Source organism: Ipomoea nil, unplaced genomic scaffold (genome assembly GCF_001879475.1).
Source record: "Ipomoea nil cultivar Tokyo-kokei standard unplaced genomic scaffold, Asagao_1.1 scaffold2805, whole genome shotgun sequence".
Classification (NCBI taxonomy): domain Eukaryota; kingdom Viridiplantae; phylum Streptophyta; class Magnoliopsida; order Solanales; family Convolvulaceae; genus Ipomoea; species Ipomoea nil.
The window spans coordinates 2260790-2404968 of NW_017619233.1; the positions used below are offsets into that span (position 1 = coordinate 2260790).

General features: G+C 35.7%; 15 protein-coding genes and 1 long non-coding RNA gene across 24 annotated transcripts in view; 8 read left to right on the forward strand and 8 right to left on the reverse strand.

Annotated features, from left to right (window-relative positions):
* Positions 1-9499: 9499 nt before the first annotated feature.
* LOC109158057 (zinc finger BED domain-containing protein RICESLEEPER 2-like) lies at positions 9500-11382 on the reverse strand. The gene is made up of 4 exons (XM_019305876.1): positions 10191-11382; positions 10053-10117; positions 9932-9939; positions 9500-9587 (listed from the first exon to the last, which is right to left on the reverse strand). Exons 1-4 carry the CDS (start codon positions 11380-11382, stop codon positions 9500-9502), a joined length of 1353 nt encoding a protein of 450 aa, XP_019161421.1.
* Positions 11383-24454: 13072 nt separating this feature from the next.
* LOC109158058 (uncharacterized mitochondrial protein AtMg00310-like) lies at positions 24455-24907 on the forward strand. Its single transcript, XM_019305877.1, has one exon. The coding sequence runs from the start codon at positions 24455-24457 to the stop codon at positions 24905-24907; it is 453 nt and encodes a 150-aa protein (XP_019161422.1).
* Positions 24908-27046: 2139 nt separating this feature from the next.
* Positions 27047-32082, reverse strand: LOC109158060 (putative disease resistance RPP13-like protein 1; the record flags this gene model as incomplete). The annotated part of the gene is made up of 9 exons (XM_019305878.1): positions 27047-27362; positions 27476-27591; positions 27673-27858; positions 27964-28076; positions 28173-28250; positions 28566-28715; positions 29025-29783; positions 30066-31535; positions 31817-32082. Coding segments are annotated over 3 exons (2094 nt in total), but the record flags the coding sequence as incomplete, so codon positions are not given.
* Positions 32058-45736, reverse strand: LOC109158186 (putative disease resistance protein RGA3). The gene is made up of 2 exons (XM_019306052.1): positions 45721-45736; positions 32058-32702 (listed from the first exon to the last, which is right to left on the reverse strand). The coding sequence occupies exon 2, from the start codon at positions 32659-32661 to the stop codon at positions 32083-32085; it is 579 nt and encodes a 192-aa protein (XP_019161597.1). The 5' UTR covers positions 32662-32702; positions 45721-45736; the 3' UTR covers positions 32058-32082.
* LOC109158185 (U-box domain-containing protein 44-like) lies at positions 33765-37701 on the forward strand. Its single transcript, XM_019306051.1, has 4 exons — positions 33765-34053; positions 34815-35369; positions 35468-35777; positions 35883-37701. Exons 2-4 carry the CDS (start codon positions 34827-34829, stop codon positions 37463-37465), a joined length of 2436 nt encoding a protein of 811 aa, XP_019161596.1. The 5' UTR covers positions 33765-34053; positions 34815-34826; the 3' UTR covers positions 37466-37701.
* A 7062-nt stretch (positions 45737-52798) lies between the features above and the next one.
* On the reverse strand, positions 52799-56061 carry LOC109158183 (receptor-like protein 12). Its single transcript, XM_019306050.1, has 2 exons — positions 55553-56061; positions 52799-55162 (listed from the first exon to the last, which is right to left on the reverse strand). The coding sequence occupies exons 1-2, from the start codon at positions 55797-55799 to the stop codon at positions 52890-52892; spliced, it is 2520 nt and encodes an 839-aa protein (XP_019161595.1). The 5' UTR covers positions 55800-56061; the 3' UTR covers positions 52799-52889.
* Positions 56062-59392: 3331 nt separating this feature from the next.
* LOC109158061 lies at positions 59393-60588 on the reverse strand. The gene is made up of 2 exons (XM_019305879.1): positions 60504-60588; positions 59393-60156 (listed from the first exon to the last, which is right to left on the reverse strand). Exons 1-2 carry the CDS (start codon positions 60586-60588, stop codon positions 59393-59395), a joined length of 849 nt encoding a protein of 282 aa, XP_019161424.1.
* A 2178-nt stretch (positions 60589-62766) lies between these two features.
* Positions 62767-77009, reverse strand: LOC109158154 (multisubstrate pseudouridine synthase 7). The gene is made up of 20 exons (XM_019305996.1): positions 76795-77009; positions 76171-76249; positions 75863-76060; positions 75555-75769; positions 74845-74917; positions 74573-74629; positions 73399-73478; positions 73253-73315; positions 72953-73040; positions 71783-71885; positions 71468-71571; positions 71263-71336; positions 67377-67441; positions 67072-67241; positions 66079-66146; positions 65917-65977; positions 64612-64649; positions 64077-64145; positions 63597-63963; positions 62767-63216 (listed from the first exon to the last, which is right to left on the reverse strand). Exons 1-20 carry the CDS (start codon positions 77004-77006, stop codon positions 63187-63189), a joined length of 2214 nt encoding a protein of 737 aa, XP_019161541.1. The 5' UTR covers positions 77007-77009; the 3' UTR covers positions 62767-63186.
* LOC109158160 lies at positions 70448-98425 on the forward strand. Its single transcript, XR_002050318.1, has 4 exons — positions 70448-70458; positions 83173-83180; positions 97532-97535; positions 98365-98425. It is a non-coding gene; the product is annotated as an uncharacterized LOC109158160 (long non-coding RNA).
* LOC109158158 (ER membrane protein complex subunit 2-A) lies at positions 89823-94508 on the forward strand. Its single transcript, XM_019306002.1, has 9 exons — positions 89823-90165; positions 90992-91056; positions 91474-91522; positions 91872-91966; positions 92229-92314; positions 92402-92461; positions 92951-93032; positions 93617-93730; positions 94004-94508. Exons 1-9 carry the CDS (start codon positions 89979-89981, stop codon positions 94166-94168), a joined length of 903 nt encoding a protein of 300 aa, XP_019161547.1. The 5' UTR covers positions 89823-89978; the 3' UTR covers positions 94169-94508.
* LOC109158153 (phototropin-2-like) lies at positions 94468-101884 on the reverse strand. The gene is made up of 22 exons (XM_019305995.1): positions 101037-101884; positions 100557-100739; positions 100122-100213; positions 99778-100042; positions 99382-99598; positions 99015-99085; positions 98767-98873; positions 98597-98646; positions 98409-98513; positions 98100-98159; positions 97910-97999; positions 97653-97729; positions 97400-97484; positions 97062-97142; positions 96861-96964; positions 96739-96788; positions 95740-95846; positions 95475-95591; positions 95322-95373; positions 95118-95230; positions 94853-94993; positions 94468-94744 (listed from the first exon to the last, which is right to left on the reverse strand). The coding sequence occupies exons 1-22, from the start codon at positions 101597-101599 to the stop codon at positions 94634-94636; spliced, it is 2841 nt and encodes a 946-aa protein (XP_019161540.1). The 5' UTR covers positions 101600-101884; the 3' UTR covers positions 94468-94633.
* A 6396-nt stretch (positions 101885-108280) lies between these two features.
* On the forward strand, positions 108281-113372 carry LOC109158156. 3 transcript variants are annotated; one of them, XM_019305998.1, is made up of 6 exons: positions 108281-108735; positions 110363-110492; positions 110615-110799; positions 110888-111430; positions 112451-112566; positions 113114-113372. In XM_019305998.1, the coding sequence occupies exons 1-5, from the start codon at positions 108391-108393 to the stop codon at positions 112559-112561; spliced, it is 1314 nt and encodes a 437-aa protein (XP_019161543.1). In that variant the 5' UTR covers positions 108281-108390; the 3' UTR covers positions 112562-112566; positions 113114-113372. The 3 variants fall into 3 exon arrangements, with proteins under 3 accessions (XP_019161543.1, XP_019161542.1, XP_019161544.1); XM_019305997.1 differs by lacking the exon at positions 113114-113372 and having other exon boundaries at positions 112451-112691; XM_019305999.1 differs by lacking the exon at positions 113114-113372 and having other exon boundaries at positions 110363-110426; positions 112451-112691.
* Positions 113373-114273: 901 nt separating this feature from the next.
* Positions 114274-115462, forward strand: LOC109158157 (DNA-damage-repair/toleration protein DRT102). Its single transcript, XM_019306000.1, has one exon. The coding sequence runs from the start codon at positions 114374-114376 to the stop codon at positions 115301-115303; it is 930 nt and encodes a 309-aa protein (XP_019161545.1). The 5' UTR covers positions 114274-114373; the 3' UTR covers positions 115304-115462.
* On the reverse strand, positions 115341-120576 carry LOC109158159. Of its 6 annotated transcripts, XR_002050317.1 has the most exons (10): positions 120441-120574; positions 120206-120357; positions 119656-119765; positions 118868-118933; positions 118020-118102; positions 117647-117693; positions 117336-117414; positions 117072-117241; positions 116941-116976; positions 116735-116905 (listed from the first exon to the last, which is right to left on the reverse strand). XR_002050317.1 is itself a non-coding variant. In XM_019306003.1 (9 exons), the coding sequence occupies exons 1-9, from the start codon at positions 120480-120482 to the stop codon at positions 115500-115502; spliced, it is 813 nt and encodes a 270-aa protein (XP_019161548.1). In that variant the 5' UTR covers positions 120483-120576; the 3' UTR covers positions 115341-115499. The 6 variants fall into 6 exon arrangements, 5 of the variants coding, with proteins under 5 accessions (XP_019161548.1, XP_019161550.1, XP_019161551.1 ...); XM_019306003.1 differs by lacking the exons at positions 116735-116905; positions 116941-116976 and adding an exon at positions 115341-115656 and having other exon boundaries at positions 117165-117241; positions 120441-120576; XM_019306005.1 differs by lacking the exons at positions 116735-116905; positions 116941-116976 and adding an exon at positions 115341-115656 and having other exon boundaries at positions 117165-117241; positions 120206-120371; positions 120441-120543.
* A 4672-nt stretch (positions 120577-125248) lies between these two features.
* LOC109158062 lies at positions 125249-129311 on the forward strand. Its single transcript, XM_019305880.1, has 9 exons — positions 125249-125285; positions 125554-125736; positions 125859-126023; positions 127522-127856; positions 127947-128012; positions 128119-128618; positions 128685-128811; positions 129091-129179; positions 129275-129311. The coding sequence occupies exons 1-9, from the start codon at positions 125249-125251 to the stop codon at positions 129309-129311; spliced, it is 1539 nt and encodes a 512-aa protein (XP_019161425.1).
* Positions 129312-132547: 3236 nt separating this feature from the next.
* The window catches only part of LOC109158214 (NAC domain-containing protein 76-like), a 45379-nt gene continuing 33747 nt past the window's right edge, over positions 132548-144179 (forward strand). The window contains exons 1-3 of one of the 2 annotated variants that reach the window (XM_019306099.1): positions 132577-132847; positions 133229-133509; positions 133605-133939. In XM_019306099.1, coding sequence (XP_019161644.1) covers positions 132655-132847; positions 133229-133509; positions 133605-133736 — 606 coding nt within the window. In that variant the 5' untranslated portion in view covers positions 132577-132654 and the 3' untranslated portion in view covers positions 133737-133939. Of the gene's footprint in view, positions 132848-133228; positions 133510-133604; positions 133940-144179 lie in introns of those variants that run through there. The other variant, XM_019306098.1, reaches the window with a different exon arrangement.

Sequence of the window (144179 nt, forward strand, 5' to 3'; positions counted from 1 at the left end):
ACAGAAAATTCATAATCTCATGGTTCCAAAGTGAATGTGTAGGCATGGTTCCAAAGTGAATGTGCAGGCATGGATTCATAATTTATGAATGTCCGTGATTTCGGACGGGAATATGTAGGCATGGTTCCAAAGTGAATGTGCAGACATGAATTCATAATTTATGAATGTCCGAAATTATGAATGTAATGAAAATTCATAATCTCATAACAGAAAATTCATAATCGCATAACAGAAAATTCATAATCGCATAACAGAAAATTCATAATCTCATAACAGAAAATTCATAATCTCATAACAGAAAATTCATAATCTTATAACAGAAAATTCATAATCTCATGGTTCCAAAGTGAATGTGCAGGCATGGATTCATAATTTATGAATGTCCGTGATTTCGGACGGGAATGTGTAGGCATGGTTTCAAAGTGAATGTGCAGGCATGAATTCATAATTTATGAATGTCCGAAATCTTTGTTCACCTCAAATTAAAGTGAAACCGCAAAATGTGAAAATAAAGAAAAAAAGTCACGCAATTAATTAAGAAAAAAAAAAAAAAAAAAAGATAACGGTGTACTAACACCGTTGGAACCGTGTTCACCATGAATGGTGAACACGGTTCCATGGCATAACGTCCCGTGTCCACAATGCATGCTGGACACGGGCCCATAGCATCATAGGCGGACCTACAGTGGGTCACCTGCCCCCACTCACCCCATCCCCACCCCCACCCCCTATATAGCCTTTATATATATATATATATATATATATATATATATATATATATATATATATATATATATATATATAGTTAATTCCAGCAATAGTCCTCCGACTTTATTAATTTTCTAAAATTAGTCTCAGACTTTTAATTTTGACACTTTACGTCCCTTGACTTTCAATTTATTTCCAATTGAGGTCCTTTTGTCAGATTACGGTAAAGTAAACTTTAAATGAAAGCATAAAGTAGTCATTTCATCTGCCTAATGTATAATTCTTCGTATTTCTTCCTTGTATACACGACTTCGGACATCAGATTCACTTAATTGTTTAATCCTTAATGTAATTTTGTTCTTCGAGTGAATTTAGAGATTAAGCAATTAAGTGAATCTGATGTTCGAAGTCATGCATACAAGGGAGAAATGCGAAGAATTATACCTTAGATAGATGAAATGACTATTTTACCCTTTTATTTAAAGTTCAATTTACCGTAATCTGATGAAAGGACCTCAATTGGAAAGAAATTGAAAGTCAAGGGATGTAAAGTGTCCAAATTAAAAGTCGAGAACTAATTTTGGAAAATTAATATAGTCGGAGGACCATTGCTGGAATTAACTATATATATATATATGATCCTATAACAAAGCGGTCTGAAATTAAAACAAAAAAAAACAAAAAAAAAACTGGAAGATAGCGGTGCCACTAACGGCACCTTTACCGTGTCCACAATGCATGCTGGACACGGGTCCATAGCAACATAGGCGGACCTACAGTGGGGTCACCTGCCCCCACTCACCCCGCCCCCGCCCCCACCCCCTATATAGCCTTTATATATATATATATATATATATATATATATATATATATATATATATATATATATATATATATATATATATATATATATATATATATATATATATATATATATATATATATATATGATTAGTATAAGAACATGGAAACAGAAAATGTAAACAAGTTTTGTATTAGATGAGATGGTTGGATGCGTGTTTGTGTCTGGAAATGGGCTGGGTTCGAATCCTTTTTGTCAACACAGCTTAAAAAAAAAAAAATCCCAGTTAAATTTTGGTATATATATGACTTTCTTTTTATATTAATAGTGGGATGTGTAAATTATAATGTGTTTTATATTTGAATTATTTTATCAAATTAATTATGTTTCATATTTTGTTATGAATATTTTTATAAAGTTTTGATATGTTTTATTTTTTGCTATATCCAACAATATTTATGGTTATACTTCTTTAAGTGTATTTGTTTCATTTTTTTTTTCAAACTTACTCTTTGTTTTAATGTTTCGCCCCCATTAACAAAATTTTCTAGGTCCGCCACTTCATAACATAACGATTGTAGGGTTGGGGATTCAACCTTTTGGGACAAGAAAATTAAAATTCCTCAACCTTGTTCGTTTTTAAATACGGGTTATGGACATAAGCCCAAGCCGTATACTAGCGGGTTCGAATCCTTTTTGTCAACACAGCTTAAAAAAAAAAAAATCCCAGTTAAATTTTGGTATATATATGACTTTCTTTTTATATTAATAGTGGGATGTGTAAATTATAATGTGTTTTATATTTGAATTATTTTATCAAATTAATTATGTTTCATATTTTGTTATGAATATTTTTATAAAGTTTTGATATGTTTTATTTTTTGCTATATCCAACAATATTTATGGTTATACTTCTTTAAGTGTATTTGTTTCATTTTTTTTTTTTCAAACTTACTCTTTGTTTTAATGTTTCGCCCCCACTAACAAAATTTTCTAGGTCCGCCACTTCATAACATAACGATTGTAGGGTTGGGGATTCAACCTTTTGGGACAAGAAAATTAAAATTCCTCAACCTTGTTCGTTTTTAAATACGGGTTATGGACATAAGCCCAAGCCGTATACTAGCGGGTTGGAGGGCTTAGAACCCATCCGTCAATCCACTTATTTTTTTATATTGTAATACTAGTATTTGCGCCCGTGCGTTGCACGGAATGAATTTGTTATAATATTTTAAAAATATTTAGATCGATATACAATTGTATAAATTATAACATCGATTATTATATAATATAATTGAAGAGTTGAGTTGCACCGATTATGTTTTTTGATGTTATCAATACTTGAATTCGAGTAAATAATTGCCCAATTAATAGTTAACGTGTAGATATACGCATTCGGTGCTGCAACTTTAATTTAGAGATTTTATATATCAGTGTTTAGAATTTGTATTAATTAGACTAATTAGCTTGTTGTCTAGCAACTCAGTTATAGAAATTATTTATACGGAAGATATATTTTCTATGTAGATATATAGCAATTTTGTCATCTTTGTATATAAAAAACCATAATATCAATAATTTGAATTATACATTATTGAAAATCTCTTTGTAGACAACATTGGTAGTAGTAACGGAATTTTATCCATCCCCGTCTAGAGTTAAAACCATCAGACCATCATGATGGATGACTCGGGAAAAATTCACATACAATTAACCGTGATTAAAGACCGATTTTTTTAGTAATAACTCAACGTGAGTTAGTGTTTGACCCTGACTTTTGTTGATAGTCATGGCATATGCGAGCATCAACATGAATTGTTTTCGTTAGAACTTGAATGACAATCTCGTATCAGAAGGGCGAAAGACATTTTAATTGAAGATTTTACTTTTATTAATAGTATAAATATAGATTGTGTAAATAATAATTAATAAATTATTATTTTCTTATAAAATTACATAGAATTTCAAATGGATTTTCTCATTTATTACGCAGAATTTGTTTCCATTATTCTCACAATTATAATGGTTTAATTATTCTCAGCATTTGATAACCATCATCCATTTTTAAGTACACATTGATTTCAATGTGTGATAAAAATTCATTAGATATTAGTTAATTTTCATATAAAATTTTGTTACCAATTAAGCTTTATTAATTTTTTTTTACCAATTAATTAATATTCATATTCATTTGGGCGGGAATGTTGAAGATGAGAATTTTACTTTTATTAATAGTATAAATTGTTGTAAATAATAATTAATAAATTATTATTTATTTATAAAATTACGTAGAATTTCAAACGAATTTTCTCATTTGTCACGCAGAATTTGTATCCATTATTTTTATAATTATAATAATTTAATTATTCTCATAATTTGGTAACCATTTTTCATTTTTATATACATATTGACTTTAATCTGTGGTAACAATTCATTAGATATTAGTTAATTTTCATATAAAATTTTGTTACCAATTAAGCTTTATTATTTTTTACTAATTAATTAATATTCATATTAATTTGGGTTGGGATGTTGTAAAGGAGGATTTTACTTTTATTAAAGTCATTTCACTAAGAACTTGGAGGGTGTGGTTGAGTGGAAGGGACGCATCCATCCTTATTGACCAAAGGCAAGGATTTGATCATTGCCTTTGGGAATGGAGCAACTTTAAATCTCCAGGCCAGCCCTTTCACCCGAAAGAGGGGCATTAGCCACTTTATCTAATCATGTTATATTAATTTCATTTTGAAATCATTGGTTCACATATTTGATTTATTTATTTTTTCTTTAATTATTCTCGTTGTAAACATAAATGATATTGCAATAATCAATTTATAATATTTATCAAATTGTATTTTTTTAATGTAAAATTTTCTCATGTTTAGGGATTAAAAATATTTTAAAATTATTTTTTATTCTGAGGAGGAGGGGGAGGATATCCAGTAGTCAGTATCCGACTCTCACAACATTTGTTTGGCCAAGTAAGCCGAGCTCATCTTCCCGCAGGGTTCTTTGGATTTCTCTCGGAGGGCTCTCAAACCATGTGATGGTGTCATCTTTATCATATGCTCGCCTACTCAGTATGTCAGCTGCTCTATTTTGTTCCCGGGGAACATGTTTTAGATGGATTTCCCATTGCCGATTTCTTATTTCCTTGTACCAGGATACTAGGTTGCTTGCAGGGCCCTCGTATTCTTCAGTGCTGTTGATCAGGGAAACTGCTCTCATGCAGTCTGTCTCCACGATCACCTTCCGGTACCCCAGCTCCCATGCTTTGTTTACACCAATGTATATCCCCCATAGTTCAGCTTCCACCGCCCCACAGGCTCCTACCTTCTTGGAGAAGGCACCTACGAAATCAGCTTCTGCATTTCTTAGAATACCGCCGCACACAGCATCATTATTTCTTCCTGTTCCTCCATCTGTGTTTAACTTTATCCACCCTGGTTCAGGAGGTTGCCATGGCTGACAACGACGACTCTCGCCACCTTGCCGTCTTCCCGGTCCTGAGCTCTTGTCCATAGCTGTTTCAATCTCCTTGAATTGCCTGTGGATCCACTCCATCTTCTCGCTGATGGTTCGCTCCTCTCCATTGAATATGTGACTGTTCCTCCACCTCCAAATCCACCAAGTGATAATGGCGAAACGAGCACTCTTTTTCTTTTCTTTTTGGCCTCCGTTCGTACCTGCCAGATTATGCATTAGCCACGAATTAAACTCCATGGAGAAAAACATACCTGGGTTTTCCATTAAATTGCTGTGGCTCCAGATTTCCTTAGCTGCCGGGCAGCTCCTCATTACGTGGTCCACGTCCTCTTTATCTGCTCCACATAAGCCGCACCGTTCGTCCGCAGTGAAGCCTCATTTGTATCTCTCAGTGTTGCACATGATTCTACCATGCTTAACAAGCCAGATAAAGGTTCTGATTTTATTTGGCACTCGTAACCTCCAAATTCTCCTCCAATCTGCTTTGTTAGGTCTGTCGTTGTTTTGCATAGTTAGACCATAAGCTGATTTGGTAGAGAAGATGTTATCCTCGTTGACACCCCATCCCATTTTGTCCGGTTTCCTCTCATCGTTGAGGACGAAAATTGCTGCTAACTCTTTGCGCTTGTCTGGATGCAAAGTATTGTCAATTCTATTCCAGAGCCATGATCCTCTGCCATCCCAAACATCCGCCACTTTCAAATTCTCGTCACCTTTATTAAGTGGTCCAATGAGCGACTTCCTAAGAGGTTCGTTCCCCACCCAACGATCACTCCAAAAGCTAGTAGCCTTGCCATTTTTCACTATCTTTTTTATTCCCTTTTCGAGGATAGGAGCTGCCGCACAAATCCCTTTCCAAGTATTTGAGTCACAGCGCTTCCTTCTCATATTTTCAATACATTTCCCAGAATTCATGTACTTGGATGCCATGACTTTGGTCCAAACATTGTCTTCGTTTAGGATTCGCCATCCAAGTTTAGCAAGGAGGGAAATGTTCATATTACGCATGGATTTTATCCCCAGACCACCCTCATCTTTCGGAAGCGTGACTGTATTCCAGTTCACGAGACTTGTCTTTCTATTAGTCCCGTCTCCCCCCCAAAGGAAATTCCTTGTAGTTTTGTCAATTACATCACAGACTCCTTTAGGTAGCAACATAGTTTGCATAGCGTATGCTGGGATAGCGTTTAGGACTGATTGAGTAAGCACCTGTCTCCCTGCAAGGCTTAGAAATTTGGTCTTCCACCCCTCCAATCTGCTTTGGACCCTATCCATAATGCTTTTACAGTGGTCTTTTGTTACCCTCCCGTGGATGGATGGCACTCCAAGGTATCTTCCCAGATCCTTGGTCTCTGGTATACCAGTCTTCTCAGCCAAACGGTTTGCTTTAGTCCTGCAAATGTTAGGCGAGAAATATATATTTGATTTAAGCTTGTTTATTTTTTGCCCAGAAAACTTACAGAATTTATCAAGACAGTCCATTATAGTTTCTGCTTGGTCCTCATTTGCTTCCGCGAAAATAACCATATCGTCAGCGAAGAAGAGATGCGATATGGTAGGACCATTTCTTGCAGTTTTGATCCCTTTCCAGCGGCCTTGCGTTACCGCTTCAGTAATAATGTGCCCAAGCCTTTCAATGCAAAGGACAAAGATGTAGGGAGAGATGGAGTCGCCCTGTCTGACTCCTCTTTCCGGCTTGAATCTCTCTAGATTCTTACCTTCCCACAGGATTGACATACCTGCAGTTTCGACACAATGCATTATATTGCGAACCCAAGTGTCATTTAAACCCACATCCCGGAGGGTGGACCTAATGAAATTCCAGTCAAGCCTATCGTAGGCTTTCTCGAGGTCAATCTTCACGACCATGTAATCCTGTTGCTTCTTCCCTGTTCTTATTGTATGAAGAGTTTCCTGATAGATCACTATGTTGTCCGTGATCTGTCTTTCTGAAACAAAGCTGCTTTGGTTTGGACTAATAAGGTCCTCCATAATCATTTTTAATCTATTAGTCATTACTTTCGTGACTACCTTGTAAGCCACGTTGCAAAGGCTTATAGGCCTAAGTTGAGTCACCTTCTCAGGATTTGGAATTTTAGGAATGAGCACCAAGTTCGTTTCATTGAGGTTGTCCGGGAGGCTCCCTGTTCGAAAAAAGTTTGAAACAAGGTTAAATAAACTATCGCCCACGATGCTCCATGTTTGTTGATAGAACATCGCATGGAACCCATCCGGTCCCGGAGCCTTAAGAGGGGCCATTGCCATGACTGCCTGCTTGACTTCTTCCTTACTCACCTCCCTGTTCATATTGTTCCAGTAAGCGTCCCCAAGAATAGGAAATCTACCTGTGAGGGTTTCTGTAACAATATTTGCATTTTCAGCACTTTCTCTAGAGTAGAGACGTATAAAATAGTCCTGAACAAGAGCCTGAACTTGGTCTTTGTCGGTGATCCATTCTTCTCTATTATTTTTCAAGCCATGAATCTTGTTCTTTGTCCTTCTAACCGTAGTTGCTGCGTGGTAGAACTTAGTATTCCGATCGCCCGAGCATATCCAGTCTTCCTTTGATTTCTGAAACCATTTTAGTTCTTCCTGATACAAAGTTTCTTCCAAATCTGCTCGAAGCTTTCTTTCAAGCTTCAAAAGACCGTTGCTGGGTTGATTATGCATGCAGCCTTGGATTCCATTTATTCTGGCCATGAGCTTATTCTTCCTGCCCTCAATGCTGCCAAAATCCTTTCTATTCCATTCTGTGCATTTCGTTTGAAGCATGGAAATATTGTCTCCCCAAGCTTTGTTATTGTCCCACTCTTTCCCAACGAGTTTTAGGAATTGTGGACTCCTGGTCCATGCAGCCTGAAACATGAAAGAAAAAACTCTCCCTCCCTCCCCTTCTTTCTCAGTTTTGATGAGGAGGGGAGAGTGGTCAGAACAGAAACGAGGTAAGTGTGTCACCTTATTGTTGGGATATCGCGAAAGCCATTCGAGGTTGCATAACGCCCGGTCTAATCTGGCGCCGGTAAAAGTCTCTTTCCCTCGTCCTCGAGTCCACGTAAACCTAGAACCATAAAAACCCAGATCAATCAATCCTTCTTTAAATATCCATTGATTCATACCTGTGCAACGGTGATTGTGGAAGTTCTCTCCATTGCTCACGTCTTCCATGCATGTGATGGCGTTGTAATCCCCCACCGTTAGCCAGCCTTCGTCCATACAGTAATGGTCGTTTGAGAGGCCATCCCATAACTTTTTCCTAAAGCTATTTGACGGGCTCCCGTAAACAAAAGAAACTAAACCAAAGTTTTTGTTCCCCTGGCTTATTCTGGTTAAAACAAACTGTGGGTTTGTGGCAATAATATCCACTTTGTAATTATTCTTCCAAAGGATCCAGATACCCCCACTGAAGCCCACGGCTTCAACTCTCATCCAGTTTTCAAAACCGAAGCTCTTACAAGCCTTGTCTGCAGACCCTCCCGATATTCTTGGTTCCATAAGGCCCACAACATCAGCTTTAGCTTTCTTAACTAAAAGGAGAAGTGCGCGTCTAAATCCTCTAGACGCGGCACCCTGGCAATTCCAACTAATGATCTTCATAAAGAAACAGAAAAAAGAAACACAGCCCAAAAGCAAGGAGAGAACAAACGGGGTGCCCTACTGCGGGTTAGCACCCCTACCAGTCGATGACTGGCCTCTTTCAAATTCCACATCGCACATAGGATCTTCCTGCTCACCCAGTTCTTCGTTAGAATCTTCGAAAGGAGGGTCGTTATGGTGCTCCCCTGCTTCGTTGCCGGTGAACACCTCTTCCTTTATTTCTCCTTCTTCCGATATCATTGTTCTTACCACTTTAATACCATTATCGTAGCTCTTAACCACCGTATGACTATCTGTCTCTGCTGCTTGTTTTGATCTCCTATTGCTCTTGGCCTCACTTCTGTTATCTTCCTTTTTTTTGTGCACAGTGTTGCTGCTCATGTTTTTGTCTTTCCTATGTGTGGATTTATCATTTAATATCTGGGCCTCCGATATTTGGATTTGGGGCCTCTTTCCTTTTCCTGATAGTAAAGCTCCAGTTGGGCCTTCCGGCCTCTCCCACTCTGGTTCCTCTTCATGGGTTATTTCTTCATTTTCTCCATCTGAGTTGTCTAGGGCACCGAATAGGGGGGTGCATCGGTCGGTTCGGGGCGGTTCGGGTGGGCGGATGGGCAACCCTTTCGGATTTCGGATATCATTATTTAAATCCTATTTCGTTTTTTAATCTAAGAAATCTACTCGGGTTGACTGAACTTCGGGTGGGGTCGGTTCGGTCGGATATCCGAACCAATTTCGGATAGTTCAATAATAATGAAATAAAGGAAAAGCACTACAAAATTGAACAAAACAGTGTAAATATAAAAAGTTAATATAACATACATGCAATTACATTTTACTCTAACTGCAATTACATGCCAAAATACTACTAAATATGCACTTAAGTCAAAAAATTATCCTTGCAAATTGCAATTACATGCCAAAAAAGTACTGAATTTCCAAGTTCCTACTTCCTAGTCTTCCTAGAGTTCCTAATCTCTTCCTATTGTTCTTCATCTTCCTGTAAACACTCAAAACTTAAGCAAAGTTAGCAATAAGTCAAAATGCCAAATAGCAAAAATAAGTTATTGAGCAACAGAATATCATTAGACAGTTATAATTTATAAACTTGGCTCAGTATGCTTTTTATCCATATCAAAGTTAGGATTAAGGGGAAATTGCTACAACATCCCCACGAGGATGGAGCAACATACCAGCTTAATCCCTTATTTTTCAGATCATTGGTGGAAGCTTTCATCATAGCCATAATATAATAAAAGTATAAAACATAAACAAATTGTAAAATGTGCCAACTTACCAACAATGTAACAACTTACAATGGCAGCAACTAATTTAATTAGTTACCAAGCCAGCTGCAAGCAAGCCTCATGAGTCATGAATAACAGGCAAACACCATAAATGTATTACAGAATACATTCAAACAGAAACAGCAGTATAAAGTATAAAGTACAAAGCATAGCATTACAGGAATTGTAGCAAGTGTAGAACCACCACTCCTTCCAGTTCCACTGCCACCATCAGTCCCAATTTCTGCAACAACAAAAAATTATAAGGAAAATAGGAAATAACAAATTGTTAAAAAAAATTGAATAGAATGTGTTACCTTGTTCAAATCTCTCCAATTCCTCCAGATTTTCCTCAATTGATAATGGGGTATTTGATAGCCTAAGCCAATCCTGTGTACAGACCAAAGCTTCCACAATTTTAGGAGTTAATGAACTCCTAAAAGGATCCAAAACCCTACCAGATGTACTGAAGGCAGATTCTGATGCAACAGTAGATATTGGTATAGCTAAAACATCCCTAGCTATCTTAGAAAGGATAGGAAACCTTTCAGCATTCAACTTCCACCATCTAAGTATGTCAAAAGAGGTTTCTTCTTCAAGTATTGCCTCAGCAAGGTAAATTTCTAACTCAGTTTTTTTCATTCCCCCAGTCTCCAATCTTTGTTTCTTAATCTGTGACTTTAACAAATGTTGGGGCCTCCCAACTGTAGACTGTGAAAAATCAGTAGGAGTACTGACAGGAGTAGAGGCAGGAGTAGAGACAGGAGTAGAGGCAGCATAATCATTAAACAACTCTTTCAAGGCTGCAATCACTTTCTCATAGTATGGTTTACCTTTTGCCTCACCATACATGTGATTCATTTGTGCTGCCATGTACTCTAACTTGTCTCTTGGGTCTAGAATGTTTGCAAAGAATATCATCAAGTTCATTTTATCTATATCCCCCCAATATTTCTCAAATTTAGCCTTCATATTTTCTCCCATCAGTTGCACAGACCCTCCAGCTTCCACCATGCCATTCAAGAGGCAGTATAAATCAGAAATTTCAGAAAAGAAAGTGTTAGAAGTGACATATAAAGAACCAGAAATTCTTATTGTCATATCATAAAAACATTTCAAGATCTCCACCAAACTCTTCACAGACTCCCAATCAAGAAAAGTAGGAACAGCATCAGACAGATCTGCTTTGTAGGTAGTATCACTTTCTTCAAGTGACTCAAACACTTTCTCATAAATAATTGCAGATTGTAACATAAGATATGTAGAGTTCCATCTGGTTGGAACATCTAGACACAAAGATGATTTATGTTCAATCCCATTCCACTCAGCCAAGTCCCTAAATTTCTTAAGTCTAGCAGGTGAACTCCTCACATATCTTACAGCCTCCCTTACCCTCTTCACAGAAGAATCACATTGTTTCAGGCCATCTTGGACAACAAGGTTCAGAATATGGGCAATACATCTCATGTGAATATACTTGCCCTTCACAGTAGATGTTCCCCAAGACATCAATTTCTTTTTTAAAAAACCTATAGCAGTGTCATTAGATGAAGCATTGTCTATAGTTATACTATACACATTCCTAATCCCCAAATCAAGCAAACAGGTTTCAAGGACTTTTGCTACAGCCTCACCCTTATGTGATGTAATAGGGACAATGAGATAATCTTCTTGTTAAGCTTCCACTCTTCATCTATAAAATGGGCAGTCACTACCATGTAGTTAATTCTCTGAATAGAAGTCCAAGTGTCAGTTGTAATATTGACTCTTTGAGTGTTCCCCCTAAAAACACATTTCAACTTCAATCTTTCTTCTTCATAAATCAGATTGATGTCCCTACTAATTGTCCATCTAGATGGAATCTTAAACCTAGGACAAACCACCAGAATGAACTTCCTAAACCCTGGACCCTCCACAAATCTAAAAGGCAGTTCATCAATTATAATCATTTCAACCAAGGCCCTCCTAATAGCTTCCTGGTTAAAGACCCAAGTTCCTAACTCACCAACAGTAGCAGGAGATGCATCAGAATTTGTAATAGCTTGAAAGGTTAACAGTGATTGTCTAGTGTCTTTAGAGTGGGGGTTTTTCAGACAGCTAAGCATGTGGTTTCTCAAGGAGGTAGTACCATGCTTTTTAGACTGACATTGATATATTTTGGCACAATATATACACTTGCCTTTGATAGTAACACCAGTACTATCCTTAATTTTTTCATAATGATCCCACACTGGAGATCTGGACTCAACAATCTTCCTCTTCTTCTCAGGAACTGCAGTAGTAGGTTACACATTCTGTTGATTATTTGTGTCAACAGTTTGGCCTTCCACCACTGTAGACCCATCAATTGAAGATTTAGAAGGTTGACTTCCAGACTCTATGATATTTTCCATCTAAGTAAATGGAATACCATCAGTATAGTGGTCACTACTCAGTGGGAAACATATTGAACAAGTACAGATATTCAGATAGTCACAGACAACTGAGAGAAATAGAGAAATCCAGAATCAGAAGACAGGCACCTCTTAACTTCATCATTTTTCTAAATTTCATAGTTGGGACTTTAAGAAATTAACTATTAAGGGTCATGCATCCATAAACTTATAACTTATAAGTTATAATCTATACAGGCATACAGTGATACAATCACAGTATCACATAAATCACACAAAGTGACAAAGAAATCCAGTAATCAGGAACCTGTTAGCCTGAACACTTTCTCATCATTTTACTGGATTTAAGAGTTGGTAGTTACAATTGGGGCTTCCACCAATCCACCATTTACACCAACACAGGCAACATCCAATTGCCAACACTCAACAGGGGTTACTGGGTTAGGGACTTAGGGGCTTCCACAAACAATACAGACAATCACAAACCACATACTCATAGAAACCCAAATCACAGTATCAAAAATTCACAACTAAGGGACAAGTGACATCAGAATCCAGAACTTCTCAACAGATTCACATTGTCACAGTCCACATAAATGACATAATCATAGAAACCCTAATCACAGTATCAAAAATTCACAACTAAGGGACAAGTGACATCAGAATCCAGAACTTCTCAACAGATTCACATTGTCACAGTCCACATAAATGACATAATCATAGAAACCCTAATCAAAGGATCAAAAATTCACAACTAAGGGACAAGTGACATCAGAATCCGAAACTTCTCAACAGATCCACAGTGTCACAGTCCACATAAATGACATAATCATAGAAACCCTAATCAAAGGATAAAAAATTCACAAATAAGGGACAAGTGACATCAGAATCCGGAACTTCTCAACAGATTCAGTGTCACAGTCATCAGAATCATACAATCACAACTAACACCAAAGTATCACAACATATAAGAGTATAATCTAAGTAAGTCTAAGATTAGGGTTTAGAGATTACTTCGTTTCTCCAAATCAAACCCCCAAGAACAAAGGGCTTCAAATCCGTTAGACCGTGAGTCCGTGACAGCACTGAGCACTCTACAATCCACCGCACCGGCCACCGGACACCGGTCGTCCAGAATAGGGCTTCCACCGAACAATATTACCTAGCTTCCACGAGTTCCACCGGAGACTCACACTCTCAGCTTCCACCGAACAATATCACTCTTAGTCTCTAGAAGAAACTCAGAGAGAACGAGAGAACGAAGCGTCTCACTCTCTCACAGAATCAGAGAACTGGAGAAGAAACTCATGACAGAACGAGTATCAGATTTCAGATTTTCAGATGAGAAAGACGAGACTCACGAGAGAACGAGTGGAATGGCTAGGGTTTCCAGAGAGTTCTCAGAGGTCAGAAGAAAGAAGAGGAAGCTGCGCAAATGAGGGTTTCTAGAGAGTTCTCCATCGAACGCAACACATATATACATCGCTAGGACGACGTCGTATACCTTAGGGTAAATGAACCCTTACCCTAATTCGGGTAATCGGACGGGTTCGGGGGGGAATTTATAAGCCCCAACCCGCCTCCTCCAAACCGGCTTATTTCCGTAGAATCGGTTCGGTTCATGCTGTTCGGGTTCGGATTGCCCCAAATAGAGCTTAAACGGGTTCGGGTCGGTCGGGTAATTCGGGTGGGTCGGTTTTTGCACACCCCTAGCACCGAAACGTGTATTATTCCAAACTTTAAAACCTTCTTTGTTAAAAGCACTCCCATTGTTTCTTTGATCTTCCTTATCTTTCCTAACATAGGTGTTTCCTTTCTTTTCAATATCTCTCCCTTGATTTCCTCTGTAATCATCACATTTTTGGTAGTTTCTGGTTTTCCTTTGAGCAATCATCCACGTACCATATTTGTTTTCAAAAGACCGTTGCACTCCCTGATTTCTCGCACTTGATTCTCCTTCTTTCCTTTCTTGAACACCCCTCGTCTCCGGCGTACTGCTTTTCGCCTTCTCCGATGTTGCGCCGCCGTCCACCCTCTGTTCTTCCTCCTCTTGATAGATAGCCATTTTACATGCCTCCTTGCGATGTCCAACCATTCCACATTTGAAGCATACAAGATGGAGTCCTTCATACTCCACGGTCCTGAGCTTATTCCTCAGTTTGAATCTTGCGATTAGGGGTTTCGTCACGTCAACCTCAACGCAGATTCTCGCAAAGAGACCTCGGGATGCTATGCTTGTTGTCTGATCCACCTTCACTGCAGTTCCTATCATTCCACCAAGTCTCATTAAGAACTTGTAGTCGTAGTACTCGATCGGGAGACACGGAACACGAACCCAAACCAGAAGTCTTTGAGTTTCATCTCGCATGGGATCAAAGTCTGGTTCCCATTCTTTCACTGCTAAGCAATGATCAAGCACCGTCCAAGGGCCCTCCAGTTTTGCATGTTCATAATCAGCCACAGATGAAAATCTCACAAGGTGATATCCATTCTGAATCGCTATCAGATCCATACCTGATTTCGGGTTCCAGATGGTTCGCAGTCTTCTCAGCAGGTAGTTGTATCCTACTGTCTTTCCAAGCACCTTAATAATCAAAGTGTTTTCCCATCTCTTTCTCATCCTTATCTTCTCCTCTTTAGTAAGCTTCAATACAGGACAGTCCGGATCATCGTCTTCCTGTTCACCGGCTTCGTCATCAGATACGTCGTTCGTGAGATCCTTGTCTTCCAACCCCGTCAGAGCTCCTCTAAAGGACCTCTTCGTTTTGTCAAAGTTCTGGGAATTCTGGCCAACAGGAGGTTCCTCCGGTTTGTTCTTCTCATTCTCGTTCCTGTCTGGAACCTCCGATTCAATCATCATTTCCATCTCGTCAGACTCTCTGTCCGACATTCCTCGTTTCGTTTTCTTCGTGCTGCGGTGGAGGATATCAGACTCCTCCGTTGTGGTACCAGCCGGCTGCTGGTTTTCCGGCGGGTTTGAGAGAGCATTCTTAGAGAGCATATTTTTTTTTTATTATATGACTTTTTTATTTTTAATATTCAAAATTATTTTTTATTAGTAAGTATTTTTATTTCTAAAATATTTTCTAGCAACCCAAACACTCCCTTAGTCTCTAATAAAAAACTGAAAAATAAAAGTTATTTCGTTAAGAAAATTAAAACTAATTAAAGTAAATCTAATCATGCTATATTTATTTGTAACTGTATATTAATTTCATTTTGAAATCATTGGTTCACATCTTTGAATTATTTATTTTTTTCTTTAACTATTATAAACAAAAATTATGATATTCATCAAATTGTATTTAATATATATATATATATATATATATATATATATATATATATATATATATATATATATATATATATATATATAACATTTACACATGTTATGAGGGGTTAAAAAATATTTTAAATTATTTTTTATTAGTATGTATTTTTATTTTTAAATATTTTCCAGCAATCCAAACACTCCATTAGGGCAACCTCAATAGTGAGGCATTTTTAAGAGATTTTGTCATAGCCATGTAGGAAAGAGAGGGTAGAGGGAAGAGAAAAAGGGAAGAAGAAAAAAAAGCAAAAAAAAAAAGCCTGACATGAAAAGTAAAAAAAAAAAAAAAAAAAAAGATCATTCACGCGCCCAGCAGGCGCGTGCAGTGCACGCGCCAGCTGGGCGCAGCAGGTGCGCCTCAGGCGCGCCTGCACCTTCTCCTTCTTCCTTTTATCTCTGCATGTGGGCCCCTAAAGAACTCCATTTTGCAGGAGTAAAATCTCCTCAAAAAGTTTACCCTCCCATTTGTGAAAACTCATTTTACTGTTCCAAAACCTTCCTAAAATCCCCTTTTGAGGATGCCCTTAGGCTTCCATAAAAAAAAACTGATAAAGAAAAGTCATTTCATTAAGGAAATTAAAACTAATTAAAGTAAATCTAATCATGCTATATTTATTTGCAATTAATATTCATTTCCATTTCTTTTTCCCTCATAATTTTTTCTAATATTTCACGTGGTGGTTACTAATTTTTTCGTAGGGAAAGCGGTGTTATATTTTCAATTAATTTTTAATAATAAATCTTTTTTTCATTTGGTATAATTCCCGTGTCTATTAGTAACAGAATATTAATAATAGATTTTCGTGTCTAAATTTTATTTTTTTCCTTTCATATTCATTTCCTTTTTTCTTCATAAATAGTTAATATAATTATAATAATATAATTACTGATTATATTTTAAGTGAAATATGGATATATTCATTTCCTTTTTTCATTCATAGAAAGAGTTAATATTTGTTTCCATTTCTTTTTTCTTCATAATTTTTTCCTAATATTTCATTTGGTGGTTACTAATTTTTTCGTAGGGAAAACTGTGTTATATTTCCAATAAATTTTTAATATTAAATCCTTTTTTCATTTAACATGATTCTCATGCCTATTAGTATAACAGAATATTAATAATAGATTCTCGTGTGTAAAATTCATTCTTATTTTTGGTCATAAAAACAATCTGGTACGTTTGTAATATTCATTTTCAATCATAAAAACAATATGGTACAATGTTTAATAATCATTTTCAATCATAAAAACAATCTGGTACAATGTTTAATAATCATTTTCTTTTTCCTTTACCCTAATTTTCTGTCTAGCAAATTAGTTATTTACTTATTAAGCAAATTTTTTTAATTTGAGTCCATTTTTAATATTAATTTCGTTTTTCTTTTGGTCTGATTTCTGTGTCAATTAATAACAGAATATTAATAACAAATTTCATTATTACAATTAATTCTTTAGTTTTTTTTTTTTTTGAATTAGAATAATGATAATTGTAATTATATTAATTAATTAATTGTATGGATATTTTTTTGCATTGAGATACAGATCCACTAATATGCAATGTACCCAGATGTGTTCTCCTGCCTCAAAGCCTAATGAATCATACACATGTTGCATCTTAAAAGCACGTAGATATAGACATTCAATTTTATTTATTTATTTATTTATTTTGAGAATGCTAATCGATTCACTGATAGTTGAAGGTAGATAACAATACTTATAATATGAAATTAAACCTTTTGGAAGAATAATATGAAATTAAACTCAAATCCAAGTTACTTTACATCTATTAACCCCTAATTGAGATTATATAAAAAGGAAACATAGATTTAAATGATTTCATCTAAGAGCTTGTAAATATGGTGACTGCTTTAGTGTTTTTAGAGAGACAACGTGCTTTACCAATTCGCCATCCCAGGAAGAACCAATCTTATGCCGGTCTGGATCTCGCGGGAAGTGATTATCGGCTTCTTGTTGTAGTGGGCCAAGCGAGTCACCTCTTGGGCGAGCTTCAAGAAGATATCATTGATGAAGCTATTCATGAAGCTATTCATGATGTCCAAACTGCAAAACATATTGAAGTAGGTGAAAATATAGTTAGAAAAATGTAAAAAATTCATACAAAAAGAAAGCAGAGAGATGAGTCTGAGATTCTTTGATTGAAGAAGCTCTTGTATTTATAGCTAGAAAATACTAATTCAAAAGGAAAGTATAATAATTTATTTATTTAAGGGAAAGTATAATAATTTATTTATTTAAGGTAATAACATTATTATTATTATTATTATTATTATTATTATTATTATTATTATTATTATTATTATTATTATTTATTTATTTAATTTGTATTTGACATTTAATTACCAAATAAGTTTTACTATAAAAGTTTTGGGGGGAAAATTTGTTAGGAGGATTTTACTTTTATATATATATAGAATAGATATAGATTTGTACAATATTTTGTATAATATAAAAATTAAATATTAACCTCACACACATAATAAGTGGGATCCATATTGCGTTGAATCAAAGTGAATTCAAATTTTTCGTAGTAAAATGAAGCAATCCATATATTGTATACTCAAAATGGATAATGAAATGAATAAGAAATTACTACTAGAAATCTGGCTATTTCTAACCAACGAAAGTTAATGCATTTCTCATTTGGTTGTTTATTAATGCATTTCTTTCTTCCGTTCAAAAAAAAAAAAAAGTTAGACGATAAATGATTTTTGTGGTAAAAAGTAAGGGGTCGTTTACCAAAATGGAAAAATGGAGGATTTTCTGGAAAAACAGAGAATTGGAGAGGTGAAAGAATGGAAAATGGAAAACTTGTTTACCAAAATTCTCTTTCCAAATCCTTATTCCATCTCCATTTTTTCACTTCATGTACAATTTTGGAGAAAAGAAATTTGGATCTCTCCAAATAGAGGGATGGGAGGAGATACGGGTGAACAGTGCACTTGGCGCAAAGGTCGCCAGTTCGAGTCTTGCTATGTGCAAAGCCTTTGCTTTAGTTATTGTTATTGTTATTGTTATTATTATTACTAGTAATTCACCCGCGCGATGCACGGATAAAATTATGGTATTATAAATATAAATAAAAAATAGAAAAAATAAATATTTTAAATTATTTAATATAATAATATTTTGAGCTTCCATTGGTCAAGTATTTATTATTTTTATAGAATACAAAATTACAATTAAAATTAAAATTAAAATTTTGTATGGTTAATATAATCTCTAATTATGTGCATCTATATTATAATTTACATAATTACATTGATTTATTCTTAATTTTATTTCATCTATATTATAATTTTCACAATACAAATAATAACTAAGATAATTACATTTGGAAAGCAAATTTCAAATTTTGTATGTGTAAATTTAAACTCTAATTGAACACATTTTTTATATGATTATATAATATATAGCTATTTTATTTTTCAAAAGTATATTTTTTATATGATTATATAATATATAGCTATTTTATTTTTAAAATATTTTTTTTTATAATAAAGGATGTTGTGGAATTAATTGTAACATTAAGGGGCCGTTTAGTTCAGGTTATATAACATAACCAAGGGAATGTGACATTCCAAAGCTCACATACCTATGTTTGGTTCACATTATCTCAGGGAATCTAACATTCCCCAAGAATGTCACATTCCCTCCACATAGGATTTTGAAGGGAATGTGATTCCCTTCAATTTCTAAGGTTATGTAAGATAACCTTGGTTATGTTAGTTTATTACACACACACACACACACACACACACACACACATATATATATATATATATATATATATATATATATATATAATTATTTTTGTAATTATATGTTTTTTATTTTTATTATGTTAGGTTAGCATATAAAATAATTTTGCTTCTCAAGTTCAATATTTTAGTTAATATTTTAAAATCATGTAATTATATATGATACCGTTATCTTATTTATTTATTTTAATTTTTAAATTTATTAAAATATATGAAAATATGTTAAGGATATTATTGTGTGTGAATAAAAGATAACCCTAAACCAAACATGATTATATTACATACCCAAATTTTAACCAAACACAGGAATCTAACATTCCCAGTAATCTAACATTCCCAACAATCTAACATTTCCTAAGGTAATCTGACATTCCGTGAACCAAACGACCCCTAATTATTTCCCAAACCATATAGCTTTATTATATAAAAGATTACTATTACTATTACTATTATTCCATTTTTCCCTTTTTCTCATTCTTATGCACACATATTTTTTGTTGTTGTTGTTGTTGTTGTTATTATTATTATTATTATTATTATTATTATTATTATTATTATTATTATTATTATTATTATTATTATTATTATTATTATTATTATTATTATTGTAGAAATGTAAAAATGCTATATGGGATGATCATATTTAATAAAATCAGAAAATTAGAGAAATGGGAATGAAAATTAGAAAATTGGAGAAATGGAAAACTAGAAGAATAGAGAAAGAAAACTGGAGAAATGGAAAAATGGAAAATTGGAAATGGAAAAACAGAAAAACGAAGTAAACGACCCCTAAGGTTCTGACCAATATACCGACCAAATTAGAGATATGAAAAATCATCGTCAGAATTTATGTCAAACACCAGTAAAGATGTTATTTGAAAATAAAGCTTTACCTCTCATCTTTTTTCCTCTTGTCCCTTTGACAAGCCCCTTCCTCTTGTCCTGTTGACAAGCTTCCCTCCGTTATGGTTTTATCTTTACTGCACCCTGCATTTATTTTCATGTATGAAGTTGTTGAGTATCTTTGTTGGCCATTAATGAAGCTGTTGAGTTGGTGAGATTCTCTGTCAGGAAGTTATTGCATGGAGTCGATGAAGAAATGTACCCCCCTACAAACATCTCAGCTTATCACTGGGCGTACTTCACTGAGAGCAAACACAGTGACATTCCTAAGTGCTCTTCCCACCAGTTTTTCTCGTATCCTCTTATCCTCTCTGGGTTTTCTTTCTGCTTTCCCCAACATGGCATCATCAAGTAAAGGAAATGAGCCGTTGGAAGAACACTACGCTGCCTTGAACATACATGACGATGAAGATGTTGAGATTCAACTGGACGAAGGAGTCCTAAACCCCACAGGAGATGAAGAAATATTTACCATAGTCGGAACGGTCCTTACCGATAAACCGGTGAAGTTCAACTACATGAAGGATGTCCTTGCAAACGTTTGGAGACCGATAAAAGGCATGGTAGCGAAAGAGATATCCCCCAATCTCTTCATCTTTTACTTTTTCCACAGGAAAGACGTAAAAAGAGTCCTGGATGACAGTCTGTGGTCGTATGATCAAAGTTTACTTGTCTTAAAAGAGCTTGGGAGCAACACCTCACCTTACGACGTCCAACTGGACAAAGCTGAGTTTTGGGTACAGATCCACAAGATTCCTCGTGCCCTTGCCAATATGAAAATGGCAGAAATCATAGGAGCAAGCCTGGGAAGCTTTGTGAAGGCGGATTTCTCAAATTTTGATGGAACTTGGAACGCTTTCCTACGCATAAGGATAATCATTGAGGTTAATAAGCCTTTGCGAAGAGGAGTAAGATTCAGGCAACCGAATAGAGAGCCACTTTGGTTGGAATGCAAGTACGAGAGATTACCAACCTTCTGTTTTATTTGTGGAAGACTGGGGCATGCTGAAAAATACAGCCCACACGAGTTAGCGACCGATGATGATAGTATAGAGAGGCCGTATGGTCCAGAGATGAGAGTTGCGAGAAGGAGCAACACCATTCAGGCTAGCAGATGGTTCCGGTCAGAACTACCATACCAGGCTGTTCAGTCGCCGGAAGCTGCCGCCGGAGACACCAACCATCATGCGAACGTGGACGGAATCCCGAGATACGAGGTTGACGAAAGGCAATCGACACAAGGAACTCATTTTTACTCCGCGGTCATTGACCATGAGGCCAGCGCTGTTAGCGTGCAACAGACAGGTGCATTTAATTCGACTACTGACAGCCATAATGCGATAAGCGACAATACCCTTTCAAATTTTCCATCCCATTCCTCTATTTTGGATCTTTTAATGTCTGACCAGAACCGCAAGAGGGGGGCCCAAGAGATGAGTGGGCCGGATGACTACAAACAGGGTTCTGAGGAGCCCATGATGGTGGAGGAGCCTGGTTGCAACATTGTTGGGCCAAAAAATGTTTTAGAGGCGGGCTTTGCTGGGCAGGCCCGCCTACATCAATGAGTTGCCTAGCCTGGAACTGTCGTGGGCTTGGCAACCCAGAGACAGTTCAAGTTTTAGTGGATTTAATTCACTCTAAGAGGCCAAAGGTGGTTTTTCTCATGGAAACTCTAGCAGACAATCAAAAAATGCAGAACATCAAAAATCAAGTGGGCTTCTCTGGAATGTTCACGGTTGACAGTTTGGGCCGTAATGGGGGTCTAGCCCTGTTGTGGAAGGAAGATAAGGAAGTAAGTATATTGGGTTCCTCCAATTATCACATAGATGCCACGATCACTTTTGCAGACAACCCAGAACCATGGAGGTTTACCGGTTTTTATGGAAATTCAGAGCGCAATAGACGTCGAGAATCATGGAGTCGGCTTTGTCATTTATCTACGCAAAGCTCTCTCCCTTGGGCACTCATGGGCGATTTTAACGATATACGCAGCCAATCTGAGAAGAGGGGTATACATCCGCATCCCAAGTGGATAATCAGAGGCTTCAACGAAGCTATTGATTCCAGCGGTCTTCGGGATCTCGAGTTTGAGGGATGTCAATTTACTTGGGAAAAATCTAGGGGTACTCCACATTGGATCCAGGAGAATCTAGATAGAGTTCTGATTAATGATTCGTGGTTGGAGAGGTTCGGTAATGCGGCTGCAAGGTCTATAACTGTTCCAACTAGTGACCACTTACCTTTGCTCCTGTGTACAATCCCAACTGTTCGGAAGAGAAGGAGGAAAAAGTTCAAGTTTGAAAACACGTGGCTGAAGGAGAACCAATGCAGGGAGATAGTCACGAATTGCTGGGAGCAGTCGGCTGGTTGTCATCTTCTAATTCGACTTGATTCTTGCAGCAAGGCCATTTGGGACTGGGGAAGGAACCGAAATTGCAACTTTCAACCTAGAATTGACTACTGGGCATCTCGGTTGGATTCTTTAAGGAGTAGAATTGATCCTCATGGCTTACTCGCCTATAATGAAGCTCAAAGAAATTATTTAGAGTTGCTGAATCAACAAAACTCTTTCTGGAAACAAAGGGCCAAAGTTCACTGGCTCAAAGATGGTGATGTAAATTCTAAATTCTTCCACATGACCTGTCAACGTCGAAGGAATAATAACCATATTGCTAAGCTTATGGATGGAAATGGCATGTGGTGTGATGGACCAGAGCTAGACAACCTAATGGTTAATTATTTCAATGATTTGTTTGCTTCTTTGCAGGGAGATATGGGTCCAGTACTGGAATGCATCTCGGCGGGTATCTCTGAAGCCAACAATCCAGCTTTGCTCAAACAAGCAAGTCCGGGAGAAGTTAAGAGAGCAATTTTTAGTATGCATCCGGACAAATCACCGGGCCCAGACGGCTTCAACCCAGGGTTTTTCCAAGCTTATTGGGATGTCGTGGGGACAGACATTGTGAGGCTTTGCAACGAGTTCATACGTTCTGGACATCTGCCAACAGGATTAAACTGTACACAGCTTGTGCTTATACCAAAGAAGTCAAAACCAATATCAATGGGGGACTTGAGACCAATCTCCTTGTGTAATGTGGTGTACAAGATCTTCGCAAAGGTCCTATCTAACAGACTGAAACCTCTCCTGAACCGCCTAGTCTCGGACAATCAGAGTGCTTTCATCCCCGGACGATTGATAACGGATAATATCCTGATCGCTTTTGAAGCACAACACTACTTGAAAAATAAGATACAGGGGGCTGATGGCTACGCAGCTCTAAAGCTCGATATGAGCAAAGCTTACGACAGGGTCGAATGGGAGATGTTAAGAGCTTTGCTGCTGAAGTTTGGTTTCTGTGATAGATGGGTGCAGTTGATCATGGAGTGTGTCTGCTCGGTGGAGTATGTTATTCAAAGAGATGGAGAGGAGTTAGGCCCAATCATACCAAAGCGTGGCCTTCGGCAAGGAGATCCCCTATCTCCTTACCTTTTCATTCGGGTTGGGGAAGGTCTCAGTGCCCTAATCAGGAAGCAAGAGGCGCGGGGTAACTTCCAGGGTGTGAGGATCGCCCGTACTGCTCCTACGGTATCTCATCTCCTATTTGCGGACGACAGTTACTTCTTCTTCAAAGCCAACCATAGTCAAGCTAGTACCTGTAAAAAGATTTTAGAAGACTACTCTGCTGCCACTGGCCAATTGGTAAATCTGGAAAATCCTCTCTTATATTTAGCAAGAATGTGGGAACCACATCTAGGGTGGTGGTGGGATCGATTTTGGGTGTGAGGATGGAGGGTAGTGCAGGGAACTACTTGGGGCTTCCATCATTAGTTGGTAGGAACAAAAGGGATATCCTAGGATTCATTAAAAGCAGGATTGTGGCCAGAATTAAATCATGGAATCATAATTTTCTTTCCCGGGCGGGTAGAGAAGTTCTCCTAAAGAGTGTAATCCAAGCAATTCCTTCCTTTGCCATGAACTTATTCTTACTACCTAAGGGGCTGGTGAGTGATATTGAGAGAATAATGAATGGGTTTTGGTGGGGGAGAAGAGGAGAGCAGAATAAAGGAATTAGATGGATGGCATGGGACAAACTTTGCATTCCAAAAAAATGGGGGGGGGGGGGGGGGGGGGGGGTATGGGTTTTCGTAGGATCTATGATTTTAACCTGGCCATGCTTACAAAGCAAGCTTGGAGATTGATCAATAATCCTTCCTCTCTTGCTGCCACAATTATGAAAGCAAAGTACTATCCAAACTCCAATTTCGTCGAGGCCAGAAAAGGTGGTAACCCGTCCTTCGTGTGGTCAAGTTTGTTAGAGACAAAAGGCATCATCCAACGCAACACTCAATGGAGAATTGGAAATGGCCTTTCAGTTCGCATATGGCACGACAAGTGGTTACCAGACGCAGCAAATCCAATGGTCACCACTCCTCCTTTTCCTCATCTACATAATGCAACTGTTAATTCCCTCATGAATAATCAAGGCACAGATTGGGATGTGGAGGTGGTAAGGGATATTTTCAACACCAGGGATGCTCAGCTTATTCTAAGTGTCCCTATCCCGCAAGGAAACAGATATGATAAGGTCATATGGAATAAGGATGAGAAGGGATCTTCACCGTGAGGAGCTGTTACAAAGCCATCTCAAATGATCTGAACACCGTGCCTCCCCCAAAATGGTCAGCAGTCTGGAATATGAAACTCCCCCCTAGAGCCAAGACTTTCTTATGGCAAGTTTGTACAGGTTGCCTTCCAACGACGGATAAGCTGCGCCATAAAAGAATTGACTGCAATGCTCTGTGCCCTTTATGTAATGAAGCCGACGAATCTGCTTTTCACCTCCTAGCACACTGCAGGTTGGCGTCTCAGTGTTGGAGCCTCATTGACCAGCTGCCGGATAAGGACCCGTTCCAGAACTGCACAGAGTGGATTGATCACATCTTTGGTTCTATGCAGCCCCCTCAAATCTGTTTATTTGTTATTGTTTGTTGGAATATCTGGCGCGCAAGGAATGACAAAGTTTGGAGGGACTTATCAACATCAGCCAGGGCCATTGTTGAGAAATCAAAATCCTTTTGGAAAGACTGGAAAGCCTGTACAGAAGGGGATGCCGAACAGAATCAGAGCCAGACTCAGAACACTGTAAAATGGACTAAACCGAAGCCGGGCTGGATGAAACTAAATGTTGATGCTGCTTTGGACGTGGGCTCTGGAAAAATGGGGTTGGGGTGGGTTCTTCGTGATCAACATGGTAGCTTTATGTCCGCAGTTAGCTGTCCATGGAATGGTACTTTTACCCCCAAAGAAGCAGAAGCTCTTGCTATAAGGGAAGCACTCAGTTGGTCCAAACGTCTTAATCTGGAGTTCCTGCATGTCGAGACGGACTCTTTGTTGGTTGTTCAAGGCCTTTCTTCTCTAGATTATGTCACCTCTTTCGATCTTCTGTTAGCCGATGTAAAAGATTCGCTGAGCACTTTTGCTCACTATTGTATCTCTTTTGTTAAACGTTCTGCGAACCGGACGGCTCATATCCTTGCAAGGGAGTCCGTTTCTATGTCTGAACGTACGGAGTGGCTTCATGCCCCTCCCTCTTTCATTTGTAATGCTCTTTCCTATGACTTAATATAAGTTCGTTGTTTGCTTTCAAAAAAAAAAATGTCAAACACCAACTTTTGCTATAAAAAATAGCATCCAACTGTCATTCTTGGACAAAAAATCTGGATGGGTATCCCATCATATTTTAATATGGGATTTTCCGTCCAAATCTATGCGTTGGTCGGAATTTTTGATCAACAGTTGAACATGAAGCTCCCTTAGTGTATTATATGATTTTTCTTCCAACTGTTGGATGGAATTTCCAACTAATTATTTGATAGAAAACTCTAATCTTGTATTATGTGAAGATCCTCTAACAATTGGTCGGAAATTGCGATCAATTGTTGACAAAAAAAACTCAAAATCATATAAATTGTTTTTATTACGTTGATCCTGCCATAATTTTATTTTTAAGGAGCCTCAAGGCTCCACAAATTCGTTGCCCATCTAGGATGGGCAACGTTGAGGAGCCGTTTTGGCTCCCCAAATTGAGGAGCCATTTCGGCTCCTCAAAATTAGTTTTAAGTTTTTTTTTTAATTAAATATAAACAGGGGCGTTTTGGGGAAAATTAAATTTTCCCTCAAAACGCCAACTGCAAACGCTGCATTTTGCAGCGTTTGCAAAAACAGCGGTTTGGAGCAAACCGCTGCTAACCAAACGGTTTTTTTTGGCGGTTTGACATGGTCAAACTGCCAAAAATGGCGGATCCGCCAATAACCAAACATGGCCAAACTGTTCTTCTGTGTTAGGTCCTACAGTATTGGAAATATAAAATGGCTACTTGAAGTAAGATTATTGAGTGAATTCTTGCATCATAATCATAGTTTGATGATTTCCTACAGTAACTCTGATCTATTGTATGATTAATACTGATAATCAACAATAGCATAAAATATATTTATGTAACCATAAAGAGGATTAAGCCATAAATAAGTCGCCTGCACATACAAACTTCAAGGAAAGCAAGAATGGCTAGCTTCACATAACAGTTTGTTAACCAATAATGTGTTCAAAATGATTTATATAAATATATAGATTAGATCCATGAATGTAATGCAGAGTAGAAGTGAGAGAAATGAGTGAGGTGCATAAATAAATTAAATGATGAAGAAATGAATGTGTAGAGGAAACAATATCATATAATTTAATGAATTCAAAGTGTAATATATAAAGTAAATTAAAAAGAAAATGTAATTTACTTTAATGAATTCAAAGTGTAATATATACTACTCCGTATTTGTTTATGTTGGAGTATCCCATTCTCATAGGGGCCAATGTCTTCAAGTCAGTCACATATGGAGAACTAGTTGATAGCAATTGTCAATGTAGCGCAATGGCAACCTCCACGAGATTCCTCCATGGGCCAATCTGCGATATAGTACAATCTCAGGATCAAAAAACAATTTTTTGTAAACACTGAGGTGCACAAAATCGGAGACCAACTCTGGAAATTAAATCATCAGAACCGTTTCTGCAAGAAGAACTGCGATCCATTTAAACTGTTTAATGAAGTTATTCCAGAATGGAAATTATATAAAACTCAGCACTAGCCACTAGACCAAAATAACAGTAGAGAGTACGGTTACATGTGTTTACCATGTCCAAGGTTGCACAGTTCAAGTTTGGTGCAAGCTTGAGAGATGCTTCCAACCGATCAATGAACCACTCAATCCTTCTGCCTTGGCGGCGTTGGGGGAAACCATTGTGTGGAGCTATTTTGCAGCATTACAAAACACATGTTCAGATAGCTGCCAAAACTCTACTTTGTTTGCACAGTAGTGTTGAATACTTACCGCTGTATAGGTAGAAGCAAAAAACCGACTAGGGCTGTCCCTCTTTTTCATTTTCTCCCTGTCATTTAGGACACAAGTACACAACACCATGCATCAATGACACCTACTCGCACTTCTGTGTTGTACTGTAAAGATAGGAAATCCGACAAAAGTGCGATCCTCCCATTGCAAAATAATTCCTCATTTCTGAACACAAATTAAGCACATAAATTTTAAAATGAATATTTTAGATGAAAAAACCACTTAGGTGAATGCTTAGCTTACAACTTGTGTGCGGTGTTACACGCTTACATGTTAGGGTCTAGTTGGTTTAAAATCCAATGGCCTTCACTGCCAATCGCTGCCGGGCATTAAATTCGCTCATTGCATGAACAAACTCCCGAGTTGTAGATCGTGTGTGAAATCTGCCACAACATTACTCATATCACCCCATTAAAATTGTTAACAAATAGCCAAGAATTGAACTTGACTATATTAGCACTACTGGTGGAAAACTGCACCTTCTTAGGCCGGTTAGGAGTTGTGGATTGTGGCTCTGGCTCTGGGGGTTCTCAAGTAGCCTCATGTTCATCACATCCCTGCACACAAAATTCAGAATTACAGCGAGATATAGCCTTGGAATACCTGCATTGCACAGCCTCAACAAGATGTTTGCACACCTTGGAATGATTTGCACAGCAAAGAATAATCAGTTGCACCACACAAAACAAATTTGACCATTATTCTCTGTTTTGCACAGCCTCAAAAATGAGTTTGCGCATATTCAAATAGTGGTTTTACCTGACTTCCTCGCATGTAACGAGATAGTTTTTGTTAACATGCAAATCTTTTTTTCTCACACCCATTGACTAAGTAAGGAGATAGTTCAACACCCATGGTGGATTAGAACATACCTCATCCCAATCTGTCCGGTGAAGTGTTCGCTCGCCGTTCGCGGGCCATCTTCTCCAACTTCGTATGTTTGGCTATGGACTCCGAGGTTTCTGGAACGCGTCGAGGACGGCGTTAGAGAGTTTGAGCCGAAGGAAGTATGGAAAGCGTACCTAGGAAGGAAGTGATTATACATAACTCAATTTATAATTGATACATATCATACTAGCTAGCTGATTCATTAATTGTCTATTAATAAATTAGTTACATGGTCATGAATCATATAAATATATGATCATGGAATATAAATTATATAATGTATGAAATTATAAAAATATATAATATTTGTAAATGATTTATACAAATATATAATTATACAGTAAACCAGATCCATGAATGCAAAGTAGAAGTGAGAGAAATGAGTGAAGTGCATAAATTTAATGATGAAGAAATGAATGTGTACAGGAAACAATGATACATACAGTGGAAGTTTGCATCATATAAGGGCAGTGTTTAGTGGGTGCCTCCTCCACCAATGTGTGTGTTTAGTGGCAGTGGCAGTGGTTTTTGCTGCCTCCTCAAACAAAGATGGAGTGATGAGTTGTATGTAATACACCTTTTAGAAGATTGGATTGGATCCTTCAATTCAATGGATAATTCACACCTCCCCTCCACTTGCTGTTACTAACTTCAACTTCCCCATCTATCTATCCAGATCTCCATCTGCTCACAACACTCACTCAAACACTTCAACTACGTACAAAGTTGCAGATGAGTTATTACCTGCACCTTACCTTCAGCCTTGACGAGGCAGGCATGCATCATCCCCACCCTACACAATAATCTGATCCTCAAGTTTACTGATTTCCCAATTTGCCAATCTTCAATTCAGGTCCCATCGTCGAATTTCCAAGTCCTTCAAAGAGTAAATTGAATCAGGCAACACTTCTACTTTGCACTCCCTTAAATCAATCAATCTTAACTTATGCAAATTTCCAATCCCTTCGGGAAGTCTAGAAAGACACTTACATCCTCTAAGATCTAAAGTTTGCAAGTTATCCAAAAAACAAATTGAATCAGGTAACTCCTCTAATTTGCTCCAACTACAATCAATCTCGCTTAGGTGATGCAAATTTCCAATCTCTTCAGGAAGTCTAGAAAGACACTCACATCCTACAAGGTTTAGAATTTCCAAGCTATCCAAAGAGCAAATTGAATCAGGTAACTCCTCAACTTTGCTCCTACTTAAATCAATCAACCTTAACATATGCAAATTTCCAATTCGTTGAGGTAGTCTAGAAAGACACTCACATCTTCCAAGATTTAGAGTTTGTAAGTTATCCAAAGAGCAAATTGAATCAGGTAACTCCTCAACTTTGCTCATACTTAAATCAATCTTGCTTAGGTTACGCAAATTTCCAATCCGTTGAGGTAGTCTGGAAAGACACTCACATCCTGCAAGATCTAGAGTTTGCAAGTTATCTAAAGAGCAAATTGAATCAGGCAACACTTCTATTTTGCACCTACTTAAATCAATCGATCTTAACTGATGCAAATTTTCAATCCCTTCAGGAAGTCTAGAAAGACACTTACATCCGCTAAGATCTAGAGTTTGTAAGTTATCCAAAGAGCAAATTGAATCAGGTAAATCCTCTACTTTGCTCAAACTTATATCAATCTCCCTTAGGTGATGCAAATTTCCAATCTGTTGAGGTAGTCTAGAAAGACACTGACATCCTGCAAGATTTAGAGTTTTCAAGTTATCCAAAGTGCAAATTGAATCAGGCAACTCCTCTACATTGCTCCAACTTAAATCAATCAACCTTAACTGATGCAAATATCCAATCCTTTTAGGAAGTCTAGAAAGACACTTACATCCTGCAAGATTTAGAGTTTGCAAGTTATCCAAAGAGCAAATTGCATCTGGTAATCCGCCTATTTTACTTGAACGTAAATCAATGTACCTTAGATGAATCAAATTTCCTATCTCCTTTGGGAGTTTTGATAACATACAACCATGCAATTCCAATACTCTCACAGATTTTAGACCATTGAACATATTTGGAGTAAGTTGTTCAGGAGAAAGGTATCTAGCAAAAAGGCTGCGAAGTTTTCCACGGACATTACAAATGGAAGCAAGATCCATAGGCCTTCCAATTTTCTGCCATGATAGATGACGTAGATTTTCAATCTTCAGCTTATCCTCCTGCCAAACAACACTGTAGCATTCATTTTTGGTAAGAAACTCGGCAAAATCATGCACTATGTCATGCATTTTGCAAGATATAATAATGTTGGAATCCATGTAATGTTTCCCAAAATCTTGGAACAAAGAACGCATTGCTAAATTCCCAAAAACCTCACGGCCTTGTTGTTCCATCTGATTATGATCAGTGCAATTTGTTGTTGTGAGATAACCTTGTGCCATCCAAATTCTTATGAGCTCATCTACATGTATTTCATAATCCTTGGGAAAGACAGCACAATATGAGAAACATCGCTTCATCTGTGGGGTTAAATCATCATAGCTTAGATACAAATGAGGAAAGAGATCTGTTTCCACTTTCTCCAAATTCCAAAATTTAATGTCCAGATTAGATAAAACATTTTGCCATTCCTCTTCAGTGTCTTTCAAACGTAGCAGGCTTCCCATGACCTTAACAGCAAGTGGCAATCCTCTGCACCTTTGAGCAATTTTCTGACCAATATCTTTCAGTTTCTCAGAATAAGCAGCCTTCTCCCTGCTTTCAATTGCCATCCTGCTAAGCAACAACCAAGCATCTGAGTCGGATATGAGCTTCACCCGATGCAGATACACACTTCCCATCATTCTTGCAACTCTCTCACTCCTTGAGGTCACCAAGATTCTACTCCCAGAGCATTTCTTACTAAGATCCTTGCGGCAGTTCTTAATAAGATCCTTGAAGCAGTTCTTAAATGGCTCCCACTTTGCATCCTCCTCTGTCCACACATCATCCAACACAAGTAGGAACCTATAAGGAAAAACACTCAGATATTTGGTAAGGAACATAACATTTCATTCCACCGTACCATCATATTGATCAATTTATACATGAAAGAGCAACAAAATTCTGACAAACTACCAATAACCAGGAGTAGTCAACAAACAGAAACACAAAAAAAAAAAAAAAAAAAAAAAAAAAAAAAAAAAAAAAAAAAGTAATTCAAACAAATAAATTCAAATAATCATAATAGAGAAGTACTGCAACAGCAAAATATAATATAGCATTATTCTAATAGAACGTAACCTAACCTTTTCTCAGATAAAGTCTTTTGTATTTTTTTCAGTAACACTTCCAGTTCAGACAGATTTGCGGAGCTCTCAGTGGTTGACTCAACAATGGCTTTTGCAATCTTGATCTGGTCGAAAGGGTGTGAAACACAAACCCACACCCTTTCATCAAAATGAGTCTTTATCTGTTGATCCCCATACACTAATTGAGCAAGTGTAGTTTTTCCAATCCCTCCCGCGCCCACTATGGAAATAACAAGGGGACCATTTCTTGTTGCTTCTTCTCCTTAGTCATCTTTCACCAACACTCTTATCACATCACTGGCATCAATATCCCGACCTTGAATCTCTGATGCATCCACAAACGAAGTAGTGGGCACTCGCTTCGATTCTTGACCAGAAATGTGTGTGTGTGTTACAGCAACAAAATTGTACACATCTTTGTCTTTCATAATCTGATCAAGTCTGGAATCAAGTTCCTTTATTTTCTTGGCAATGTCTCGATGCATAACAACCCTTTTTAAATGAAAACATGAAGACGCTGCTGGCAGGAAAGAGCTACAGCTTCCTGCTGCAATCTGGGACGACCTCTCCATCTGTTGTCTGCGACTTCTGGTGCTCCACTCGTCCAGAACATCTTCCACATCGTAGCAGAAGTCTTGGATCTCTTCCACCCAGAGCTTGACGCCCTTTTCCCTGAAGCTTCTCCTCTCTGCATCATCCAACACCTCCCTGATTTTGTTGAGCTTTGAGGAGAGGTTTTTTATCTCCTTCTCCACACCCAACACTGCTCTTAGCTCCTGGGCTTGGTCCTTGATGATGATGAACAGCTGATTCACAACACCGGAGATGAGAGCGTTTGCCATGATTCACTCTGTACTCTGTAGCAATGGAGACTGAATGACTTTTAGGGCATCTCAATAGTTGTGAATTTTATGCCAAATTTTGTGTGAGTCCTAACATCCAGTATCTCACACAATCACAAAAATTCTTTTTTTTTTTCATTTTAAGTTCTTTCACCGCTTTTTGTGAATTCACCATTTTATATTCATATTTTAATTATTTTTTTATTTATTTAATTTATAATTTATAATTGTAAAATAAACCTAAATAATTAACATACATACATAACTCAATTGATACTCAAATGATAAATTGTGAGTTAAAACATAAGATCGAGACCTATTAACCGCAACATGATTTATTCCTGCATTCCTGCCAAGTCGTGGTGTTGGGGCTTCACCTCACTATCCAACATTCCAACCGGCCGGGGTAAGGGCAAAAAAGGTAGAAATTAATTAATGATTTATAACATTTTAAGGTGAAACAAATGGTGGAATGTGATGAAGTGAGTGTTAGGGAGAGTGCTATTCGCCCATTCCCGTGAACGATGCCGACCGCTCCACAAAAGCGCCAACCAATAATCAGTGAACGTCCCTTAGAGTTGTGATTCAACCTTTTGGAAGAATAATCAGTACACGTACAGATTTTAGAATCCGTTTAGATACACGAAAAATGACTTCTGAAAAATATTTACTGAGCTTTCCGTATTTGGATGCAATAGGAAAATTCAGTCAACGAAAACTGGGCAAAATAAAGTCATTTTGGTGGAAAATGACTTCCGCCAAAATTTGGGAGAAGTCATTTTCCGTTAAAATGTTTAAACATACAATTCTACTCATTTTTTTCAGAAAATAAACTAAACACACCAAATTTTTCAAAATGCAACCAACAACTGAAAAAAAAAAAATTTTCTAGAAAACATTTTCCAAAAGTCATTTTCCTATTTTTCAAACGGACCCTTAATCACCACGAAAGATCATCCATCGCATTCTTCCTTAATTCACCCAAATAATTACTGCTAATAATTCAATGGTTGTAATTACTCAACAGTTAAAATGAAAAAGGTGGCTTACGTAAAATGACAGCTTGATTCGTCGCTGTTTCTCTCCCTCCGCTCTTGCCCGTCAACACAGCAGAGCGACAGCCAGTGGAGTCACTGGTGTGGGGTTTCAGTCAACCCGAACAATCTTTTTCATAATAAATTTGAGACAAATTAATTTCAGCGTAGTATACATTTGGGAGTAAATTACCACCTTCTTCTTCTTCTTCTTTCTTCTTTCTTCCCGTTTTGCCCCCCTCTCTAAAGTTGTCATGGAACAATGAAAGCTTCCCAGTTCACAAAAACTGGATCTTGGTGCAGGGTTTAAGCTTTCAGCTTCCCAGTTAGCCTCTGAGTTTCAAGAATTGCCCACTAGGTAATTCCCAGTTATTTTCTCGCGCTGATTTCTTGGTTTATGCTGAGCTTGATCAATTATTGGATGAAAAAGATATTGTTAAGTACTTAAGTTCAATATGGAAGTTTTTGTTCATTTTTGCTTCTTGAATTGTTAAGTCTTTTATATGGGGTGTGTTGTAGAGGTCAGTTTAGGTTTGGACAGTAGTTCTTGATATTTGTCACAGCTTTTTGCAATCAGTATCAGGTGCTGACAACCCAGAGTTTGGTATCTTCATAGAAGTTAAGCCAGATCATAATCTTACAAGGAAAACTTGAGACTTTCTTGAGCTACATAGAAATGTAATTTTGTAGCCTGCATGGACAGCTCAATTGGTTCCAGAGTAGATTGTGGGAGCCACAATGTAGGGTTACACCCAAATCCCAATGCGGTGTGGGCCCATTAGACATGGGTCCTTCCACCTAATGGACGGCTAAGTCACTGTGATTTTCTCTCCCACTATCTTGTAGAGCCGGGATGTAGGGGTTTGGGGGCGAGGAAATTTTACCTTTTGTGGGCAAGAAATGTAATTTTGTACAGCCATGTTGTCAGAAAGTTACTGTCATGGTGAGTTTAAAGAATTAGTTCCTTAATCTGGGCTTTGCCACTTGTAATTTTTGAGTCAAAATTGTTAGTTGTTACACCATTTACTGTATGCATTCCACTTTAGCATCTCTGCCTGCTAAGAATTGATTTACTGTGGACAACAATGGCTGAAGGTAAGGCTTTGCATGTTTTGACAGGCAGAGGTTTAGATGGCCGAATGCTGGGATGAGAATCATGATGTTGGTAGTACATCAGATGAGAGCTACCATTTCGAGAGACTGAATATAGAACCTATATATGATGTGTTCATATGCCCGCTAACAAAGCAAGTAATGCGTGATCCTGTAAGCCTTGAAAATGGACACACTTTCGAGAGAGAGGCGATTGAAAAATGGTTCAAGGAATATAAAGACATTGGAAGAAATCCTGTTTGTCCCTTGACACAAAGAGAGCTAAGAAGCACAGAGCTTAATCCGAGCATGGCTTTGAGGAACACCATTGAGGAATGGAATGCACGGAACGGAGCTGCTCAGCTTGATATGGCTCGTAGGTCGCTATCTCCAGGAAGCGCAGAGACTGATATTCTGCGAGCATTGCATTACTGTCAGAAAAGCCGGTCGAATAGACATGTAATTCGTAATGCTGAGCTGATACCAATGGTTATTGACATGTTAAGGAGCAGCAGTCGCAGGGTCCGGTGCAAGGCTTTGGAAACTCTTCGGGTTATGGTAGAGGATGATGATGATAATAAGGTTGTTTATGGTTTGCTAATTACTTGGAAATATTTCTTATTGCTGTGGTTTAAGATGCTTATTGTTCATGCCATTTACATTTATCTTTTAGTTTTCAGGAAATATTGGCCGAGGGCGATACTGTTTGGACAATAGTAAAATTATTGTCACACAAACAATACAAGGAGAGAGAGGAAGCCATAGCTTTACTCTTTGAGCTATCGAAATCTGAGACATTGTGCGAAAAGATGAGTTCTATCAATGGAGCAATTCTCATCCTCGATGGATTGGCAAGCAGCAAATTGGAAAATCTTGCAACTGTTGAGAATGCAGAGAAAACGCTGGAGAATCTGGAAAAGTGTGAAAGAAACGTAAGGCAAATGGCGGAAATTGGTAGATTACGGCCTCTTTTGACTGTACTACATGAAGGTGCTTCGATTAACCCCTATAGTTGTGTGTCAAATACCCTTCCACAAGTTCATTTCCTGTATTTCTTAACCTTTCATCCGTGCTTATTTTTTTCTTTAATCTCAGGCTCGTCTGAAACCAAAATTTCAATGGCTGCAGTTCTCGGTGAGCTGGTCCTTAACAATGAATTGCAAGTCTTAGTAGCTTGGTATGCTGGTTCTTCACTGATTGATATCATAAAGTACAGTAATACGGAGGGTAGGGAGGCGGGTTTGAAAGCTCTGAACCAAATCTCGTCTTATGAGGTTAGTGCCAAGATCTTGATTGGGGCAGGCATACTTCCCCCGCTTGTCAAGGATCTCTTTAGCGTTGGTGTGAATGCACTGCCCATGCGGTTAAAGGAAGTCTCTGCAACAATTTTGGCAAATATCATAAACTCAGGTAATGATTTTGATTCTGTGCCTGTTGGTCCTGAGCATCAGACTTTGGTATCAGAAGATGTGATTCATAATTTCCTGCATCTTATTAGCAACACCAGACCTACATTAGCATGCAAGCTTCTTCAGGTTCTCGTTGTGCTCACGAGTTCTCCAACCACTGTGTTCAGTGTCGTTTCTGGGGTTAAAAACTCAGGTGCTACTGTCAGTTTGGTTCAGTTCGTTGAGGCTCCACAGATCGATCTTAGACTCGCTTCCATAAAACTTCTTCGGAATCTTTCTCCATACATTGGTCAGGAACTAGCCAGCTGCTTACGCAGTTCTTCTGCCCCGCTTAGTAGCCAAATCAAGGTCATATCAGAGAGTATCGGGGGTATATCTGAGGAACAGGCAGCAGCCGTTGGGTTTTTAGCTGATCTCCCCGAAAGAGACATGGGCATAATGAAGCTGATGCTCGATGAGAAGCTCTTCCAATTAGTCACCTTGAGAATAGTTGGCATCCTACAGGGAGATACAACAGGGAGCTGCTTTGTAACCCCATATCTGGAAGGACTAGTGAAGGTTCTTGCAAGGTTCACTTTTGCTTTGTCCAGTGAACCCGATGTTCTTGAACTTTGTCAGGAGTACAACGTTGCTGCAATTTTCATTGATCTCATACAGCTCAACGGGCTTCACTACGTGCAAATTGTATCTGCCACGGCTTTGGAGAACCTATCCAAAGAATCCAAAAATTTATCAAAGCTACCTGACTTGCCAAAGGCCGGTTTTTGTGCATCCATCTTCTCTTGTTTAACCAGACCACCGGTGGTAACTGGACTCTGCAGGGTTCATCACGGGACATGTTCGATAAAAGAAAGCTTTTGCCTCGTGGAAGGGCAGGCTGTAGAGAAGTTAGTCTACCTCCTAGACCATGGCAAGGAGAAAGTGGTCGAGGCAGCGCTTGCAGCTCTGTCCTCCCTGTTAGACGACGAGGTTGACATTGAAAAGGGGGTTGAGGTATTATGTGAAGCAGAAGGGTTGAATCCAATACTCAACGTGCTACTTCAGAAGCGTACCGAGAATCTGAAGAGAAGAGCAGTTTGGCTAGTTGAAAGGCTTCTGTGCAACGATGAGCTAGCCTTTCGAGTTTCAGGTGACCCTAATGCAACCACAGCGCTGGCGGACGCTTTCCAGCACGGTGATTACAGGACTCGACAGATAGCTGAGCGCGCCCTGAAGCACATCAACAAAATCCCGAACTTCTCTGGTGTTTTTCTAAACATTCCACATTAGATTTCAGCAAATGGATTCCATGGCATTGAAGACTTTATATTTATATCCACTGCTATGGCTCTTAGATGCATCTGAATTGGTTAACATTCTGTATATAAATTGCTTCCCATTTTATTCTATGTAGATTAGTGGCAGTTTCTCTGCAATGTCTTATTCATTTGGTAGCATTTTTACAGCAGGATTATTGTACTAGCTAGCTATAGAAATTGGAATGTACTGTAATTTTTTTTTTATTTTTTTTTTGAAAAAAAAAATTAATTTATTATTTGCTGATTTCTTAGAGTATTTTGCTTGTAGCATCCCCACAACATGGATTCGTGTTTGTAGTAGAGTTCTTATTTGATCATTAAAGACAGCTTGCAAGATTCTTTTTAGAAATGTTAATTAGACAAAAGAATTAGCTATAGACCCGACGTATGAACAGAAGTTCAACCGATGGTGATGTTAAATTGTGATAGAGGGAAGAACAGTCGATTTGCAGCCTAGCAAAAGTCACCCCTCGTCCCTTCAACTATGAAAGAACCTCCTTGCATCATTGCATGTTAAAGTTTTCGCCATGAGCGGGCACGAGCGGCTTGGTAAGGGGCCATTTGTGGCAACAACAAACGCGTCTGCCGACGAGAAAAGTATTGCTCCAAAGGTGGCTTGACCAGACGAAGGGTTGTCCAGATCAATGAATCAGATGTAATTTTAAAAAGACGACGCGGTGGCATTTTCGTAAATAACTCGAACTTTATTGCAAGTACATGTGTTATAAGCGCATGTACTTGGTGAACTTTTGCAACTAAAAAGTGCAAGTAAAATCACTTACAAGTACACCTATAGTGCAAGTAATTTGCCTTGTTAAGGTTCGTTTACCTAGGTCCAACTAATTATAACGTTAGGTGCAATTAGTAGTGTAATTTTACTTGCACATGTAATACATTTTACTTGCACTTTTAACACATTTTACTTGCACTTAGGTGCACTATATGAAACTGTTATTTGCACTTGTAAGTTGTAATACATTTTACTTGCACTTCGATGTTAAGTTATTTACGAAAATGCTACCTCATTTTTTAAAAAAATTTAGTGTTTCTCATTCGTTAGATCTGAATACGTGGACGAATGTTATGTGTTCTAAGTTCTCTCATGGCGGCGCACCATTCTCACCTGAACGCGATCATATATATATATATATATATATATATATATATATATATATATATATATATATATATATATATTGTGTGTGTGTTGATTCCACACACAGTATGCACAAACAACGAACATAGCGACATCCATATCATCAACAAACACCAAAATTTTGATTTGTACATAGAATACTTTCAGGTTTTTGACTGAGTTTCATATTTAAATTGGCAGAAAGTATGATGTAATGGGTTGTGTATTTGATTTAGATTTTGTATGTATGTATATTTAATTCGGATTATACATATATATATACACTATTTAAAAATAGATTTTGATATAAAATATGTTTATTTAAATTTTAATATGTATGAAAAAAATATATTATTATACTTCTTTTTCAGTAAGAAAAAAAATAAAAGCAAGTTACATTGCATACAATATATTATTAATAAAAGTAGCATCGGGATGATATAGTTATGGTTAACATTTAGAGAAAGATGATATATTTACCAGTATATCAACAAATCTATTATATGAAAATGCCAACTATAACTATAGTACCTCTAGAATGTATCTAGATGTATATACATAGCATATCTTCTTTCAGAGATTTTTTTTTTTTTTTTATCTCACAACATGTTACCTAAATTAATAAAACTGTCTATTCAAAATCAAAGTAGGCATCAACTTAGGTTAAATAACTTAGAAAAAAAAAAAACTTATACAATTTAGATAAATCAAAGCAGGCATCACAATTTTTAAAAATTTAAGAATCAATAGTAGGCATCAACTTAAGTAGTAATTTGAAGAGATTTGAAGACTAATAAATCCAAGCAGGCATGAGAAACTTAAAAAAACTTTAAAAAAAAAATTAATAGTACGCATCAATTTAGGTAAAAATAACTTTAAAAAAAAAATACAGTGTAAAGTTAGATTAAATGAAAAGTCAAATTATTAGGTTACAGCCACTATCAGTTCAAAAAGGTTTTCACTTATAAGGCTAAAGTTGATTAAATTAATATTTTATATACTTCAAAAATTAATTTTTAATCATAAAAGTTTAGAAATAATGGTCTAATTACTTATGTTATATGGACTATAGTTTTAAATTTTATTTTATAATATATATACCATAATGTACTTTTATTATGGCAATGATGTAAATTTATGTATATTGAGTTGGATGACACAATGTTGTTGGGTAGGGCTGTGCAGTCGGACGGATCGGACGGTTCGGATTGCGGAATGAGACCCCCGGCCGGATTTTGGATTTGTCTTTTGATCACCCTAACCGTTTTTTTTTGTTGACCAATCCGATCGGTTATAGTTATTTTCGGATTGGTTCGGATCGGTCGGATATCCGAGTTGTAAATCGGTTTTATGAGAATGTAAAAAATTTAAAAATTCAATTATTCATGGATGATGGAACACCTAAGTACCTAACTAATGAACTACTTAAGTACTAAAAGCCACTAACTAGTAATTACTAACTACTTAACAACAAAATTAAGTAAATAACATAAGTAAACTTATAAAAGTGTAAACATATAATGAGCAAAATACAAATTAGCTTACATATAATCTACATTCAACAGATTAGTTACAACTTAGAAAGTTAGAAGTTACAAAATTAAAGAGAATTATAATTGTTCATAGCAAGCACTCCAAGCAGGCAAGTTGCAACAGCAGCACTGCATCAGTCTCCACTCTCAAATCAGCAGTCAGCACATCAGCAAAAGAAAGCCAGATATCCAAAACTCCAAAAGCAATATATGAATATATGATTAATATAATATAGAGTACTCTATGTCTATTCTTCTTCCTGATAAGTGAACACATAAAAACACAATAAGTTCAAAACATTTGTAGTTAGTTAGAATTGACACAATCACACAAACTGAAACTGTAAAAGACTAAGACTCTAAGAGTGCTCAGATAGCTTTTTTTCCATATCAAGTTAGGATTGGGGGCACACTACTCAATGAGTATGGCATAAACACCACACTTCAAAGGCAACATACCAAACCCAATTCTATATATTCAGAGAAATGGTGGAAGCATCATCATAGCAGAATAATACTTATGCTTAGACAACTAATGAATTATATTTAAATAGCAAAGACTCAATGAGTGCTCAGATATTTTTTTTTTCCATATCAATTTAGGATTGGGGGAACACTACTCAATGAGTATGGCATACACCACACTTCATAGGCAACATACCAAACCCAATTCTATATATTCAGAGAACCTGGTGGAAGCATCATCATAGCACAATAAAGAACATTTATACAGGTATAAGTGTATAACTTATAAGTATAGTGAGTTAGAACTCAGAAGATTTAGCTATTTATACAGTATTTAACTATTTATACTGATACCTGAGCTCAATGGCAGCAACATTTAAAATGTTACCTAGCCATGAGCACTTTCCAGTTTCCAGTTTCCAGTTCCAATTTCCCAGCCTCACTTGGGACATTGATTTGAATCATTGATACACATACATGATACACTGATACAGTCATATAGAGGCATAAATTTATCATGAAATCAAATAAGTAAATAAGTAATCACAAATCAAATAAGTAAATAAGTAAACATACAACAATTGTAGGCATTCCAGTTCCAGTGCTGGATGTGCAGCACAACTCTGCAGTACAAAAACAAAATGGAAATTCAATAAGTAAATTGTAAATAAGTAATCACAAATCAAATAAGTAAATAAGTAAACAGATCATTTGAGTAAACAGTTAGAAGTATATACCTTTCTCTATCCTTTCAACATCTTCAATATTTTCTTCAATTGAGATTGGTTGGTTGCTTAACCTTAGCCAATCCTGTGCACACACCAATGCCTCAACAATTCTAGGAGTTAGGGAACTCCTAAAGGCATCAAGTACCCTTCCACTTGTACTGAAAGCTGATTCTGAAGCAACAGTTGATATTGGAACAGCTAGAATATCCCTTGCCATTTTAGATAAGACAGGGAACCTTTCAGATTGTTGTTTCCACCATCTTAGAAGGTCAAATGAATCATCCTCATCCACAATAACCTCAGAGAGATACACTTCCAACTCAGTTTTTTTCCTAGACAAATCCCCACTCACCAATTTTTGCTTCTTAATCTGAGATTTCAGTAATGATTGAGGTCTCCCAACAGAAACAGAATCAGATATTGTTATTGAGGGAGAAAATTTTTCAGATTGTTCAACAGACTGGACAGGGAAGCATGCAACATAATCTTCAAACAACTCCTTAAGGCCAACAATCACCTTATCAAACATTGTTTTACCCTTTTCCTCACCATATAACTGGTTAAACTGAATGAGCATATACTCAATTTTGTCCCTGGGGTCTAAGATATTTGCATAGAATATCAAAAAATTCATTTTTTCAGGCTCACCCCAATACTTATCAAATTTTGCCCTCATATTTTTACCCATCAGTTTAACACTATCTTCTGTAGCTTCCTCCATATTTTTCAACAAGCAAGACAAATCAGAAATCTCAGAGAAGAAGGTATTAGAAGTCACATACAATGATCCAGAAATCCTAACAGTCATTTCATAAAAAGATTTCAGAATCATAACCAAAGATTGAATGGATTCCCAATCTAAGAAATCAGGTACACTTCCACCCAAATCAGATTTAAATGAACTGTCATGATCATCATAGGCTTCAAATACCTTCTGAAACAGTAATGCAGTATTAAGCATCATATATGTGGAATTCCACCTTGTAGGGACATCTAGACACAGAGAATTTTTTGCTTCCACCCCAATTAGATCAGCTAGTGATTTAAACTTCTGCAACCTAGCAGGTGAGCTCCTCACATACCTAACAGCATCCCTGACTTTCTTAACTGAACTGTCACATTCTTTCAACCCATCCTGTACCACCAAGTTAAGAATGTGAGCAATGCACCTCATGTGCAAATACTTACACCTAACAGAAGTACAACCCCAAGAACCCAACTTCTTCTTCAAGAAACCTAGGGCAGTATCATTGCTGGAAGCATTATCAACTGTCACACTAAACACTGATTTTAGACCCCAGTCCAAAAGGCAACTCTCTAAAGCCTTTGCAATACTTTCCCCCTTGTGGGAATATATAGGAACAAATGAAATAATCTTCTTTTGCAGCTTCCACTCACTATCAATGAAATGTGCAGTTATGCACATGTAGTTTATTCTCTGGACTGAGGTCCAAGTATCAGTTGTGATACTTACCCTCTGACTGCTAGTCCTAAAAAACTTCTTCAAGTTGACCCTCTCATCAGAAAATATCTTGAAAATGTCCCTACTGATAGTCCATCTTGAAGGGATTTTAAACCTAGGACAGCAAACTAAAACAAACTTTCTAAAACCCTGTCCCTCAACAATTCTAAAAGGAAGTTCATCTAAAATAATCATCTCAGCTAAGGCTCTCCTTATCAAGTCCTGATCAAACACCCAAGTACCCAACACCCCTTCAGTTCCTTCACTACTTTGAGTTCCAGCAGAAGAAGGTGCAGGTTGGAATGTGAGTAGGGACTGCCTTGTCTCCTTAGAGTGAGGATTTTTAAGGCAGTTTACCACATGAAGTCTTAGAGATGAAGTCCCATGTTTCTTGCTCTCACAGCAATACACTTTTGCACAATATATACACTTTCCTTTGATGACAATGCCCTCACTGTCTTTGATCTTTTCAAAGTGATCCCAACATGGAGCCCTGGATTCAACCTCTTTCCTTTTCTTTGGAACAGGTGGAGGCAAAGGCTGCTGAGACTGAGGAGTAACAGTCTCTACAACAGGTGCTTCCAACTCAGGTTGGGTTCCAGATACACCAGTAACACCAGTCCCACCACTAACACTTTCCATCTAAAAAGGGGAAAGTATCAGTGACACAGAATGGGAAATCACTCATTCAAAATCATCAACAGAGAATGGGCTTTGTCAATTGGCACATACACACATGTATCAATTAAAGTGTTAAACACTTAAACAGGCAGAATTCAGTGAATTTTACATTTCATCATGTATGCAGAATTGCACATAAATGATTTAAGGGTCACATATCCATAAACTTACAATTTCACAGTTACAACTTACAACAGTTACAAGTATTTACAAGTAAGTAACTAACAACTTACAAATTACAATTTACAATTTACAATGAAATCCATAATCAGGCATTCAAGCTAAGTAGGTGTATGCTACTTTATATGCTCATCATTTATATGGATTTCAGTCACACACTCCCACATTTATATGGCTTCCACCAAAATACCATCATGCTTAACATTTATATGGATTTCAGTCACACACTCACACATGAGTACAAGACAGTGAGACACACTCCCACATTTATATGGCTTCCACAGAAATATCATCATGCTTAACATTTATATGGATTTCAGTCACACACTCACACATGAGTACAAGACAGTGAGACACACTCCCACATTTATATGGCTTCCACAGAAATACCATCATGCTTAACATTTATATGGATTTCAGTCACACACTCACACATGAGTACAAGACAGTGAGACACACTCCCACATTTATATGGCTTCCACAGAAATACCATCATGCTTAACATTTATATGGATTTCAGTCACACACTCACACATGAGTACAAGACAGTGAGACACACTCCCACATTTATATGGCTTCCACAGAATTGACAGAAATACCATCATGCTTAACATTTATATGGATTTCAGTATTTAACACACAATGGCAAGGGGCTAGGGTAGTATGGCTTCCACCACAGATTAGGTTACAAATTAGAAACCCTAATCAAACAATTAACAAATTCACACTCAAAGAACTACTGACATGCAATCCGGAACTTCTCAACGGATTTACAAGTACAGTGAGTCCACAGATTACTGAGATTAGGTTACAAATTAGAAACCCTAATCAAACAATTCACAAATTCAAACTCAAAGGACTAGTGACATGCAATCCGGAACTTCTCAACGGATTTACAAGTACAGTGAGTCCACAGATTACTGAGATTAGGTTACAAATTAGAAACCCTAATCAAACAATTCACAAATTCAAACTCAAAGGACTAGTGACATGCAATCCGGAACTTCTCAACGGATTTACAAGTATCACAGTCCACATAATCATAAAAATTAGAAACCCTAATCAAGAAGACAAATACACAATAATCTATAACGGAAATGTAAATAGGGTTTAGTAATTACTTCGTTTCTCAGATTTAATCCCTCGAGAACAAAGGGCTTCGAATCAACTATTCCACCGTTCCACAGTTCCACCGTTCCACCAGACTCCGGTGACCGGACTAGGGTCTTGGGCTTCCACCGTTCCAACACTCCGCCACTCGCTACTCCGATGCTCCGAAGAGGGCTTCCACCAGACTAACAAACAGAGACTAAGACTCTCAGAGTCTTAGAGAGTAAGACACTAAGAGTCTAAGACTCAAAGTCTCAAACTCTCAAAGACCAGAGCGAAAGAGAGAACGAGAGTGGAGACTGGAGAGATGAGAGAAGTCTAGAAGAGTCAAGAGTGAGAGCACGGCTGCGCTTGCTGGAAATGAGTGATATATATACATACACCAAACGACGTCGTCTTATGTAGCGTAAAAAACCCTAGGCTTTCATCGGGTAGTCGGACGGGTTCGGGTGGCGTTTAATGCCTCCCACCCGAACCCCTTCAGTCCGTCTTCTAGCGTTGCATCGGATCGGGTAAGGGTTTCGGATACGGTTCGCTCCACGGATTGGTCCGTCGGGTTTCGGGTCGGGCGGGTGGGTCGGATTCTTCGGTTTCTGCACAGCCCTATTGTTGGGTCAATTTTGATTTGTACATAGAATACTTTCAGGGTTTTGACTGGATTTTATATTTAAATTTGTAGAAAGTATGATGTAATGGGTTGTGTATTTAATTTAGATTTTGTATGTATGTATATTTAATTCGGATTATACATATATATACACTATTTAAAAATAGATTTTGATATAAAATATGTTTATTTAAATTTTAATATGTATGAAAAAAAATAGTATTATACATCTTTTTCAGTAAGAAAAAAAAATAAAAGCAAGTTACATTGCATACGATATATTATTAATAAAAGTAGCATCAGGATGATATAGTTTTGGTTAACATTTAGAGAAAGATGATATATTTACCAGTATATCAACAAATCTATTATATGAAAATGCCAACTATAACTATAGTACATCTAGAATGTATCTAGATGTATATACATAGCATATCTTCTTTTAGAGATTTTTTTTTTTTTTAATCTCACAGCATGTTACCTAAATTAATAAAATTGTCTATTCAAAATCAAAGTAGGCATCAACTTAGGTTAAATAACTTAGAAAAAAAACTTATACAGTTTAGATAAATCAAAGCAGGCATCACAATTTTTAAAAATTTAAGAATCAATGGTAGGCATCAACTTAAGTAGTAATTTGAAGAGATTTGAAGACTAATAAATCCAAGCAGGCATGAGAAACTTTAAAAAAAAAAAAAAAAAAAAAAAAAAAAAAAAAAACTTAAAAAATCAATAGTACGCATCAATTTAGGTAAAAACAACTTTAAAAAAAATACAGTGTAAAGTTATATTAAATGAAAAGTCAAAATATTAGGTTACAGTCACTATCAGTTCAAAAAGGTTTTCACTTTTAAGGCTAAAGATGATTAAATTAATATTTTATATACTTCAAAAATTGATTTTTAATCATAAAAGTTTAGAAATAATGGTCTAATTACTTATGTTATATGGACTATAGTTTTAAATTTTCTTTTATAATATATATATACCATAATGTACTTTTATTATGGCAATAATGTAAATTTATGTATATTGAGTTGGATGACACAATGTTGTTGGGTCAATTTTGATTTGTACATAGAATACTTTCAGAATTTTGTCTGGGTTTCATATTTAAACGCAAATTATGCTATGCAACCGAATGCACCATGCACATGGTGCATACGATGCAAAACGACGTCGTTTTGGTTAAAAAACGCGCGTCCCACTTAAAAAAGAAATCATGTTCGATTCCCGACAATAGCATTTTTATATATCCATAAATTCATAACTATATATCCACAAATTCATAACTATATATCCACAGTGAATGAATGAAGTAAAAATCCACAATGAATGAATTAAATATCCCCAATGAATGAACTAAATATCCACAATGATTGAACTAAATATCCACAACGAATGAACTAAATATCCATAAACTCATAACTATATATCCAGAAATTCATAACTATATATCCATAAATTCATAACTATATATCCACAGTGAATGAATGAAGTAAATATCTACAATGAATGAACTAAATATCCACAATGAATGAACTAAATATCCATAAATTCATAACTATATATCCAAAAATTCATAATTATATATCCAGAAATTCATAACTATATAACTACAATAATGCTATTGCCGAGAATCGAACCTGAATTTTTTTTTTTTTTAAGTGGGACGCGCGTTTTTAGTCAAAACGACGTCGTTTTGCATCGTATGCACCATACGCATGGTGCATTTGGTTGCACAGCATAACTATTGATATTTAAATTGGCAGAAAGTATGATGTAATGGGTTTTGTATTTGATTTATATTTTGTATGTATGTATATTTCATTCGGATTATACATATATATACACTATTTTAAAATAGATTTTGATATAAAATATGTTTATTTAAATTTTAATATGTATGAAAAAAATAAAAGCAAGTTACATTGCATACGATATATTATTAATAAAAGTAGCATCAGAATAATATACCTTCATATTTTAAAAATAAAAATAATTTTATATTTTTTAACCCATAAACATGCGAAAATTATATTTTTAAAAATGGAACAAAAATTAATATTTGCATTTTAATTAAAAATGGAACAAAAATTAAAAATTAGACGAAAATATTTCAATAATAATATTCTACATCATTAATGTAAATGCATGTTTTAATTATTTTTAAACAATATATATAAAGGTAAATTATAAATATAACGAAAATATTTTAATAAAAATATTATACATCTTATTATATTATACTGAATATAATATAAATTATATATATAATCGTGCATCGCACGGGTGCAACTACATGTATATATACTATATATATGTTGTGTGTGTGTTGATTCCGCACACACAAACAACGAACATGGCGACATCCATATCATCAACAAACACCAAAATTTTTACCGTGTTTAATCAATGTCGGCAGAGTGAAAAACATTTGACAGTCCCAATTAACAAACCCACAATTAATTAAACTTTATATTTAAAAATCTCCAAATATCATGAACTCAAATTTTAATGCGTAATCAATTTACAAGCATACCAAATGTTAATAAAACTTTTATGCGCTATAACTTAATGTGGAAGCACAATTAACAATGAATCGCATTTATTCAAATTAATTAACTAAACAATGGTCATGATTATAGATTTTTAACTAAACATAAATAAATACAAAACTTACTTATCAATTGATGCTTCTCTCTTATATGTATGCCTTACTCACCTATATAGAGACTAGAAAACTTATTGATCATCCCTAGAGTTTTCCTGTGTATTTATAAATTATAGATGTGATGAGGAATGGAAAACTTCCTTTTAGGAATAGAAATTCCTTTAAGAATATGAAACCTCTTTTTAAGAAACCCACAACATTTTTCATTATACATTTTTTAAACCTTATAAACTTAAATTTTAACCGGATGAGATGGAGAGAATTTCACCCAATAATTCTGCATTTACACATCACTAATCATCGGCAAATTATGTTGTGCAATCGTGTGCACCATATTGGATCCATAATTTCTATACTATGATTCATAATTATTGAACTCTATATTCACAATTACAAAACTCTATGTTCATATTCTCAATTATATTGTTGAACTCTGTATTCACAAATCACTGAAATATATGTTCATAATTTGATAACTATACAGTTTAGAAATTATGAATCTATAGTATAAAAATTATGGATCTATAGTATAGAAATTATGGATCCAATTCTGTGTGCACCTTGCATGGTGCACATGGTTGCACAGCATAACGCTCCACTAATCATCACGGTGAGTACCTTATGGAATTATAACATTTAATCAATATTAGGAAATAATTATTTCTAACAATTTATAGCTAGAAAGGAAAATGTTATTTATCCCTCTTAAATTTCTCCTAATATTTTCCTCCCATGATGTAACTTATATTTATTGGGGTGCCATGAATTAGTTGATCCCACGTACTTTTAATTAAATATTAAATAATCTAATTAGATATTGCTAGATCGAGAAAATTAGGAGGGATGCCTAGCATTACTCTTGTTTGGAAACCTGGAAAATGAGTTCTGGAAATCATTTTCCAAGTTTCCATTGTTTGGATGTGCCTGGAAAATCAAGTCAACGGAAATCATTTTCCGTTGACTTTGGAAAATAGGCTTGTTTTAGAGGAAAATGACTTCCCCTTTTTTTGGGGGAAGTCATTTTCCAACTTTTACACCAACATCACACCACCACCAACACCATACCACCACCACCTCACTACCACCATCACCACCACTACTGCTGCCGCCACCACCACTATACCACCGCAACCACCGCCACCACACTACCACCACTACCACCACCAACACCATACCACCGCAACCACTACCACCACCAACACCATCAACACCATACCACCATCACCACCACCACCGTTGCCACCACCACCATACCACCGCCATCACACCACCACCACCGCCGCCGACACCACCACCACCATACCACCGCAATCACCGTCGTCGCCGCCACCGCCACCACTACCACCACCGCCGCCACTGCTGCCACCACCACCGTCACCGCCACCACCACCACTATACCACCGCCGCCGCTACCACCACCATACCACCGCTACCACCGCCGCCACCACCACCACCATCACACCACCGCCGCCGCCGCCACCACCACCATACCACCGCAATCACCGTCGCCGCCACCACCACCACCGTCACCGCCACCACCACCATCATACCACCGCCGCCGCTACCACCACCATACCACCACCGCACCACCACCACCACCATCACACCGCCGTCGCCGCCATCACCACGACCATACCACCACCATGACCATACCACCGCCGCCACCACCACCACCATACCACCGCAACCACCGCCACCGCCACCGCCACCACCACCATACCACCGCAACCACTGTCACCGTCACCACCACCACCACCACCATACCACCATCACCGCCACCACTGTCATACCACCACCAGTTGTTGTTGTTATTATTATTATTATTATTATTATTATTATTATTATTATTATTATTATTATTATTATTATTATTATTATTATTTTTATTATTATATCACCACTACCACTACATCACCACCACCACCATAATATTTTTGATATATTATTATTTATTTTTTATTATATTTAAAATTATTATTATATTATTATATATTATTATTCATATTGTAATATTCTAAATAAAATAATTAAAATGTTTAATTATACAATTCTACTCATTTTCCAGAAAATGAACCAAACACACAAAAACAGTTTTCCAGAGTGCAACCAAACACTGGAAAGGAAAATATTTTCCGGAAAATGACTCATTTTCCAGAAAACATTTTCCAGAAGTCATTTTCCTGCTTTCCAAACAGACCCAGGGATTAAGCTGGTATGTTGCTCCATCGGGGATGTTGTAGTAATTTCTCCTTAATCCTAACTTTGATATGGATAAAAAGTTTTATACACAATAATTACAAGTCTTATACACAATAAACTATAAACTTGAGCCATCGCTGATTTATATCGATATATGCTCACTTCTACTCCTTAAGTGTCAGCATCTAAAGACCACTAAGGTTGTTTGGGTCATGACCCTCAGGCTAGAACTTCTTCATATATATTTGCAAGTGCAGCCTTCATCCTTAGCTTTGTCCTCAAGTTGTCCTCCTTGAGTCTCTTCAGATGCTCTTTGGTATTTACCAGTCACTTGTGCAAGTGCAACTGGCGAGCAGTCACCGATCACCTTTATGATTGAAGAAGGCAATCGACACCAATTGTCGAATTTAGTCAGAATTCTATTGTTTTGTTGTGCAGAAATAACATATTGATGTATTTAATTATAATTTTTAAAATTCAAGATCTATTTAACTTTTTCCCTTTCATTTTTGAATTTTGAAGACTATATATGTACAAGCAAAACAACAGAGGACGAAAATCACTATAGGCTAAAAATACAATTTTTCCAATTAAGATATTTACTGCATCCTGGGAAGAGGTGAAGCCATGAAGTTTCCCAACACCACCATCAGGCTGCAATATTATCTGTCACAAATACAACTTAAAAGGTGGACCATGATGCACAAGTTCTCAGAGACATAAACTAAAATGTGTAGATTTAAGGAGATAAAGACAATTTTGTGTAATTTTGTAAACCAAGACAATTTTGTTTCATAAAACGGCAATGTCATTGCCTTCTTTTACTTTTTTCTTTAAAAACAAAAACTTTTGAGAAGAAGGCAATGGCACTCTCAATTTTTTTTTTAATTGGGAAAAACACAATGCCATTGCGCCATTGCCTTCTTCTCACTCTCAATTTTCATTTTTATTTTTTATTAAATATTAAGTAATATCATAAAAAAATATTTTTTATTTGAGAAAATTACATATATTTCATTTCGTTCTTAAGTTATAGGATAATTGTAGAATTCATCTCTATTTATTGATCGTGCTCACTTCTTGTTCTTAAACTATAATTGACGTTGCAAATCTCATTATTTTTCTAACAGGTCATGCTCACGTTACGTCCCTAAGCTATGTAACCGACCAAATTTAAAAATAAAAATGAATAATATCACATATTTTTTTCTCTAGACATCCATCAAATTGGTCCCATTATCCACGGATAATACGTGTCGTCACACCCGACCACTTGTGTGTGTTGAGCAATATAACTATTAATGTGCAATCCAACTATTAGCTTAGGCTTTTAGTTGAGATGGAGCACATGGTTCAATTTGGTATCAGAGCCACGGTCCACGGCGGAAGGCGGTAGTATGAAAATTCGAATCACTCGCATGAAGACTAGGGTCTAACCAGTGGACGGATTGCACGACGGGCTCTAAGAGCGAGGTCCTGTGAGCTTAGAATTAGTCCGGTGAAGCTGATATCATCTAATTAAGTATTAAAAAATAGTACTGATTTATGGTAAGCATTTATGAGTAAACCTCTTAAATACCAAATAAAACTTTAAAATGCTGATAAGCGACTACGGTCGATCCAACTATTAGTTTAGGTTTTTAGTTGAGATAATCATATACTTTCTCAACCTATTGAAACACAAAGAACCAATAACGCCTCCACTGAGGCTCAAACTCATAATTTTCCAAATGGAAGTCCAACCCGAGTACCATTAGACCACATAGTCCTAGTAAGAACAATTATAACTTAAATACACAAAACCAAACATATTATAACTAACCTTGCCCCATGGTTATAATTGCTCTTTATTACTTATCATGGTTATTTGAAACGTATGAGGTTTTGTCCACACGAGTGGCTGGCTGTGACGCACATATTATCCGTGGATATAGAGACCAATTTGATCGATGTCTAGAGAGAAAAATATGTTATATTTTAAAATCGATCGGTTATATTTATATTATCCGTCGATTACAAAAATTAAAAAATAGTTGTCAGTTATTCAGTTATCGATCAGTTATTAACCATAACCATTGATACTATAATTTTATAAATTAATTTTATTTTTATATTTAAACTATTTTATTACTCCGTATAAATATACTAAATATTATCACGAGAGTGTGCCCATTGACATTCCAAACGAAGAATAACAAATACATGCAGACCATTTAATTTATATCAAAAGGCCTGAATAGTCGAGTCGTAGTACCAATTTTGAAAGCGCCGGAAGATGCTCCAAATACTGTTAGTTTTGATCATGAAATGCAACCTATGCATTTCAATTTTGAACAAATCCATTAAAAGCATGGTGACCAACCACCAGGACGGAGAGACAAAACTCCAATGCGAGACGTAAACATTAGCTATTATCATACCGATCTTTTCTTTCGCCAAGGCTACATCGGGCAGGAAGAATTTACTCTTTGATATAACTCAACTAAAAGTGTTTTAAAAGTTGGTATAGCTTGAAGACGAGAAGTGAACACGACCAACAAATAAAAATAATTATATAATTATCATATAATTTAGGAACAAAATATGTAATTTCCAAATAAAAAATATATATTTTTTCTGATATTATTTTAACCACTTTACGTTTACACGTCGATATCCAACTATAAATCCAATTAGAAAACTGGATCCAAAACCTATAAGAACACTCTGCCAAGAAAATCCATGGAGGAATCCTGAATCCTCCTCTTCTGCTGTTCCCGTTTCCGCTACTCTTCCATCTTCTTCTCCTCCTTCACACTGCACTCTCATTGGGAATCCGCATAGCCCTTTGTTTCCCAAATACGAGTCGTTTCCGAATGTATTAAACTGTCCGCTGCGCGGTATCTTTCCAAGAAGATGATTGTAAGAGAGGTTCAAAACTCCAAGAAACGTGAGCCTCGACATTTTCCCAGGAATCTCCCCACTCAATTGGTTCCAAGACAGGTCCAACGATTCAAGCAGAGCAAGATCAGCAATGGTGGGTGGAATGTTACCGGTTAGTTGGTTATGAGACAGGTTGAGCAGGCGAAGAGAATCCAACCCGCCTATGAATATGATACTAGGAATCTTTCCTTGGAACATGTTGCTTGATAAATCAATGGTGGTGTAAAGATTCAGAATCCTTTTCACCGAAATCTCCTGTCGTTTCACCACCAAAGTCACAGAGGTCTCGTATGAATAAGCTGAATTTCCAGGGTATGTTGCTGATAAGCCTTTTGTGACACCATTTGCAATGGCAGTAAAATGCTGCAAATAATATGTTGGCAAAGGGCCACTCAAATCATTGCTGGAGAGATCGAAAATTCGTAACATGGGGAATGTATATGGAGTAGAGTTGCCAATTATGGGTCCCTGGAAATGATTTGATCTCAAGACCAGAACTATCAGGTTTGGAAGAGAATCCAACCAGGTGGGGAATGAATCACTTAGGTTGTTGTTTCCAACATCTAGGATTTCTAGCATCTTACAGTTTATGAGAGTACGAGGTAAAGGCCCTTCCAATTGGTTCTGGTTTAACTGGAGTGTCTGCAAAACATTATTCCCCTCTGCAATTTGTCCAGGAATGTGTCCATGAAGCCGATTCGTCCCAAGATTTAGTACTGAAAGCTTTGAGCTTAGATTCCCCAGGCATGGTGGGATTGCGCCGCTCAAAGAGTTTTGAGAGAGATCAAGAATTTCGACAAGGACTAACCTGCAAAACTCCTCATGAATACCTCCTTTGAACCGGTTCACTGCAAGATTCAAATATGTCAAATGGTTTAAGTTGCCAATGCAATTCGGGATTCCCCCGCTGAAGCTGTTGTTCGAAAGGTCTAGAAACCCGAGGCGTCGGGCACTGCAAAGGGTTGCCGGAATATCGCCCTGAAAGCGATTATTCCCGAGATCCAGTGCATGCAATTCACTGCTAAAGTATCCCAAACATTCTGGGAACACTCCTTCCAGGTTGTTGCTGTGCAAAGAAAGAGTTTGGAGCAAGGTGGCATTGCAAATCATTGATAAATCCTTAGGCCCTTGAAGCATGTTGGAGCCTAGGGAGAGAGAAGCCAGTGATGTTAAGTATCCTATTCCCCATGGTATTGTTCCATTAAGATTGTTGAAGGAAAGCTCCAGCTGAGAAAGCTCTGTCAAATTTCCAATGCTTGGAGGTATTGGACCAGAGAGGTGGTTTTCTGACAGGTCAAGATTATATAAGTTCCTCAAATTTCCAATCTTGGACGGGATCGAGCCCGAAAGATTGTTTCTGTTCAGCAGAAGGAAATTAAGTTTGGTGAGCAAACCAATTTCAGAGGGAATGCTACCTCTAAATGAATTGTTCTGAAGCTGCAATTCAATTAACTGTGTCCAGTTAGCAATGAGATGTGGGGATAGTTCTCCCGAAAGCTCGTTATCAGACAAACGCAACGCGACTAGCTCGGATAACTTGGACAAAGTGGAAGGGATCTCACTAGCTAAGGAGTTATGGTCCAGATACAAGTACTCAAGCTTTGTGCATAGCCCGAGTTCATAAGGAATCCCGGAATTAAGTTGATTCTTTGATAGGTCTAGGCTGTGAAGATCTTTTAAATGGCCTATAGAAGATGGGATATTTCCATGAAATGAATTCTCATGGAGCTGGAGTACCTGAAGGCTTTCCATGGATCCAATTTCAACAGGAATCTGGGACGAAAGATTGTTCTGTCCGAGGCGAAGGTCTTTCAAGTTGGACAGCTTGGTGAGACTCATAGGGAAAGCACCCCAGAACGAGTTTCCGGTGAGGTTAAGATACTCCAGTTTTTCCAGAATGGAGAATACAGATTCCGGGATTTGGGCAGTGAAACTATTCTGTGACAGATCAAGGTAAACTAGATTCGGGCAACCTGAAATGAAAGACAGTGGGAACTCTACAGTGAGATCATTGTTACTAAGCTGAAGATGTGTCAATAAGGGCATGCCCCGGAACTTATCCCAGTCCGGACTAACCAGGAAATTATCCCGGAGCTCCAACACAAGCAGCTTCTGAAGATTACTGATTTGAAATGGAATAGCAGAATTCAGGGAATTGGCATTGAGGTTCAGGTAACGAAGCTCCATCAACTCCCCAATCTCAACGGGGATCGCCCCCGTGAACATGTTACTGCTCAAATCAAGAACCGAGAGCTTAAGGAGGCTGCCAACAGCAGAAGGTATCGGCCCCGTGAAATAGTTCTTGCTTAGATCGAGGCGGGTAAGATTAGACAGGGCGGCTAAATCGAGCCCAACAAGCGTACCTGCAATGCTTCCCCCGGGCAGATTAAGCTGAGAGATGGTTCCAGCAAAGTTGCAGATAATGCCCTCCCAACTGCAGATCCTTTGGTGGGTGTTCATGGACCAGGAATCCAGGATGGAAGTAGAGAGGGTGTTCTTCCAAGAAACAAGTGCTTCTGCTGCTCTCTGGTTTGCATGCTGTGTAGTCTGGCGTAGAAGTAAAGCATAAATAAAGATGTGGATGAGAAGATGAAGAATTGAGGTTGTCATTCTGAGATTTGGTTGTGTAATTCTTACAGGAAAATTGGGATTTAATCATGAATGAGTGTTATAGGTAAGAAAACAGATGAAAATGTTGACTAGTTCTCTGAATATAAGCTGCTGCTGCATCCAAGAGTCCAAGTCTCCTTTGACAACTTGGGGAATTGTCCACAGCATATGTATGCAATTGTGGATGAATTGATAAAGACATACTTATATGCACACCTATGATGCATAATTACTAGAATTCTAAGAAAAGTAATACATTGTTCCCAAAAGGTTGAATCACCAACTCGAAGGGTAAGATATAGCATCTGAGGGGATGTAAATCAGCGTACAAGAAGCCCCCTCACTTTGATAGGTTGTTCCTAAACATTACAATTTTCCTCCTAAGTAATCTTCAGCCACTACTATCATTATATTTTGATTTAAAAGTATACATTTTTCATCAAAAGTAACAACCAATCAATTTATAATAGTATTACACTTTTTATCATAAGTAATTATTTCACACCTAAATATTACATTTTGATTTTAAAGTATTATCTTTTCTCTTATAAATAACAAATAATTTATTCATTATTAGTCTTACATTTTTCGGCATAAGTATTATATTTTCATAACACGGAGATCTCACAGAAGACTCACTCTTTAAAATTTATCATTCCACTATTTAATAAAAATGTCTAACATGTAATTTAAAATTTAATTAAAAGAGTTAACGAGAGAGAGAGAGAGAGAGAAATTGCATGTTGGGGAAGGAAGTTTGAATGATGAACTTACATGTTCAAAAAAAAAAAACTTACATGTTAGCCATCTTTATGAAATAGTGGAATGAAAAAATTTAAATGAAAGACAAATGACTATCTATTTTAATGGTGTGGGTCCTTAGGGTTGGAGAGTCAACCTTTTAGGGTAGAATTTGGTCTATTTTCCAAAGAAAAATGGCATCATTAATTGATCGGAGCAATGTATTAGTTCAATCGTTATGTTGTGGAACTGTGTCCACCTTGCAAGGTGGACACGGTTCTATCTTCATTATTATTGAACTGTATGTTCATAATTATAAAGTTATATATTCATAATTTTTGAACTTCATATTCATAATTATTTAACTTTATATTTACAATTACACAACTCTATGTTCATAATTACTGAACTATATGTTCTTAATTGTGTTCACAATTCTATGTTCATAATTATAGAACTATATGTTCATAATTTTTGAACTATATATTCATAAGAGTTAATACCTCCAATAGTCTTTTGAGTATTAGCGATTTATCAGCTATGGTCATTCGAGTTTTAAATGACCTCCAATGGTCCTCCGTGTTTTAAAAAATAACCACTCGTGGTCATTTTAAACTCGAATTTTTTTAAGAATTAGGACAACTGGTGATTACTTTTTAAAACATGAAAGACCATTAGATGTCGTTTAAAACTCAGATGACCACAGCTGGTAAATCGCTAATACTCAAAGGACTATTAGAGGTATTAACTCTATTCATAATTATGAACAATTTTAAAAATATATCCACCTTGCAAGGTGGACACGGTTCCACAGCATAATTTGCCTGCATTAGTTAGATCAAGTTATTTCGTTTGTAGATACTTTTCCTCACTTTATTACTCTGTATTATTAATTATTGCATGCATAGATTGAATTCAAAGTTGAGTAATCGTTGATGTTGATCGCCAAGCTTTCGTTGTCGCACATGCAGTGTTGTTATATGAATTGCTCAATTAGAATTAGGATGTAAACGCGGCGGGGCAGTATACTTCCTTTTCCGAAATCCCATCTTTGTTCCCGTCTCCATCCCTGTCGAGGATGAGAAATCTTTTTCATCTCCGTAGGAAATTTTCGACAAACTTTAATTAAAATAGTTTTTTTTTTTTAAATAGCCAAACTAGTATAATTCACAATATTTACGTAAAATTTTGATATTAGAATAGTTAAATCTTCATTTATTCTCAATAACAATCAAAATGTCAAATATATATTATTATTTAAATAGTTTTCATACAATATATTTTTGAAAGCCACCAATGAAGGTGATTATATTATAGATAGGCTGAAATAAAATCTGGTGGGACAGCGTCCCAGTACATCGTATGAGTCTGAGTAAAAGCATGTGCTACCAAAGAGTGCGCGATAAGATTATCTAATCTAGGAATGTAAATAACAGAACATAAATTAAAAGATGACAAAATAGTCATGCATCCATCAATAATATAGCCAATATATGTTCGCATCCGTGTGGCTTGTGTTGTCAAGTGATGTTGTAGAATACGGCAATCCGTATGTAGTTGTACCGTTAGCAAACCCTTCTCCTTCAGCCATGATAGAGCCTCTTTACACGCCAACGCTTTTGCCATCAACGGGGATAGACAATAAGGTAGTCTCGTATTGAAACATGCAATAAACTCCCCTTCGTTTGAGACTAGAGCTGCTCCTGCCGTTGCCGCGCCGTCCGATGCATGAAAGCCTGCGTCGATGTACAGCTTTGGCAGCCCATCTCCGGCCGAGAGAGCAGATGGTGCATGAGGCACCGTGGGGTGCGGTCCGTGTACTGTGTTCCACGACTGCCACGCCGCATTTGCCGCACTCACCATTCTTTTTGGTAACGGTAGAGTATGATCTCGCCCGCCATATATAATAGAGAATCGCTGCTGCCATAGTAAATTGATCATTGGTAAGTTCCTTCATAATTTCAAGAAACCAAGTCTCAAAAGAATCAGCCATAATATGCATAATAGGCAATGTAGATTCCCGCCATACTGCTTGTGAAAATTCACAAGACACTAAAGCATGCATTGTACATTCGGGGTAATTCGTGCACATTACACATGTTGGGTCAACTTCTACTCTCTTCATGATAAGATTAATTGTGGTGGGGAGAACACCACTCAAAGCTTTCCACAGAAATAATTTCCATTTAGGAGGTACTTTCAATTTCCACATACGCAGCCAGGCATTAAAATCCCCGTTCGTGTGTTCATAATTTCCAACAACAAGTCTGTATCCCCTTTTACTGTATAGTTTCCATTGGGGTCCCCCTGCCAATACCACATATCAGGATAATCCGGGCACACTGGTATTCTGCTAATTCGTTCCACATCATCCTCCATAAATAAGTCCCTGAGTATATGTGGATCCCAGGTTCCAGTATCTTGATCAATCAAACCCACTACTTTTGAACCTGCTAATTCCTGGGGCATATCAGTTTGAATCATAGGATCTGGGCCATCAGGTAGCCATGGGTGTCCCCATATTAAAGTATTCTTACCATCCCCTATCCTCCTCCTTATCCCACCACAAACCAAGCTATGAGCTGCAAAAATACTCCGCCAGCAAAAGCTAGGATTATTCCCCAAAACTGCCTCATCAAATGATGTCCTCGGGTAGTATTTTGCCTTATACACTCTTGCTACCAAGGACTCAGGTTTAACCAGAAATCTCCATCCCTGTTTACCCAACATTGCTAAATTAAAAGCTCGTAGGTCTTTGAAACCCAGACCTCCATATTTCTTCGGGACACACAACTTGTCCCAAGCTTTCCAGTGAATACGGCGGTCCCCCCCAGATCCCCACCAATACTTATTCATTGCTCTTTGAATTGCTTGGCATACTGCTTCAGGTAGCAGAAAACACTCATAGAAAAGGTAGGCATTGATTGTGCTACACTTTTCAAAAGTACCTCCTTTCCAGCCTGGGATAACAGCCTTTTATTCCATGTGCCTATCCTCTGTTTTATTTTGTCCTCAATATATGAGAACACCGCCATCTTCCTCCGCCTAATAAACGAAGGCAGGCCCAAATACTTGCTAAAATCTGTTGCTTTCGGAACACCCAAAAGCTGCGCCACTTGATCCCTGCAATCCTCCGTTGTATTTTTACTAAAACACACACTGGATTTATGGTAGTTTACTGCCTGTCCAGGCAAGGCCTCATATTCAATCAAACATCTCTTTACCTCCCCGGCTTCCGCAACATTTGCTTTAAAGAAAAGCAAGCTGTCATCTGCAAAAAACAAATGAGATATTGGCGGTGCTCCCCTGGCTACTCTGCATCCATGTATTTTCCCACACTGTTGTGCCTGTTGCAAAAGCGACAGAGGATCTCCCTGTCTCAAACCTCTTGTGGGTATCACCTGTCCCGCTGAGAAACCATTTACCAAAAATTCGTATGAAACCGTAGTGACACAATACATTATCAACTCAATCCATCTGCCACTAAATCCCAGGGCTGTTAACATCTGCTTCAAAAAAGTCCACTCCATCCGATCATACGCCTTAGCCATATCTAGCTTCAAGGCTCCCCACCCTGCCACACCACACTGCTTCCTATTCAGATAGTGGCCTACCTCTGCAGTTTTCATACAATATATAAAACATCCAATATCCAAATACAACACAACCTTTATTAATATTAGGCTCAAGTGCCAAATCGCACCATGAACCAATTGCGATATGTCATACAGCACCCTGATCTTTCATAAGTGATGATTTGATGCACAAACTAAAAAAATTTGTCCGTTTAGCCTTTTTTACAGGTAACCTTCAGGTTATAGGTAATAACTTGATGATTTGGCAGTGACGTGTTTTGTTTTATACATGTGGCAGCCATTTCAGCAGTTTAATTGAATAACCCAAAATATGAGTTTCCAACCATTCATTTGCGTCTGAAGATGAAGGCCGGAGGAGAAGTCCAACCGCGCCACTGCCGAGTTCCGCCACCGCCGGAAGTTGCCAGCCTGCTCTGCTTCCAGCTGCCGCCGTCGACGAGGAGAGGAACCATGGAGTCGAGCATCCCGCCACCACCTCCGATCTACTCTGCTTGATGCCACCGCAACTGGTTGCCGCTGTTGCCTTCCACCCAGACTGTCGACCTGCTACTTCTTCTACTCTTGCTACGCTGGAGTGTTGGAGGAAAGGACATCAGAATCTTGAAGCTAGAACAATAAAATAATATTCTGAATTTTCTTCTTATTCTTCTTTCTTTAAAATTTAAAAAAAAAAAAAAATGCAGCAGTGGTGATTTGAATTGCAAACACAGAAAATATAAGAGGTTGAATTGCAACACTTAGCCATATCCACCACATGTTTGCTGCCATAAAATATTAATGCATTTAATCCCACAGTTTATGATATTAAGTGACATACAAAAGATTCCGTTTTCTAGTTCCAATATTCAAAGGATGTCAAAAAGGAAAAAAAGATGGGGAAATGAAATGGCAAAGGAGAACAAGCGGTGGTGAGAGTGGAGAGAAATCAGAGAATACTTAGCTTAGGTCTGTGTTTCGTTGGCACAAAAGAGAAGCCAATGCCGCCATGGCTGCGAACAATCGGGGTACAGATCAGAGTCGCCCCGCCAAGATACGGGCTCAGTCCATCTCAATCGCAAACGTACAAACAAGCTACTTCCTTAATTTTCCAGTAATCACAGAAATTAAAGCATAATATCCAAGAAAAATACAAGGAATTCAGAACCAAGCATGCCTTGAGATACGAAACATCTAATTTCATGCTCTTTTGTTTTCTTGCATTTTCTCCAATTTGGGAGAAGAATGAAAGGGTTGTTGATTCCTTTTTGGCGAAAATTGAGAAATCATTGGCAAATCAGAGAGTGGCAACCACCCTTTCAAGAAATCTCATCTCTCTGTTACCCTCATTATTCCTTTCTATACTTCTTAGGTTTGAACTAAAGTCTGGGTGGTGGAAAAAATTGTCCAGATCTGTGGTCGTAAAACCCCCATGATAGCTTGTCTTTGGCATAGTTTGTTGGTCGCGATGTTGAACCTGAAGCTCTGGTAAGCCGACGGCAAGGATGGATAGAAGACGGCTAATAAGTTTATTTGACCAAGTAAAAGCTGAAGAGAAAAACAAGTCCACATCAGCGATTACCGGTGTCATGTCATTAAGGCAACAGGGAAACCCGTAAAAAAGACTAGATGGACAAAAAATTTTAGTTTATGCATCGAATTATCACTTATGAAAGATCAATGTGCGGCATGACATATCGCAATTGGTTCATGGTGCAATTTGACACTTGAGCCTTAATATTAATATGAGTTGATGTCATATGTGGTCCTCCGAGTATAGTGATTTTGCGATATTTAGTCCTAAGCTTTCAAATTAATCACCCATTCACCCTTGATCATTTGACTTTCAAATGTTACCATCCGTGGTCTAAGTTAACCACCCATGGTCCTTCAACCGTTCAACGGATGGTAACAATTTGAGAATCAAAGGACTACGAGTGATCAATTTAAAAGTTTAAAACTAAACGTAACAAAATCACTATACTCGAAAGATCCTCAATTGTATTAACTCTAATAATAATAATAATAATAATAATAATAATAATATTATTATTATTATTATTATTATTATTATTATTATTATTATTATTATTACTTAAAAAATCGGGAATGGGAAGGGGAAGGGTATCGCCATCCCCGTCCCCGTCCATGTTAGGACATGAATCTGGAATCCCCAAGAAGAATGAAGAAAATTGACATCCCTACCTAGAATTGTATAAAAATGAGATCATGTTTTGTTCTGAGTGGACTTAATTGATTTCAATTAGACAATTACTTAGTCAAATTTCATCAACTTCTAATCGTCTAATTCACTTTTTTTTGTCCTAGACTAGTACTTGCATATATTGTTGATGTTGTACTTTTCTCATATATATTTCACACCATTTCAAGACAATACTACTGTGCCAAGTTTTTTATTCAAAATCTGGATCATCTTAAGTGGCTTAATTTCATTACTTAAATATGAACTTGTCAAAATTAAACTTGTGTTTATATATATATATATATATATATATATATATATATATATATATATATATATGATTTGTATCAAATAAGAACTTGCTCGCAAGAGAGAATTATACCCAACTTGAGCTCGGCTCGTTTACACCCCTAGTTGAGTGTTTACTAGAATGACATGGAAACACAACTACTTGGCATATCTTTCTCCATAAATTATTCAAAATGCCGATCAACGTTTTAATGTTAAAAGTATTTTTTTTTACCATTTGAAGGCAAAACATACCTCACTTGCGCTGTGTATGCAGATGTGAAAATACAGAGATAAGAGCAATAGTGCAACTATGGACTACTCATGACAATCAAGGACAGGCCATCTTTTTCTAGAATATGTATTAGCATAAAAATCAAAAGATACATGATATCAAGAAACATCACTACCATTAGCCCTTAAGGACAAGCCATCTTTGTTGTCGCACCTTTTCCAAGTGTTAGTTCTCTCTGACAATGTGTATCTAGGAAAGTAGAGATACAATACCTTTGTCACCTGATAGCCAAAAAACGGATGTAGAACATCTTAAAGCCAATGGTTTTGCAGAAGTATGTGCATTTGGTTACTCGTTTAAGGACTTGTGAAATGCAACCTGCACAAGAAAACGAATTACTATCGAACCATACATGAAATAAAATCCATGAAAAGCAGTACTGACTAGAACTTTCTTTCATGTTCAGAGACACTTAAATTACCAACTAGCCAGCTATCTTAATAACACAACTTTGTTAAAGAAAGCATTTTTTTTTATGTTTTTATGTATCTTTGTTCAACCATAAGTAAATAACATTGTGATGACAAGCTTAGTTTATTCTTTCTCTTTGGTAGGTACGGAGGGGGTAAGTTTGTACAAGAGTTGTGTCACATCATGGTACGGAGAAAGACTAATATCTTCTTTCTACTAGATTCCAATTTCAAAACAAAATTAAAACAAGATCTTCAGAGAGCTAAGTAGTTTAAATGAATACGTACAGAAGTAGATGTTTTCAGCAGCTCCCTCACAGCCATAGTTGCATAGCAAGATGCAGGCAGAGTAAAAGTCATTTTGAGAGCCATTTGGTTTTCCTGAGCTCTAGAACCATCCAAAGATTCCTCTGGTTGTGACACTGTTTTGATCTTAACTTCATCCATGCGTTCAGGTTCTGGACCTAGTTCCTGATCATTATTGTTCTCAGCTTCAATGTTCTTTGACTCGGTCCTAATACCAATTGAAAGTTCATCATCCTTGTCTTTTGCTGATCCCGAATCTCTGACCTGGCTACCCGTTACTGACTTGGAAATAATGTCCCAATCTGTTTCCGCAAGAGATTGTGTACCATCACAATACGCAATCAATTCCCTGCAAGGGTGATAGATAAGCCGACAGATAAATACAGATGTAAAGTTCAAGAAACATTTTAATGATCACATATAATTATTGAAGCTGGTAATGTGCAGGAGAAGCAATCCTACCATTCAAAGTCCTTTGGCTTTTGGAAAACACGTCTGTAACTACCAGTCATATTGGTTATTGAAAACTCCCTGCAGAAAGTAGTTATACCATTCAAAACAATTTACAGAATTAGTAAAACTGGATACCCACAGAACACAAGAAATGAAAACTGCATAGCAAGTTAAGTTGTATGCTCTCCCTTAACATGGTGAAAATGCTTCTGGGAGAGTGTAAGGCAAGTGCTTTTCACACTATTTAAATAACAAATTTATGATAAATGGAAGGAGGAAATGGTTGAAGAATATATCAAAGCCTAGAAAATTCATAATGGTATCCTGTTGGAACCATAAATAAAATGTGCTTCATATTGTAAAGTTCACCAGAGTCAGTATGTATGTGCATGAAAGTTTCCTACTCCAGTTTATTGCAATATAATATATATATATATATATATATATATATATATATATATATATATATATATATAGCTGGAAAAAAATGATGAGGCCTCAAAAGGCAGTTAAATAAGTTAAAAGAAGGCCTTCAGCTACTCACTTGACATTATGCATGCTCTCTGTCAATTTGACACCATCCTGTCGAGGAAGGAAGACTAAATTTCAGGAGCAAACAAGACTGAAGAATAATCAGGCATCAAAGCATCCTATAGTGGGTGTGCAGATAAATCTGTGCTCGGTGTTATCTGAATAGTTTGCATGTATTCTGATTTATCTTTTATATCCCATTATGTTTCTTATTTTAGTAGACAGCAATAGAATAATATGAAGAATTCATCAGCCGGTAGGGCTTGGTGTTATCTGACTAGATAAATCTGTGCAAGGAATTTAGGAGTGTAGGCCATTCTCTTCACTAGAGGATAATAACAGTTAATTAAATAACAAATCACAGGTTATTAGCAGGCAATAACTACAATTCTTTTACAAAGTGTTATACATGAGTTCAATAAACTTGCTGTATTAGCTATTGAAAAAATTATTTCAACGCACCTGGTGTATATTACAATGTAAATTGAATTTTTAAATTGATGCAAAGTGCTTTATAAGCCTTATTAAATAAACTCATCATTTTCGAAGTACTTTTTTTTAAGTATAGTTGATACACTTAAAAGTAGAAATGAGGGGTTTTAGTGAGGCACTGAACTATTATTAGATTTTTATAGAATGTTACTCCAGGGACTAGTGACTAGGGATGGCAATGTGGTGTGGGTTTGAGGTGCACCACACTGTACTTGCACCATGAGGGGCATAAGATGCAAGGTACATTATTTTTTGTACATAAGCAGGGTAAGAAAGGTTACCCACAGAAAAGGGAAATTATGATTTCTATCTCTATGAGAACTAATAAAAAATTCAACCAAACTTTGAGCTTTGAAGTTCCATGCTAATAATGTGGCATTAGGAAGGTAACGTGTACATGGCTCTGGGGCTGGCTGGGTTGCTTTTTTTCTTTTCTTTTTCTTCCAGTTTCCAAAGAAAGCTTTCACAGAAGGAACTTTTTATTGACTCCGTGTGTGTGTAGTATGTGTACTAGGCAATGCATGTTTTAAAAGAACATGGAGTATCAATCAGTCAATCACATCATAGAATGTATTGTGCTCTAGCATGTATCACTTCATTGGAGAAAACTGGAAAGGATGAAGGATGGTGAGGTAGGGTAGGAGGCAACAGAGGGGTAGGTATTTACAGAAACGGAAAAAGAAGGAAAAAAGAAAATAAGGGTATGTGATTGAATTGGGTCTTGAAATGCAGAAGGTAACATTGAAGTTGTGTAGTCATGAGCTAAATAGATATCTGAGAAGAGTAAATAGCAAGCAGGTAGAAGGCAATTCCAATGAGACTAGACCTTTTCCGCTAAGTCATGGTATATTTTTGCAATGTCATTAGATGGATAAATTACTCTTGACCTGCAATAAGAAAAGAATAAAAAAATCAAATGCAAGCTATGTAACATTACAACTTAAACAAAAAAACACAACCATGTAAAGGTTTAATTCTTTATCCTTACCCTGGCAATGGAAGGACAACATCATCAATTGTATAAGTTCCAGATCTTATATCTTCTTCATTTACAGCCTGTCCAAACATAGTTACTGTCTCATTATCTTGATTTAAATAAAATAGATAATGCTACTCAATAATATAAATGGATGTAAGATTATGGACAGACAGAGAACCCTTTTGAATTCAGTCACTAACACAATTATTCCCTTACCCCCTCAAAATATCTTTTGAATTCAGTCACTAACACAATTATTCCCTTACCCCCTCAAAATATCCCCCTTATATTAATAGTTTTTGATGATTCATGGTTTTATGGAAGTATTATAAAAACACACCCAAGTTCTTTAAAGAGTGCTTAGGTACTTGTAACGCATAGCAAGTACCCTTAATATTAGTTGAGCATTAGTGAGTTTATGTTGTTTCCTCTATATCATATTTTGGTTATTGGAAAGAGAATAAGGAAAACATATAGAAAATTGTAGACTCTAAGAGAGATCCCTTGAAATACCAAGTTTGATAGCATACATAAAGACCTACCATTGAATCACTATTCACTAGCCACTTGCAAACAGCATGTTTGATAGCACATAAGGAAAGACGGACGAACCACTATCACTAGCTACTTGACTTCTGTTCGGGTGGGGAAATTTTATTGGTTCAGTTAGTTTGGGCCTATCCATCAAAATAAAAGATATACTCTTTGTACACAGCATGAAAACTTCTTGAGAATCTCCAAAAAATACACATTCCTAGATGAATTTTGTAACTGCAACCAACTGGCCACTGCCCATCTTTTTTCTACCACATACCCATAAATCTTGGACCCTCAATATAAATCTGACCCTTTCAGAGAGCACAATATTAAATTCATTTAGGCATTGTTGAGATATTTGCTGCACAATAAGATAGAATTTCAGGCTATGCTAAATACCTTTTTACCAGAAGTGCTTTCATGGAAATACCAGTTACAGAAAGTTAAATGGTAGTAGTAATCTACCTTAACTGAAATATTTCTTTCTTCAGGAACATCAGTTTCAGAAATCTCATCCGGATTAATGCTATCATTTGTGTCATTGCCACTACCATCTTCACATTCCAGATAAGTTTCCTTCTCAGTACATGGTTCTTTGCAATACACCAAATCTCCCACTACAACTTGGTCAAATCCTACACAAGGGAAAATGAAAACAACCACAGAACAAACCAAGTCACTCCCAACTAGCCAGGTGACAAGAGATCAACATGATATATGAACACACAGAAAGTAGCTAGAAATGTAGTATAGACTAGTTGACCATGTACCATGCTTTTGCACTCTGAAGCTCGCTGCATGGTTCCATAGATAACTTTGATAACTATGTACATACCTGCGGTGCAGAATTAGTTCCCATTTAAATGCAAGGTCTTAATCAGAAGTTTTTCATACACTTAAAAATAAAATAACTATTGCACTTGATCTGAAAGACATTTTACTCTGCAGAAAACATTAGTTTTCGTGCAGCATGTCTTTTGTAATCTTTTAGAGTGTTGAAACCCTAGGCCCTTTCAGGAATGGGCCCATTAGGTTAATAGTTTATTCCTGTATAAATAGTAGATATTTGTAGTTTTGTACAGTTCTTTACACGGAATACGATGAATCCTTTTACTCTTCTACATCATTGAACATGGTATTAGAGCCTAAATCCTAAATAAACCCTTTCTTTCCGCCGCCGCCAGTCTACCGCGACTGTCTCCTTCGTTCCAACGCGTGCCTAGTGGTTTTTCTCCCAAACCAACACCACAGGCCCTCTTGGAACCTTGTCGCGAACCTAGACCTGAAGACCCGTCGCCATCCGCTGCCGCATGCGCCCTCAAGCGCCACCGCCGTCACCGGAGTTTCCCAATGTTTTCCGGCCAGATCTCCGATCAAGGTGCCGCTGCCTCCATTGGATTCATCTTGAGGAGACACACCTTGCAGTGTTTTCAGATCCCTCATCCCTACCGGTCAACTCCGCCGGCCACCGGCCGCCGTCGCCGACCAGACAGTGTTGTTTGACTTGTTTCTTCTCATGTTCATCGTTATAGCATCGTCTTCCACCACTTTTACCTCCTTCCCCTCCATTACCATGGATAAATTAGTTGGGAGTGAAAATTATGCATCTTGGGTTGCGTCTGTGAAACTTTGGTTCAAAGGCCAAGGTATGTCTTCCCATCTAGACACAAAAGTTGAGGACATTCAAGAAAATAAATGAGAATGGGAGAAGATGGATGCATTAGACATTCAATATGTTGGTAAACATTAGCAAAGTCTTAGCCTTTGAGACATTAGTCATAGGGGATAGATTACCAGAAATATAATCTAAGGCACCTGAGTCCAGAATCCAAGTACTTGGGGTACTAGTTTGAGAGAGACAAACCAGAGAAAAACTACTAGCATTTGGAGCAGGTGTGGAAGTACCAAGTCAAGATGCTTTAAACTTGAGGTATTCTTCACATTCAGTTGGGGCCATCTCAAATGAGGTAGAACTCGAACCCTGAGTCTGAGTCTCAGATCCAGTGGCTTGTACCACATTAACAGAGTGGACGCCTGCCATGCAACTTGAAGCAACGATCCTTGGTATATCCTAACTTGTGGCAATAGTCACAACGAGGTCAATTGCCACGACGAGTACCACCAACACCAGATGGTCCTTTATCTGCAACTCGAGATGCTAGTACAGACGAATCCCCTATAGGTTCAATTGAAGGAGCAGAGGTGACTCGAAGTAGTTTGGCAGAAGCTACAATCAAAGTGGATCCCGTAGAACTTGCCAGAATCTGATCTCAAACATGAACCAAGTTTGGGCGAAAGGTAACTAAGGTGAACACCATAAAGAACTTGTCACACTGCTTCACATGACCCTCTGCAGTCTTCTCATGAGGCATCAAATTGTTATATTCTTGATGTAATGCTTATATTCGGCCAAGGAATTCCGGTATATCCATATCAACTATACCACGAATGTTAAGCATATTGGAAATTAGAGAACAAAGGCGTTGAATATCATTAGTGTAAAGAGACTTTGCTTTGTTCAAACGTCATAGCACGTTTCATAAGCCATGTAAATGTTATGGAGTTTGGGATCAATCGACTGCCAAAGCATATTGCACAACAACACATCTACCTTCTCCCATTCGCCTTTATTCTCTTTAATGTCTTCAAGCTGTGTCCAGATGGGTAGACACACCTTCGCCTTTGAACCAGAGTTTCATGCCCAAGAGGCATAGTTTTCACCACCAATTAATTTATCCATGGTAATGGAAAGAAAAGAGGTGAAAGTTGTGGTAAACGAAGCCATAACAATATTCGGGAAAAGACAAAAAACTACCTCACGAGGTAGTCGGCAACGGCCGACGTCGATGGAGGATCCGAACACACTCCAAGGGGCGTCTCTTCAAGGTGAGTCCAAGGGAAGCAACAGGTGAGTCCAAGGGAAACAACGACACCTTGAACGGAGATCTGGCTGGAAAACCAAGAGGACTCCGATAGAGATGGCGACGCGTGAGAGCGCGTGCAGCGGAGATCACTGATAGGTCTTCAGGCGTGAGCTCTTGACGAGGTTTCAAGAGGTCCAATGGTTAAAGATTGGGAAGAAAACCACCAAACACATCGGAACAAAAAATCCACATACGTGGCGGAAGAAAGGGGATACTAGGGTTTTTTAAGATCCGATACCATGTTAGATGATGTGAAAGAATAAAAAGGATTCATCATATTGTCTCAATAGAACTGTACAGAGATCTACTACTTATACAAGTATTAACCTAATGGGCACATTCCCACGAGGAAGGCCTAGGGTTTCAACAAACTATTTATTAGTTTCTAAATAACTATTTAGTAGTTTCTTAATATCTAAACTATGTAATGTAATTATAATAAAATAAAACTTCTTAAATAATCATGGCCCCGGCATATATCATAATCCTGCTCACAAGCGCCGGTCCATGAAAAAGAGGTCCGGCGACAGTGGCAACGAGTACGATGGGGCTTGCTAGGTCAAGCTCACCAAAGACTTTAGAAGGGATAGGTAATACTAATTTGACAAAAAAAATCTTACCAATAGCAAGTAATTTGAGAAAAAATAAATAAATAAATAAAAACTGAATGAACAGTAACTTCTATTATTCATGTGGAAAAAAAATTCTTATCTTACTCTTTTGCTTTGATACCATGTTAAGAAAGATGAGAAGAATCTGTTGTATTACTCTTGTCTCAATGGAGAGGCAACACACACACTGACACACACACACACACACACACACATATATATATATATATATAACTCAAAAGACACAATCCTATAGATACAACTCTACAAACATCCTACAGACACAACTGTACAGACATACTATAGACACAACTTTTGTGTTCTAATTAGTGGTTATTTGACATCTATGAGTAAAAACAAAGGTGTTGCAACATCCTGTTCAAAAACTGAATATCAGGTAATGCCTTTGGAAGCATGTAGCTCATATGGTTGGAGCAGTGGGAGCACTTACTTCAAAACTCAAATATGGTGCAGCAACATAAATGAAACTGAAAGAAACAGTGTGCATTGCCTAAAATCCAGTCTTTCTTGAGATGACCGAGGGCATAGAAGTTGATAGTCTTAAAGATAAGATCTAATCTAGACGCATTGCTACAAGTTTTGTCAATTCAGCTAATCATCTAAGAGAAGAGATATTCTTATCAAATCTCTTAGGGATCCTTGCATTGCTGCATTTATTATACGTGTGACAAGCTTAGTATATAAGATTTATATGCTCAACTTAACGGGGAGAGTTAAAATATAGAAAACCCTAATGTAGCCCTCCTTTGTACAAGCCCATTGTATAGCCCAGTTACCATAAATACATTGTAAATATTACTATACAAGGAAACTTATGAAAGCCTAGACTTCCATAACCTTCTCTTCTCAATAATGTGTTTTCTCTTGTCTATAAATTTACAAGTTTAAAGGGCATGGCAGATTCTTTCTGCTTTGATGGATTCTCTTTTTGGTTGTCATGTTCTTTTTCAGTGTCAAGGTTAGAAAAATGACTTTTTAGCATTTCTCCCTTTGTCAAAAAATGATTTCCTAGCAAGTATTTTGGGAGAAAAACTATCAAAATGTGCAACTTACATCATTTGAACAGCTGGAGAAAAATAACAGTTCCAGTGGTAACTTACATCATTCGAAGGGTCCTAGGTATACCCTTAAGAGCTTGCAAGTAGTTCTGTTGGTTTTTCTTTAAGCATTGCAACTGGGAAATGTTGAAAGCAAATATTAAACACAGTTAAGAAAAAGATTCATCTTATGCATATGGACAGACTTGTGCTAATATTAGCTAGAGGAATCAAAATCGAAATATTTAGGATGTAGGTTACAACTTACAATAGCCCTTTCAGCTACCAAATGGCGAGGTAATTGCCTCAAAGTCCCATCAATATCACCACTCTCCTTGTAATATTCCCTTACTCTGCTTATGACATTCTTCTGTATTCAAGATTAAGCTGAGAAGAACATATCTTTATTGAAAAGTATTAAAGTGCATGCAGTAATTTACGACTAGCAGGAGATACATAATACAAAATAATAAATTGGAATTGGGGTAATTTTCTTAAGTTTTTGACTTTTTTCATTTTATGCTTTATTTTATTTGGTAAGGTCAAAGAGGAATGCCATATGATAGAAAATGTAGAAGGATATCCCCTTCTCTTGGATCAAGAATCATGTTGACAGCTGCTTTCCACTCTCCACGCAGTAGTGTAGCTCCAATGAGATGTGTTGGCACTGAACTGCTTCCAAATCGCTAAATCCATTTTCATATAATAACTAAGTTAGAAGTAATAATATTGAAACAATCATAGCACATTAGTAAACTTTAATTCAGTGTTCCAAAAATTGGAAATAACATAAATATTTAACAAGCCTTTTAAAACCAAAATGAGAAGTAATGAAAATGCAAATTTGGTACAACCAACAATAAATTCAATAAAAAGTCGAACTATTAACTGCTTGAATTTTCCTGATCTAAATTTAGACAATAAACGGATAATGAATATTATTTGAAGAATATGAATATCTAATCTTATAGGCCATCATATAATGCAATTATATGAATTAAGATGAATTAATAAACACACAACTCAAATTGATGAGAACACATTGGCAGTCAATGTTTCAACAAGGCAAGAATAGCAACAATCGTATTTCAAGATTACTGCTCTTCGCACTACATCAAGCAGACTAATATAGCAAATATGTCAAATGTACAAAAAAGTCCAAGCAAAACTATATCAGAGTTTAGGGGGGCGTTTGGTTCAGGTTATATTTGCTTGGTAATATAAGATTCTCATGTTTGGTTCAGGTTATGTAACTTTCCCAGGGAATGTCAGATAACCTCCGCATTAAGTTTTTAACTATTGGAAGGGAATGTGAGATACCCTCCAATTTCTTAGGTAATCTCACATTCTCTTGTCTTATTACTAAGGTTAGGCTTTGGATGTTTTAATCAATTTATCTTATTACCGTTTTCTTATTTACATATCTTAGTTTTAAACCAAACACAGGAATCTAACATTCCCAGCAATCTAACATTCCCTAAGGTAATCTAACATTCCGTGAACCAAACGCCCCCTAGATGTACAAAAGCATTTACAAAAGATAAAGATTCAACGTCACCGAAATTTGTATATCTTGTAAAAAAGATGCGACTACAACAAGACATTCAGTAGAGCCATGAAGAGATATGAGAAACTACTGGAAGATAAAGAAATCAGCATGCAGTAGGAACAGTTGCCCACTTGCCCCTCATTTTAAATAAGGGAGGGCTGGTACATATTGATTAAAAAGAGACAAGAACAAAAATCAGAGTACCTGCAGACCAAAGTAATTAATAAAACCATTCTTTCCCAGTGAAATAACAGAGGCTTTTATAATATCATCAGATTCTGCAACAACCCCCCTGCACATTGAGAGAACTTCAATTGTACACGCATATAATGATGTCATAGAATAAAGTAACTCTACGAGTATTTGACCATTCAATACCGTTCATGCAAAACCCATATATAGATCTCAATTGTACATCACATAAGATGTCATATAATGAAGCACATATACAAGGCAATATTTACATGAACATAGGAAACATACAGAAGTTCAATTTAACCATACCTCAATGTTATTGTGAATTGGTTCCCAAAAAGCTGCCCAAGCTGAAGCCCTTCGTTAACATGGCTGTCATTTCAATACCAGCTGTCACAGTTGCAGACATAAATGATCTTTTATTGACCACACCATAAAAATGACATTGATCTCACCAGAAGTCACCAACTTTGAGTCCAATCAACCTTTCATTGAGAGCTGCCAATTTGTTTGCCCGTTGCTTGAAAACAGTCACCTAAGTGCATGAAACAAACTATACAGATATAGATGCATATAACAAATATAAGCAAGGGGTTTTTATGCAGCAAGTAAATGAACAGGCTTGTTGTCCAACGCCATTTGTGATTCAGCACATCTAAGTTTTAATATACATCACTTTACGGCTTTATGCAACCAAAAATGTTGTTTAATAACACATACAAGTAGCAAGTAGTCTCCTATTAAGTATGCTGCTATTCTTCTCTCTCTCTATACTTTATTCTTTGTTTATTTGCAATAAAGAGTGGCTTGGGGGTAAGGACACATCTCATAAGGTGTGGAGCCTACCACTTGGAATCAGACAAGAAATGTCTTGTTTTTATAATTTAAAGTGGTCCAGTTGGTTGAACTTTAGCTGAAAAGGAGAATTTTAGTTTACTTTGTTGCCATCAATCACTTGAGGCGTTGCAATTTTCTATTAAGTCCAGGATACACAGAAACATATATAAATACATTTCTTATTCCAAGCTTAAATTAATATACATGGGCAAGGAAGTATTTACACCAACCAAAACAAAGACATAGCTTATAAACTCCTCCAACAATGGAGCATTTGAAAAATAGATCTGTGAACAATCATTCACTTTGAGAAGGCTTTGTAAACTAGTTTATTTGGTAATCATATAATTGATAAAAGGAAATGATGAGGCTAAGTAAAAAGGGGATGACTCCCACCTTTCCAATTCCTCCAAATTATGCAGAGAAGAGACAATGCAGCACTTATTGTTTGAGCTTTTCATACAATCATACCAACATGAAAGAAAACACAAATATTTCAGCCTTATGTTTCTCCTTCCCCCTTGGCAAAAACAGCCAACTTGTTATACCAAATGAAGGTTTGCCAACAACACAGTGTTAAGAACTCCTTGCTGTGCAGCACAAAATGGGATTTTTTTTCTTTTCATTATTGTTTGTTATCCTCATGTTAAAGTTACTTGTATTTACAGTTTTACACTGCTTCACTCTCTGGGCTGTCCAGCATAATCATGAATGTTAGGGTAGAGATTCATATGGACAACAAAAACATAATGGTTCTGCTGACTGGAAACAAAACAGGAGCTAAAATATTACCCTTTGAGTTGAAATGGAGCGCTTATCTTTCGTACCAGCAAATCCAAAGGACCTAGGCTGCCATGCATAATATCATTGAACTTCACACAGTAATAAGGAATAGAAAAAGGCCAACCAAATAAACACAATTGCTCACAACATATATGACAAGATAAAAACATCGTAGAATTTAATCCTTTTCTACATTCTTTGTAAGTTCAGTACATGAGGCATAGGAAAAGCTTGCAAATGAAAGATATAAGAGTAAAACATGGTAAATGCATGGCAAATACCTGAACGCCAAGCATCTTGGAAATAAGACCCAGAGCCTCCTGAGTATCCTTGTTCTCCTTGTAAAGATGAAATCTGAAAATTTATCATCATGATTCCACTTAAAACGACATGCTTTAAGTTCGGTGAAAGAATTATGTTCTGCTGGAGTGCAGGGCAAGCCAATATTTAAACACCCTCTAGCCTACTTGATTTCATTGTCATTGGTTTAACCTTGAGCATTTTCTGATTGAATCAGATTCAATTGTAATATGTGTAACTAGCAAGGAAAAAAAATGGTGAAATCTTCAATGAGATCTGGTATTCTGGTAGCCCACTTTATTATGCGTATCTCACTATCTCGGAAATTGTTCTAGTTTTTTTTTTAATTCACATCCTTCTGCCCCCATTAGATCATAGTAATCTTCACAGATACTGAGTTTAAATAAATTAACTCATCCAGCCACCAATTAATTCATAACTATAACTAGTGAGCAGTGGAAATTTTGGCAAAAAAAGCTTTTCAGTTTCTTGGCCGTTATGGCACATCATAAAACTAAAATCATAAGGAAGAAGATTAATCATTCAATTTGGGGACCCAGGGCTTGGTAATGAATTAAAATCACAGATAGTAAAGGGTTTCAGAGTGAATTAAACTTAATTATTCCATGTGAAAATCCATCTTAAGAGGAAAACATAGGATAAGCAGTATGAAATACGGAGAGAACTTTACCTCAGAAACTTGCCAAGATCTTGTGGCCAATGATCTGAACCTCTACTATCATAGGGTTTATCACCACGATCTTTCCTTTTCCTGGAGTTTCTACCCCTTCCACTATTTCTGCCAACATTCAATCTAACACGAACACACTTTGAGGAGTCCTCTGGTCCATCAACAGTGTCCGTAACAAGCAATTTCAACTTTTCCTTGAAAAAATTATGAATATCCTGAAATGCAATCATATATTAGTAATGTATGCATGCAAAATGAAACAGGCATAAAAGAAATGAAAACAACGCAACAGATTGATCAAAACTAACCGTTCGATGGGATTTATTAGAGCTTGGTGAAAGAGTTATGTATTCATCACTGACATCAACACCGGAACTAATTTTGTCTATAAAATCTTTAAGCTTGTCAGCATCAGAATCTCCAGCAAGAGATCTGAAAGATTCTACTTCAGTTGCATAACTTTTATCAGGCTGATCAGTTACCTTTACCTCCTTTTCTTCAAGGATCTGGGAAGCATAAAGTTACAGCTTTTGCTATCAGGTAATTCACAGATGATGAAATAAATCATTTAGTTTTCATTATATACAACAAAAACACAGATCATGTAAAATCTCACCTCAAGTGGAGCATCCAATGAAGTTAAATGAACAACATTGCCATCCAAATCAACTTCATTTACAATGAAGTCCGAATACCTGCAAGCAAAATTAAAAGAAACATACAAACAAGGGTAAAGTATATCTTTCACTTTTGCAAATACTCAAATTCCATTTACAAATACATAAAGAATGTGTAAAGGAAATCAGTATGGTTGAATGAAGCTGTACAAACAAGGTGAAAGGCAATATCCCATTTCCAGCAACCAAAGCAACTAAAAATCAGTTGAAAATACTAGAGTAAGAACAAAAAAGCTGCCCATGGGCAGGAAAACAAAATTGGAATATTGGAAGTCTTCATCCGGATTTCCAGAACAGAACACCAAATAGTAAATAACTCATCAAAAAATCAATAAATAGATTAATCTTTTATCAATTATACTACCAGAAGTTCAAAGGCAAATATTCAATTATTACACCCTCTACAGGAGATTCAGCTTGACTCTTAATTTTACACAGATAACATGAATCATTCACCTGCAACCAGCCTTTAGCCTTATCAATGCAAGTATAGAAATATATACAATACAAACGCACATGAACATCTATATAGCCTTATCAGAGATATTTGCAGAGAAATATACCTTTGTTTGAGGATTCCGCGGAAGCCAGGAAGGTGAGAAATGTAGCAGGAAATACCTACATCCGACTCGTCCATAGGATTCATGGCTTCTGCTGAGAATGCTGCTGATGGAGAAGAGTAGTTGTAGGGTTTTAGGGCTGACAAGCGGTTTCTTTTGCAGGGTTTTACAATCTGCTGAATTCGCGTCAGTCTACGGCATAAGACTTTCAGCATTAGACTGACTGATTGTATTTTTAGCTTTTTACCCGGTTAAATTTGGCAAATTATATCATGGACCATTGAATCATGTCTATCTAGTATCTTGCATTGTGGAATTTGATCTAAAATAATTTTCAAATTATGTGTTTGTAGTTGATTTTTTTTGTACATATAATTAACATAAATCAATTGAAGGGTAACATTTGTGTTATACCGTCTTACGTGTCTCCGTCCGTGATGCGGGTTGAGTCTTTGACCTCATTAATCAAATATCTGACCCGTTTCACGAATTGAGACTTGTGAGACGGTCTCACACAAATTTTTGCCTAAATTAAAAACACATAACAAGTTGACTACAAACACATAAATTAATAACTACAGATACGTAAATTATTAATTGCATAAACAAAATATGTTAACGGCGGACACATAATTTGAAGATATTATGTGTCTGTAGTTAACATATTATGTACTTACAGTTAACAGTTTATGTGTTTGTAATTACTATTTTATTTATCTATAGTGAACATGTTACGTTCTTTAATTTATTTATAGGTACATAAAATGTCAACTGCAAGTACATAAAATATTACACATAATTTTTGGACAAAGGACCACAATACAAGATGGACATTGGTCCATAGTACCACGATTGATTAAATTTTGGGCAAAATAAAAGAGGTTGTTTTTTTGAATGCTACTAGCTCTATTACTAATAACGCCTCCACTAAGACTTGAACTCACAATCTTCCAAATGGAAATCCAACCTGGGTACCATTGGACCACATAGTCCTGGTAATAAAAGAGGTTGTTAGCTTTATTCAAATTCAATTCAGTATTTTAAAGACTTTTATAAATTTAAAATGTGTTTAAATATTTCAAACTTTTAGATATTTTTAAAAAGTTAAGTGATATTTGATTTAGACTTTTAACTTATATCTAATTAAAAGTCACGTAATATTCGATTAAAACGTTTAAAGTTTTTTAAAATGTAATATTCGATTTTCAAAGTTTTTTATCATGATATTAGAATGTACCATGTATGATAGCACTTTAGACTCACTCTTGGTACACCATTCCAAATGTCGTTGTAAAACATGACAAATACAACAACATGTGGACTTTAACTTTGTTGGACTCTTGTGCATGGGGTTATGCATCCGAAGGTTCGGACGGATCGGATGGGTCAGATATGGGAACTACACACCCATTCGAATATCGCATTAGTCATTACATAGATTATTTCTCTATCCATTTATTTTTAAGGGTTCAACTCATCAGATTTTTCAAGATTGAATTACGGACGATTTTGTTTGGGTTTCGGATTAAATCGAATTTAAAAAAAAAAAAAAAAAAAAAAAAAAAAAAAAAAAAAACCTACAAATTAAGTACTAAATAAGTAAATCAGCAAAAACTTTTAGGGGGCGTTTGGTTCAGGTTATATAACATAACCAAGGGAATGTGACATTCCAAAGCTCACATTCCGGTGTTTGGTTCATATTATCTTAGGGAATCTAACATTCCCAAGGAATGTCACATTCCCTCCACATAGGATTTTGAAGGGAATGTGATTCCCTTCAAAATCTTAGGTAATGTAAGATAACCTTGGTTATGTTAGTTTATTTTATATATATAATTAATTATTTTTGTAATTATATATTTTTTTATTTTTATTATGTTATGTTAGCATATAAAATAATTTTATTTCTCAAGTTCAAGATTTTAGTTAATAGTTTAAAATCATGTAATTATATATGATACCGTTATCTTATTTATTTATTTTAATTTTTAAATTTATTAAAATATATGAAAATATGTTAAGGATATTATAGTGTGTATAAAAGATAACCCCAAACCAAACATGATTATATTACATACCCAAATTTTAACCAAACACAGGAATCTAACATTCCCAGCAATCTAACATTCCCTAAAGTAATCTGACATTCCGTGAACCAAACGACCCCTTACGGTTTAAGTAAAGCTAAGTAGTAACTACTAACTACTACTATGTAGTTAACAACTTACAACTTAACTTAAAAATTAAAAGTTAAAACTAACAACTTATATAAACTTTACAACTTACAACTGGTGACTGAACATACTACAAAAATTTAATTACATTTTACAAATTCACAAAAGATAGTTGAGTAGTTAAGTAGTTCAGTTGTTCAGGCATCATTCAAAAACTAAGTACAACAGCAAGCCAGCAAGCCAGCAACTCAGGCAATAGGCTATCAGCATTCATCATCCTCATGCATAAGTTGCAAAGTGCAAACTTAAAACAGAGTTAAATAACATTAAAAAAATAAAAAATAAATAAAAAATAAAAGTTAAAAGAATCACAGTTTAACATTTTTGCTCATAAATTAAAGGGAAAAGGGTCAAATAGACCCTCAAACTATTGCTCAAAAGTCAATTAGGCCATCCAACTTTTTAAAGAGGCAATTACACCCCTGAACAATGTATTGTGATGCAATGAAGCCCAAATACAGGTAAATGACCTTCTATCTCAGGTCATTACAAATCCGATGACATTCCGACATATTTTCAGGCGAAAAAAGTGACCGGCGACCGGTCGCCGGTCACGGAAATCCCTCCCGAAGAAGGCCACCCGCCGGAGAAGGCAACCCAAACCTGGGTTGCCTTCTCCGGTTGAGAAGGCCACAACAGTGGTAGCCTTCTCGCCGGAGAAGGCCACCACACTGGTGGCCTTCTCGACTGGAGGAGGCAACCCAGATCTGGGTTGCCTTCTCCGGTCGAGAAGGCAACCAGTTGGTGGCCTTCTCGACCGGAGAAGGCATCCAGATCTGGGTTGCCTCCTCCAGTCGAGAAGGCCACCACTGGTGGCCTTCTCCGGCGTGTGGTGGCCTTCTCCGGTGGGTGGCCTTCTCCGGGAGGGGTTTCCGTGACCGGCGACCGTCGTCGGTCACTTTTTTGCCTGAAAATATGTCGAAATATCGCCGGATTTGTAATGACCTGGGATAGCAGGTCATTTACCTGTATTTGGGCTTCATTGCATCAAAATACATTGTTTAGGGGTGTAATTGCCTCTTAAAAAAGTTGGAGGGCCTAATTGACTTTTGAGCAATAGTTTGAGGGTCTATTTGACCCTTTTCCCTAAATTAAAATAGGCTCAGATTGCTGTGTTTTCATATCAAATTAAGATTTGGGAAAAATTACTTCTAAAGTTTTGGAACAAGACTCAAAACTTGAGCAACATACCAACCCAAAGTCCTTTGATTCAGACAAAGCTGGAAGCATCATCATAGCCCAAAGAAAATTAGTAGTTAAACGAGTAGGGTAGAATCATAATACCATATCAGATTAGCCTAACATATGCAAACAAGATTCATAAATGAATCAAGGCAAAATGCTACAACACATACTGAACTAATATTGTTATACATATAACCTGCTGTTGACTAAAGTGGAAGGGACCAAGGATTCAATGCAGTAACAAGTTAATTGTTGCAAAGTCAATGAAGCCATTGTCATGTACTTCTAAAATTCACTTAGATAATTGAATTCATAAGTCATAACTCACAACAGATTATAATAATCTAATATTCTAAGATAACATAATAAGTAATAACAGCTAAATATAAAATTGAGAGCAGAATGAATGAACATTACTGCAATGGTTGGTAGGAAAGTTCCAGCACTCTTAACTCCAGTTGGCAACTCTGCAAATAAAAAACATATAAATTAAAACAGTAAAATAGAGTATTATTTAAAAGATAAAATTTCAATTTTGGTCACATGATTATAGGGGCTTTGTTAATTTCAGCACCTAACTATCAAAAGTGTTAATTTAGTACCTTGAGTATGTAATTTTGGTCACTCCAGCCAAATTTGGCTGAAAGATTTAATCCAACATTTAGTCTATAATCTGAGGGGCAAAATGGTATTTGGATTAAACGTGTATTTACCTTATTATCCTTGGAGAAGATGGAGGTTTCACGGTCAAAGTCACGGAAGACGAAATCGGGCAAAAATTGGAAAGTTGAGGACTGAATTGGTAAGGATGATAGTCGAAGACCAAATCGGTAGTTTTGCAATAGTCGGAGGACCAAATTGGTCATTAACTCTTAATTATATTCACTACATTGTCAATTGTCTTCTTTTTACACTATCTTGTAATTAAATATCAAAGTTATAATACAAAATATATTATATATTTATTTACAAAGTATTTTATATAAATATAATAAATATTAATATTTTGTTTATCAATACTTTCACATGATAATCTACAACACACATCTTACAACACATGAAACATGTAGGGGGGAAAACTATCACTGCCAAATATCAACAGACGCTTGCAAGATAAAATCTCAGTCATATACACAACAAGGCAAATATAAAATTTCTTATACCATTATCTCATTGCATGACGTTGCTCTCTATGCTACCACCAGTAGCACAATTTCACATGACACACTACAAAAAAAAAAAAAAAAAAAAAAAGGACAAATACTGAAAATGAAGACAATAACAATGCTACCAACAAGAGAATTAAGAAGACTTTTTTAAAAAATTTAAACCAAAAGTATAATATATTTAAACTATCGTTTTAAAACTAAGTATTGAGTAGCGTTATTACAAAGTTGCAAATATTTATTTTAGTGACAATTATAATCAATCTCTCATATATTATCTTGCATTTATATCTTAATTGCCTATGCATGAACATCTCATATATAATCTTGCATTGATATACTTTGAATTTTGAAGTACTTATTTAAAAATAATCATTGGCATTATCTCATTCGCGCGTAAAAAACTAGTTATAAAAATAAAAATTAAAAGCTTACACCTTGTGCTCAGATGACGGCCTTGTTTGGTAAAAAATTGGCCTATAGACCAATTTTTGCTTATTTGACCACTATTAATTATTTGATTTAGTTAAAATATCAATATAAATGTTTGGTTAATTAGCTTTTTGCAACTCCAAAAGGCTAAAATTCAAAAAGCTACTCCAAGCAACTTTTTCAATTAGCTCTTTGAGAAAAGAAATTATACCAAACAACTATAAGCTATTAGCTAACAGCTAATTTTCCAAACACTTTTCTACAATCAGCTAATGTTATCAACTATTTGTACCCTCTAATTAGCACAATCAGCTAACAATTAACAGCTATCAGCTATCAGCTAACCGTCATTTTACCAAACAGGGCCGACATGTAGTAACTTCTCCCATGTGGGAGGTAATGGGATCGAGCCTCAGTAGAGGCGTTGATGAATAGGTTAAATTGATAAGTATGTTTGAACAGATACTACAATGTAATAGAGTCAGTAGCATTAAAAAATAAATAAACAAAGAATTTGAATAAAATTCCTTAATTTGGCATAACCATGTGATGTATAACACAAAATTAGAATAATTTTATGTGTACTCTCATTTTCTATGTCATGATGATTGTTTCTCCAATAAAAATTAAACACTTACATGAGAGTAATATTCCATGGAGTACATCGAATCTATCATTTATTGGCATGATGATGTGATATATAACCCAAAAAAAAAAAAATGTAATTATCGTGATTAGATGTATAATAAAATTCATTGATTTTATTTAAATTCATGACTTGCAATGTAAAACATAAATGACAATTGTATTGTATGAAATCACATTCACACAACTTGCAATATCTGTTCATAACTACTTTCTTAACTTATAAACACAAAGAATCAATGCCACCTCTATTAATCACCGAAATTTTTTTGGTTGAATAAACATGCCCGCCCTTAAACTTGTTAGCATACTCCTCCACATGCTAGGAATATATGCATGAAGGAAAGTCCCTTATGAAGTGCATTGTGTATACATCAAGATGTGAATACTCAATAATGTAAATATATGCATGAAGGAAAGTCCCTTATGAAGTGCATTGTGTATACATCAAGATGTGAATACTCAATAATGTAAATTGTCTTATATATCTTAATACGTTATTTACAGTGAATGGTTTTACATTACAATATGACAAACTTATTACATTGTGAAGTGTGTTATATTTCGGAAAGTATAATAAAGCATACACAGATACCTTTTGATCATGAAACACACATTCTTTTCACTTGATGATTTCTCCACCTCTTCTCTTAGGAATTTCATACGTATATCGCGACCCAGAATGTACAATGGAGCCATGGGTCTGTGAAATAATGAAGTATCAAAAGTTTTTTTTGAGTTGATTAGCTTCAAGAATTGATCGAAGAAAATAAGTGTACAGACATACGAGAACTATAAATGGAAGATATATATATAGGAGTCTACAAACGTTTGGGAATCCTGTATTCGACGCTATATTTCCCATGGTGTGCAAAGGAAACTCCAAAAGTCGCTATGCTTGCCATAGTAATAAATTTTACCATAATTAAGCATTAAAAATCTAAAGTATAAATACGGAAGATTGTTTAAACTTCCAAGTTCCAAAGACGGCTACAACTGGAATCATGTATATACACACTAATACAACACCGTTTTTTTTTAGCGGGAAGTTTTGGCTCTATTGTGGATCCCTATACGTGTGACTTTTTTATATAGTAAGATAAGATAAGATACATAATTTGACAAATAAAATATCGTAGGACAAATCCTTGATGTCTTCCCAACATCTTAAAAATGCATAATGTGATATTGTGATATGCTTCATTTTCATATTAAAATTGCTTTCAAACATTCACTTTTAAACGTGTTATTACTCATTAAGACTATGTGGTCTAATGATACTCAGGTTGGATTTTTATTTGGAAGGTTGTGAGTTTGAGCCTCAGTGAAAGCGTTATTGGTTCTTTGTATTTCAGTAGGTATACTTGTAATTCTTAACTATGTAGCGATTTTAGCATAAACGACAATTGTATTGTATAAAATCACATTCGCACAAATTGTAAAAAATGTCTCTCTATAATATGTCAATTATCAATGTCACCCCTGAATTATGAGTGGTGTAAATGTTGCCCCTCAATTATCAAAACGGTGCACATATAGCCCCTCCGTAACGGACATGTGGTACCCCGTTAGTGTACGACACCGTTAAGTTGGAGTAAATATGTAATTTAGATGTTTTTTCCCTCATTCAATTCGAAGTACCGGCGATAGACAGCGATGGGGAACCACAGGTCCGTTACGGGAGGGGTTATATGTGCACCATCTTAACAATTTTCAGGGGTAATATTGATAATTGACATATTATGGAGGGACTTTTTTTACAATTTTCCCATTTTTAAACATATCATTTTGGGTTAATAATCACGGGGTGATCGATTAACAAAAAGCCAATTAAGCAACTTAAATTAACAAGAGACTCAATTAACATTCATGAAACTATGAAAGCACTAGCTAGCATGAATCATGGGCCACTGATATATATAATACATATTGGCAAATAAAATCCCATTATTAATCCTTACATGGACAAATGGACACTAACACAGCCCTTATTAATCCCTCTTGACTCGGATCGTTATGCTGTCAGCACGTGCTCACCTTACAAGGTAGACACAGTTCTATATTCATAATTTTTATATTGTAAAATGTAGATTTATAATTTCTATATTGTAGAATGTAGATTCATAAAATTTATACATTAGATTCATAATTTCTAAACCGTAGATTCATAATTTAAATACAATAGATTCATAATTTCTATACAAGTAGATTCATAATTTCTATACTGCAGATTCATAATATCTGTACTGTAGATTCATAATTTATGTACTGTAAATTCATAATTTCTAAACTGTATAGTTATCAAATTATGAACATATAGTTTTCTAATTTGTGAAAACAGAGTTCAACAATTGGATTCTAAAGTATACATTTTATGGATCTACAGTATAGAAATTATGGATCTACAGTATAGAAATTATGAATATGGAACCGTGTCCACCTTGTAAGGTGGACACGTACTCACAGCATAATTTGCCTCTTGGCTCTCTAATGACTTAGAGGTCATTAATTTTGAGACATTAATATTCTCGGACCATATTTTGAATCCCCTCGAATATTTTACTAATAAATCTACTCCCTTTAAGTATTTTAATATGTGGGTAGTTCATCCCAATTTTCATTCTATTGTCAGGGGAGTTTTGGAGCAGTCCCATTATATTATAACCAATTAAGTAAAACTCCATTTAATTTGCATGAAACTTAAAGCTCTCAAACAACCCCTGTGAAATCTGAATGCAAAGAATAATTACACGAAATACATTTAGCATCATGCTTCTTGTATGGTGTATCTACCTAATTTTTGCCTATTTAAAGGCTCAACAAATTCATCTACATCTTCACAGCCAACGTAACAAGAAAGAAAGAAAGAAAGAAAGAAAAAAAAAAGAATATATAAGCTTACTATCAATATTACAAGAAAGAGAAAGATAAAGCTGAGACCTTGATTGATATATATATATATATATATATATATATATATATATATATATATATATAAACCTCATTCAATTAACCGAATGTATCTGAACAACCTCGTTTGGTTCACGGAATGTTAGATTACCTTAGGGAATGTTAGATTACCTTAGGGAATGTTAGATTGCTGGGAATGTTAGATTACTGGGAATGTTAAATTCCTGTGTTTGGTTAAGACTGAGGTATATAATATAATTATGTTTGGTTTAGGGTTATCTTTATCTTTATATATATATATATATATATATATATATATATATATATATATATATATATATATATATAAAAGCTAACATAAAATATATATTTTTAAATAATTAGAATGAAAATAGCAAAATTTATAAATATCCAAGGTTATCTCACATTACCTAAGAAAAGGAAGGGAATCACATTCCCTTCAAAATCCTATGTGGAGGGAATGTTCCATTCCCTGGGAATGTTCCATTCCCTGGGAATGTTATATTCCCTCAGATAGTATGAACCAAACATAGGAATCTAAGCTCAGGAATGTCATATTCCCATGGTTATGTCATATTCCCATGGTTAAGTCTTTGTCGACCAGGTAAAATAGCAGACTTTGATTATCGGCAAAACTAAACTCTATAACAGCACCACCAGTTTTAGTTCGACTAAATTCATAGTGTTTCTGAATGAATTGACGATCCTTTTTAATTAAATTATAGAAAAATTTACAAACACATTTCAACCGCATAAGAGATCTTACAGACAATCTGGCCAAAATGTTAATCAGCAGATCGCTTGGTAATTCGCAATTTCCCATTTCCGATTGATATTCCTTGATGAAAAATTTGAAAAGTTGAAATGATTATTCAATCATCAAAACCTCGTATAAAGACGATAAAGGTGGAGATTGATGTCGAAAACAACGAAATTTTGAGATGAAAGAAATTGGAAAAATATATGGATAAAATATATAAGACTTTGCATTAATGAATGTTGCTATTGTCTCTCCCCTTTCAATTCCCATGGGATCTATTTATACATGTTTTGGACCTATAACCTTACAAGGAATAAGAATCCTACACTGTCTCATATTAGGTGTCTTTGTTACATTAGATATAATAAGACCTAATTCTATTATACTAGGAATAATGAGTTCAATCCTTATCAAACTTAATTGCTCTGTATAGTGTATCTTTCTTAAACTTCTTTGATCCAATTGCTTTTTTAATCGGTCTATATGGCCCAGACCTAGTGTACTATCCATAGCGGTAAAATTTAAAAAGAAGATATAAAAGATGGTCAGGTCGTCTGGAAAAGGAGAGGAGATAGCAGCTGCGTGCTTGCGTCTTTAATTAATTAAAAATGCATTGTTAAATGATTAAATGATATGTTAAAAGGACAATTTGCAGGTTGTGTTTTTGCGATAATTCCGTTTTGAAGATGTGATGTTGTCAAATAATGTATTTAAATTTCAAATATTATAATTAGATTTAGAGACATAATAAAACTATGCTGTGATAAGTTTTGATAATTTTTTTTTTTCAAAAAAAAAAGTTTTGATATTTTTAAAAAAATTATATTCAAAGGTTAAGTATAACATAGACTAATTTTGGCATTGATTCAAGGGTGAAATTAGTTGAAAAATTGAATTTTTTGTTATAAAGATTAGTGGAAGGATGAAACGAAAGTATACATCATTGCTCGATAAAGTGCAACTAAAATGAGTCCAAAATGATACTAATCAACAATCATTGAACATTATATCATTCGTGCATTGCGCATAAAAAAATAGTAATAATGAGAAAAGATAATAGAAGTTATGACGGTAGCGATATTTTTGTTCAAAAAATTGTATAGTACAACTATTACGTCATAATGTATTAAAAAATGGAAATCAATTAGGGGTATAGGTTCTGTTTGACAGAGTTTATTTAGGAGCTTATAGCTTATTTTAAGCTACTAATAAGCTATAAGCCATGTTTGGTAATGTTTCAAAAATAAGCTAGTAGCTTAAAATAAGAGCTTATTTTGGAACGCTACATTAACCACCATTATTATTATTATTATTATTATTATTATTATTATTATTATTATTATTATTATTATTATTATTATTATTATGAAGGAGATTCACAACAATATTGCTACTTCTTTATGGTATGCTAGATCATGATTATGCTAATAATTTTATTTTAAAATGTTAATTTTTTTTTGAAGACAAAATGTTAAATTTTAATATGTAAACAAACTAATTTAAATTTTATGAAGATGTCCTTTTTTACATTTATCAACTTATCAAAAAGCTAATTTTACCAAACACTTTTAAGCATAACAACTAGCTTAACAACTCTTTAGTTTTCAGCTTTCAACTCCTTTTAAGTTTTCAACTAAGTTTGCCAAACATAGCCATAACCTCAGACTTATTATGATTTTAGATATATTTAAATACATTTAAAACACTCATACATTTTAAGTCATATCATGTATATATGATTATTCATGGTCCGTTTCTGTTTGACAGAGCTTATAGTTTATTTTAATCTACTAATAAGTTATGAGCTTTGTTTGGTAATGTTTTCAAAATAAGCTAGTAGCATAAAATAAGAGCTTATTTTGAAACGCAACTTAATATAGTCTTTAAAAAATAAGCTAATAGCTTTCTACTTTTTTTTTTTCCCGATCTTTATTCTTATTATTTTAAATAAATGACATCATTAACCCTCCCAATTAAACCCTTTTGACATTTTTTCTTCTCGTGTATTTTTATTCATGCTCTCTTCCGCAGCTATTCAGCGCCCAACAACTCTTTAAAGTTCCAACTCCAATCGTCCGTTCATAAGTCCATTTATCATGATTATCTCCAGTAACAAAAAATTAAGTGAGACTTCTATTGAGATGAAGGAGATTCACAACAATATTGCTACTTCATTATAGGATGCTAGATCAAGTTATGCGAATAATTTCATTTTAAAATGTTAAATTTTAATATGTAAACAAACATATTTAAATTTAAAATTATTTAAATTTTATGAATATGTCACTTTTAGTGTTTTTACATTTATCAGCTTATTAAAAAATTAATTTTACTAAACACTTTTAAGCATAATCAGATAGCTTAACAACTCTTCAGTTTTCAACTTCTAACTTATAGCTTTTCAACTTTCAACTACTTTTAAACTTTTAGCTACCTTTTCAGCTAAATTTGTCAAACATCATAGCTGGTATATAATTAAAAAAAATAGTTTGATTTCATATAAAAAAAATGAATACAAGTTGCAATTATAGATATAAAAAATCATATCCATTAATATATAGTATGTATGCATATAAAAAAAATATTTTATGTAATATAATCATTTTTTTCTTTCTAAAACTAGCCTGCCAACGATATATTAGGACTAAACAAATTTAATCAGTACCTTACCTTGTGAATCTTAATAAAAAAAATCGAAAGTCAATGTGATAATCCATTTAAAAGGATAACATAAGTGTCATCACACTCAATCATTATTGTATAAACCATGGTTCATATAATTGTGTAGATCATATTATCAAATAATGTAAATTTAGTACAAAAATAATGTACTTTTAGTACATTAAAAATATACATTGTGTTCATAAAAAAAATATTATTTGAGTACTAAAAGTACATTATTTTATATAATGTACATTCAATACACAAATAATATACTTTTAATATATTAAAAATGTATTTTTGTGTAATGATCCACAGCACTGTGTGGATCATGGTCCACACAATAATTTGCCCATCACACTACATATTAGTTAGCGCATGCCTTTAACATATTAATTGTCATAAAAAATAGTTAAATAGGTCATCGAACTTTACCTAAAAAGTCAATTAGATCCTAAACATTTTAAAGTTACAATTAAACTCATCAACATTTTATTTTGATGCAATGAAGTCAAAAAATCGATTATTGACCTGTATATAGCATGTCACTAGGGTTTCGATGACACTCTGACACTATTTTTGACCATAAATTGACCGGCGATCGGTGCTGGTTGTCGATCGATTTATGGTCAGAAATAGTGTCAGAGTGTCGCCACAACCCTAGTGACCTGTTTGCACAGTTCAGTAATTGGTTTTTAGACTTCATTTTGCATTAAAATAAAATATTGATGTGTTTAATTATAACTTAAAAAAGTTTAGCGTCTAATTCACTTTTCAGGTAAACTTGGAGGACTACTCACATGGACAACTCGGTTGGTTATATGGGTGAAGCTTGGGAATAATGACCTGATATCGAGTCGCACTAATTCTTATGTGTAATTAATAAAATTCTAATTTCTGTATTCAGCTGAGTTACCATAATTTACATTATATCAAATATTTTGTCGAGTCGGAGTGTGGGGCCCTCGGGTTGGGGATGCAACCAAAGTAAAGCCCGGAGCCCGGAGGTCCTTCCGCACTAGCCAGTAGCCAAGTCCAAACAGAAGTACAAAACAGTATCACCAATCATCATCGTAGTGTTGTATTCTTTTTTTATGTCTACGAGGTACTAAATAAAACACACAGAGGCAGACAACTGCGAGAAGAAGCCGAAACGAAGGAATACCAACGAAGATGGTGAGCAAAACGGAGGAGGAGCAAGTGAACAGATTGGAGAGCCAAGTGGACAACGGAGGCGGCGGCGTCTGGGAGTACCTCTCTCTCGTCCGAAAGCTTAGGCTCCGCCGATCCGATAAGGTCTTGAAGCATGGCCTCTCTCTCCTCAATGATCGCAAATCTCGATCTGCTCTTGGCAGTGAAGGTATTCATCCCGCGTCTTCTTCTTTTGTTGGAAACCAAAATTCATCTTCTCGATTCCTGCATATTCGGTGAACTCTAGTGTCGAACAGTTAATCACAATTCCGGCATATTTTGGGACGCGGGGCGTTTCCGATCACAGATTGATTGCTGGATTCTTTGAGTTGTTACTGATATTCTTTATTACTATTTCAAGCTGGTGGAAATTCACTTTTTAGCAATCTCTGGATAACATCAGAAAATCAAAAAATTAAATTTTGACTCCCTGCACGATGCAAGAATGGTTCTTATCTTTTTAAATCTCCATTACTGATTAATTATAAGCAATATTTAATATTTTATTTTTTTGGGTATGCTTGAGTAGATTCCCAAATCAAAGGATGCCATTTTGCAGTTTTAGTAGGCTTGACAAAATTTAAAGAGAAAGTGACCGTCTTTAGCTATTTGGTGTCTACAAAGGAAATACAGAGAAAGTCAATTGAACAGTGAAAATTAAGTTTAAATACAACTAGCTTTTGGCCAAAAACCCTCAAATGGAAGTATGGGACACAACAAATTGAATAAATAATCAAGCAGCAATACTTGCTTAAGCAATTCCTGTTGTATAAGTTCATATATGGTTTCCTACTGTTATACAACAGTATGTAGGTCGTATTTGTAGCACTTTGTTCAGTTGCAAATAGGAATGTCCTTATTATTGTGATGTTGGTGTTTTCTTTGATCGTTAGTTACTTCACTTCCTAAAAGCAGCCTCTGTTATCTGTGCTTTGTGGTTTTACTGGTTGACACTTCAGATTGATTTGTTTTGCCCTATATTTCAAATGATGCAGAATGGACCTTACATGAGCAGGTGGCTGTTGCAGCTATGGACTGCCAATGTCTTGATGTGGCAAAGGTTGGATCTTTTTCGTTTTCTAATACTTGTATGCAGTGCAAACAATTGGATTCTGCGTTATACTCATGAACATGGTCATGCTTCACTAGTATGTTGGAAAGATCATACGTTTTCGTCTTTCTGTATAATGTAGATAATGGTAAAAAAAATATATATATTTTATCAAGAGACTTGTTCATGCAATCTAATTAGTTCACTAATCAAAGTAATTCAAAAATCCCCGTGGTAAAAGAAAAAAAAATATTAGTTCTGCTAGATTTTTCAGATTAGATATGAAAACAATCTACTTCAGTACTTTTGCATGAGAATCCAACATTTGCTCTGCAAACTTGAAGTTTGTGGTTTTGATTGCTATAGTTAGTTTATGGGTTTATATTTATTGAACTTTAATGCAGCTTGTTTATGGGAAATTTGCAGGAGAGCATTAAGGTTTTGCACAAAAAGTTTCCAGGAAGCAAACGAGTTGGTAAGTAGTAGATAAATGTTTGAATGTGCATATGTTAAAAATTAGCCTTCAGTTTTTTCCAATTTCTTAGTATGATTTATGGCCATCTCTTGTATGCACCCTGGTCATAGAATCTACACAGACGGACTATGATGATGATGGTTCATGACCATGAGAAAAGATATTGATTTAAAATAGTACATCAAATCAAATTATTTAAAGATAGTTCGAGGAAAGGGGTATACAAATAATAATGAACTTGATGTTTATAATTTAGAAAAGGGTGATATTGCAAATCTAAACTAATTTTGTATTGTATCCTTTCCCCTTTACCGAGGGCTTACTGTTTTTCTGTTGTTGTATTCTTCAGGCAGGCTAGAAGCAATGTTGCTTGAGGCCAGGGGATTATGGGCAGAGGCCGAAAAGGCTTACTTGAGCCTGCTGGAGGAAAATCCATTTGATCAGGTAGAAACTGCGCAATATGTTTTATTAAATTCTGTAAAGTTCCTTCTGGACAGGATAGTGTCTTCTACGGGACAAGAAAAAAGGGCCCGTTTGAGTTGATTTTCTTTTGAATTGTTTCTATTAAGTGGAATAGCGGGTGCTAAGTGAGAACTCTGAAGTTGTTTTCCCTGACATATCATCTGTTTATGGCTAACATATTTGAGCGAAAGTTCATATTTACACCGCAAATCTTCTCCCTCTTACATTTTATTCTATCATACAGGTTGTACATAAACGGAGGGTAGCCATGGCAAAGGCACAAGGCAATATGTCAGGGGCAATTGAATTGCTCAACAAGTATCTTGAAATGTGAGGAAGATCTCAAAAGAATTGAACATTAATTGTTATACAAATAGCTCATTCTTACCCTTCTTTTCATTTTCTTTTTTTGGCTAGATTCATGGCAGATCATGATGCTTGGAGAGAACTTGCTGAAATATACGTCTCCCTGCTAATGTGAGAGCATTTGAAATTATATCTTACCCTCTCATTCTCACATTTTGTTCTTTTTCTGAAGGCAAAGCATTCTACCACAATACCCTTCTTGCCTGGTGGCTAAATGCCTTAATAATCGTTTATATATATATATATATATATATATATAGGCCATTGTTCAAGTGAGTTCACCCCTTCCCATGAGTTTGTGTGGAAAGATCTGGTCCATTAAAAGCTAGAGATCAATGGTAAGATCTGGTCCATTATCAACTGTGCAATTGTGCTAATGTGCAACTGCAGTTGCACAGTTGATAATGAGCCAGATCTGACCATTGATCTCTAGTTTTTAATGGACCAGATCTGTCCACACGGACTCGGGAAGGGGTGGACTCATTTGATCATGAATATATATATATATATATATATATATATATATATATATATATATATATATATATATATATATATATTGTTATTATTATTATTATTATTATTATTTGTGTTTTTTAGGTATAAGCAAGCGGCTTTCTGCTATGAGGAGCTCATATTATCTCAACCAACTGTTCCTCTTTACCACTTGGCCTATGCTGATGTATGTGACTTGTCAATGTTGCATATTTTTATAATTCATTTGTGTAAAATTCATAAGTGCATATGCATATACAACTGTGCGTTTGGGCTTTGGAATCTTCTCGAACCTATTTGCAATTTTGCACATTCAAATGACTTACAGTGTGGGATGAATCCTTCTACTCTGTATATCCCATATCTTTTCAATAGTGGTAATTAGTTAAAATTGTTAATCTTGTTTTTCCCATAATACTAATGGTTGATTTATAATTGGGTTTCAGGATATCAGTCAACATTGAAGCCCGTGACTGTTTTTCTATATATATTTGCCATTTTTACCCATATTGCCTTTTATGTCAAAAGCCTGTGCTTGTTTTCTTCACATTTTGACCGCGTAATATGTGTATTGATTAATCATTTTTACCTTCTAGAACCATTGAACTGCCTTGGCTTTAAAGCACTTTGTGATAACATGCCTCGTTAACCGAACCAAACACATAAAATGGGACGGAGGAGTATTATTAATCTTATTGCATGTTTTTAATTTTTAATGGTAACCATGAAACCGAAGTACTGAACTGTCTTCTTCACCTTAACGTGCATCAGGTGCTCTATACATTAGGTGGACTTGACAATCTTCAGACGGCCAAGAAATATTACACATCTACCATAGATTTAACTGGTGGCAAGAATACCAGAGCCCTTTTTGGTATATGCTTGGTGAGTCTTGTCTCTTTCTGTGCTTGTTTCAACGAACATTCTTTCTATTGTTTGATTCGATGATAGTAGTTTGGAAGTGCTTGTTAACTATATGCCAACTTGAGATACGTTTTTGATGGGTTGTTCCTGGGGTTCTTTTAGTTCTACCATCTTCATGGTCTATCCATTGAAATTCAAAAAAGAAAATGTGTGGAAATGAAGAAAGTTTGATCAATTTTACTCGGCGTTTATATTTTCTACTGGACAGCTGACCAACGAGTTATTCTATTACAGTGTACGTCTGCCATTGGGCAGCTGACTAAAGGACGGAACAAGGAGGATAAAGAGAAATCAGAGCTGAACTCTCTGTCCATTAAGGCCCTGGAGAAGGATTACAGTCAGAGAGCTTCTGACAAACTTCCTCTTCTTACTTCAACTTTAAGAAGCTTGAAACTTTGATCATATTATTGAAGGTTTTGATGATTTGATTTGAAGTCCCATCTGATGCAGTTTGTGTTTTCACCTGTTGCTTTAGTTACTACAAGCTAACCATGTGTTTCCCCTTATCGAATGAAGTTTGCAGTTTTCTTAGAGATTTCTTATTGTTATAAAAATGGGATTTGATACATTATTTATAGAATTTTGGAAAGCAAAATGAGAAAGGAAGAGTTTAGCAGCAGGACAGAATCTGAGTATTTGTCTTGATATTTCAGTGATGTGTTTTTTTGTTTATTTCTTCACTAATACAAAGCACAAGAGGTTGCAAACACAATCTTTATTCTGATAATACATTACTTTACATCTCTTCAATTGTTCCAAACTGGAAAATGGATCCAAGAAAAGCTCAAAACATTGAAAGATGGATAAGAAACTACTAGCAAGGCTAAAACGTGCTGCTGTACAAATGGTACAATACAAAGATTTCTAGAAGAAGTCCATGTGATGAACAAGAACTCCCTCATCATCCCAATCCACTTCCTTTGCATTTGCTTCTTTTCCAATTAACTTAAGAGGTGCTTCTAATGGAGGTGGGCTCTGCATTTTGACAAACAAAACTTCAAATAATACACAAACTATTGACAAAGAAAGCTTGTTTCAAATAGAGCATTTGATGTTCAGATTAAAGGTATGCATGGTAGGTACCATGCATCGGATCAGAGGCCATTTTATTCCGCAGAAGAAAGGGTGCTGTTTTATCTCATTGGCACCTCCATTCGATCCCAAACGGCTCCCAGGATCTCTATTTAGTAAGGCATGAATCAACTGCCTCCCCGCCAGGCTTACCTGCAATACCATCACATCAAACTCCTCATTACTAAAAGCCAGTGCAGTTGCAATAGAAACAAAATGCATTTTAAAAATGGTGAGGGAGAAGATAGCAAGCATATATGTATCAGCAATGTTTTACCGGAACGCTACTTGGGAATGTGAGGTCTTTGTTTAAGATGTTGGCAAATGTCTTCTGCCTATTCTTTCCTCTAAATGGCGTGCGCCCATAGAGCATCTCATAGATCAAAACGCCTGCAACTCAAAAACCAAGCAATCGTTAATATAAAACAGATCACCCGGTCCAGACTTCAGAGCATCATGAATGCTCGCGCTATGTAGTTACCTAAAGCCCACCAATCAATAGCACTGCTGTGGCCTGCACCTGTAATAATTTCCTGAAATTGAGTCTTTTGTAAGTATTCTATACATCATATGCATACAAGAATAAGCTGCAATGGCATTCATGTGTAAACTTAAACAATGAGTATTCATGTACCGGAGCAATGTATTCTTCAGTTCCCACAAATGAATTTGACTGTGTAGTTGGTTCTGCAACAAATGTCAGTGGTGGAGTACTCCTAGACCTTCTTTTGGGTGGAGGGTGTTTTATTACCTGGGAGACATTGTTAGCTCAGTAGGATAAAAGAAAGATCAATGAACTCTAATACATAATCTCCAAGTGGCAGAAGAAGAAGAAGAACAACAACAACAATCTATGTACTGAGAAAACAAATATTTACTGTGAATAGAAGCATGCATACTTGGAGTTTACAGGTTGTCTTGAAGGATAGATCAAAGTCGGTTAACACAACATGTCCATTTGCCTGGAGTAGAATGTTTTCTGGTTTCAGGTCCCGGTATACTATTCCTGTAATGTGAGACAAAGAAAAGCACAGAAGATCAATGATTATCGGGAGAAGGGTCAAATAGACTCTCCAACTTTACACGAAAGTGCAATTAGGCCCATGAACTTTCGAAATGTGCAATTAAACACTTCAACTTATTAAAATCGGTCAAATAAGTCCAATTTATCGGTAACCAACATATTACTGGTAAGCATGCCGTTGTTGACTGCCGTCAGCCGCCGTTCACAAAAAAAATTGACGACCAGTCGACCAGGTCGTCTTCTTTCGATCAACAAAGAAAGTGGTCGCCTTCTTTGATTGAAGGCAACTCTTCGGTCACCTTTTCTTCAAAGAAGGCGACTGAAGATCGGTCACCTATTGCCAATTTTCCTCTCGGAGCACCGTCGGAACCCTAACGACCTGCTATTACAGGTCCTAACCGGCTATATGGATCCAAATGCACTAAAATGACAAGTTGAAGTGTTTAATTGCACCTTTCAAAAGTTCAAGAACCTAAATGCACTTTCGTGTAAAGTTGGAGGGCCTATTTGACCCATTTTCCATGATTATTAGATCTAAGCTAATGCTAGGCATGCCAAGACTATCTGCATTCAACACTTTATGCTAACTCCCTTCATTTATACAGATGAACATAGAAAGTCACTTTGGCCTTAACAGATAAATAGAAGGTTGGACCCAGCCAGTGCAAAAAGGCTCATGCATAGTGCAGGATTTGGTTAGGAATATGTATGCAACCTTACCCCTGATTTCAGAGAGGTTGCTTCTAGTGCTTGAACTTGTTATTTAAAGGTCAACGAATGAGCACTTTTCCCCTACACCAGGTCCAACGTTAAAAGATCAAATGAAATATCCACAGAAATTATAATAAAGTTCATCATCAGGTCAGGCACCTACCTAAACAATGAAGATATTCCAAGGCAATTAAAATTTCTGCCGCATAGAACCTGAATAACAGTAGCCGTTAAACGCTTGGTTTTTACCAAGAAATAAATCAAATGTATACCAAGTGAGAGTACCTTGCAGATTCCTCTTTAAATATTTTCGAGGGCTGCTTGTCAAGCAGGGCAAATAACTCTCCTCCGGGAAAGAAGTCCGTTATTAAGCAAACATGTGTATATGTCTGGTGAAACACAAACATGTCAATATGCTTGGTTGGTCAGTGTAATATTTAAGACCTTCAAGATGTTCAGAGCGGGAACTTTGAGTTAAATGAGAACCTGAAAGGAGCAGTATAGCGTTGGAAGGAAAGGATGATCAAGGATTGCACTGATTTCTCTTTCAACGCATGCTCGATGAACCTGCAAAAGCATGCAATATTTTAATCTTTTGGTTATTGCAGAAGTGCATTTAGAAAGCCACTAAACGAATGAAAAACAGACAAAGGCGTACTATGTGCAAGTGTGAAGGTGTAAGGTGAGCATTCAAGAAATTAGCATTCTGTAGATGTCAAAAAATTAATAAAGAAGAACATGTTTTAGATGGAGAGGAATCAAGATAGATGCTTATAACCAAGAGCTTTTTCACACATGAAATGTACAATCTTAAATGTTCAGACCTTGTTACGATTGAGCAGTATGGATTTATCCATTGCCTTCATAGCATAGAGTTCACCTGTGCCTTTCAGCTCCACCAAATGAACACTGCAGCAAACACAGCATAGACATAATAAAAACTAGGATCCTTGAAGAAATGTTACATTGTAAGAACATAAAATGATAACAACAGAATCAGTCATACTGGAAATGATCATGAGCTTAAGTTATGAAAATGAATTGGAGAAAACTTAGATGTTGAATAAATTCATATACCTTCCAGTATCTCCATATCCCAAATGTCTCACAGGTTTGAAATGATAAAGTCCAACTTTTTCACCACTTGCAATGATCTATAATAATATTAAAAAGTAAATAAATAATCCCAGAATTTGAGGGAAATATTATTTAAAATCCCAACAATAGTAGACTATGCTAATCTGCTAGACTTGTTTTTAGATTTTATCTAGAAATTCTTAAAGATAGGTTAACCAACATAGTCTTATTTACTGTGGATTTCACAAGATTTGTACCTTTTGTATGGCTCTCCATGAAGCACTGCCCTTCTTATGAGGCCTGGGAAAGACAGGGAGAGAGTGTAAAGCCCACAAGTCTTCTGGTTTCTGAAAGTTCCCCAGTAGAGAATTTGCATCAGCCAAAATGAATTAGACATCATATATAATGTTTCTTTTGATCCAATTTACAGCTAAATGAATACCTTACCATGTTTGCATCAGGAAGTTCTCTAACAGCTTCATCAACGTTTTCCGCAGTAGCCTTGACCTGGAAAACAAAATGTGCATATATTTACTAGAACACTATGTTCTTGTGTGTCAAAGGATTGCAATCATATTTGAGAAACAACTTGGCAACCTTAAACAAAAAAAAAAAAAAAAAAAAAACAGAAAATACCTCATTGCCAAGCTTTAAAGTTCAGGAGTTATTATAAGAATCAGAGATTTATTTATTTATTTATTTATTTTAAAAGAGATGTACGTAACTAAGACACAGAGAAAGTAGCAGAATACATACCAACTTAGCACTTTCTTGCTCCGTTTTATCTGAGAGGCGGTTCCTTAATGGTTCTACATGCTGACTTCCATCTAATTGGACACCAATGAAGTATTGTAGCTCTCCCTAAAAAAGCAAGATCCGAAAAACAATATTATTGACTTACATATACACATATATAATACAACAAGAAACTGTTCACAAACTACCTTCTGGTCTCGCATAGGTTGCAGGTGAAACAAATTCCAGAACTTTTTACCTGAAAATGTTGTTCAGACAATATATTATTCTAAGGTTACCAAAAATGTGTAGTAGAAAATGGCAGGCTTTACATTTCAATTGAAATATAGTCAACTACACCGTAATAATTTTAGCCTACCACTCTTGGTATAATTAATTAACTGCACAGTAATTTCTCTTTGCTCTCTGATGGCATCTCTTATCTTTTGAACAGTTCCTTGATCTGTTTCAGGTCCTTGGAGGAATCTGTAGGATGACAACTCTTCATTAGACAAAATTACTACTAGGAAATAACTAAGGTCAAAGGCTGCTGAGCAATGAAATAACACACTTAGTTACCATATATAACTTCCAAGCTAAACACTAATGCAAGGTTTAGATTTATACCTGCAATTTCTTCCCAAGATTTCTTCACGTGTATACTCTGTGAGTTCAAGAAAGCTATCTGATGCAAATATCTGTGCACAAAAGATCCTAGTTCAGTTAGCAATGTTGATGAACATACAAGCTACAAATCTATAAGTTACACTAGCAGTGCACAAGAATTAGTATGAAACCATGTTCTCAGATGTAGTTAGCAATGTTGATGAACATAAAAGCTACAAATCTATAAGTTACACTAGCAGTGCACAAAAATTAGTATGAAACCATGTTCTCAGATGAACATTTGTTTTCTTCTAGTCTCCCATTTAAATCAAAATATCAGAAATAACAATCAGAACCACTGTAAATCAGTTTCAGTTCTTGATCTTACAATTGGGGTATCAGGGAGTCTGGGATCTGAAATAACAAAATTCTTTTCAATTCTCTCCAGGGTTGTTGCAAGGTCAATGCCCTGACGTATATCTCTTTCTCTTTCAGTATGCTCCCAGCTGTCAGTGCTTTCTATCTCTTTTGTCATCAAAATTTCAGGCTCAACGGTTTGTTGCTTTTCATGCTGCCCTGCACTAATGGAAGACCTTCCTCTGAGCCTGCAGAAACCAAAACCATTCAACGCTTAGAAAGTATATAATATCAAGCATGCTTATACAATCCGTTAGCATTAATATCCATCTTACAGTGCAGATAAAACAAAAGTTTCTGTCAAACGCAACCTGCAAAGCAGATGCAACTTTTTTTGTGAAGAATATAATAAATCTTATGGTCTCACCCTATCAGAGAAAGGCGTAGGGATCTTCTAGACTTTTTTTCACTGTCCTGTTGAGATGAATTACTCTTGGACTCCCATTGAGTGGTTTGCTGATCAAGTGTAGCCATGCTCTGAGTTTCAGCCTGCCTAGAAAGCATAAAGTCTTTAATCCTTTCTTCAGCATTCTTCTTAGTAGAGTCCTGACTCATAGATAAGCGGGATCTTGGATGCTTCATAGTTTGTACAACTTCAGTCATTGAATCTAAAGCCTTTTCCTTCTGGCGAGCTGACACATTGACAGAATATGAGATTTTTAAAATGTGGGAAGATAATTGCAAGAAGAAAAAGGTAAATATTCTGCACACCATCGTATTTGATTAATGACTTGGGTAATCCATTTGGTCGTAGTGCCTTGTCATTCACTCCTTCAGTGTATTTGCTGACCTCCACCTGCATTCTGCTAACAAAGTTTGAACTATCAAATTCATCCTGGAATAATATCTTGTAGAATAGACCACAAACTTCAAAGAATGGAATAAACTAAAGAACATGAAATAACCACGGTTGAATAACATAGAAAGCTCCAAAGTACCAAATCAACTCAAAAAATCTTGTAAATTGTAGGTATCAACCACATATATGTCGGGGGGTCAAACCACACTAAAAGATTGAATCCAATCAATTAGATAGTCTAACTCATGAGTCATGACCTTATAAACCCATATGTTCTCTCTTAACACATTCCAAACATGCATTAGTGATTATTAGGACGATAATAAGAGGTTGAATAGCAACTTTACCCAATGAATTTGATTGTATTTCCATTCTCATCTTTTATTGGAGTGATTGTTAGCATATTCCAAAAAGGAGTGCCATTCTTCTTGTAGTTCAAGAGCCTGCCACAGAAGCTTTTCCCAGTTCTTATAGCAGTACTTAGTTTTTCTATTTCATTCCGATCTGTGTCAGGACCCTGCAGAAATCGACTGCAAAAAAACAAGTAAGGAACATCTCACCTCCTTTTACAGCTTAATTTCATCCAAGAATTCCAAAATCTACAAATGATGATAGAACAGAAACTGAAGTCCTTCAAAACTAGTTGGGACAAAAGTATTCTAAACTATTTCAAATAGTAGTGATTGACCTCTGTTGACATTTTGATCTAGGACTAAGATAGCAAAACTACCCTAAAAGGCTGAATTCAATCAATTAGTTAATGTGAACTTATAAACTATATGTTCTCTCTTATATTTTCAATGAGGGACTATTAACAGAATCCTTACCAGTTCCTTCCAATGGTCTCATTTGAAGAATAACCAGTCATTGCAAAGAAGCCAGTGCTGGCGTACACAATAGGGCAATCAGGCTTAGTAGCATCGGAGACGACGAATGTCTGCTGCAACGTTGATAAAGCGTCCTTCAGTTCTTGAGAAACGCGAGGCATATCCGATCCGTGACTTGAAGAATCAGTTGATAACTTCTCCAGTGAGGTTTTCCTCCTGCTCTCTGCTTCTCCAACTGAATTTTTGGGGAACGCATAGAAGCGACCTTCTTCCACGTCGTCTTTCTTCATCACAGTCAATCCCCATTCCGCAGTCCTCTGTGCTATGGTGGCTTCTGTAGGGTCTCCATCCCCCCCATTAGCCTTCGCGGCGGTTCTAGAGTCGAAAGCCATCCACTTCCCAACTGGCTCCTTGTTGAGCGTTGAATTCCCAGATGGTCCTTGTCCGAGCACCTGCACATCGATATTCTGGATCCTGTTACTAACCGCCTCGCCGATTTGGCGCCTCAATTTGGGTTCAAACACTTGGATTGATCGTTTAGTAGCAGCACTTGATGACTCCATATATAAATAATATTATATTCACACACTCATATGTATCGCCGCGAAGAATTGGAAACACTTCAATTCAATTCCTGTGCTGCTACTGGACACATTAAATCAAGTGATCGAAGTAAACAGTACAGTTCCAAAATGAAACGAGTGTAGCTAAGAAAAGTCAGGAAATGAATGATTGAATGTTGAAATAAAGAAAAGAAGAAGGTCAGAGGTTTGGTGATGATCAATTCTGCACGTTAAACTAGTGGGAGCCATGCATAATTGCATAGTAATTTGGGCTGCAGTGAGTTACCTGAGTAGGTGTAGGAGCTGCTTTCAAGTCCATGAAGCTAGAGAGAGACAATAGAAAGTCCTAAGAGTGAAAAGCTTATTATTATGTTAAAAGTTATAATTGTTACTAGTTAAAAAGTTATAACTGGTAACACACAGTCTCAATTTCTAGTTACATGATGCTAGTCAGACGTATGGTTATATGGTGCTAAATTTGGTATTTTATTGACCTCCGTCCTCCCAGCATCTTCCAATTTAATGTTTATCACTACATTAAAAGTTAGAATCATTTAGATTGAACTTCTATTGTTCTTATCTAAAAACCCCATAACCTTTTTGAGTATGAGTAAACTCTGTTTTGTGATTCTAGTTTGCAAAGGATTATAAGTAAATTAACCTAGATTATATGACTGATTCCAACTAAGGATATAAAGATTTGAATTCGTGACCAAAATATGTACTAAACTTGACTTTTTAGTTTCTGTCCAATAATTTCTTAGTCATTTAGTGCTGGATTTACCTTTTCAATGGACTCGGCCTAAGAGAAAGGAAGATAAGATGGGGACATGATGTCCAAATAGTCAAATTAGACACCCATGTCGCTGAATTGTAGCCTCTACCTTGTTTCCAACTAGACGTGTCGCTGTATTGGGTCACTCATCATTCACCTGCCGCATTTATTCTTCTCCTTCTTATTCATTTTGTACCCAATAATCCAATTTAATCATCTGTACTGTTAAGAAAATTTAGACGAGGTCCATAGAGTTACAGAGTACTAACGGCATGTATGAATATGATATGATTGAGTTGGCGGAGGATAAATTTCTCCATCATCTTATTTATTTTTTTGTCCTTTCCAGAAAGGACATTATTGTGAATAAGACATCCGAAACAGAAATAGGGGGTGGGGTTTACGACCACCTTTAATTTCTTCCCATTATTTGCCGAAACAGAAATAGGGGGTGGGGTTTACGACCACCTTTCTTCCCATTATTTGTTGTCAAAAGTTGTAAAGTATACCTATAAGATTACAACACCTTTTCATTTGTTTGATTGAAAAGAAGGAATTAGAGAGAAATGAATTGTAATTAGGTGAAAAAAGAATAAAGTGAGAATAATGTAAGCATTTAAATTATATTGTTTGAAATGAAGTAATAAAATTATTAAGAATGATAAAGGAAGGAGTAGTATAAAGACTAAAATATCATTGTGTAATAATAATACTAATAATAATTAGGGTAATTTTGTTTTCCTTTTTCCCATTGAATTGCAATTCATATGGAGAGGGTATGAATTGCAATTCAACAAAATGAGGAGATTGTAATTTGGTGGAATTGCAATTCCTTTCAACCAAACACTGTAATTCAGCCAAACATTTTGTACTCAGATGGCATGTAGTGATTCTCTCATATGGGAAATCATGAAATTAAGCATCTGGAAGAGGTGTTGACTCTTTGTACTTCAATAGGTCGAGAAATCTAAGAGTTTCATCATTTTATCTAAAATGGTACACTCAGATACTAAAATGCTTGTGAGCATATTTGAAGTTTAACAACATTTTATAACGTCATTATATTTATCTAAAATTCACCACTTGCAATGATCTATAACAAGAAGAAAAATGCACATTATTGGCCCGCATGGGCAGCTCAACTGATCATAAAGGTGAAAGTTGGAAAGAATAACCAGGGATCGAGTCTCACCAGCCACTCCTTGTACGCAGTTGAGTTACCATGATTTACATCCTCCCAAATGTTCTGTCGAGTTGGAGTTCAACATTTTGGAAAGAAAAATGCACATTACCTTAATATGTAATTATGAAATGATTAGCATTAATGTTTAATTAATTAGGAGAATAATAAATTATCTATTTCATTTACTATATTTATGTTCGTTCCAATAATGCATTAGGTGAAGAAGTGATTATTAAGAAAGTACATAAATATTCTCAAAAGAAAAAAGAAAAAGAAAGTACATAAATGAGAGGGTTCAGGTGTGAAGTGAGAACAGATTCTCATGTTAAAGTGAGGACTAATTTAATTGTTATAAACGTAACCTGCACAACTAATGTTGAGAAATTTCTATGCATATTTAAAATTTTGGAAATTTCTATGCAAATGATAAAGTCACACAGATGTATCAGGTTGCCCAAATACTATTAACATTTTAATTTATGAAAAAAAATGTGTAATTGCTATTCAAAAGTGTGCTTTAGTTGAACCTCGTTTCGACTACTACTAACACTTTGGTTTAGGAGAAATTCCCTAGTTGCTATTTGAAAATGCACTCTGGGTGAAACTTCTATGGCTTTGTAACCATAGTTGTAAAGAGTAAGGACCACAAATGAAGTGAACTAACCTACTTCGTCAATAGTTGACTAGCCCAATAGACCATTCCAAAGGTGAGTCGAACTTGGAACCTTGTGATTATCAAATCAACTTGATTGAGGTCGCTCTGTTACTATTAACATTTGTACGGATAATACAATCTACAATACAAGCATGTTTGTATCGGGTACAATACGATATTATATTAGTTATTACAGAGTATATATTATATTAATATTTGTGAAAAGACAGAGAAAGAACACAACTATAAACAAAGGTAACCATGAATTGTCAACAATGAAAACTTTAGAAGTAAGATATAGGTTGAATTTTAGCACAAAAAGTGCATATAAAGCTCTGTACATACAGCACTCCTAAACTCTCTGCCGCCTCAGCTTAAGCCTTTCAAGAAAATGGATCTCCTGCCAGAATCCTACTGCTAATCCTTTCAAGTCCAACAAACAAAAGAATTGGTAAGACTATATACTTCTTTTCTCATGGATTCTGTGGAATAAAATGAAGAAAAAGAAAACTTGGTGAATAAAATGAGAATGTGGATTAGGATTATATTGGTCCGGTCAAACATGCCATCTTTCATGTAATCTGGGTTTTGGCTTAGCCGGGCTGATGCCACAACAAGCCTTGCAACAATGCCAAGCTCATGTGGGCTTGGAGGAGTGATGTTACTAGGTATATATGCCCTTTTTTGGTGATTCAGAAAACCCCCAAGCACAATCTGATGGTGGGCATTCGGTATGGCAAATTATGCTGTGAGCACATGGCCACAACATAATTTTTATACTGTAGATCCATAATTTTTATACTGTAGATTCATAAAATTTATATTTTAGATTTCAATTGTTGAGCTCTGTTTTCACAAATCAGAGAACTATATGTTCATAATTTGATAACTATGCAGTTTAGAAATTATGAATTTACAGTACAGAAATTATGAATCTACAGTACAGATATTATGAATTTGCAGTATTTAAATTATGAATCTACAATTTAGAAATTATGAATCTAAAGTAGAAATTATGAATCTACAGTATAGAAATTATGGATGTATAGTATAGAAATTATGGATATGGAACCGTGCCCACCTTGCAAGGTGGGCACGTGCTCACAGCATAACGTTCCATTTGGGTATGCTTTGTGTAATAGCCTATAAACTATACAAGGGAGTGTGACAAGATCAACCAAGAGAGTGTATATATGTCTTTTTGAGGAGTTATACCCAATATAATCCTTGACTATAGTGATTTTACTCAATTTAGTACTAAATGACTTTTTTTGCTCAATTTAGTCCTTGACTTTGATGGTTTTACACAATTTAGTCCTTTGTTAAAAATCTTATTAGTTGACTATTAGAAATAGGGCATTAATGGTAATTTCTCATCCTTCATTCCATTTGGGATGATTCCTTCTTCTTCCCCTTATTAAGATCCATGTAGAAATGTAAACTTTCGTACCCAAATCAACTTCAACCCCTTAAAGAAGGAAGGTTAGACAAATATTTATTTTTGCGTGGGTTGAAGATGTTTTGGGTACGAAGATTTGCATTTCCGTATGGGTTTTAATAAGGGGAAGAAGAATGAATAACCCCAAATGGGATGAAGGATGAGAAATTACTATTAGGACCATATTTCTGATCGTTAACTAACATAATTTTTAATTAAAGATTAAATTGGCGCACCTACACACAAACCACACTCCTTAAGCATACAAGCAAAGCACCTTAAGAACACAAACCACGTACCTAAAGTTTTAAAATGGCGCACCTTAAGTACACAAATCACACACCTTAAGCACACAATAACAAAACACCTTAAGAACACAAATCACGCACATTAAGCACACAAACAAAGCACCTGAACACAAACCACGCACCTAAAGTTTTAAAATGGCACACCTTAAGTACACAAACCACGCACCTTAAGCACACAAACAAAACACCTTAAGAACACAAACCACGCACCTAAAGTTTTAAAATGACGCACATTAAGTTTCAACAACTGACGCACCTTAAGCATATAAATCACGCACCTTAAAAATAAAAACAACGCACCTTAAGAATGAAAACTACGCACCTTAAGAAGGAAAACCATGCACCTTAAGAAGGAAAATCACGCACCTAAAAAAACATGTCTGTAATGTCTTGTCTCTCCCGGCCATACTGAGAGATGCAAGTCTCACTTGTGTCTCTCCTAACTGGCGACAGTTAGCCGATCAAGTGGATTTGCGTGTCTCGTAGTGTATACATACGTAGACTACAAGAAACGTATTTGACAAATGAGTTTTACCTATTTTTATCCAACTTTCAAATGCTTCCTATTTTTGTCATTTTTTTTTTTTGCCTATTTATGTCATTAACCCTCAGGATACATAAGCCAACGGATATGGTTCAATTCCCACAGTTTTTGAATACTCTCGGAATCTCGGCTTGTAATAAAATAAGATTTGCACCACACTTAAAATTTGCTTCTAGTAAAGTGGTAATAGTTTGATTAATCCTCTCACAAATATTTGAAGGTTTAATTTAAATTAAGTTTCTTATATGTAAAAATTTATAATTTAGTGTTGTGCCTGGAAGCTAAATTAGACTCAATTTATCTTTTAAAAAAAATCATAAAATGCAGAATATATATAAACTGTTATTATAAAATAATTCTACCAACTAACCACCCCTTTCTGGATGGAGTTTAATTAAGGGTCCGTTTGGAAAGCAGGAAAATGACTTCTGGAAAATGTTTTCTGGAAAATGAGTCATTTTCCGGAAAACATTTTCCTTTCCAGTGTTTGGTTGCATTATGGAAAACTGTTTTTCTGCGTTTGGTTCATTTTCTGAAAAATGAGTAGAATTGTATAACTAAACATTTTAATTATTTTATTTAGAATATTACAACATGTATAATAATATATAATAATATAATATTAATTTTAAATATAATAAAAAATAGCTAAGTTTTTCAAAAAAAAAAATTAATAATATATCAAAAATATTATGGTGGTGGTGTAGTGGTAGTGGTGTTATTCGTTATATAATAATAATAATAATAATAATAATTGGCGGCGGTGTGATGGCGGTGGTGTGGTGGTGGTGGCGGTGGTATGGTGGTGATGGCGGTGGTGGTGGTATGGTGGTAGTGGTGGCGGCGATGGTGGTTGTGCTGGTATGGTGGTGGTGGCGGTGGTAGCGGCGACGGTGGTTGCAGTGGTATGGTGGTGGTGGTGGCGGCGAAGGTGGTTGCGGTGGTATGGTGGCGGTGGCGGTGGCGGCGGCGGTGGTAGTGGTGGCGGCGACGGTGGTTGCGGTGGTGGCGGCGGCGGTGGTGTGAAGGTGGTGGTGTGGTGGTGGTGGTATGTGGTGGTGGTGGCGGTGGCGATGGTGGCGGTAGTGGTGGTGGTGGTGGTGGTAGTGGTTGCGGTGTTGGTGGTGGTGTGATGGTGGCGGGGGTATAGTGGTGGTGGCGGCGACAATAGTGGTGGTGATGGTGGTATGGTGTTGATGATGTTGGTGGTGGTGTGATGTTGGTGTAAAAGTTGGAAAATGACTTCCCCCCAAAAAAAGGGGAAGTTATTTTCCTCCAAAACAAGCCTATTTTCCAAAGTCAACGGAAAATGATTTCCGTTGACTTGATTTTCCAGGCACATCAAAACACTGAAAACTTGGAAAATGATTTCCAGAACTCATTTTCCAGGTTTCCAAACACACCCTAATTTAATTAACTTTTCTTTTGAATACTTTTGTCTTTTCTTTCCAACTACTCTGTCCATTTACACTCTCCTCATCAACCACCAAATGTGTACTAAAAATTAAACTTATTATAATATACAACCAGTCATCATCCAGCGAATCCATGGTTGGCGAACCACATCCAGTCAAACATGAAGGCGCCAGGTACAATACTTTAATCTTTCATTATTGTAGACCAACAATGGAGAAATTTCTATGTAAATTCGGAATTATTATATATACAAGTTGTATATATAATAATTCCGAATTTACATAGAAATTTTTTATTGGCCTAATTTTATTGGGTCTAACCCTATAATTTTCAGGATTAATTGGGTCAACCCATTGGTTTAGGGTTAAGTTGACATCCCTGAATAGTTGCAAACCCTCTGCTTGATCACCTTAACTAATAAGCCTTTCAAGAAAATCTCCGATCCCCGCCGGCCACTCTCCTGCTAAGAGATATGGAAGATTTGAGAGAAGCCGCACGATATTACTTGGAAAGAGGGTCCGAGGAGTATAAGCAGCGGGCACGCAGAGCTATGGGCTGCGGAGAATCCTTGGAGGAATTCTACGTACGAGAGACGAAGAGACGCATACGTAGGTGCGATGTTTGCGCGAAGCTTCTGGTTGGTTTCTACTTGTGTTGCACCAAATGTGAGTTATACAAGGGGTGTAACTACAACCTCTGCGTCAAGTGTTTCTATGGCAGAACATTCCAACACAATCATGACTCCTTTGCTGACAACCATAGTGTATTAATGATGCATAACGAGGGCCGTGGGGAACCCACCTGTGTTATTGAAAAGGTATTTTCATGTTCAACAATGAATTGACTAAAGATTAATATTATGTATACTTCTTCTTTGTTTAGTGTTTTTTTTAAGTGACTATATAAATTCACTGTTGTTCAAACTAGAAATCTTAAGATTATTAGTTCAAACTAGAAATCTTAAGATTATTAAGTCAATAACCCTAGTGTAAGTTTGGTTATCGACCGATCTGCCATCTTTGACGGTTTGACATGGTCAAACCGCAAAAAAAAAAAAAAAAAACTGTTTAGTTAGCAGCGATTTGCTCCAAACCGCTACTTTTGCAAACGCTACAAAGGCCTTATTTGGTTATTGACAGATCCGCCAAAATTTTGACAAATCCGCTGTTTTTAGCGTTTTGACATAGTCAAAACGCTGAAAACTATGTTTGGTAAATGGCGATTTGGAGCAGCGGATTTACTCCAAACCGCCAAAATCTGATAGCTGCGTTTGCCCAAAACACCTTTTTTTTTTTTTTTACTTTTTGTTTAATAATAATAATAATTTTAACAGAAGCCTCAGGCTTCTAAATAAAGAAGCCTGAGGCTTCTTTTTTCCTGCCCATCCGATGTGGGACATCGGATGGGCCGGAATGAATAAGGGGCGTTGAGCTCCCCTTTTAATGGGGAGCTCAACGCCATTTCCTTCGCATTTTGCCACATCAATTTTAGTTTTTATTATTATTATTATTATTATTACCCTTTTGGTCATTTTACATATTAACCGCTAATCTAAACAACTAATTTTACCAAACGTTTTTTTACAAACCGCTAGTACAATTCGATGGTCAAACCCGCTAATACAATCCGCTATTCGATAACCGCAAACATTTTTTTACAAACCGCTTGTACAATTCGATGGTCAAACCCGCTATTCGATAACCGCTAATACAGTCCGCTACCGCTAACCGCGGATAACCAAACAAGCCCAAAGTGCAACGTTTGCAATTAGCGTTTTGGAAAAAATTAAATTTTTCCCAAAACGCCCCTATTTATATATTATTAAAAAAAAAAATAAAACTGTAAACTTTTATTTGAGGAGCCGTTTTGGCTCCTCAATGTTGCCCATCCCACAACGAATGAATTTGTGGAGCCTTGAGGCTCCTTAAATAGGAGCCTCAAGGCTCCATTCCCACTTTTCCCACCGATGTGGGACGGTGGGAAAAGTGGGAATACAAGAGCCAAGAGGGGAGCAGCTTCTTTCTTTCTTCTTCTTTTTCTCTTTTTTTTTTTTTTTTTTTTTTTTTTTAATTCTTATTATTATTATTAATTATTATAAGGGTATATAGGTCATTTTACATGTTAACCGCTAATCTAAACATCTAATTTTACCAAATACTTTTTTATAAACCGCTAATACAATCTGCTGGTCAAACACGCTAATACAATCTGCTATCTGATAACTGCTAACACAACCCGCTATCGCTAACCACTAACCGTTGATAACCAAACAAGCCCAATATCCTCATACTGGAGTTCGAACATGAGACCTTCCTTATTTAGAGAAAGGAACAATAATATCATCAAATCACAAGATATTTAGTAATAATTTAATTTTAGGATGGGAAATTAATTAATTAATTAATTAATTTATTATTATTATTATTATTATTATTATTATGTAGGACAAGGGAAAAGGCAAGGAAGATTCCAACTCCATACGCCATCTTTCAAGTTCAAAAAATTCAAGTAGTTATTCCAACTCGATACGCCACGTTTCAAGTAGTCATTCCAACTCGATACGTCATGTTTCAAGTAATTATTCCAACTTAATACGCCATATTTCAAATTTAAATTGAAAGACGTAAGTAGTCATTCTAACTCATTATGCCGCATTGACTCGGGTCATTCTAACTCATTACGTCGCAATATTTCAGGTTCAACAGGCTCAAGTCATTCTAACTCATTACGCCGCAATATTCCAAGTTCAACGGGCTCAAGTTATTCTAACTCATTACGCCACAATATTCCAGATTCAATAGACTCCCGTCATTCCAAATCAATAATTCCCGTTCCAAATTTAAGAGACTCAAGTCATTCCAACTCAATAACCAGCCTTTCGGTAAGTTAGACTACCTTCAATTCTAATTAACCATTACACAATATAATTCAGTATATCACAGAAACTAATTAACGCTATGTGATGTAAGGTGAGGACGAAGATTATGATAGATAAAGAAGGTATAGTGAAGTTGGCATATATCGCACAGGCTCACTACAATGCGGCCCCTCAGAAAATCAGGGAGTCTGCAGATAAGTTCTTCTGGAGTATGGTGAAGCAGAGAGGAAAAACCACGGTAGCCATGGAAGATTTCGTGGAATCCATGAAAGAAAAGAGGTACCCAGAATATGCCCACCCGGAGCTTTTCAAAATGCTAGTGAAGGATAGAAATGTGGGGATGAGTATGACGGAATCCAGGACTTTATACTACATTGTTCTGACTGGAAAGCCGTTCTGCAGCTGGTGTAATTGCTTCATCCCTGACCTATATTTCTGCTGCTCTAAATGCTCCGCCCGCTCTTACGCTCTGTGCCTCCATTGTTACTCCACCAAAGCCTATGTTAACCATAGGCACTACAGGGACCATGATGTCTTCTTCTTGGATTACTCTGTACTGCACACCACCATCAAAGATACCTCTGCTGCATCACATCCGGAGGGGAGAGGATCCTCCAAGGCAATTGTGGAAAGGGTAAGCCACACAATTTTTTTTTTTTTTTCTTTTTGGTACTTCTGAAGTATCAGTGATCATAGCTACTTTCTCAACCTACTGAAGCACAAAGAGTCAATATCACCCGCACTGGGGCTCAAACTCGTGACCTTCCATTTGAAGAGCCACCTGCTAGACCACAATTTTACTAATTGCACATATATAGACAATGTTAATCAGACTAGCTTGTTCAAGATGTGGACTTGTAATTTATATGATGGACCAGAGTTTACGTAACATTGTGGACCTTGGATCAAAACAACCTAGGTATAAAATTCATATTTGTAAAGTATAAAATTTCATAACACAGAACATAAAAGATCACAACACAAGACACATACACATGTTATATATATATATATATATATATATATATATATATATATATATATATTAAATTTAATTTGTGGTCATAGACACATAATTTCACAAGACACAAAAATTCATAACAGACACAAGTACTAATTTGTTTCAAGTACATAATTTACAGTGGTACAAAATTTCATAATACAAAAAATAAAAATTCACAACATAAGATACATACACATGCACCAGGGCCCATAGTGCACTGTGAACCCTGGTCAATGGTATAAGGATTGGAGCTTATTAGTTCAGACTATTTTTTGGTTGGGTTTAAAATTCTTGGTCCTAATCCTAATATCTCGGTATGTGGGCTTATCATGCTATTGAGCTAGCCTAGTAAATTTCAAGTTATACTAGTCTATTCGAGCTATCGAACCTATCAGACTTGTTTTTATCCGGCTTAAATTTATTGATCCTAACTCTAAAAATTTTTGATCTGGTTAGTGAGAATTTTTGATCTGATTAGTGAGTGAGCTAGGCTAAAATTTTTTTATCTTTCTTATCAAGTTAGTCCATTAATTTTGGACTAAAATTGACATCCCTAACAACCATAAATCGCGTGCATTGCGTAGCACGAAAGCAGGTTACGTTGTTTGTTTACTTGTTAAAGTTGATGGACACTTAATTGTTTTGGTGTAGAATCGGGGTGATAAACTGGTGGCTGGATGGAATGTATGTAAGACAATACTCAATGCCGGCGGCACGGTTCTATCAATTGCCAGTACTCTTGGTGCTTGCACCATCATGTGATGTATGTAAGTATATATGCCGAGTTGCCTCTTAGCTTATTGAACGTAATTGAAGGCTCACCTATTGGTTTGATACCAAATTCATCAATAATATTTTTCATCTCAACTAAAAATTTAAACTTTTCAAAGTGCAGTCACCAACGTTTCTGTTCAAATGCATTATTACTATCTAGGTTGTTTTGGGTCTTTGACTTGTATGGTGATTATATGTTATATATGATGACTATTTAGTTCAACTATTGTCGATTTAAGGTCCGTTTGGGAAGCAGGAAAATGACTTTTGAAAAATGTTTTTTCGAAAATGAATCATTTTCCGAAAAACATTTTCCTTTCTAGTGTTTGGTTGTATTCTGGAAAACTGTCTTGATGTGTTTGGTTCATTTTATGGAAAATGAGTAAAATTATTTTTAATTTTAAATATTTAGAATAATAATGATTTTATTATTATTATTATTATTATTATAAAACTCCATAAGTAAGGTTGCTACAGTTTGGGCCACAAATTTAAAGATTAATTTCTAGATTTTTATCATGTTCTCTTCCATTGCTGCAGACCCATTCATCCCCAATTTCCGGTGGCTTCCACTACCTTTCATGGCGGCAACCACCAGATTCTTTTTCATTAATTCCAAGGCATTCAATGGTTGGTCGGCTAGGCAATTGGGCACTAAGCACTGTCAGTCAAGAAGGACGAGCTTCTTCAGAAGCTCAACGATGCGAAAAGCAGCGAGGAAGTTTCCGGCTGTGGGTTTTCGTCCCCACAACCGGAAACCATCTCTGGTGGCTGAGATCCGCCAGATCTGCCATCGGAGAGAAAAAATCAAAACTAAAAAAAAAAAAAAAAAAAAAAAAAACATATTTTGGTGGTGGTGAACGGCGACGAAATGATGGCAATAAGATGAAGAAGAAACAACTAGTGTAGCAAGAAAGAAGATGAGAGTGCAGATGAGGTGTGGCAGCGTGGTGTTGGTAGAGAGCAGATGTGAGGGGAAGTCATTTTCCTGAAAAATAGTCTTATTTTCCATTGACCAAGATAACATTTTCCATTGACTTTTGGTTTTCCTTCTTGCCAAACACTAGAAACCTGAAAATGACTTCCAGAAATCATTTTTCGAGTTTCCAAACACACCCTTAATTATTGGTTGAGTTATTAATTAGAAAATTAAAAAAAATTAGATCATAAGTGGTAGTCTTTTTTTTTTTTAGTACTATCAGACAGAATTATATGTTCGGAGATTATTGACCTACTGTTTGAGGATCCTGAGCTCGAATATTTTCATCAACAAACAAACTAGATATATGATCTGAAACCAAAACCGACCTAAAACCGTATAATATAATCACGTATATTTTCGTATATACAGTATCATGAGATATGAACAGATACTATATTATAACAGAGTTAATAGTACTACTAAAAAACACAATTCTGAGTATAATTTAAGAACAATAGTAAAAGAATAAAAACTTAAAAGTGCTATTTTCATAAAAAATTATTAAGAAAAATGTTACATGTACTTCTATTTTGTACTTTCAATTTGTATCCATAAATACAAAATTTAAATATAGATATTTTTGGGATTCACATAAAAATAATAATTTGAATCAGTAAAATTTAAGGAGTAAGATTATGGAGTATACTAAACTCAATTATTAAACTTCAGATACAATTGATGTCATTAGCGAATGTCTAGATTCATTGTATATTTAGCTATCCCCTGCAAATCGGTAATCTTCTCTCCGAGGAATCTATCTATCTATCTCAAGAAAACTCTTTCACCAGCGCCCACTCTCTTCACTCAACACAGTCCCCATGGCTTCCACCGATCGCCGCCTTAAGATCATCGCCGGAGCCGATTCCTTCGGCAGCGACCTCAAGGACACCCTGGTAGCTCAGCTCCGCGCCTTGAACATCAACGTCGAAGACCTAGGCACCGACAAGTACTACTCAGTCGGCGAAGAAATCGGGCGCCGCGTTAGCCAAGCCGCCGCCGACGATCCATCAATTGAGACTCGAGGCCTCGTCGCCTGCGGCACCGGCGTCGGAGTCGCCATCTTCGCCAACAAATTCCCCGGCGTCTACGCCGCCACTTGCCTCACCCCCGGCGAGGCCATCAACGCCCGATCGATCAACAATTGCAACGTCCTCGCCGTGTCCGGCATGAACACTTCCCCCGATGTCGCTTCGCAAATCCTAGATTCCTTCCTGAACACTCCCTTCAAATCTCCCTGCCCCGCCTCCAGCTCCAACCCTTGGCCATCAGATATCGAATCATTCCTCACCGGTTCCCTCCCCGAAATGTCAAAAATCGGAGCCCCGAAAAACCCTAAAAACGCAGAGAACGAAACGACGCCGTGTACGCTATGCTCGCTGGTTAAGAATCGGGAATTTACAGGCGTTGAGATCATGCCGGGCGGGTCAATGAGCATAGTCCGGGAGACGCCGACGTCGGCGTTTGTGAAGTTCAAGGGTGGGAGTGTGGAACCGGCTCATCACCACACGTTTGGGCACGATGTGGTGGTGCTGCAGGGGAGCAAAACAGTGTGGAACTTGAGCAAAGGGGAGAAATACGATTTGGGGGTGGGGGATTACTTGTTCACGCCGGCCGGGGATGTTCACCGGGTAAAGTATTTGGAGGACACAGAGTTCTTCATCAAGTGGGAGGGGCAGTGGGATATATTCCTGGACGAGGATCTTGCCGCAGCCAATGCTGCCATGGATAAGCAGCAGAAGGAGAATTAGCTCTACTGTTATGTGCTGTTTTACTCTCATGAGATCCTTCCTTTATTTTATGCCTCCTATGTATGTTTGTATGTGTGTATTAAACCTTATAGACATCCTTTGTGCTTTGTATAATACCTTCCTTGACTTCTCAATAAAACAACTCCTTTCCTTCTCCTTCTCACATGGCTTATAGTTACTTAACTGCAACCAAATCTCATACCCCAAATGAAGGAAGTAGTAGGATTGACAAATGGATGGTTAAAATTGTTTGGCTGATTGAGTTAGCTGGTTTGACTGGTTGTAGAAACACAACAACCCAATTTCCATATGCATTTCCTCCATTTCCATATGTATTTCCTAATGGCTCTTCTCTAACAATTCGACACGAATCCACAGCAGGTCAGACCAATTTGTTAGAGACATAGAGTAAAGAACAATTGAGAAAGGAACAATGGAGAATTGAATTGAAAGGACTAAAAACAACAAGGATATTGTAAAGAGAAAATTTCAACTTTGGTCATATGACTATAAGGGTTTTGTTAATTTTAGTCCCTGACTTTTGAAAGTGTCAATTTAGTACCTTAATTATATAATTTTTGTCAATTTTGGTCACTCCGGCCAAATTTTGCCAGAAAATTTTAATAGTTAAAATAATGAAGGTATTTTGGTCATTTTACGCCTCTTTCCTTCTTCTCCGGCGAATCCATCTTCTCCGAGTAATTGTTGAGACATGATTTACTGTCAAACCCTAAAATCATAAGAAAACACCAGAGCATCAAAAACAAATTATCACGAATAGAAAGCAGCACAATTCAATTAATTACCAAACCACATGCCAAAACAACTACGCATAGTTGATAAAAATCCGACCTTAAAGCAAATCGAGAGGACTAAGTGGGAAATGGTCGAGCTCCGTTGATCTCGATCACGAAATCGGGAAATTGGACATCACCATAAATAAGAAGGTAATCAAAATTAACGTAGCGAGAAAAGGGAAATTGCAGTTCCTGGCCAACAGATCGCAAAAAGCCTCGGAGTTAGGGTTGGGTTTATCCGTAGTTGAGTCGCCCCTGTTAAGAAATGGGAAGGAAAGTCACAGGTTTGCTGTAGAAATACAAGTCGGTTACGAACATTATACGCAATTGTGAATTGTACCGACTGCCCTCCTTCTTTCGAAAGAAACGATCCCCGGAAATGGAGAAAAGGCGATCGCCGGAAATGGAGAAAAGGGAAGGACTCGCCGGAGAAGAAAAAAGGGGAGTAAAATGCTAAAAATCCTTATTATTTGACCAATTAAAATTTTCCGGCAAAATTTAGCCGGTAATTTAGTCGGAGTGACCAAAATTGACAAAAATTACATAGTCAAGGTACTAAATTGACTTTTTTAAAGTCAAGGACTGAAATTAACAAAGCCCCTATAGTTATATAACCAAAATTGAAATTTTCTCATATTGTAAAATATGTTCTTGCCCAACTATAATTAACTCTTATTTTCTAATTACTATTGCATGTCTCAACAATCACCACTAAGGAAGACTCCTATTTATAATATCATATATTGTGTAGGGAAGTAAATAATATCCTCCCATGATTCCCTATTGGAATTCTATGACTTATGTTCTATTTGTAATATGAAATTTCGTTGCTTGATCGGTTGATTAATTCTCAACTTCATTTGTGTCCTGATTTACTTTCTTTCTCCTTTTGAGTAAAGAATCCACCGGTTTGGTGCTTTATCAGAATCCGTCCTTCATAATCTCTAACCAACACTGCATTTTCTTTCTATTATGTAGCTTTTGATAATGCAGAAGGGTTACTTAATGATACAAGAAGCACCACAATCAATGTCCTTTCATTATAGTGTCAGAATTAATCAGACCTTTGAAAGCCAGGAGTAAAAATCTGACCAATTGCTTCAAGAGCAGAAATGTCCCAACTCTCTACATGCCTCACAATCTGCACATTAAAATTAAACTTTAGTGTTAAAGATACACCAAACCTTATACATGTTTAAGAAAAATGTCAGGATTCAGGAATTCATTGTACATACTCTAAGTTGTCTGTCTAAGTCATAAACTGTGCATCCATTCACTGATATGAGGGGTTTCCATGGAAGCTTGAGATATGTTCTGCAAATTAATCGGGGGTTGGACAACTAAGATTGAGCAACTAATACCATATTTTGCTTGTAAGAATTAACAAAAAATTGACAGATTACAAACTGTCTTCTTTAAATAAAATAAGGGGATAACTTCTTAATTTAAACTGGAATTCTCAATAACTCAACAAGGAAATTAAGGAAAAAACTTTGACATCAGACAATCTTTCCGCATCAAAAATCAAAGTACCAAAGAGAAGCACCTGAGCTTCCAGGTTGCCATTATGAAGTCTGCATTGCTATTGGCATCCTGCATATGAACAACAACGAAAACACTGAAATAAAAAATAATTGGTATAAAATAAGATTGGACCAAAAGACTGAATCCAAGGAACAACCATATAAACTAAGTATAGGCCCTGAGTCCAATCAATTAGCAAGTCTAACCTATGGCCTTATAAACCCATATAGTCTCTTTTATGTTTTCCAATGTGGGACTCTTAACAATTACTAAATAAATAAAAGACTAATCCTTAGCAATATGCCAATATATAGTTATATACCGTGAAGCATGAATAAAGTATTTAAATAAATAAAAAAGTATTTTCCATCTCAGATGAATGTGTCATATGTTACCTTCTCAATCTTCTCTAACTTGATCGAGGGGTTATCAAAAAATGGAACAAGCAATTTCAAGTTGCGTGAGTACAAGTCCCTTCCTGGATGGCAAAGTAAAAGATTAGACAATAGACACCTTATCTTATCTTCATTATTTCAATTTTCAAATTTAGGATTTGACTTTTAGACAAAAATTATAAGGTAAGAAGCTTTACTTCTGTTTTCTTAAGAGGTCATACTAATTACTAAATGTCAGACACTTATAGAACTGTTTGTCTCATATAAAATGGAATGGTAAATCCAAACAATGGTCCAAAATTGACTGAAAATAAGTTAACCCTCACTTTAAAAGCTATTTACGATGCAAAAATCAACCAATGCCCAATAATTTCTCTTACTATCCCATTTATCTAGAAACGAAGGGACCAAGAAAATTATTGTATTGGTTCCATATCCATGAACAAAACCTACATGCGTAATGTGTTCAACCTAATAGTTGGATGTTTCTGACAACCTCAGTGTTGAATGGTACTAAAATTTGCAAATGACATCCCCTCTAAAAGGCCCTAAAAGGAGTTATAATCCAATGTCCAGCCAGTAGGAAGATAGAGAAGTTTCAGTAGAAAATAATAGAAAGCCAATTGGTGGTCTCCTGGAAGGGTAAGAAGATATGATACTAAATTGGAAGAGTATGGGTCATTCAGTACTATACGCAATTAAAAAAAAATACGTTGAATATGATTGAGGTTCAAAACTGCAAAGTTTTACAAAACAATCAACAAAAATAAATTGTGTATAGCATCAATGAAATAGCTAAGAGCAATACTGTTATAACAGCCCATAACCATATGTGTAAATAAGTCTACCACGGAATTTAATAGTTGGATCTTCAAAGGTGCAATCTTCTGCATAAATTGCACTAGTGAAAAGTCCTGAATTCAACAAAAATTCTGATTCAGTCACAGAAGCTTATTTTAAACACCTGTTACAATGTGTAAAGAGCAAATCAACATTTTCTTATCAAATAGTGATGGTAAGATAAAGGAGTTTGTGATTGAGAGGGATTTGATAGTTTGGTAAATGGTAATTAGAAGAATACAAGATATTCATATGGTAGAAAATACGTTCCAATAACAGCCGTTCAACATCTATTGGTGCAGGGGTAAAGTCTGCAAAGTAAGGCATGTGTGCTTGTGCACACACACACACACAGATATATATATATATATATATATATATATATATATATATATATATATATATATATATATATATATATATATATATATAAAATATATACACACACACAGTGAAAAACACACATTCATACATTCCTTATTCTTGTCAGTGGTTCATATGAGAAGACATGTGAAAGTGTGATTTTGGTTCATGGTGAATATGAGTGAATAGTCAGTCATTCATTTATATTCATAGTTCACGTGAGAGCTGTGGTTAGATACTACTGACCTATCCATTTTTACATAATCAATCTTTTCTTCAGCTTGAGAATGCAGGAAAAAAAAAAAAAATTCTTACTCATCCAGCTAACAAGCTATACAATTTAGCTCCTCTGTGCATCATTATTTCACTTTCATGGCAGGTGCAGAAATTACTGCTTAAATGTAAAGCACTACTAACGAATACAGATTGGTACCTGTAACAAAATACTCTCTTTCATAATCATCCTTAATAATCGTTAGAACATCGTCAACATCAGAAACAGAGAGTTCAATATTTCCACCTTCACCATTCAATTCATCCAGCCTGCAAACAGGAAAACTTACAGAGGATATGCTGGTTCTACCAAAGAATCAATTAACTATCCCTTTCATCAGTAACATTATAGTATAGCAGTATCAATACATATCCAATAGGCCAAAACTTGTTTGTGATCGTCTTCCTTATCCGTTAGAGTTCAAGATTAAAACGTAATACTTATACTAAAAAATGTAATACTAATCAAGATGCGTTTGTTAGTCATAAGGAGAGATTTAAAAGTATTACTATTCCTCTACAGATATTACATTTCTATATCGTGACCCGACCCAATCCAGAGTTACAGATCTCAACGAGGACAATTTGGCAACCAATAGAAACTATAAACTATTTTGAGTGAAATGAAGTGTCGTTAACAATCCAACCAACCTGTAAGCGCTGGCAAACTAAAACTAATTTTGAAAATATGAGACGAGAAATTGAAGAACCTGTCTTTGTGAGGGGGAGATAAGAGGCTTAGGAGTTGCGTGGCTCCGGTAACCGCAAGCTTCAACAGCTTTGGTGCCTGGGTTTGTAGCTTCTTCTCAGGCTTCCGCCTATTGATTGAACTGGAAGAGCAGCACTGGATGCCATGCGCCATCTAGTGGAGAAGAATTGGTTGAAAAGAATGTTAGTTAGCTATGGAATGTGAGAATTGCTGATGACCCTTCAATTTGGTTTTACCTTGCTCTGTGATGGCACGGTATAACACCACACAACCGCCATTTTCCTCAACGCGCTGGATATCAAAGTGGCGCCGGCGATTTGGCAAAGTAAAAGTAATTGCAGGTGGATAGAGATATATCTTATTTGATAATCAGTGGTTAATAGATTGTGTTAGACTGTTAGTCACACTGCGAATAGTCTTCAAATTTCTAGACAATCACAATTTCACTCTTGGATTTCAATTTTTTTAACTTTTAATTTGTTACGGAGTATTTGTTTGTTTGTTAGTAGATTGTGTTAGACTGTTAGTCACACTGCGAGTAGTCTTCAAATTTCTAGACAATCACAATTTCATTCTTGGGTTTCAATTTTTTTAACTTTTAATTTGTTACGGAGTACTTTGTTTGTTTGTTAGTAGATTGTGTTAGACTGTTAGTCACACTGCGAGTAGTCTTCAAATTTCTAGACAATCACAATTTCACTCTTGGGTTTCAATTTTTTTAACTTTTAATTTGTTACGGAGTACTTTGTTTGTTTTTTTTTTTAGTTTAATGTGTCACCTATAAGACCAAATAATTTTAGATATTTTTAAAAAATGTTTAAATTGATAATTATACATGTGCGATAAGAAGAACTTATACATGCGCCAATAATATCTTGTCGCTTACCTTTCGGTAGGACAAGTAAGATTTGTCTAAAATCATCACTTAAAACGGCTACTTTTTCCTTAAAGATCATTTCAGAGCTAAAAGACTTGATGACTCTCTATAGATTTCTCATGGTTTGATCAATGTCTCAAAACAATACTTATGCACCATTGGAGCTTCATCGTAAGTGATCAACTTGCATTTCACAACCAATTTTATCAAGTTGATTCCCTTGCTTTTATGTTACGCATTGAGCCTAAGTTGATTCTATTGGGTCAATGACCATAAAACTAGAAAAAAAAAAACATTAAAAATAATGTTGCATACCTTTGTTGACACTTGACAGTGGAGGTGAAGACTAGATTACCAGAAGCAAAGGGAGCATTGGACGGTGGAGGGAGGAGGCGATAGGCGGAGGGTTGAGGCACGGGAGCACCGGAAGCTGTAGCAAACATCAATAGAGGATGAAGGGCGGAGGGCGTTGGCGAGGCTTATTGATTGAAATGGGCAAAAGTTGAAAGGAGTGAAAAAAATAGTCACTTTTTACAACTCGTACATTTTTTAGAAAAAACTGCATTGTAACTTGTGTTTGTGGTATTAAAAAAAAATGCAACTCCGAATGAAATTTCTTAAATTAATAAAATATTTTTTTTTCATGTGAAATACAAGAGTAACTCGTATTTGTGTACGAAAAACACAAGTACGACTTGCATTTTTTGTATTTCACATGAAATTTTTTTTTATTAATTTATGAAACTTCATTGGGACTTGTATTTTTTACCTCAAACGCAAGTCCTGATGGAGTTTTTCTTTAAAATGTACAAATTTTTAAAAGTGCCCTTTTTCATTCCTCTAAACTTTTGCTCATTTCGGTCATTAACCCGCAGAGACGGAGCAATCTAGTCGAATAAATTAGGGATTTAGAATAAAAAATTTAAAATTTTAGATTTATTATTATATACTTAAATATATTACAATATTATTATTATTATTATTATTATTATTATTATTATTATTATTAAAAAAGGGTTTTTGATTTGGTACGAAAAAAAGGTTACTGATCGATACTTTGGTAACTTACCGAACTGTATCAATTCGATTCGAATTGGAAAAACCGAACTCAACCGCATACAAGCCTACAACGTACTACCTGCAATGCAAATCTCAAATTTCAATCCCTAATTTTTCTTATCCCCAATTCCACAACGGCTTCGCCGTTTTTAACTGAACAACTAGGCTTACCGTCCTCATCGATCGCCACCCCATCGCCTCGTCGGTCTCCTAGTCGCTGCATTGTCGCTCACCGCATCACTTAGTTGCCGATTGTCGCCTCGCCAACTCGTCATCAGCTGCAACAGAAACACTATAATGACTTGAACCACTCAGTGACGGTGATATATTTTTTAATTTTTTTTTTTAGTTTTTTTTTTTTTTTTTACTTTCTATAATCACTAGAAACATAAGGTTATCGTCAACCCAACAAATCTTGACACTTGCAAGATGGTGTGGAATATATATTAACATTTATATATCTTTTCATTGCTTAGGTGGATTACAAACTTGCACCAGCTGCAAATTTGCAATACGTAGAAAAGTTGTCGCAGTTTTTATACCTTTTTAAAATTCTTTTTATTTTGTTTTGTTTTCTTTCTTTATTTTATTTATTAATTTCGTTTCTTTATTTTGTGTTCTTTATTTTTTTTAAAAAATTTTTTATTCTTTATTTATTTTGTTTTGTTTCTGTATTCATTTTGTATTGTTTTTATTTTGTAATTAGTTTTTTATTTAAATACTTTTTTTTTATTTTGTATTATAGAATTGAATTATTAATACATAATATTTTTAAGAGATATGGAATCGGTTTGATAGAGACGAAATAATTGATTTCATTTTTATTTTTTTATTTTGTATTACATAATTGAATTATTAATACATAATATTTCAAGAGATATGGAATCACTTTCATAGAGACAAAATAATTGATTAAATATATTTAAATATTTATTCACTTCAATTTGTAATATCTTAAATTTAATCATTTCAATTTATTTGAATTTGTACTTTGTTTAATATTAATGTCTTCGATTTCATACTTTGTTTAATTCTAATGATTACAAATTTACAATTATTTTGATTTTGTAATTTTTTTAATTAAGTTTTAGTTTTACAATTCTAACGTAACATGAATTATTTTATTTTAATATTTTTACATATTATAATTTCTATTTAATTATATACAAAATACAAATAATTCTATAATTAAAAAATAATTATTTTTTCATTTTTGTCATTTTAATATTTTATTATAATTTATATATTGATACAAAATAATAATTGTGGAGATAAATTAAGATTTAATGATAAAAGATAATAATTTTTTTAATGTGATGCGAAGGTGAGACCACTTTTGAAACCGAGACAGTATTGCAAGGATGTATAAAGAATAGTAAATGAATTGCTAATTTAGTGATGTGAAAGTAGGACGCGCTTTTGAAAGTGAGAGAGTATTACAGAGATAACGCTATTATTATCCCTGCAATACTCTCTCACTTTCACATGTGGGTCATATTTCCACATCATCATATTTGCAATTTGTTCACTATTTTATCTACATTCATGTAATTTCAACACACTTTCAAAAGTGGAATCACATTTCATATCACATTAAAAAAAAAAAAAAAAAAAGGCTAAAGTGTCATCTAGCACCATGAACTATATTCAATTATTCATCCCACACCCTGAACTTTCATATTGTATATATCAAGCCACAAACTAAAAAAAAAAAAAAAAAATCATCTAAAACTTTTAACAGGTTTCCCTGTTTTCCTGCTGACATGGCACAGGTTTTCCATTGATGTGGCATTTATTTTAACCTTATGTTGTCCATGTAAGCATTTACATATTTAAAAAAAAAAAAATAGGAAACCAAAATTCTTTATTTCGCCCAACCCTAATTCCCCCAATATCGTAATTCAAACCACGCTCCCCTAAAGACATAGCTTTGAAACGTCGATGACCCAGGCGACGGAAATCCTTGTTAATTAGATTTAGTGGGTATGTTTGTAAGCTGAAAGCGACGGAAGGTTGAAGGTGACCGAAGGCTGCTGTTTTTTTGGAGAAAGAAGGCTGTTGTAAACATGTATGTTTCTATACTCTGACAATGACCCATGCTATAATAAATTAATTTTATATTTTAATGTGTTGATGTACTGCGCTCTTAACATTTGGAATGTGTGTATATCTTTGTGTGAATAATTAATATATATATATATATATATATATATATATATATATATATATATATATATATATATATATATATATATATATATATTGGTTCCTGTGAGGTCATGTCTGTGAGCATATAGCCATTAATATGCAATCCAACTATCAGCTTAGGCTTTTAGTTGAGATAGAGCACATGCTTCAATTTGGTATCAGAGCAAGCCGGTTTACCGGTCCACGTGTTGCTTCCACGTGTTGCTTGGAACCCACCTCACACGTGAGTGGGCGTGTGCAATCCAACTATGCTTCAATTATATATATATATATATATATATATATATATATATATATATATATATATATATATATATATATATATATATATATATATATATATATATATATATAGGGTTGCATTCAAATACAAACCACCTTAAAATACAAACTCCCCTTAAAATACAAACATGAGCTCGTGCACACATTAACATACTTACATGCACACAAGGCGTACTGCCAACAATTTCTGGAATTAGCACGTGCACACATTAACATACTTACATGCACATACACGTAGGAGGAAAAATCACAATCATCCATCAAAGCTCGTGCACACATTAACATACTTACATGCACACAACGCGTAGGGGGAAAAAATCAGGACCGTCCAATACCACCATCCAACGATGTCAAATTGTCCATAGGTTTTTATTTTAAGATGTGTTTTTACCTGAATGTAATTATATATATATATATATATATATATATATATGTATATATATATATATATATATATATATATATATATATATATATATATATATATATATATATATATATATATATACGTTGTTGCGAATAGAATGTTTTCTTCTAAGTTTTATTAGTATTTTTTGAAAGTGTGGTCCTTGCTTTGGATTTTTCAAATTTGTATTGAATATGCATCTTTTTATCAGGATGAATGAATCTGTGGAATTAATAATTCATCATGGGGGTAATTTTGTGCATAACCCTAAGCTACAATATGTGGATGGGGAGACTGATGTATAGTAGTACGTATGGACCCAGATTTCATATGTTATCCTCATTTACAGAAATATATATCTGACCGAAGATATGGGAAAATAGCATCACTTAGTTACAAGTTGATTTCTGAACCCTTTCAAGCTTTAAAATTATTACACAATGATGCTAATAGTCTACACTTAGCTCAGATTGCTCGTCAAAATAAAAAGTGTGAGATTTATGCTGACATGGAGTAGATGAGCCTGAAGTGGTGGGTTTAAGTTTACCGGGGCCTGAAGGGCGTGAAGTTGAAGCTGAGGATGTGGTTGAGTCAGATTTAGGGGGTGAGCATGAGGGTAGTGAAGTTGAGGGAGATGCTGAAATTGGGAGTGAAGACGGGAGTGAAACTGAAAGTGAAAGTGATAATAACAGTGAGCAAGGTACTAAAAGTGCTAGTGATCAAGAGAGGATCAGAACACTACTCCAAATTAGGGTATGGATAAGAGAAAAAGAAGAGCAAGAGTAGATGATGAAACTATACCTCAATATGTGTCACCATCAGATATTCCTTTTGAGGATGCCCAAGATTCTGAGTATTATGATTCAGAAGATCCACTTACAGTTGAAGAAGAAACACAGAATGATGAAGGGAATGAAGTGCAATCTAAGTACAATGATAAGTACCCTAAGTATAATCCTAAATGTGATCCACCCATTGTTGAATTAGGTATGTATTTTGATGATAATGTGCAATTCAAGCTTGCTATGATAAGTTATGTTGTACACACAAAGAGGGATTTATTCTGGAAAAAAAATGGAGTAAAGTATGTTAGGGTAGAATGTCTTGGAAAGGGATGTGCATTTCATGTTAGTGCGGGTTGGGAAGAAAGAACTAAGGGGTCGTTTACTAACTTGGAAAAATGGAGGATTTTCCAGAAAAATGGAGAAATTGAGAAGTGGAAAAATAAAAATTGGAGAAGTTGTTTACTAAAATTTTGCTTCCAAATGCTTACTCCTCCTCCATTTTTCCACTTCATGTACAATTTTGGAGAAAGGAAATTTGGACTTCTCCAAATGAAAGAATGGGAGAAACACGGGTGAATAATCCTATTGCTCAAGTGGTCATGAGTTCGAATCCTGCTGTGTGCGCTTGTTTCAGTTTTGTCTTCACTTCAGTTTTAGCCTTGCGCCATCATCATCATTCTTATTCTTATTTTCTTTATTATTATTATTTTTCTTATTCTACGTCTTATTATTATTATTATTACTATTATTATTATTATTATTATTATTATTATTCGTAGCTACTAAATTATTATTTAATTTAATAAGAGTAAAATTGAGTACTAATTATACCAATTTTGATTGGGATGAGGTATTGAGGTTCAAACCTAAGACCTTTTTAATGAAATCAATGAGTAAGTTAACGGTGAATTAACAAAAATTAACGAAAAAGATAATATTTAATGAAAAAGTTAACAAATAATCGTATTCATTATGGATAAATTAGGAAATCTCAAGGGAAAATTAAAATCTGATCAATCTGAGTCATATATTTGATTAAAATATTTAACCGTCATTTTTTCTACCCATTATAGGCCTAACTCTCTTGGATTCTTATTAGTATAGTAGATTATTATTATTATTCTTATTCTTCTTCTTCTTCTTCTTCTTCTTCTTCTTCTTCTTCTTCTTCTTCTTCTTCTTATTATTATTATTATTATTATTATTATTATTATTATTATTATTATTATTATTATTATTATTATTATTATTATTATTATTATTATTATTATTATTATTATTATCATTATTAGTTTTACCTTTTATTATTATTATTATTATTATTATTATTATTATTATTATTATTATTATTATTATCTTTGTTGTAGAAATGTAAAAATGTTATATGAGATAATTGTATTTAATAAAATCAAAAAATTAGAGAAATGAAGAACTAGAGGAATGTGGGATGAAAATTGGAAAATTGGAGAAATAGAAAACTGGAAGAATGGAGAAGGAAAACTGGAGAAATGGAAAAATGAAAAACTGGAAATGGAAAAACAGAGAAACGAAGTAAACGACCCCTAAGTGTTTTCAAGTGAAATCAATTATGTTGGAGCATAGATGCAACTCTCAATTCACCTTAGGGATTGTTAGTCAGAAATAATTAGAATGGAAATATGAAGAAAAGGTAAGGCAAAATCCTACTATTGGTTATTCAGAGTTGAGTAGGGTCATTAAAGCTGAGTTGAACATCAATATCACAATGAGTATGTGTAGAAGGGCAATAATGAGGATTCTAAAGAAGTTGGATATAGGGTATGAGAGTCAGTTCAAGAGGCTTAGAGACTATGCTCAAGAGTGTCTAAATTCAAATCCAGGTTCTACTGTGAAGATAAAAACTACAACAACTGTCTCTACTTCACCCTTGGTGTTTAAGAGAATTTATGTATGCTTTAATGCCATGAAGAAGGGATTCTTAGCGGGATGTAGAAAGTTTATTGGACTTGATGGATGTTTCTTAAAGGGCAAATTGAAGGGTGAAATCCTCACAGTTGTTGGTAGGGATGGGAATAATCAAATGTACCCAATTGCTTGGGCTGTAGTTGAGATTGAAAATAGCTCTTCATGAAGATGGTTTTTGAAGCTTTTGAAGACAGACTTGGACATTATAGACATCAATGAATGGACTCTAATGAGTGATCAACAAAAGGTAAATAATCCAATTTCATTTTTTCAATATGTTTCTTTGTACTTTCTAAATTTGTTTGTATGTATTTAAATTTAGGTTGCTTTGTTTTGTGGCATATCTTTTGTAGGGATTATCCAATGTTATTCAAGGTCTATTCCCTGGAATTCAACATAGAAACTGTGCTAGTCATGTGCATGCCAATTGGAGTAAGAGCCACCAAGGGAAGGTACTAAAGACTCATTTCTGGCAAATTGCAAAGACCCCAAATGAAGCACAACTTGCTGATAATTTGAAGGGTTTAGAGAAGATAGATGTTGCTGCTCGCGTTGATCTTGAAAAATATCCTATGCAATTTTGGTGCAAGGCTTACTTCAAGGAAGATGTGAAGTGTGACACGGTAGATAACAACTTGAGTGAGGCATTCAATAAAACTTTGTTGAATGCAAGGTCAAAGTTCATAATTCCAATGCTTGAGGATATACGGGTAGCAACAATGAAAAGGGTTGCAAAGAAAAAAGCATGGGCTCAAAATTGGAGAGGGAATTATGGGTCATTGGTTATGAAGAAACTGAATGAAAGCATACTTGGGAGTGCAAGTTGGGAAGTGACATTCAATGGAGCTGAGAGGTATGAGATTAAAAAAGGCAGATTTCAATTCAATGTAAATTTACAATTGATGGCCTGTTCTTGTAGGCTTTGGCAGTTGACTGGTATCCCATGTCGTCATGGCATTTGTGCAATATTTCACAAAGGACATCAGCCGGAAGAGTACATACACAAATGCTATAGTAAGGATCTATACTTGAAGACATATGAGCATGTAATCCAGCCATTGAATGGGGAAATCTTTTGGCCAAGGACTGAAGGTGATGAAATACTTGCTCCTATTCCAAGAAAGATGACTGGTAGGCCAAAGAAGAAAAGAAAGCTTGAAGAAAATGAAAAAAAATAAGCAAAAAAAGATTGAAGATGTTAGAAAGTTGTCTAGAAAAGGAAGAATTATGACATGTCAACTATGCCAGGGAAAGGGACATAACAAACGATTTTGTCCTACATTGTCAAGCCAACAAACAGAATCTACCGGTTCTTCTGCTGTTAGAGGAAGATGAAGATCATCGACCCCTGTGAAGGGGAGAGGGAGAGGGAGAGGAAGTGGAAGAGGGCAGGAAAGCTTTGTTGGAATGTCAGGTAAATAAATTGAACATAATGCATATTTAAATAATTCATGTAGATGGCTGTTAGCAGTTTATGATTAATTAACAATGCTTTCTTCTTTTCTGTAGCTTGCACACAGGGACCATGAAGGCAGATGAAGATTGATGGAGTCACTTCTTTTTTCTCTATTTTTTTTTTGTTTTGTTTTGTTTTGTTTTTGTTGTTAACTAGCTGGTGTTTATAGCTATTGTGTATGTACGATTTTGACTTTTAACTAGCTAGTGGATTATGAATTGGGAGTTTATTTTGTTTTATTTTGGCAATGTATATTGGTTTTTTTTTTTTTTTTTGACAGTTTATATTAGTAACTTGATTTTATTTTTAATTTCACTAGCAATTGTGCAGTATATATTCAAAGTGCTGGTAGATATATTTATGTGGGAAATACTGAACAAAAAAATTAGCATTTCTATACATTAGGAAAACATGAAAAATACTAAACAAAAAATTAGCCAAAAAATATAAATTTTGGGAAAAAAAATTTGAAACATTGGAATTGAAAAATTGAAAAAGTATAAATTATGAAAATAAAGAGAAGAAAATTATGGTTTTTTAATATAATAATTTTGGTTTTTTAAATTTTAAATATGTAAATGCTTACATGGACAACATAAGGTTAAGAGAAATGCCACATCAGGCGCCATGTCAGCAAGAAGATAGGGAAACCTGCTAAAAGTTCTAGGTGAAAAAAAAAATAGTTTGTGGCTTGATATATATGATATGAAAGTTCAGGGTGCAGGATGAATAATCAAATATAGTTCATGGTGCTAGATGACACTTTAGCCAAAAAAATACTATATTTCATTAATAATAATAATGTTATTTAAATCATTAAAACTATTTAAAAAATAAAACAAAAAAGTAACAAGAACTCTCTCTCATATTTAATGCATTGTACTTTGGCTACAATTTTCAAGACTTTCAATAATTGCTAATTTAGCAAGGATTGCAAGTCACATCATATTTTGAAAGAAGTAAAATTTTAGGGATGAGGATAACCTAAGAGCATCCGCATCAGTTGGGGAGATTTGGGAGATAATGTAAGAGTGATTAGGAAAGAGAAAGTTGGAGGGGAGAGAGAAAAAAGAAAAAACAAAACAAAAATAAAATTAAAATTGATAGTGTAAATTTCACGTATTGCGGTCAAAGAAGTCAACACGGTCAAGTGAAAGCAAGTAAAGTCTTTATTGATCGAGTAAAGGACCTAATACAATCTAAAATGGCTATTCTGAGGGCCGACTGACTGCGGTCGGGCTGCTCTGTAAATAGCCTATCGATCGTTCCAAAAGTCCCTCACACTGTTGTCGTCGCGGGTATTTATAGTCGCTAGGCCGGAGACACAATTCCGGCCGGTCGGCATGTAACCCACGTAGCAACCACGTGTCTCCACCCCGCGAGCCTTGCCTGTCAGCACGTAACGTTGCCACGTGCTTCTTCTCAGCTCTCTCATCCAAGGGCCATCGATCGGGAGATGCACCGGTCGGGTCCGACCGGGTTCCTTCAAGAATATCCGACCTGTAAACATGCATAAACAACAATAAAATACGTGGCATGTCGATCGGGGTATTCCCTACCAAAAATATATATATAAAAAAAAAACTGATGAAATCAGACGCGTGCAGTGCACGCGCCCGGCCTTCCTCTTGGACTGCGCGATACGCCCAGTCTGTGCGTTGCTCTTTTTTTTTTTTTGTTTCTTTTTTTTTTCTTCCATTCTCCCACCCTTTGCAGGAGAATTATTTTTGCATTCTTTCTTCTCCACATTGATTATTATCATCAACATGAGAGAATTCAACTTACATTATCCCCATATTATGCATTGATGTGGTTGCTCTAAGAGCATTGACATCACTGATGGGTTTTTCCCTATTTTTTTGTGGGTCCCAACATCCACATCATCATTCACTATCTCACTTAATCACAAAAATCATTTTCCCCATTAGTTTTAGATTTTTTCTCAATTTTTTTATGGACTCACCATTTTACTCCATTATACTTTAATTAATTAATTAATCATTATAAAAATTATAGTTACAATTAATTTTTTTTATTATATTTAAATTAAACATGTCAAAATTAAAATAAATTTATAATTTTAAATTTTAAATTCTAATAATATGGTATCAAAATTATATACCACATTTATATTGCATAATTTTTTGTTCTAACTTTAAACATTTAACAACAAAATTAAACAAGAAAAATTATATATATATATATATATATATATATATATATATATATATATATATATATATATATATATATATATATATATAAACTATAAAAAAAAAAAGTAACAACAAAATTTTTAAAAATACTTTTACAAATAAATAAATTAAACCAAAAAAAATAAATAAAACCAAAACAATCAGAGTGACAGCTAGCTGGCAGCCACTCTAAAACGTCCTAGTGAGCGCGTGTGATTGTGTGGCCGTGGGCTCAAGTGCGCAATTTCTTTTCTTTTTTTCTCTGACAATTTATCTTTTTTGTACTTGTAGGAGAAATAACTAAACAAAATTTTCTCCTCCCATCAGCAAAAAAACATATATGGTCAGTTTGTATAACATGAAAAAATCAAAAAAAAGATGCATAGATATGATTGCTCTAAGGTCTTTCAATATAAATTTTTAATGTAATTTTTGAGAAATGAAAACTTATGGAAGGTAGGAAGATGAGAGAGAAGCTTTTAGGTCTCCCTACAACACGTTGAATTTTCGTGAGCCCTAAATAGCCAAGTTAGGTGCTCGTACATACACTACAGAAGAAGAAAAAGTAAATCTACGTAGCGGTTCAAGTCCACCCGACTAATTCTCATTTCCTCTGGGAGACACCGGAACTAACCCTTATAGCCTGTTTGGTTCGCTGGAAAATATTTGATGGGAAATGGAATTCAAATTCCATGGAAAACAAATTATCAGACAAATAGATTCTATTGTTTGGTTGGTGGAAAAGAAATTACTAGGAATATGAATTTTATTGTTTGGTTGAGTTTGGAATGGTAAGGAATTATGAATATAAAGACCAATATGCCCTTAACAATAATATATACATGTGTAATTAATAAACTTTGATGAGGGTAAAATAGTTCAACATTGTTATATTTTTTCCCCAAATCCTTTGGAAAACAAAATACCACTGTCTTGCTAGGATTTTGTTTTCCTTCAACTTTAGGAACTCAAATTCCAATGGAAAAAATTTTCCATCCAACCAAACAACATAAAACAAATTTTCCTACACTTTTAGAAAAACATTTTCAATGAAATTTGACTTCCATCCAACCAAACACCCCCTTATAAAAATTAATTTCACATTATCCCGAAATTCTCCATACAAAGAGACCTAAAGAGAGCTCGTTTACTTCTTGAAATACCATTTGGATTATACTCTGCCAATCTTTGACAGTTCTACTCTAATCCTACTCTTCTCCTACAGCATAGCCGTATCCATGGATGAATTGGAAGTATACGAGCATCTTTACGAACCGGGTATGGGTAGACGCGGTCAGTATTTTATTCCTACCGAATCCGAATTGATTAACGGATTTCTGAAGAAAAAGATCGAACGTCGCCCTCTTCCCAACGAGATCATCAAAGAGATTCCATTTTTGTACGAGTATCCTCCTGAACTTCTCCCAATTGGTAAGTTCTCCTCTGATCAATTTTTTTATAAATGCTATTCTATTGTGATTTTGATTTTTTTCCCCTAGTTGTGTTGCTATTCCCCTGTAATTTTTCCTAATTTAAGTTCTTTACTTCTTTTCATCTGTCTTGTGCTCCTTTTTTTGGCTAATCTTTATATCACTTCGATCATAATCCGATTTCATCTGTTGGCGTTAGTTGGATGGATTTACTATTGGGTGGATCTGAATTTTGTTTGATTGCTGTTGCATTTTTAGCAGCCGAGTTAGTGTTGTCACCGAGTGAAAACTTGTTTCAATATTAGTAGTGTACTTTTTCTTTGTGTGGTTCACTCTGCTTTGAATAGTATTTGCTTGTTTAGTATTTCTGGATTGTGTGCAGGTAAGTTCAAGTATGCTAGGAACAATGAGGCATACTATTTTACCCACAAAGGTAAAAAACCTCCAAATGGCGAGTTTCTTGGAGGAAAGAAGTTTGATGGTGAATGGAAAACTGAAGGTCTAGAAGAGGCATGTTTTGGTCAGAACCAAATTCTGGGGTTCAAAAGAAAGCTATACTTGTACCGCTGTGAGAAGAGGACAGGTTGGGTGATAAAGGAGTACAGATACAATCCAAAGCGAGTTCCTGACCATTATCTTCAGAATAGCGTCTTTCATGACTTTGTGAGTGTTATTTGCTTGGCAGTTTTCTTAACAGATGCTTATCTTCTTACATAGCTAACTGCTTCGCTTTCGATGTTCGGATGTAATTGTCACAGTTATTAAATTACGTGGTCTTGAAAATTAAGTTCAATCCAGACTTGAGGGAGAATTTCACTGCAGAAGAATCATTTTCAATTTCAATGGAAGATGCAAAAGACTTGGATGTCTTCCAGGACTTTGAAGGTTAAGCAAGAGATTGTCTACCACCACCCAATGAAGCCTATATGAAGCAGCCTAATGAACATAGTTTTTCATCGAACAGAGAACATACTTTTTCTTCATCCTTTGAGGTTCAAACATAAATTTTGACTGTTATGCATACTTTTGATTGCCCCATTTGTTTGAACTTTTGGTTTCCTATGTTTGAAACTGCTTCCTGGCTCTTCATGGATTCTGTATGGTTTCTCTAGATCAGATGGACTGAATTTTGCATTGATGTGAATGTTTGATTGTTGATGCTTTAGTTTGAGTAAGCATTCTTGTCATGCCCCAACCCTGAATCATGACCCAATCCTAATAATTATGCCAAATCTGAACTTATTTCAATTGGAGAAATTAGGGGAGTTGGGCATCAACCTTAATGTTGTCAAGGAGTAATATTATTATGCCAAATCTGAACTTATTTCAATTGGAGAAACTAGGGGAGTTGAGCATCAACCTTAATGTTGTCAAGGAGTAATAGGGTAAAGCTGTAGCTATAGGAGTATCTCAAAATTGTTGAGATGTGTGGATTTGTGGTTTATTGTTGAGATGTGTGGTTTTCAGTAGTGTAGGTGTAGCATTAGCCTAATTGTAGAACTAACTTTTGGCATCATGTTTACCATCGTTAGAGGCTTAGAAGAGTCGAAGTGAAAAGTAAATATATTCCTTAGAAGAGTCGAATGTAATATATTGAATAAGGGGCATAGAAGAGTTGAAAAGTTGGAATATGAAATATGGGTAAGTTGGGAAAAGTTATTGAGTATATATGGAATATATTGAATAAGGGGCTTAGAAGAGTAGTTTTTTTTTTTTTTTTTTTTTTTTTTTTTTTTTTTTTTTTTTTAAATAAACGATACATTTATTTCATCAAAACACAAATGTCTACAAGCATACGCCATAGCCCCAAAAGTGGGCTATGGCTCAAAAAAGTCTAGTGGCCATTCGACCATATAACTATACAAGGGTGGCCCGAAAGTGGCCACCCCAAAGGAGAATATAAAGAGCCCCAGCTCATCTACTATAACTTGTTAGGCCACAAGGCTTACAAACAAAGGGATCATCCAAGTGGGTTCTAGTCTCAATGACCCATTCCTCTCCAAACACCCTCAAACCAAGTTTCAAATGGGCTCCCCGTCCCACACAAGTGATGGGAATGATGCCTGAGCTTTTAGATCCACTCTACCCCCCATCCTTAAGCCAAGGACCCATCCCCACCGGCACGGCGTACCGTGTTTGAGTTCGGGAGGACTTCCTAGGTCCCGACTTAAGCGATGGCACTCCCCTCCTCCACCCTCATGCCCAAGACCAACCCCCATCGGCATAGCGTACTATGTTTTGCCCGTGGAAGCTTTTGAGGTCCTGACATGAGCAATGGCTCCCTCCCCTACCACCCTTAGGCCAAAGGTCAACTCCCACGGCACGGCGAACCGTGTTTTAAGCCCGAGGAGCCTTTATGACCTCGACCTAAGCAATGGTTTTCCCAAAACACACCACCCCCATAACCTCTTCTTTTCTTTCTTCTTTTCTTCATCTTCTTTCTCTTATTATCACTTTTTATTCTCCTTATTTCCCCCTCCTCCACCAATTCATTTTCCATGAGTATTCTATTCTTCTTTCATTTTCCCTCATTTCGAAGCCCTAAGGATCATAGCAAGCTCAAGGCACTCCCAACTCCAGGTGTATGCTATACTTGGAGCCCACCAAGACCCCCCTTCCTAGCACATGCCAGAATGGGACATCAAAGCTAGAGTCTACAAGAGAATCCCTTTGATGGCAAGCCTTATAGTCTACCAAGCCTAGCAAGAGCTGAGAACACCTCTCATACTATCTCCACCCTTATCAATCTTCATCATACAGCTTCTCCTACATGCAATAAAAGACATGGTTTCATTTCTACCTTTCTGTAGATCCACCAAACAAGAAGCTGCACAGCAGGTCAGCTCAGATGAGCCTCCTCCCTGCTGCCAGTACCAAACCAAGCTGTCTACCCTCAGCAGTTGTCCAGCAAACAACTCATCATTGGGTTGTGGAACAGATTGCATCTTAGCAATTGTTCCACCAAACACAAGAGCAGAATTGGCCTCCACTACTTCTAGCTTCATGGGCCAATTCATCCCAGCCTACAACCCCTCAAGACTGCCAGGCCAAGCAGTTCCATCAGAAGAGTTGAAAAGTTGGAATATGGAATATGGGTAAGTTGGGAGTTATTTAAAAGTGAGGGTGGAATAAGGGGCTTAGAAGAGGCGAAGTGAAAAGTTGGAATATGGGTAAGTTGGATTTATTTAAGGGGCCGTTTGGTTCACGGAATGTTAGATTACCTTAGGGAATGTAAGATTACCTTAGGGAATGTTAGATTGCTAGGAATGTTAGATTACTGGGAATGTTAGATTCCCGTGTTTGGTTAAAATTGAGGTATGTAATATTATCATGTTTGGTTTAGGGTTATCTTTATATATATATATATATATATATATATATATATATATATATATATATATATATATCTAATATCCTTAACATATTTTCATATATTTTAATAAATTTAATCATTAAATTAAATAAATAAGATAACGGTATCATATTAATAATAATAATAAGCTAACATAAAATATATATCTTTAAATAATTAGAATTAAAATGACAAAATTCATAAATATGCAAGGTTATCTTACATTACCTAACAAAATGAAGGGAATCACATTCCCTTCAAAATCCTATGTGGAGGGAATGTTACATTCCCTGGGAATGTTATATTCCCTCAGAGAAAATGAACCAAACATAGGAATGTAAGCTCGGGAATGTCACATTCCCTTGGTTATATAATATAACCTGAACCAAACGCCCCCTAAAAGTGAGTGTGGAAAGAAGAAGTTGGAGTTATTTAAAACTTAAATGAGTGTGCAGTAGGGATCCCTAGATGCATATGGTTAATGTCATTAGAGAGCTATTCGATAGAGATTATAGTTGGCATTTTATATATATATATATATATATATATATATATATATATATATATATAAACTAATATTTGTGCAAATTCATTACTTCTCTGTTACTAATTCATTACTTCTCTATTACTGATGGAGTTAATAGATTTGGAGTCTCTTCTCTTACATTTGTTTGTCTTAATCTCATAATCTTCCTTTCCTATCAAATTATTTATATAGTGAACAAATAGATTTGGAGTCTCTTCTCTTACATTTGTTTGTCTTAATCTCATAACCTTCCTTTCCTATCAAATTATTTATATAGTGAACACATAGATTTGGAGTCTCTTCTCTTACATTTGTTTGTCTTAATCTCATAATCTTCCTTTCCTATCAAATTATTTATATAGTGAACAAATAGATTTGGAGTCTCTTCTCTTACATTTGTTTGTCTTAATCTCATAACCTTCCTTTCCTATCAAATTATTTATATAGTGAACAAATAGATTTGGAGTCTCTTCTCTTACATTTGTTTGTCTTAATCTCATAACCTTCCTTTCCTATCAAATTATTTATATAGTGAACAAATTTTCTAAGCATATGCATTGGCCATGACATAATGCTTGTGCAGTTAAGCGTTTTCATACTTATTTTGTGATTTAATTTGCACTCTCATCGAGGTGTTATTTTGTGATTTAATTTGCACTCTCATCGAGGTGTTCCAGGTCTTTCTCCGTCCATTTCATGACCCAAAGAAAATTGTCACTTGTGGGAATCGAACCTGAGTTATTTGTCACTTATGGGAATCAAACCTGAGTTATCTCGGAGATCGTCCCCAAAAAAAAACTCATTTGCCCCTTGAGCTATCCCTTTGGGTTTCTAAGAAATCCTTTATGTTATACAATTTAAATTTCTTTAAAAAGGGATTGTGTATATATTAGTGGAAACTCACTCATTTTTAATATGAGGCAACAATTTCTTCCAAGCTTTCACATCTCCATTTTCAAACTCAAATGGGTATATTTTGAGACTCAATTTTCTCATTGATCAATTATCCATTTTGAGAGTACAAAATATTAATTTTTTCGTCGCATTTAAGAAAATTAGAATTCACTTTGACTTGACACAAATAAAAAATGAACCTCATATATATTTATACTGATCACTTGCAATGCCATTTAGGCTAAAAATTTCTAACAAATTCATCCATTGGTGCACTTAAGGAAGGCAGCCACCTCAAGTCCAAATGTGGATGTTGCTAGGTGGATTGATAAACATTATTTTTATTGTTATTTTAAATAATATTTTTATAGTTAATTTGTAGTAATTAATTAATGAGGAAATTTCAATTTTGGTCATATGACTATAGGGGTCTTGTTAATTTCAGCCACTGACTTTTAAAAGTGTCAATTTAGTACCTTAATTATGCAATTTTTGTCAATTTTGGTCACTCCGGCCAAATTTCACCGGAAAAGTTTAATAGTTAAAATAATAAGGGTATTTTGGTCATTTCAAGCCTCTTTTCTTCTTCTCCGGCGAGTCCATCCCTTTCTCTCCCGTTTCCAGCGTTCTTTCTCCCTATAAACCCTATCTTTAATATCATCAAGCCTCCTTTTCGCATCAACTTTCGCTAGAAACGGGAGATGAAGGGATGGACTCGCCTGAAAAGAAGAAAAGAGACGTGAAATGACCAGAATACCCTCATTATTTTAACATTTAAAATTTTCTGGCGAAATTTGGCCGGCAATTTGACCGGAGTGACCAAAATTGACAAAAATTACATAGTTAAGGTACTAAATTGACACTTTTAAAAGTCAGGGACAGAAATTAACAAGACCCCTATACTTATATGATCAAAATTGAAATTTCCTCTTAATTAATTTATATATATATATTTTTATTTATTATTTTGATTAAGTAACTTTGTTAATATTATTCAATTTTAGATTGTCTTTATTAAATTTGTCTATTATTTGAATTCTGTCAGTCCAATAATTCCTTATCATAATATATATTAATTTTAGTAGTACTTGATCACTAGGAGTTTAATAAATGTAGATTAGTTATATATGGTCTCTAATAAGATTATTATTATTATTATTATTATTATTATTATTATTATTATTATTATTATTATTATTATTTTCACCCGTGCGATGCACGAAATGGAATTATTGTAATATATTAAGAATATTTAAATCGATATATAATTATTTAAGAGTTAATTTCACCAGAGGTCGCTTATTTTTCTTGACAATTCCAAATTTAATCCCAGACTATAGTTATTAATTATTACGATTTATTCTATGTTATAATTCTTAAGTTAATATTCTTACTATTATTATTAACACTTAATTACTTTTAGATATTACCAGGACTATGTGGTCTAATGGTATCCGGGTTGGACTTCCATTTGGAAGGTTGTGAGTTCAAGCCTCAGTGGAGGCGTTATTGGTTGTTTGTGTTTTAGTAGGTTGAGAAAGTATATGAACAGATACAATGTAATAGGGCCAGTAACATTCAAAAAAAAAACCACTTATATTATAATTATTATTAGTTTCTTTTCAAGTTCTGTTAGTATATAATGGTCGTGAGACACAATAATAATATAACCATAATTAAATATTCTTGTATTGTATTCCATGAGTCAAAATAATAATATAACAATAATTACATATTCTTCAATTCTATATTCTTGTAGGATTTCTATTACCATCATTAATTATTCCTTAATTTACCATAATTAAATAATTTGACCAATTATAAAGAAAGATTATTAAATAATGCACGGGACAATTTTTTAATAAAAAATTTTAAAAATTCATTAATAAAATATAATGTTCTCATAGTTTTTTCTTAGAAAATATTTAATAAAGCATTTTTTAAAAAAATTGGTGGGCCAAACCGCCTACGGCAGTTTGAGGTGGATAGATCTCGAAAAAATACGCGATTTCAAAAAAATATTTATCCAAAACGGACAACCGAGTCAAAAGTTATGCCGTGCCGAAGTTTTGACACATTACAACTTAAAAAAAAAAAATCGTCGGTTCACCCGACGAGGTGGCCGCGGAAGAGGCCGATTCCGGCCTTCATCGCTGCGGCCAGCGGCGCGATTTTTGCAGCACTGATGTATAGTATAGATTGATTAATAACAATAGGAATTGTATTACACAATTTTATAATATATTAGAATATAATTTTAACGCAGAATTATTGTACGAATGGGAAAGTAGAAATCAATATATTTTATTAGGAAGAGAGATTTTTTAGGAATTGGGCGTGAAGTTAAATTTCAGGATTTTGTTATTATATATAGTATATAGTATACCAGGACTATATGGTCTAATGGTATCCGTTGGACTTCCATTTGGAAAATTGTGAGTTCAAGCCGGCGTTATTGGTTCTTTGTGTTTCAGTAGGTTGAGAAAGTATATGAACAGATACTACAATGTAATAGGGAAAAAAAATATAGATAGAAATTGTATTACACTATTTTATAATATATTAGAATAGAATTTTAATGCAGAATTATTGTACGAATGTGAAAGTAGAAATCAATATATTTTATTAGGAAGCTAGATTTTTTAGGAATTGGACGGGAAGTTAAAATTTCAGGATTTTGTTATTATATATAGTATAAATTATTATTATTATTATTATTATTATTATTTTTAGTTTAGTATGTTAGCCATTTGAAATAATCGCCAGTGAACAGCGTACCTGGCGACAGATGATGGGAGAAGAACGACCAAAGAGATATTTCCGATTGTTTGTCGTATTCAATTGAGAATTTTCGATTGAACAGCGGAAGAGTTGGGAAAACCGGTTGGGCTGAGCATTATAAATTAAGGCCAATGCGAAGGAAAGATCATCAATCACTCCGGACCAATTCTAGAGGCGATAGCGGCGGAGGTTTGGGCTGGTGCGATTTTCGATTGACGGTGCGGTGAATTCCTGACAGTGCAATCCCTAATCTACTGCATTAGCTTCATAAGTCTTCACCAACTTCAACTCTAATTAATTTAAGCAACTTTTCTTTATTGTTACTTTTTATACGTATTGATTTCTTTATTAATTTCTGCAGCTTTCACTCTCTTTAATTCTTTGTTATTCTTACTGTATTTGGTGTTTCCTCAATCTTTTTTCATCCTTTTACTTGTTACGTTATTTTGTGATTCCGCAATCTCTTTTCATTATTTTAGTTGTTAATTTATTTTGTGTTTTATGTTTGGAAGACAATGTTGCATGAATTTATTTGAAGCCAATTTCTTGATGAAGTAGTAATGATAGTTGATTCATGTTTCTTAAGTTTTTCAAATTTAATTGTTATTTGATTTCCTACATCATTAGTAATTTACTTGTTCACCTTTTAAGTTTTTGTTATTCATTCGTCCTGAGTTTTGATTCAATTATTTTGTATTTAAATTGGTCATTTTATTTTGGTACTTTAAATCAATTCAAGTTAATTATTTCTTTTAATTTAGTGGTTAAATTGCATTGTACCATTTATCTGTGGGATCGACCCTTGCTTTTGCACACTATTGTTACAGTGACTCTGGGGACATATTAAAATTGTCCATCATTCATATAAAATTTATGAATACTTTAAAGGAGAAATAAAAAAAAAAATTGAAAAACAACTTACCAATTCCAAATCTTCGGAATCAACATCACCTGCAATCACTTTAGACATTTCATCTTTATCCTATTCTACATCGAAAGTAGAAGAATATGTAAAGATCAAATTTGGGTTTGTTATAACCTTGAGGAGAAATCAACATTTTGATTTCTCAATTGTTTTTCAACTGTTAATATAATTTTTAATTTTCAATTTCAACTAATTTAATTATTAAATTGTTTAAAAATTTTCATCAATTAAACCCTTCTAGGGATTAAATTGACAAAATTTTAAAAAAGTGGAAATCACTATTTTGGTCCCTAAAAGAATTTAATTGATCAAATTGGTTGACATTAAAAATTAGGGATTATATTTGATAGGATATATACCCCGATACGTTCGCACTCTCATTTATAATGAAGTCGGGGTCAAACGATTTGGGTCCCGGTCTATGAGTTAATGTCAACCCGCCATTCCTTAGCCTATATATAAAAGGGGCACTACCCCTTCAACTAGAGGGGTTTCCCTTCATTTTCCACTAGACTCTTTCTCTCTCTATAATCTCTCTTTAGTTATTGATCTCCCCTCTCTCTACAAGCACACAAGAACACCATTAATAAAAGAGACTTGTTTTTGATATATCTTCTCTCTCTTATTTATACATCTTACATACAATACATACGCGGAATTAGTACTATCATTTTGACGCCGTGTGCAAAACTGGTTGGTAAAGTTCTTAGAAGAATCCAACACTAGAAGTCTTGGAGTTACAAGGGTTCGAGTCCAGGCGCTCGGATTACCAGACCAACACCACGCCCACTCCACCACTCTACTTCATCAATTCATTTTCTTTGTTTTTGCCATTTGAGAGATCTAGTAGAACCCATATTTGGCATTTCTGCTTCCAGATAACCTCTGCATGCGGATGATCCCTTGTTCATCGAGCTTTATTTCAAGTCTCATCATCAAGATCACCTTCATTTTTAGACATCATCATCTTCACCGCCACTTCAAGAAGTGCCATGCATGCTGTTGGTTTTAGGACTTTTGGGCCCAAGGAGGTCCAACACAATCCGTTAGGTTGGTGGATTCACCGCTACACTAAAGGTGTAAAAAGATAGGTAAGAAAATAAGTAGCCAAGAACTTCACTATAATTGCTTTAATTTGTAGGATAGCCTGTACATATTTTCGTAAGAATAAAGCTATTTTGATACATAGAGATGAGGTATGCTTCTTTGTGGTAAAATGGAGTCTTCTTCAAGAATGGTTATTCACGTGATGTGGAAGAGTACTAGAGTGGAAGAGTGGTTGTGGAGAAGAGTCTTCTTGTTGAGAGGGAGAGTGATGTCTTCTTGGTGGAAAGAGTGATGGGAGTCTTTCCCCTTGAGAGAGAATAGTATGTGGTGGGGAAGAGTGATATGAGTAGAGTCTTCTTCGAGAATCCATCATGTCCTCCCTTTTTGCTCTTTATCTTTCCCTTTTTATAGCTACAGATTATAGACGTTGGGTGGGTTTTATGATGGGGTTTAATGGGTTTTATGAGTAGTAAATAGGTGTTTATGTGGGGGTTAGGAATTGAGAGGTTTATGGAAATTAGAAATAAATAGGGTAGTTAGTGGGTTTTAATATGATAATTAATGGGTGATAATAGGGTAATAATTAGGTAGTTTGACTGGGTTTAGGTGGTCCAATCGGGGCTAGGCGGTCCAATTAGGCTCAAATATTCTCAGCATGGCATGCGAAAGTATGTTGTCTCGCTTCAAAATTTACTTTATCAGCCGCACCAAATTTTGCCGACTCTTTATTCAAGATTCTAAACGACTCCATCCTCATGACTTCTTTTTCCCACTCATTTTTTAAGGGGGCACGGTTGACCGAGTGCCGACACTTTTTCCAAGGGGCATGAGTCGATTGAGTGCCGACTCCTTTCTCAAGGGGGGCACGGGTTTAACGACACACCGATTCCTTTTTAATGGGGGCATAAGTTTAACTACGCGCTACCTCCTTTTTCAAATGCGGCACTGTCGACCAGGCGCCGACTCCTTTTTTCAAGGGGGCACGGTCGACCAAGCGCCGACTCCTTTTATTTGCCCTTTTTCATATGGCCGACTGCTTGACTACTTTATTGACTACGTAGCAGCCCCTCAGTGTTTTACTCCATGTTTTCAAACCTGCACAAATTAAAAGAAAGCTTGTAAGAGTCAACAGCCGCCCCGCGTCCGGGAGGTGATTGTCTATTTGACACGGCTCTCTATGAGCATCTTTTCTCCTTTTATTCTTTCTTTGCGTAAGTTTCGCTCTGAACCCTTATTTTTTTGAATTGTGATAGATAATTGAGTAGGGCTTGCCCTGAACTCCTACTTAGGATCCGCGGTGGACCCTTTATTTGATATCGAGTACCATTTGGGGCTGGCTAGACCCGAGTACCATTTGGGGGCTGGCTAGACTCGAGTACCATTTGGGGGCTGGCTAGACCCTTGTACCATTTGGGGGCTGGTTGAACCCAGTTGTCTTGATTCGACCAGTTACTTGATTGACCGGGAGATTCTTCTTCGTGTCCAAGAATTATTACAAGTATTGCACTCTTGCAAAATAATAGAGGGTAGATAGTAAACTTGGGCTCCTCCTGATGCCATATTCTGGTATGCCACATTTCTAACTCAGTCCCTCAGCCTTATATTATATTTGACCGAGTCTCTTGGTTGGATAGCATGTCGACACTCGACCGGTTGGTTGCTTTTTTGACTAACAGTATTGCTACCGCTGATTACTTCTGCATAACTAATTCGTATTGTTTTACCACAATCTCATTTTTGTAATTTTGGCCGACTCAGCGACTACCGCATGACTGCCGACTCTGCGACCGACCGCATGCTAGCTGATT

Coding starts and splice junctions, on each gene's coding strand:
- LOC109158157 (XM_019306000.1), top strand. CDS start 114,374: ATGGCTTCCACCGATCGCCGCCTTAAGATCATCGCCGGAGCCGATTCC.
- LOC109158057 (XM_019305876.1), bottom strand. CDS start 11,382: ATGTCTTGGGGAACATCTACTGTGAAGGGCAAGTATATTCACATGAGA. Junction 10,118..10,190: donor ATTGGAGAGATTTGAACAAG/GTAACACATTCT, acceptor TTGTTGTTGCAG/AAATTGGGACTGATGGTGGC.
- LOC109158062 (XM_019305880.1), top strand. CDS start 125,249: ATGAATGAATCTGTGGAATTAATAATTCATCATGGGG. Junction 126,024..127,521: donor TCCACCCATTGTTGAATTAG/GTATGTATTTTG, acceptor TTGGTTATTCAG/AGTTGAGTAGGGTCATTAAA. Junction 128,619..128,684: donor ACATTCAATGGAGCTGAGAG/GTATGAGATTAA, acceptor CTGTTCTTGTAG/GCTTTGGCAGTTGACTGGTA.
- LOC109158156 (XM_019305998.1), top strand. CDS start 108,391: ATGGAAGATTTGAGAGAAGCCGCACGATATTACTTGGAAAGAGGGTCC. Junction 110,493..110,614: donor CTCGATACGTCATGTTTCAA/GTAATTATTCCA, acceptor GCAATATTTCAG/GTTCAACAGGCTCAAGTCAT. Junction 110,800..110,887: donor ACTCAATAACCAGCCTTTCG/GTAAGTTAGACT, acceptor ATGTGATGTAAG/GTGAGGACGAAGATTATGAT.
- LOC109158058 (XM_019305877.1), top strand. CDS start 24,455: ATGCTTACAAAGCAAGCTTGGAGATTGATCAATAATCCTTCCTCTCTT.
- LOC109158154 (XM_019305996.1), bottom strand. CDS start 77,006: ATGCTGAAAGTCTTATGCCGTAGACTGACGCGAATTCAGCAGATTGTA. Junction 75,770..75,862: donor CTAATAAATCCCATCGAACG/GTTAGTTTTGAT, acceptor ATTGCATTTCAG/GATATTCATAATTTTTTCAA. Junction 71,886..72,952: donor TTAATTACTTTGGTCTGCAG/GTACTCTGATTT, acceptor AAATGGATTTAG/CGATTTGGAAGCAGTTCAGT.
- LOC109158159 (XM_019306003.1), bottom strand. CDS start 120,482: ATGGCGGTTGTGTGGTGTTATACCGTGCCATCACAGAGCAAG. Junction 118,934..119,655: donor AAGAGAGTATTTTGTTACAG/GTACCAATCTGT, acceptor TGTTGAATTCAG/GACTTTTCACTAGTGCAATT. Junction 117,242..117,335: donor ACTTAGACAGACAACTTAGA/GTATGTACAATG, acceptor TTTAATGTGCAG/ATTGTGAGGCATGTAGAGAG.
- LOC109158158 (XM_019306002.1), top strand. CDS start 89,979: ATGGTGAGCAAAACGGAGGAGGAGCAAGTGAACAGATTGGAGAGCCAA. Junction 91,057..91,473: donor AATGTCTTGATGTGGCAAAG/GTTGGATCTTTT, acceptor GGAAATTTGCAG/GAGAGCATTAAGGTTTTGCA. Junction 91,523..91,871: donor TCCAGGAAGCAAACGAGTTG/GTAAGTAGTAGA, acceptor TGTATTCTTCAG/GCAGGCTAGAAGCAATGTTG.
- LOC109158185 (XM_019306051.1), top strand. CDS start 34,827: ATGGCCGAATGCTGGGATGAGAATCATGATGTTGGTAGTACATCAGAT. Junction 35,370..35,467: donor AGGATGATGATGATAATAAG/GTTGTTTATGGT, acceptor TTTAGTTTTCAG/GAAATATTGGCCGAGGGCGA. Junction 35,778..35,882: donor TTTGACTGTACTACATGAAG/GTGCTTCGATTA, acceptor CTTTAATCTCAG/GCTCGTCTGAAACCAAAATT.
- LOC109158186 (XM_019306052.1), bottom strand. CDS start 32,661: ATGGCAAACGCTCTCATCTCCGGTGTTGTGAATCAGCTGTTCATCATC.
- LOC109158183 (XM_019306050.1), bottom strand. CDS start 55,799: ATGACAACCTCAATTCTTCATCTTCTCATCCACATCTTTATTTATGCT. Junction 55,163..55,552: donor GCCCGGGGGAAGCATTGCAG/GTACGCTTGTTG, acceptor CTTTCATTTCAG/GTTGCCCGAATCTAGTTTAC.
- LOC109158061 (XM_019305879.1), bottom strand. CDS start 60,588: ATGGTTCCTCTCCTCGTCGACGGCGGCAGCTGGAAGCAGAGCAGGCTG. Junction 60,157..60,503: donor CGGAACTCGGCAGTGGCGCG/GTTGGACTTCTC, acceptor TGAAAACTGCAG/AGGTAGGCCACTATCTGAAT.
- LOC109158153 (XM_019305995.1), bottom strand. CDS start 101,599: ATGGAGTCATCAAGTGCTGCTACTAAACGATCAATCCAAGTGTTTGAA. Junction 95,847..96,738: donor GGAATATCTTCATTGTTTAG/GTAGGTGCCTGA, acceptor CTCACATTACAG/GAATAGTATACCGGGACCTG. Junction 94,994..95,117: donor CATTCCCAAGTAGCGTTCCG/GTAAAACATTGC, acceptor ATGGTATTGCAG/GTAAGCCTGGCGGGGAGGCA.